This window comes from Synchiropus splendidus, chromosome 7 (assembly GCF_027744825.2).
Source record: "Synchiropus splendidus isolate RoL2022-P1 chromosome 7, RoL_Sspl_1.0, whole genome shotgun sequence".
Taxonomy (NCBI): Eukaryota; Metazoa; Chordata; class Actinopteri; order Syngnathiformes; family Callionymidae; genus Synchiropus; species Synchiropus splendidus.
Window position 1 is genome coordinate 26620584 of NC_071340.1, and position 124417 is coordinate 26745000.

Sequence of the window (124417 nt, forward strand, 5' to 3'; positions counted from 1 at the left end):
AACCATTGATGGAATAGCGATATCTATTTCATAAATGAAATACATTTCTTTCATGAATAAATGGACAAATCAGCTCGTATTTTTATTTTTAAATGGATAGATTCCAGGTGTAATACCGCAACCAATCACCAGGGGGCAGTAACTACAGGCCTGATGACGTCATGCAGTCGTGGCTGGAGATGATGTCAACTGCTCATGTTTCTGTTCCTCAAATGACAGTGGAACACCTGTCTGTCTCTCAGCCTCATCCATGAGCACGAACCAGTGTTGGTGTCAGTGCTGAGCTAAACCCCAGTGCAGCCAGTGCCAGGCTCCCTGGAATGTGAGCTCACCCAGGTGCGAACTGCCTCGCTGCCGTCACCGAGCCGCCATCTCCTCCCAGCACCACGTGCTCCTGTCACATGGCCGTCCTCAGCCGCGGCGCACCGCTCCAGCATGTGTCTCTCGGCCGTGGTCCTGGTCTGGGCGCTCCTCACCTCCGGCTCCTCGCTTCCTGCCGAGGCACCCGGCTGCTTCAGGGTCAACAGCTGCAAGTGCATCATGAAGGACGGCAGGGGGGTCATCAACCTGAAGGACATGGGCGACGCCGACGGCTTCCTGGGGCGCCTGACTCCGGTCCGGGCAGGCGGGGTCGGCGCCCAGGCTTTCCTCACCTTCAGCCCGTGCCAGGCCTTCAGCCAACCAGAGGAGCTGACGGGGAGCGCGTGCACAGACGTGGCGGCGTGTCTGCTGATCAGGTGACCTTCCTCTCCACACCTGCTCCGCTGGCCTCCAGGCAGCTTGACTCTCTCTGACCTGCAGGTATCAGAGGCCCAACAGATACATCAACCGCTACGTCAGTTTTGGGAGCCACGACGGCAGCCAGTTCCACTACAACGACACCGCCAACGTCCTGTCTGTCTCTTATTTTGGTGAGAATCCTCTCATGACCATCGGTCAGTAGCTCCCCAGGTCTGCTGAACCTACACCTGCTGCTGAAGCCAGGGGGCGCTGCGACGGTTCACATGCACCTGTGCAGCATGAAACTTCACCATGCAGTCATAATGTTTCGGCTCCTCCTCAGCTCGCAGCTCGGCGCCAGTCACCGTGGTCCACTACCACTGCAATCCCAACATTTCCGCCTCCTTCATCCGGGACCTGAGCCTGAGTGCGGAGCGCCCCCTGCAGGTGTGGGTGGAGAGTCCCTGCGCTTGTCCCAACGCCTGCACCATGGGGGACCTGGGGCTGGGCACCATCTTCCTCATCATCCTCTCCCTCAGCGCCGCCGCCTACTTCATCGTCGGTGAGTGACGTTTGCTATTTCTGATCAGATGAAACCGGAACTGAGTCACAAAGGCAAAGAGAGGAAGTAAAATAAAAGTCAGTGCAGTAAAGTGAAGGCAACATCCCGGCACTTAACAAACTCTGAGCATCACTTTCAAACATGGTTGAAGGTTTCAGAGCAGATCAAGTCATCTGGATTTGTGTGATGAGAATATGATTGTTTATTAGGAATTTCTGTTCTCACGCAGACACGCACTAACTTGTATATATATATTGCAGAAGTGTTTATAGTCCTGCTTGGGCTTTATATTTAACTTGTCTGCACCAGACGGCCATCTTGTCAACTTGAACTAAACATGTCACATTTTATTTTTATGCCAAACTACTCGGTGAGTTTCTGTCACGAACCCAGACAAAAAAAGACGGATAACAGATAAAATGCAACATTATTCATTGCTCCAGCCGCACTTCATTAATGGAATAATTCAGTGGATGATGGTCCGACATGTAACCGAAACATGAAATAGCAGACAACTTTGGGTACGTGAGGCGACATAATGATCTCCTGTGTGGCCCCCAGGCTTGTGCGCTCTGAGAGCGTTCCGCAGCAGCGGTGGGGTCCAGCTGTCTCCGGAGCCCAGCGTGTGGTGCATGATCTGCTACACCTGCGCAGAGACGCGACCCGGCCGCCGGCGGAGGCGGCGGACGCTCATGTGACCCCCGGGCTGGGACGAGCCCAGATCCTGTTACACACGGAACTGGACTGGGACTATGTTAGCTAGCGTGTCTATATCGCAGTCTACCAGCAGGTGGCAGTAGATGGCGCTTCGCGAGAGCCGGTCATGTGACTGGCAGCAGCGCAGAATGGAATACAAGTCGTGATGTTTTTACTTTATAAATAAATGAATCAACAGATCACCACTGAAACCTCTAGTGAACAGATGCATGAACAAGGATGAGATGGAACAGGCAGGTGAACGACCCACGGAGAGAAAGAATGAGTGAACCAGTGAAAGAAACTAACAGCAAACAAAGGAAGAAGAGAACGACTGAACGATTGAACAAGCAGAAAATGAACGAGTGAAAACAGTGAAAGACATTAGACACTAGACACTGAGGTCTGACACCAGCAGGAGGCGCCAGGAGCTCGGTCCACAGACAGACAGACAGGCAGACAGACAGAGAGGCAGGCAGATAGATGGATAGACAGACAGACAGACAGACAGACAGATAGACAGACAGACAGGTAGATGGATAGACAGACAGACAGATAGACAGACAGACAGACAGGCAGACAGACAGAGAGGCAGGCAGACAGACAGACAGGCAGATAGATGGATAGACAGACAGACAGACAGGCAGACAGATAGATGGATAGACAGACAGACAGACAGGCAGACAGACAGAGAGGCAGGCAGACAGACAGACAGGCAGATAGATGGATAGACAGACAGACAGACAGGCAGACAGATAGATGGATAGACAGACAGACAGACAGGCAGACAGACAGAGAGGCAGGCAGACAGACAGACAGACAGATAGATGGATAGACAGACAGGCAGACAGACAGACAGATAGATGGATAGACAGACAGATAGATGGACAGACAGACAGACAGACAGACAGACAGATAGATGGATACACAGACAGACAGACAGACAGATATACAGACAGAGAGGCAGACAGACAGAGAGGCAGGCAGACAGACAGAGAGGCAGGCAGACAGACAGACAGGCAGACAGACAGAGAGGCAGGCAGACAGACAGGCAGGCAGATAGATAGACAGATAGACAGATAGATAGATAGATAGACAGATAGACAGATAGATAGATAGATAGACAGATAGATAGATAGATAGACAGATAGATAGATAGACAGACAGACAGACAGACAGACAGACAGATAGATAGATAGATAGATAGACAGACAGACAGACAGACAGGCTCATATTTGTCCAGAGGCTTTGGCAACGACAAACCCCTCCGAGCCTCCAGGAGATATTTTGACTGCCACCTCAAGGCGGCTGCACAAACAAATGCCGGCCGAAGCCGCTGACGCTTGTGTTTGGGTCGGGTTTTCTTTCCCCATCAGGAATGCACCAGCCGAGCAGGATCCCTGAGCCAGATGATGGAGAGCCATGTTCAGTCACTCCCGAACAAGGAGCGGGTCCCTGAGGCAGGACGTGGATTTGAACTGGCAGGAAACGTCAGAAGAAGCGAAGCCTGATCCCATGGGTTTGACCTGCTCAGAACAAAGGTTCTGCTCTGACCGGGTCGATGCAGACCACCCCTGCATCATCTGTGGACCGACGCTCGACTCTGGGTGACTCAGATCTGCTCCGTATGCACTGGCAGTTGCTCTCACAAACGTGGGGAAGGATCCGGGGGCACCACAACCACAAGCTAACACCCTGCATGCTGGAGCCAAAACCACATGTTCAGACAAGAGGGGTGACGGCTGCTGTCATGTGACCTCCGCCTCAGCATCAAGCTTTCCTGAATGGTTTAGGACTTGTCATTCCCCCAGTATTTAAAGATGTTTCAGGCCAGAAGTGATGCCACTAATCGCAAAGTCTGTTAGAGGACTCAGCAGGTGCTCATAGAACTGCAGTTACGTCCAGGGAGCAGACAGTCAATGCTCCCTGTTAAACCAGTGTTTTTCAACTGGGGTGGAGTGTCAGGTGTGTTGTGGGAAAATGATCCAGCGTCACCTCATGTGTCCGGAGACAGAGGCGGGCGATATGATGCCATGAAATCATGACAGTGAGAAGGTGTTGAGGAGCAACCAAGGTGAGGAGATGATCTCATGGATTGGCTGCCATTCTTTCTCTCCACTCTACTGTAGAGCTCCAGTGTGTTGATGCGCTGATCCGTCCCTCAGTCAAAGCAGCGCTGCTGTGGTGCGCCGCACTCCTCTTCCCACACACTCACAGCCAAGAAGCCGCTCACATGCGCAACTTCGAGCTGTTTCTAAAGCTGGTGCGCCTCTAACTGGACCACACACCTTCACCACAGAACCATGGAGGGAGGGAGGGAGGGATCCTTGTGGGAGCCGCCACCAGGCCAAAGACTGTCTGCACCACAGAGCGAACCTGACCTGTCTCACTTCCAAACTGTATTGATGCTCATGGACTGACAATGTTTGCTCTGTGCTTTAAAAGTTGGCTTTGAAAAACTAAACGCACATCAAAATAAATGTGAAGAGAGAAAGAATCATTGTTTTTATAAAGCAAGTTCAGGCAAAGAAGCGAAGGATTTGTCTGGAAACTACAGTCTAATCATGCAAAAGAGAAGTGATCCCATCCGAACAGTGACTTAAAGTCAGTCAACACATCAATAAATCATGATGTATTTTGCCATATTGCCGCCTCTTTCTGGACACATTTGAAATAAGACATGTGTTTCTACAAACCGCCTGGCAAAACAACAGGCCAGAGTCAGTAGCTGCAGAGTTTCACGCATGAAGAGGGGGTTTCTATAGAGCTTTAAGCACAAGTGCGCTGTGGCCCAGGTTCCTTTGGTGGTGTGAACCGGGATTTTTTCAATGAAGCAACACTGTGTTAGATGAGTAACATTGCCTTTATTTGGAAATTTTGGTTGTTACGGCACGTAGTGGCATTAAACCATGAAAGACGTAGACAGAGCTACAACACATTCAACACTGTAGAAACAAGGACACCAGAAACATCAGCATCACAACGAAAATGAGATGAAGAAATGCTCCAAAATCCAACAATAATGAGCAGGAATGTTATTATTGGATGCAGATCCCTCCTCCAGGTCCCTGCTGCACCCGTCGACAGATCCTGGATCAGTGGTGGACGCTCCACAGTGTCCACACGCCGTGATCCGAGCTGGAGCTCGCTCCTAAAAATACAGTCAAATATGCCGGCGATTGTCACGTCAGCTGGCACTTTATTTCAGCAGATGATTGACTGCAGTCATCACAAACAAGCACAGCTGCTACTGATCCGCTCCACATCTGGAGGTCGCACTGCACTTTCAAGTGGCTTGTGCTTTCACAACTGATGGAGCCAGACGGAGGCTGTGACCAGTGATGAAGCCACGGTGAGCAACCCTCCACCCTGGCTGGTCCTCCATGATGTTCCTTCACCAAGACTCTTCTTCTCGAGTCTCCTGGAAATAAGACTTGACTAGTTCACACTGCACAGTTGTGGTTGGAGGGTCATTGCTCAGGTGCACCCTCCGTTGGCTCTGGGTGGGACACAGACCCATTTATGCTCCATGTACGGAAATGTGCGCATCCTTTTAAAACCATGTCACCGTCACTGATCACTTGCTTCTTTACGTCAGTATTGCTGTTCACCAATGTATCCACCAGGGGGAGCAGCCCAGAGTCAAAACAAACTCCAAACCAACATGGCTGTGACTGTGGAGTCAGTGTTGATCCTGTAGCTCTTGCACAGAAGAGGAAAGGGAGGCAGCATTGTAGGAGGCGCTGGTCGGTGAGGAGGTGAAATATATGGCCACTGGAGGACGGAGAGTTTCCACCATTGTTCTGTCTTCTTCCTGTCTCACTAGAGCTACGTATCGAGGAGGAACAGCAACACTGCCCCCCATGGTTTCAGGTGGTACTGCTCTGTTTGTGCCATTCAAAATAGATAACCAGCATCTCGCCCCTGGACTCTGGCGCTCCGTCATTCATGAGACGACGCTGAATGTATCCCAGGTACTTGATGAAATGAGCGCTGACAGTTGTTGGGGCTGTTTTGCTAATGCAAACAGGCTGTAAATAACACTACACCGTCACGCTAGTGCAGGTCTTAGCTTGATCAAAAGGAGACTTTCTCTCTTTGAACTGAGCTGCCGCCCATCGCAGGCTCTGGTGGACAGATGCAGGCTGCGCTGCTACACTGTGCTGGTCCAGTGAACAGGACTGTGCGCCACACGTTAGCTCATGAGCTCAAACATTTGTGTTTACGACCGTGACTGAGGTGCACTGGACACCAGGAGCCTGCTGCCCGTCACCACCTGAGCTTCTGGAGCCTCCGCAGCTGTGGCTTCTCTCCACAGCTAGGGGGCGGTACAAGCCCAGCCCCAGCAGCAGCTAAGTAGAACCAGCACCTACATGGATTCAATATGTTCATGCTATGTGTTAAGCACATGTTCTCCTCTTCAAAGTCTCTCACACTGGTTCTCATCTCTTCATGTTTCTCTCATCTCTTCCGGTTTGTGATCTCCGCGTCTCCAGAACCTGCGCTGTGTTTTTCCACCGCACTGTGGAGGTGAAAGTCATTCTCAGCTGGACACTGGAGCCACGCAGCAGGAGACAGTGGCAGAAGGATCCTGCTGCTCTGAAGAGGAGGAAGACCTGCTCCAAGCTGGAGAATAGAAACCTGCCTCCGGCTGATACTGGACTGTTGAACACCTCAGATCGGACCTGGACAAGGTGCGGCCCGGGGCCCACACGTGGCCCCCTGGCTGGATTTTTCTCCTCCTCATAAGGTCAGAATGAAACTATGAAATGAAATCTAATTTAATTCACGATTTTCACTTTTTAAATTTCTTCATCTTTGGGTTTCACTTTTTTCATTTCCCTTCTGCTTCTCTTCCTGTTCGGTTTCTGCATTTCTTTCCCACCCAAATACAAACAAACAAATCACATGTTTTGTCTCCAAGATCTCTGTTACAAGAAATGTGTTCATGTTTATTTATTAGTAAAATCCACAAAGTGCAATAAATATCAAATATGTTTCTTGACAAAAAGCCAGACAAAACCATGATACTGTTCCCCACCAAACTCGGGGCCCTTCCCTAATGTCAGAGGATTAGTGGGGGTCAAAGGTCATTGGTCACTTAGCCTCTCGAAGGTTGTGTTAAAAGAGTAGGGCCATGTGCAGTGGGCGGGGCTACAGTTTGTGGGACGTGGATGAGGCGGATTGGAGGGGCAGAATTGTAGCCCTTTATTTACAGCTGAAGCATATTAACAGTAAAAAAATAGATGTGATCACCGCCGTGTCTGGGTCCACCTGAACCTACAGAGAAGCCTGGTGCATTGCGAGTGCTGGTGCTGCTATTGTTCCCTGTGGGAGATGAGTTTTCCCTCAGCTAAATGTGACAAGGTCGCCAAGCAAGGTCGGGGCTCTCTTCACACTCTCTGAGGTGACTGGACTGCTAGGACTCGCTCGCTCACTGACCCTGGGCTCTGACGGCAGGATGACAGCGCCGCGTCCAAACAGCACCGACCAAGTGTGGCAGCGAACAAGCCTCTGGAACTATGTGACGCGCACGCACACACACACACATACCTCTGGAGCGGCCCCACTGCGCTGGACTCGTGGGGTTATCGACTGCTTTTTAACGCAAAGCATGTGTGTGTGTGGTTAGCGCTCGGCGACTCTCCCACCGGCGAGTGACGCCGCACGCTCGCTCTTGTTTGTGTGTTTAAAGCCAATGAGAACAGACCCAGATGGAGTGGTGGGTGTTCCTCCAGCACCACGCCCGAGCACCAAGTCAACCGAGGGAGCTGTCACTGGACACCCACCCGGCCGTCGCCCCAACCCCACGCCCAGAACGGCACCTCAGCTGCCAGCGCTGGAACATGGCACGTCCAGCGCGGCCCAGCCAAGAGCGCTGCGGTCAGGAGCGGCACAAAAGTGACCAGCAGCCTCATGACTTCACTGTAATAAAGATGTTTTCAGCCTCGCCGTGGGAGTGAAGGTCCGCGTTGTTTGAAGCGTTTGAAGCGTTTGCTAATGCTCAGCTCGGGTCGTCAAATCCATTTCATCTCCAGAAAGACTCTTGTTTATCAGAACCAAATGTAGAACGGCGTCCACAGCTGCGGCGAAGACGTGGACCCAGCTCTTCCCTCTGACACAAGAGTCTATCATTCAGCGGAGTCGGGAGGATTTGGGACTCCTCGCTGACACGTTCATCTGCAGGTCAGGTGGTTTGAAGTCTAAATCCAGGCTGAGGTGCAGGAGGAATTCCTCCCGCTGTCTTCACTTGGAACCTTCGCTCTGCAGTGGAGCTTCTGCTACACAACATTCACCATGGTTTCTCTCCTGGCTCAGCTCCGGTCTGTCTCGAAGAGGAGGACACTTGGTGTTTAGAGTATGGCTGACCTTGTGTTGAGAGACACACTACCCGAGTGTGTGACTTGGAGTCCCACAAACCTGAACGTGACACAAGTAGTGAGCACCACACTGTCGTCCATTTTCACTTCCTCGAGTGTTACACTTCTGCAGGACAAAAATGTCGGACACACTTTGACACTACTTCGGCCAACTTGTGGGATAAATGAAAGTTTATAGGTAGTATGGCGCTCATAATGGCGGGAAAACATTTCACAGCAGACAGTTTTGTGAACAAGCTAGCTTGGCTCTCAACTCCTGTGGCTAACTGTCTTTAGCATGTCCCTAACTTTTTATTTGCAAACAGTCTTTGAACATCAATATCAGATATTCAAGACTGAGAGGATGAAAGAGGATTTGTGTTCAGTGTTCAGCCATTTTCCTAACGCTCGTAGTGTCTGCATCTTACATGTTATCGTAAAGTTTACAAAATGGCCGCCGTTCTCAGAACACTGCATTGCATAGGAACAGGCCCGTGCCTCCATTGTGGTTTCAGTAGATCAAGAATACCGAGGTTAAAACAAATCTTATTAGAACAAGAGTGAGTCAGGCGTCGGTGAGAGTCAGTGGCTGCATTTCAACTGGTTCGCTGCAGACCGTGTGAGGTCATGCTAACTCTGCTGGCGTGAGCAGATCCTGCCTCAGTTCACATGCTCATCCTCATTCTTGTGGTGGACACAACACAAGTGCGCGGCAGAAGAGAAGCAAATGACTTTTGTTGACTCAACATTTTTGTGATTTATCAATGAAATCTGTGTTGTCATTATTATTCATCCATTATCTGCAGCTGGAGCCTGACATTTACAGCAGCTTCCCTCTCACGGAATGAAGGATGTTTGTGTTTTACTGTTAGTTGGTTGTGTCTGCGAGCAAAACACAAACCATCCAGTGGGGATTAGTTGAAACGGTCTTTATTGTAATTATTGTTTACGAGTGTGTGTTCGACCTGACGCAGCAGCTGAACCAGACAAACACAACAACAACACAGGTTCTGGTACAAGCTGACCTGAACCAGAACCAGACTGAAACCCACTTATAATGACCTTGTTATGTGGACGTTCTCATCCTCAAATTCAGATTTGAACTTGTGGGGACCGGCAAAAGGGCCCCACCAGGTGTTTCCAAGAATTGGTCCCCACAAGATACAGCTCAGTCAGGTACACACACACACATGCCCAACTCTCTTCCCTGCCATCGCTTGCTTCCACGTGCTGGCAAACTTCAGTTTAGATCAGTTCAGGAACTGTGAAAGCTTATTTACTGCATCAGACTCTTGAACATGCATTTCCCTGCTTTTCAGCTCCCAGTCCTGCTGGATTTTGTCTGTCCTTCTGGATCTCTGCCGACATCTCATCTGAAGTGGTTGGTCACATAATCCATCTTGGTTCCATCAGTCTCAGTCAAAACCCATGATCATCTGAGACACTGACAAGATCATCTGGTGGCTTCACAACGCGGTCTTCACTTGAGCTAGTCACGCTCCAAGCCTGCACATTTCCACCCACATCTGGAGGGGGTTTTTACCCTCATTGATTGGCCTATATTGTACTGATAAAGTTGTCAATGAGCTCAGTTGGCCAGCAGGCGGCAGCAGCGTCGCAGAGTCCTGAGACAGATGACAAACAAAGAAGAAGAGCTTGTCCAGTACAAGCTAGCGTTAGCAGCAGTCTCCTCCTGTTGTAAACATTATAGCCGGTTCTGTTCCGCTCACTTTCATGCCATCTGAACCGGTGCTACTCAACATCCTGACCACCTGACGCTGGGACAGTCTGAGGTCCTGTCTGGAGACTGAACTTTTGCTGAGTGCTTGCATCCACGCAGCTGCTTTGACCAGTAGCTCACCTGTGCACCTGCTCACCGAGAACACCGAGGAGCAGGTGACGTAAAGGGGAACTCACTTGTTCGAGCTGCATGACCACATGACGTTGGAAGGTGGGAGGATTCTCACCACCCGGAGTACACAATCCAAGATGGCTGCTCAGCGTGTGAGTAGAGCTCCTGTACTACTGCGTATACGCCACTTCTAATGAATGTTTTTTTCACAAAATTGAATTCGGAGTATTGTCCGATGCTTACATTTATATATATATTGAAATGTTTCTGTGTCATTTTAAATGTTCACGCTGTATATGCCAACTACAACAGCTACCACTCTGCGAACTGAAACACTGTGAGCTCAGATTCCCAGCTCAGAGTTCTGACTTCCGAGATAAGTGGTAGGCGCTACAAGCCCTTGACATCCCGAGAATATTCCGAGCTGAACCCTGTCTTCAGAGGCGGTGACTCCCACCGTTACTGAAGAGGGGTTCTCCTTGAGTCAGGGGGGCAGCGCAGGATCCCCGACTCTCTCCTGCAGTGGGCAGCGTGTTTACATGAAGGAAAGGTGACGCGTCCTTGTTTAGACAGCGTGTCAAAACAACGTTCACACTCAGCAGGAGCCAGTTCTCCATTGAGTTTGGCGTTTGGAGGGAAAAGTGACTCGCTGTTTCGCGTCGTCACTCGGGTGACCCGCCTAAATTGTCCACAGGTGCGACATGGGAGTGTTGTAATGCTGAACTTCCAACGCATTTTATAGTCTGGCTGAGCATCTGATCAACACACACACTTGTATTCCTATCCTTGTGGGGACCTCTCCTTGCCATCACCCTTTCCCCAGCCGCTCCGCCTAAACCTACCCAGGTCACCTGACCCAGACTGGAAGCCAGTTATTTAGGAGTCTTCACCCTCAGTACTCCTCAGTCAGGCAGTACTTTCATCTGTCTCAAGCAATGTGGACATTCATCAGAGGCCTCCTATCTCCTCATAGAACCAGAGTTGCACCCTGGTAACTCCACCTACTTCTGTGTTGGCACCGTGGCCCAGTGAGGATTACAGCGCTCCACCATGATCTGCTAATGAAGCACAGTTACAGCCAGTAAACATTCCCAGCTATTCCAGATCAAACTGTTCCCAAGACTGCGGCTCAGGCACGGGAGCTTGCTGGAGTGAAATCATCTGCTTCTGTGGCATGTGCTTCAGTGAGATGGGAACGTTGGGTTTTGGTCGATTCCTATCGCCGTGTTTTCCTTCACATAAACGTTTAATAGCGAGCCACACTGAGCAGGCAGGAGCAGTCAGTTTGGCCCGGTTCAAATGGAAACTGGAACCTGGGAAAATAGCAACGGAGGGAGTGAAATCCCACCATGAAGTGAAGAGTGACTCGTGTTGTCACTGCTCCTTCACCGTCTGCTCAATAGGCTCTGCCTTTAAAGGAGGACCACGAGCCCCCCCTCAACTGTCATCAGCCACACCCCCACACTGGGAAGAAACCTGTCGGACGATCAAGTCCATCTAAACTACAAACCTGAAACAGGATGGGAAACAAAAGTCTGATCAGTTTTGTTCATTTTGGACGCCACTTTCTCACACAGGCCCCATTAAAAGAGAGCTCCGGTTTGGTCCCATGCTAACCTCAGACTGAAGATGGGTTTTTTTTCCCGCTGAAACAGAAAATCCCCATTGAGAAGTAAACAGTTTCACCAAAGTTTCCACCAGTCATGAAGAGAGCGCTGCAGTATCTGCTAGCAAGGGTCATGGGAACGGGGTCACTGACGCATCAACTGGAGCTTCAGAAGAGCTTTCAAGGTGTGATGCAGCCTTCTGCTGCAGAGCGGCTTGAGATGGTGCTGCTGGAGTCGCTTCACATCCAGACCCCATCACCTTCATCACACAGTTGCTGACCTTTAAAACACGCCTCGTATCGGGGTTAAAGCCGAGCACAGTATCTGGAGAGCTTCAGTCTTGGACCATAACCAGCCAGGAAGAGGACAGACATCAGTGGAAGAAGGGATTCAATAAAGATGTTTGTGTGAGTACATTTGTGGTCCGTCCAGGCAGCTAATAGCAAACACGTGTGTGTGACTGCCGGGATGTTTCTCGTGACCTTTCACCACACGTGCTTCACCTGCTGGCCCCGACCGAGACAAATGCAGTGACACCACGACAACAGCAGAGGCGCTGACAGCATCAGGAACACCATCAATCTACGGCCCTTCTGCCTCTGGACTGGGAAACCTGACGAGTCCTCGGGGAAGCTGAGTTTCTGCTTCAATAATCAGTATGAACAAATGATTCCCTTCAACACCCCCACTCCCTCGCCCTCTGAGGACACGCCCTCAAATTCCCCAACTTTCTATTCCTGTGCTGGTTGACTTATCTGGGCCACTTGGAGACGCAGGGTTGCATTGCTCTTCCAGTGATCACAATAGAATACACAGTGGGGCAACGGTGAGCACTGCTGCCTCTCAGCAAGGTTCAGGGTTCAAATCCAGCTCTGGACCTTTCTGGGAGGAGTTTGCATGTTCTTCCTGTGTGCCAGATCCTCCGGTTTCCTCCCAAAGACAGGCTCACTAGGTGAATTTGACACTGTGGCGCAGTGTCAAGTGGCGCCCAGGTGTGTGTGCCCTGCGATGGACGGGCGACCTGTCCAGGGTGTATTCCTGCCTCTCGCCCAGTTGTCCCTGACTTGCCTGAACACAGTTAGTTTCTGATTTCTATGGGCCACAGAGAGGAGGTCCAGCCCCTGCTCCACAGGCAGGACTCTGGTCTTTCTCCAACTACATGGAGAACCAATGCCAAAGTTCTTCAGAGGGCACATAGGTACTTGTAGAACCAGAGTTACAGCCAGGTAACAACATACAGCCCCTTCCTGCTTGGAATTGTTATGGAAAGATAGATGAGGTTAGTGAGAAGCAGCGATGAGGCTTCATGAAACGGAGCTCTCTACATGGCGCTGTGTCCTGTAACATCCTTGGATTTGAGGAGCCATATCAATGAAACCCCACGTCACAGCTCTGAAAATGAAGACACTGTTTCACAAAGCCTCAGCAGCCCATCACTCATGTGAAGACTCCATGAACCATGATGTTTGCTGAGGACATAGTGATCTGCAGTACAGAGGAGATGGAGAAGAGGTGGATGCATGCGTAGAGAAGATGAGGATGATGGATTCAGTCGACTAGGGTGTTGGACAGGGATTAGAAGAGGTTCAGCAAAATACCACATGGCAATGGTGTTTTTTTTTTTTTTTTATGGTGACTGTGACTGACGTTGGCTCGTGAACATTCTGAGCTCCATCCAGGAGGAAGAATTATACAATCGGTGTGTCAGAGACGTATTTATAATGACTCTATTTCGGCCGCGCGGGCGTCCATGTTTCCTTTATATCATGTCATTATGGCATACTATGTTTCAAAATATTTGGCTGGAGATATTTATAGATTTATTCTCCATCAGAGACTGTTTATATTCTGGCTGTTGCTAAGGGTGGACACATCATGCTCTGTTTTATTCAAGTTCCTGGCAGCTCGGACATCCTCTGCCTGAGTGTCACACCAGCCAGTCCTGACAGGAGGTGTGCGGAGGAGAGTCCGTCCAAAACGCTGTGGAGCAGCGACTCTGGTGCCTCTTCGCACTAATCCACTGATAAACAGAGTCTGGCACTGCGGCATGGGAACAAGATGACCTTGAACTCTGCCGCGATGATTGACTCTGGACCAAGTGGGACTCGGGACAAGAGTTCTCCACTCAAACTCTGCAGCCCTGCGCCCAAACCACCACAATAAAGTGGTTTATTGGATCAAGCTTCGGCACCGCATCTTTGATGACTCAGCAAAAGTGCCATGAGCTGCGGCAGTGTTTGCTGAAAACATGAAACAAGACATTGAACAGTGGCTGCACTGCTCGTCCTGAGAGTCTGGTGCCGACCCCGGGCGGTGGAGTGGTGACTCACCCCAGACCTGCCCCGGGTGCCATGAGGCTGCTCTCCTAATCGCCTCGCTCCATCTCTTCCTCCTCGGAGTCAAGTAAACAAGCCAGCAGACTCTTTTCTCAGGGGGAGCGTGATGACATCATGTTTATGAAACACTCGTCTGCAAGTAGTGTTTTCCTGCGTCAAGCTACAGGACGCGCTTCACTTTTATTGGCCGACTTCCTGTCTCCTCAGCACCATCTTCACTTGAGCGTCGATTCATATCTTTCTCAATCGATTCATTTGATTCCCATTGTGCTCTTAAATAATGCTGTAACTGTGTTACAAAATCTAAAATGTATTTTTCCTTCCCTCCTTAAACATGTTTTAAGTGCACCATTGTAAATTGGACCTTTTTTGCTGCTCAGCGCCCCCTGCTGTATAGCTCCATGATAACATTTCAGCTGTGTTAGTAGCGGTGCGACCCACCATAACCTCAAGGCTCCGTTGGCATGAGACGTCACTCTAGTTACCGTATTATGCGTCTGTGTTCCAAGTGATTCCCAGGGGTCACAGGTTATGACCCAGTCTCCTGAGATCAGTTCCTGACATCAGTCCATCCTGGAATAACTGTCAGTCAAATCTTTACGTTGCTGCGTGACATTGTGTGGTTTGTTGTCATCACCTGAACAAACCATTGTTTCTTCACAGACAAAAGTTGCAGTGAGTCAAGTCAGTAAGCCAGTGATTCTGTTTCATTTGTTTTGCCCCAGACAAGCTCAAGTCAGAAGCTAACGTTAGCATCGTAAGCTCATGCGTCGGCCATGGTGTGTTTATTTACAGACTTTGAAGCTTCATCTGGACCTAAATGCACTGCTGTGTTCTGAATCAATATTGAATAGTTTTAATAAAATCACTTGTTTTTTACCCCGCTGTATCCAGCTCTCACTTACAGTATATTTCAGAGGCATGGTGCGACTCTGGCGATCCAGAAAAGGGGAGGCACAGACTCACTGCAGGGGGGTTGAGTATCAGTCTGAGTGCCACTCACTAACCTTCTTATTGGGACTTGGGCAGAGAATCTGAAGAACCAAACTGCTGGTTTACACGATGAGGAACTCGAGAAGTACTCGAGTCTCTCAGGGCCTGTTTACAGTTCACCGAATCCTTATTCTGCTAGAAAACGCAAGACCTTTAGTCTCCAAGTGTCCCAGTTGTGTGTGTTGGACTAATGCTGTCCACAGCGAGGCAGGACTGACTCAGAGTAGTGGGATTCGTCAGCTCATGTGCTCCATCTAAAGTGCCTCGCACCGGCTCGTTCCACTTGTCTCACCGCTGAGAGAGATGGGGAAAGTGCAAAAACATTGAGCGGACAAACTGTGGCTTTTTTACCTCAGGTTGCTAACAGACACGTCGCAGCTCGGTGTGTTGTATCGCTCTAACAACAACACGTGGGGCTCCTCTGGACTCTTAGAAAAACTTAGAGTAGAATAATGGCTGCCGACCTGCACTTGTGTGCAGCATGTTTTGCCGTTGTTAGGGAACATGATACGCTCCAAAGTGCCCCCCCATCCCCTCCCTTGTAATGTGTCAGGCATTAGCTCTGGTACTTTCCAGGTCATGCCAAGGAAGTGGAAGGGCTCATGCTGGAATCCAGTGTTGGACTTCTGCTCTCTGACCTGTCCACACGACGTCTGCACCTGCGGCAGGTTGTGTGTCAGAGCGCTGCGTCCTCAGACAGGGAGGTGAACCGTCACTGCTCTCCCCCCGATGCGTGTGAACGTGGAGCCCCTCCACCAAACAGCTGCCCCTGTCGACAGGATCTTCATGCTGGGTCGCGTCAGCATCAGTCTGGGGGTTTCCTGCCGCGGGTGATGTCATGCGCCCTGGGTGGGGGGAGATGAGGCTTCGCTGGGTCCCACCCATCCATCCTGGACCTGGAGTTCCATCACCTCTCTGCTGGGTCTGTGCTCCACACCAAAATATGGCACCAGTCAATGTTCCTTCTCAGCTGCACGTATGCGCAAAAACATCTACGTTTTCATCCTGAATTCAATAAAAATGACTGCAATTTCCAGTATATATTTACAAAACGTTGAATCAGAAATTGAACAGATATGTAATGTTGGTTTGGAGTTTGTTGTTGTCATAAACGTTGGACTCTAGGCTGCTCCCCCTGGTGGATATATTGTCAAACAGCAAGGTAAAGAAGCATGGAAGCATGTGATGAGTGAGGGTAACATGGTGTGAAACGGACAGGTGGGGGAGCATGAATGGGCCTTCAGTCCACTGTACTGAACTGTACTGAACCGTAGAGTGATGTCATCAGCACGCGACACATTTTCCAGCCAGGGTTCATTCACAAGGTCAATCTTTTTAGGAATATAAGTGAGCGATGTGGCGCTGAAGCCAGTGTTGAATTCCAACCTTCCAGCTTGTGGAAGCTCCATCATCATCCTCGTGCGTCACCACCTCAACATGTACTAAACGCTACATAAACTGACATGGGGCGGGTCTGAAGTCCAACACCTGATCCGGCGACTTTGTGATCAGAAAATCAAACCCACTCCGGAGTTTATACAAGTCCGTCACCACATGGTTTGGGGCTGAAGATGTTTAACATGTTGCAGACTCACAGGATGACAGCAGCTGGAACCGAAGATCCAGTGACAACATACATTCCTCTGGAATTTAATATTCACTCTGAGCCCATGCTGAAGCCACATCATGCTAAAATACATTCAAGATCTTAAGCCCCCCCCCACCACGGCCGCTTTCATGCGGCCTCTTTGCTTCCACCGCATTAACACAAAGCCAGATTTCAAGGGACCAGAACATTTGCTCCTCACCGCAGAGACTGAAAAGATGAGAGAGGCCGAGACGGACCGTTAAACCTGGATCCACTTTGGGTTGCAGTGACATGTGAAGTGACAGATTCTCACAGCATGCAGGAGGCTGGTGGCAGAGAGGTCAGCGTGGACACGGTTCCTGCTCCTGGTGACGGTGACCGTTACCTTCACTGGCCTGAGACGGTGCTCAGAGCAGAACTGACTTCTGGTGGTTTCAAAGGTCACATTATCATGTCTTTTACTGGGAGAGGGGCTGCGTGTGGGAAACTATTTAAAGGATGAAAATTCCCCCAAACACTCCGCTACGTCTCGGGGTTTCCAAGTCCGTCATTCTGAATAAAAACAGGTGCAGACAGCGGAGCCGATCTTCGATTTTTATATTTAGAAAAAACACTGGGCGTGAGAGATGACTAAGTGTTTCTGGAGCTGGGGATGCCGTCCAGATTTGGTGAGCTACTTGGAGATTTATTTGTTGAGTTTGGGCTGCATTCTTCCTTCAGTTTATTTGTTAAGTTGTCTCTCGATGGAGGGAAGACGGAGGAGAGCAACTGAAGGGGCTCTAGCAAGTGACTTGTGTTTAAAAGTTGTTGATCAGCACCTCACATGGCTGTTCAGAACCAGTGAGTGAGAAAAACTCAAAATGTTTTGGAGAACAGTACGACCACTTTATTTCAATAATAACTAACAGAAGTCAAGCACCATTCTTCCTCGAAGCCTTTGTCAGTTGCTGCTTGAAAATATTCAAGACCCTTCACATGGGTGACAAGGAGGCACGTGAAAAAAAGAGTTTTTCTGCTCTTGTAGAATTGGAGTGAAAGACCCAAACGGAGCCTCGTCCTCACCACTCCTGGGTCCTCAGCTAACCTGGACCTCGCTCCTCACGCAGTGATGCTCTGAGAGGTTCAGCTGCTGACCTTCTTTCTAAAGGCCTGGTTCTTTTTAAAACCTTCTACAACAGGCCAGTGGAAAATGAGTTTCCCGGCACCGTTCTTCATGAGAAACTTCCTCAAAATAATTGTTTCCATGTGGGGCTCTTTATGTTCCAACGAGGAGACGCCCTCGCTGCGCAGTCCATCCCCTGGAGGAACCTTTAACCTCCCGTCATGCGCCTCAGAGCTGTATGTTGTGTGGTGGAAGAGTTGGACTCCCGTTGGCTACAGTGGAGGACAGGCAGTGTGACGGTGGGATCCAAGCAGAATAACATGTTTCATACGCACCTCCGGCTTCACGCTAACAAACATGCAAAGCATGTTGTGCTCTGGGAGGAGAAAACCATGTTTATCCTCTGATCTTCTTCGTCGCTGAACGAACAAAGAACCTTCACCAATCTTTTCCTCCTGAGTCACATCTATACAGGCCCTCACTCACTACAACCGTGACCCTCTTTCCCTGGGTTTCTGTGACAGTTTTCACCCAAATAAAAGCCGTATTCCAAAACATTTTCCAAAAGTCTGCACCGCAGAGCTTCCTTCTCTCACACTGGTGACTCTGTCATCGGCAAACATCATGGTCCATGAAGACGCCTCCCTAACCTTGTCTGTCAGCCTGTCCATCATGTTATGGTGAGGTTGTGAAGTGAAGTACATCACCCAGCACACACACACACGTTTGTTTCGCTATCGCTATCGCCATCGCCCTTTCCCCAGCCCTAAACCTACGGATCCAAAACACATGGCTCAACTGGACCAGGACTCTGAACCAGACTGGAACCCAGTTATTTTGAAGTCTTCACCCTCAAATTGAGGCTTAACCTCGTGGGGTGCAGCCAAATGTCCCCACAAAGTCGGACGGTCCTCACAAGGATCGTGATTTGTCAAGAACTGGTCCCCAGAAAGTAGGATGAAGGAGCCCACACATGCACACAGAATGAGTCAGAAAATTCTTGGCGTTCCTGGGTTTGACCCAGTTGGAGTCCACTGCAGCAGATACTGGACACCGTCACTCATGTAAAGCCAGTTGTGGACTCCAGAATCTTGAAGGACAGAATCAAGGCTCCGAGTGCAGCCGAGCGTCCGAGATGGCAGCGCACCATCGTCTGCAGAGACTCCCGTTCACCACTCCCTCCTGCTTCCTGTGTGTGGATCTGCAGCTGATGCTCCTCACATCTGCCTCCACTTGACCTCTCTGACCTCCAGTCAATATTCCCAATAGTTTCTTCCCTTCAGTGGAAGCACAACAGATCTCAGGTCCGTCGGCCAAAAGCAACATCCCTCCCGTCTGCTGTCACAGTTTGGATGTAACACCAGGGAAACCTCCGGCCCAGTTACCATTCAATACATATCCAGAAAACACTGAGGTCGACGCTTTTCTGTGGCATTTCCGTCTGATCTGAAACCCTGCTGCTATTTCCTTCAAGGAAATTGTGGAATTATTCATGTTTTTCTCTCTTTTACAAGTGAAATTTGGGAGGATCTGGGCCGAGGTCTTGGCAGAAGATCCGCTGTTTATCAAGCCTATTTGGGGGACCAGCAAAGAGGGGACAAGATTCCTCTCTGTGATGTCTTTGGCACGTCAGACGGATGTTTAGTTTCCTCCCGCCCCCTCACCCCCCCCGGCGTCCATGTCTGCGAGTCTGACCCTGGGTTCTTCACTGGAAGGACAGCCGGAACGCTTCCTTGATTCGAACCGAAGTGCTTCAGAGCTACTTGTCCGTCACTCGTACCTCACCAACTGGCTGGAGAACATCGTGACAGCAGAGCATGTTGTCAGCATCCGTCGTGGCTCATTAAGCAGAACATGAGTCATGGGGCCAACGCCGTCCTCCTCCTGTTTCACAACATCGCAGGTCGGTAACTGGACGACTGTGGGAAGGAGCGTGAGGTGTTTGAATGTTTGACACGTCCCTCAGGGGCCCGAGGTGAGAAGCAGAGAAACGCTGGACAGTTACAGCGGAGAAAATGATCTCCACCGCTGGATGACAGAGGATTAGAGGCTTTACTCGTTTGGGAGCGAGGAGTTTGAAGCAGCTGTTGGCCGTAATGTGTCATGTAGCCTGTCAAGTGGGGAACCTCACTCCCTCCCTCCAGACTTGCTGCAGCTTTTTAACAAGAGTTTGACAGCGTCTTGTTGCTGGGACTCTCCAGGGCAGAGCCACCTGGAGTCCCTGCTCCTGAATAAAACTGCATCAAGTCCAGTCATGGGTGAGTTGCAGCAGCCAGCAGGAGCAAGAGTGCCGTCAGAAACACATGACATCTGACATTAGCACTGAATGCAGTTTAATACCATGAGTCGAAAGTGATTCACCAGCTGATGATACATGAATTCTTGTTAAATAATTCCCTAAAAACAATTTCTTGAGTCTGTTTTTGTCTGCTTCAAACCTAACGTTCTAACCCAACCTAACCTTCAGGTGGTGGCTTCCTGCCCTTGTCCTCGTATAGATACATGAAGCGTTCGCTCTGTTGTTCACTGGTGTCGTGACACAGACGGAACCGTCTCCGTGAGCCAAGGTGCTACGATCCGCTGCATGAGCTTCAACTACTGGCGTCCAAATTTGCATCAGACTTCAAGAACGTTTCTGCTGGAGTCTTATCTCCACTTCATCTCAAATGCTTGGAAGCAACACTCAAATCCCGGTCACTTTTAATGGTCTCAGTTTCCCGACCCAGTCGTGGTGTCTCCTCTTTCAGAACAACCCGTCCAAACGTGTCATGCTTTCCCGGCCTTTGTCCCACATGTGGCCAGTTCACAGGCAGATCAGTGTGAAGGGCAGAGCGTCATGGTCCGCGCTGCAGACAGCAACAGCTGCCGCTGCAGCATGTGCTGCTGGAGCCAGCAAAGTCTGAGCGTCATGGCCACAATGGCTGTATTCTCTCACCGCTGAGATGCAGGCTGCTGTCACCCGGCCGCATTCCTCGCCGTCGGCAAGACGCCTTCTGTGGCACCATGACAGAAACCGACGCTGGCTCGCTGACGGGCGAGCAACAGACCTTTGATTCACATGTCACATGTGATGAGAACTCCAAAGTCGCTGCTTATTGGCATGAAAATGTTTACAGGAAAAGCCCTTCAGATCTTTTATTATTTCAGAGGAATTTGTTTGGAAGATGTTTGTTGTGCAGCACAAAAGAAGGTCATTTCGCATCACATTGTAACTGTGTGTCTGAGTGCAAATAGGACTTTCCTTTCTTTGTGATTTTAACCGACATTTTGAAGTCACACTGCGCAAGTTGTGGCTGAGCATTTTGGGTTGTTTTTGTGCGCGGGTCTGGGTGTGTGTTTGTGAAGTTGCCGAGTATGTTTTGTGTTAGCACAATGCTAATCAACTCATGCTAACGCTCATAGATGCTTATTATATTACATTCTGCGCCTCGCAGAACTGGCAGGGATTGGCTGAAATGGCATTCACATGTGGTCGCAACATCGCCATCTCCTGGAGGGCTAAAATTCGGGGTCGACAGTATGTGTTCAGTAGACACATCAAGAACATGGACCCGTACACTCCTTTCTTTCTAGCTGGTGTTCACGCACAACCATCATCGTGATGGATCCACGTCGAACTCATCTGCAGCTCCACATTCACTGCGCTGAAATGGCTTGACAGCGTTGTGTCCTCACTGCTCTGCTCCTTCACACATCTTGTTGTGGAGGCAGCTGCTTTTGGAACCCACAGGACTGTATCTTTCCAAGCGGGTCGTGAGGGAGCGCTGACAGCTGGAGAGATGACACCACACACAGACTGGCTGCTCCTCCTCGTTGCTGCCCTTCAACCTTCGCTCTCAAGCAACCCAACTTTCCAGAGACAAACATCTGGGAGGCACTTCAGTTGCCACGGCAACTTCCAGGCTATTGATAAAAAATAGTGGATAAATACAGTGTTGCTAAAATTGTTGCCAAAACATTGTGGTCCGACACACAGTGTCGTCGTGTCTGTAGCATGCCCACGCACGCGTCAGCGCACGTCACACTCCTGCTATGACACTGAGCTTTGATAAACACATCCACGGAATATTTAATAAGTTCTGTCTCCTCAACTCTCCATCGTCTTGTGCTCTTACGTCTTTTCACTTGAACAGCCATTTCACTGAGACCTCACATCACTTTTCAACTGAGAGCGCCCCCTACTGGGCTCTGAAAGCGAGCACACTGTTTCATGAAGCCTCACCATCCCGTTGCTGATAAGACGCCAGTGGAAGTGAGGTCAGTAGAAGAGGGCAACAGCAGGAGGAGGATGAGGCGGTTGGAAGGTCGGAAGAGGGATGGAAGGACCGTCACTAGGCCGACAGCTGTGGAGCCGTCGAGCCAAAACACAGACTGAAAATAAAGAGCCCTAATTCGATGGGCGACCCCACAGAAAAAACATGAACTGCTGTAATATATGTTTATAAAAATGATTCTCAGCATTCATATACACATGTTTAATAGGTGAATATTTTCTTTTAAGTGGTGAATATTGTAGACAAGACTAGGGACTATTTTTCTTAAACTACGTACTCCCAATATCACTAAGAACAGAGCAGAAAAAATCTAATCTAATCTAATCTAATGTGTAAAACAAGCTGTCTTTAAATAGAATGACACATTTGGTTTTAAGCCCTTTAATGGATGACAAAACACATAACACAAAACAAACAAAAAAAAAGCGACTTTGACGGGACCCTGTCCCTTGATCTCTTCAAAGGCATGGAATAAATCCCACTTGTCACTGTTGAGTGTCCTTGTGATCCAGGGCTCTGAGAGCTGCTTTATATTTGGATCGGCGCAGCCTCTGCAGCACCACCGTGCCACATCACCCTCCGGCAGCTGTGAAGTGGAGCTGGTGTTTGTCCTGGCTGCTGCTCGCCTTTTGGGTGCGGCATGGTGACGGACGGCAGTGTGCTGTGTTGAACTCTTTCAGGACATCGGCGTGGGTCGAGGACCAGCCACGTGCAGTTCTCCCATCACTCCACCAGGGGGGTCACACTACAACAGTCTCTACATGGACATACTGACCATAGAAATGGACCTGTAAACCCCAATCACAAGTCAGTGTTGCGCCCCCTTGAGGGACTTGTAAATACATGAGCTGATTTACTTAAAGCCCAGTTTTAGGCGGTTACAGATGACTCTTTGTTCTGTTGTCTTGTCCCCCGGAGGATCCGTCCTGAGCCTCACGCCAGAGCGTGTGGGCGTTCTCAGGCCATCTTTGTCCGAGCCTCCGCTCCATAATGTTGATATGAGGACCTCCATTGTGTCATGTACAATGGTCCTCTCTGGCCAACCCTTGCCTTGCCGGGCTAAACTCTAGGAAACCCCCTCCTCAGCAGAACAGCAGACATATTGAGTGGGTGCCAGCTGCCCTTCACAGAGTGGGGGACGAACTGACCTGTTGGTTTTATTTTGCAGATGAGATCAGAGGCGTGTAGAAGTCAGCCGCCTTGCTGGAGCACACCCTGCTCTCCTTCCATGACTCTGACAGGAAACAGCCCACAAGCTCATAATGGGAATCACGCTCTCTTGGTTCTGTCGGGCCGCGCACTTGAGCTGTCACGGGACGGTCGGATCAATGTGGTCGCAAGATGTGCAGCAAAGCAGCCAGATCCTTTAAAGCTGCATCCACTTTGTTTGCTCATTGGCAGAGCCGTGGATTGGAAACCGGCTCCCAAAGAAAATCTCATTATCACCTCAGGACTGGGGTCAGAGCGGCTCCAGCTCCTACACAGCACAGCAACAGATTCCTACTCTGCACAGCTCCATTCATGAGCTGCGCTCCGTGCGACCGAACACTAACCAAGAGCCTCCTTTGCAGACCGTTAGCTCATATCTGGCAAGGCTCACGCAGAGAAGTGGGGCACCGATGAGCCAGTTTTCCTTCACTCACCTCTTCCCCTCCGTGACATGGCTTCCACTGCAACTGCATATGATGAAGAAGGAGGGTCAAATGGACTTGTTTTCACACTGATGTTGGAGCACCAGCCAGGCCGTGCTGGAGAACATCCTGTACCAGTGCAACCCACCCTCGCTCCCAGGGCGTCATAGCTTGGCAAAGTGGACCTTTGCGTCGTATACTGACGGCGAAGGCAGCCGCCTGCGTTGCATGCTGACGCAGAGATGTTTCCATGGACTTCTCATGTTGCATTGCAGGAAGCATGGCTGGGGTTGGGCCGAGGGACAGGGTCCTGTCGGGGGGTCCCTGCTCCTCCCTCCGTCTCCCTTGTGAACTACAGCATAGCAACAGAAAAAAAGCCCTGTAAAAAACACTGACTCTGAAGTGGCGCTCTACAGCTGATCAAAGCCTGACGGACAATATGGAAGGATAATGTGAGCACCTGCTCCTTGGAGAAATGGCCTCCAGCTCAACTAAAAGCAGCGACTGAAAGGTCGGTGCTGAGACACACGCAAACAAGGACCCGCCTGCCCAACTTAACCTGCCGCCCTTCCTCCCTCCGACTCATCTTCTCCTGGCCATAATACGTCCGGCGCTCGCCCTGTGCCTTCACCTTCCTTCCAGTTCTTCCCATGATGTTTTGAGTCTCTATGTCGCTTTACATGTCAAGCCTCAGCAGGGGGAGACAATTATCTCAATGTAGCAACAGCGTTTGATGGGTAGGGTCATGAAGAGGAGTGTCCAAATGTACTGTACTCCCCACGAGAGTTCTTCCCCCATGTGCCAACGTGCTTCAGCGTCATGTTGAGGCAGTGTCCTCACAGCAGCCAGCTTCAGGCTCTGGGGTGTGTTATGTGAAGATTGTTATTGTCTGGAAACGTGGTGGTCATGTTTTCATCGGGGCATCAGACCTCCTTGTCCTTGCCCTCCTCAGGCTGGAGTGGACAGGAACCTGGTTCCCCTTACGCTTTCAAACTCAATTGACTGGAACAGTTCTCAAGCCACACTCAGTTGGTATGTTCAGTATGGTCACGTCTAACGTACACTTCAGCGATCACCTGCTTCCATGCTTCTTCACGTTGGTATTGCTGTTCACCCATATATCCACCAGGGGGAGCAGCCCAGAGACAACATTTGAACATGAGAATAATATTTCAGTTTTGTTCTGAACTGAAACAGCGATCCCTGCTCTCAGGCTCAGGAACCTTTCAAAGCACATAGCTGTTGCCTCTGAGCACTGTTCGCCGACCTCTTCAGTTTCTCCCATAGTTTGTCGAATCACGTGTTCAGAGGGTTCTCGGCAACTCCACTGGTGTAAGGAGCTCTGGAGGAATCTCGAGGTAAAACACCGACTCCTGATTGGCTGGTGTACTCTGGCCAGACCACAGCTGCATTAGTGTCGTCGGAGGTGAGACGCTTATTGTTGACAATAGTTAACACCTAAATGCTGCTGCCGCTCCGAGGGCCTGCGGGGCTGTTGACATGAAAACACAGCTCTGCAGCTTCCCTCTGTGCGGAAGTGACGGCCCATGATGAGCCCATGATGATGCGGAGGAGGCCCCGCGAGCGTGAACAGGATCAAGTGGAGTCTTGTGAAGCGACAGGGAAGCCTTTGTGTCGGCGGCCAGGCGCTGGGATGGCGGCGGCAGAGGTCGTGTGAATTGTCAGTGCCGATCAGCGCTGCTGCCAACGCCTTTGTGCCGTTAAAACAACACGTCAACAACTAAGTTCAAGACTGGAGGCAGAGTTAGCGAGGCGCGCTGTGAGCTCTGCTCTCTAATTGGACTCATTATCCCAGAGTTTGAATCACCCTCACGCAGCAGTTTGAGGGGGCGAGCATGTGTTTGGGGGGGGGGGGTCACCTGCCTGGCCAGTGCCACTGAGACAGCTCAACGCTCCTGGTGTCCTTAAGACCCTCCCTTCACTGGAGTCGGGTCCTGATCAAGCCAGGCATGGTGACCTTTGACCCTGTGGCGAGCAGTTCATGAGAGCGATGTAGTCCAGTCATTAGATGCTCGTGAGGCCCCTGGAACGAGACGAGGGGGTCGATCCAGGCCTGATCACCTTGTAAGAGGCTGGACGGGACACAAAGGGAGCAGAATGAGCGAGTTAATTCCATTAGCTCCGGGTGACCATCACTCACCTCCCGGTCGCCTCATGTTAGCGTCAGCACGATGAGATGAGGGCACCTGGAGCCCTGATGTCACACGGCTGTCGCTGCACCTCCCCGAACATCAGGGGCGCATGCATCAAAAGAAAACAAAGTACTTTGGCTCCAGCCAGTAATGGTGTTTTTATTTCCAAGCTGAAGATTCTTTTTTTCATTCATGTTACACTTTCATCATTTCATGCTGCCATGTGAAAAAAATACATATGACTGAGTATGATGTGGTCGAAGCCAGAGGAACTTTCGCAACTAGGACGTGAGTAGTTAGTTTACACTGTACATGTTACTGGCTGAGAGAATACACACAGTCATGCTTGGTTTTACCTTAAAATGTACATCGTAATATCAAGTGGTTATTCAGATGTTATCTACAAAAACAGTTTGTGAAGACGAATGAAGGAACAAGTGGTGAGTTCACTGTGAACCAAGTGTCGGCACCGTGACGTGTTTTTAAATACAGGAAGTCAAATACCTGTTTGTTGCTTTCAACAACAATTCAGTTTCTTCCACTTGTGGCTTGGCTATTTACAAAGAAAAACCACCCAAAAGCAACATGTTCTGACCTGAATTGAAGACCTAATTGGTGGGGTGACTTAATATTGGGGTGCAGATTTAGTTGGACATTACAGACCCTGCAGTGAGGATGAACAAATGAGCGTCCAGGTGATGCAACTCAAACCCTATTGACCCCAAAATACACAAACCTCTGCCTGAAAGTCAAAGTGCTTTGTCAGAACTGGGGGCAGAAATGATCTGAATGGTCGAGTTAAAATGGCCAAATTTGTGTGTGAAGTTGTGAGAGTGAAGAGGAGAATTGCCGAGACAGAACATCAGATGGATCATAAATATGTTCCATAACCTCCCAAATGAGAAACAACTCTTCTCATGCATTTGTGTTCAACAGCTGCACATGGATTCATCCATTCAGACATCGCGCAGCTCCCTTGTGTATTGCTCACGAAACATGCCGGGGCAGGTTGAACCGAAGCCAAGACACGTGACGCTGCGATGTCGTCCAAACACAGACGACTCCCAGTGTTTAGTCGTGTTTTGTCAACGCATTTAAAGGTCGCCAATTGAGTTATATAGTGTTGATAGCCTTGTGTTCAGCTCACAAGCCACACAAACCTCCATTAAAAACCCTGGAGAGTCGATATGAGCCTCACTCTGAAGCCATCGTTGAAGCCTCACACACCATGAGGGCAGTTGATGCAAGGATCTGAGGTGAACTGAACTGAAGAGGTGGATGCTTCTTCACTAATATCAAACATGGGGCACAAAGCTACTCAGCACATCAGAGCGTCACACCAACACAAACACAGACGTAAGGCCTCCCTTCTGTCTCTTTGGTAAGTTGCACTAGTGTTTAACATGACTTAACATGGCACAGTGAATAAGTAATGTGTAAAAAAGTGATTATAAACGATGACACAATTGTGCCAGGTGTGTGATGGTGTCTCTGGAAACAACTTTGATGTATAGCAGTTGGAATGTAACAGTGCAGCTCGCTGTGTGGGGGCGTCCAAGTGTTGTATAAGGTCGCGCTCCCGTGAGTTAAAAATGACGGGGAGCCATGATCTGCTGGCCGTTCCTGTCATTATCCCTGTGGTGACGCGCCACAAGCAGATCTGCTGATGCTGGAACAGCCTCTCCAGGCTCCACAGACACTTGGCGTCCGAGATTTCAGCCCGTTCCAGGGCTGCAGCTGGTGGCAAAGGCAAAACAAATATGCTTTATAGTTCTGTCCTTGATCCCTGCCATGTGCTCCGTAGCCAGCCTGCTGACATTTCCTGAATAATTTATGATCATTGTACGTCCATAAAATAAACCATTGCCGTTTATGAAACCACCTTCATGAAGCCTGTGAGGTTTCGAAAGGCGACGCTTGGGTTGAGACAGAGGCGTGAGGTGTTCTGAGGTCAGACGTTTGAACAGACAAGAAGCTGGTGATGCTTTTCTCCTGAAGAGTCCACCGCAGCCGACTCGGAGCAGACGGATGCCGAGCGTCACACTGGCCGTGAGCTTGCACGGGCCCTGCTCATTGGTCCAAGAAGTTCACCCGGTACGTGACCTGGTGCCCATTGTCCCAGGCATACAAGACCTTCTCCTTTGGGTTGTAGTCAATCTGAGTGGTGAAGGAGAACTCGTTGGTGAAGGGCAGGCGTGGGACGCCCTCTGTGTCCGTGTGGGTGTCGTAGGCGTAGTGCACCTCGCCTTCCTTCTGGTTGTACACGTTCACAGCGTACAGGACGCCACAGATGATGAAGCAGTTCCCGTAGGAGTTCCTCTTCAGGCCCGTCCTCCAGGTTGTTTCCTTCTTCAGGGACAAGTCTCCAGGGTCCAGCCGGCTGATGACAATGAACTCCTGCTGGCTGTAGTCGTAGTCCACCGAGGGGTAGATGACCCACAGGCCGCTTTCGTCCACCGCAAAGTCGATGTCGGAGTGGCCCCTCCATTTCCAGGGGGTGGTGTCTTCGTACACCACGTCATGCAGCAGCGTCCACGCGGCCACATAGCGCATCTTCAAATCGTACTTGATGATGTTCTTGGTGAAGGCTCGGTTGTAGTAGAAGGCTCCGTTGTAGACCACGTGGCCCGTGCCAATCCAGTTGTAGGGAAGTTTGAAGAGATTGCTCCAACGACCTGAGGTGTGAGAACAATGACGTCTTAGTGCCAAAGAAATCCAACTGTTCCATGCACAGTCTCAGGACAACATTGAGAGCATCAAGTTGTTCAAGTCTGAAGCCGTGCCTCATCACCCTCCACACCCTTCATCTGGAACCATGCTTCAGCTACCCAGTGCATAATTCTCGCCCCTTTGTGTCTCTGAGCCTTCTGCAAAGACTCCTTCATTTGCTGCCGCCTCTGGAGGCGCGGGTTAAACAAAGTCTCCAGTTTGGTGGAGGAAGACACCATGATGGATTCAAGAAAGTCCGGCCGAGTCCTCGACCTGAGCGTTAGCATGCCGTCACCAAACAAGACTCGCATTGAAGTCACTTGTTGGTGTTGCTGGCCCTTGTTTCTGCACAGTCAACTGACTCACATAGTCTACAGCAGAATGCAGTGAAACAGTTAACAACCTGTGTGAAATGTGTCATTAACCAGTTGACCTCCCTGTCACTTTTACAGCTCCAGTGAAAGCGTTTGTTCAACCCCAGTCTAAGCAAACACCAGTTTCATGAGACAGAGTGGCCGTTTATGTAGCGGCTCACCGCTGAACAAACTCTTTGTGTACAATAAGTGTCATTTTCTAATCACATACCGTCGGTGATCCTAACCTTTTAACCCCAGGAAGTCCCATTTAGATAAGAATAACAGATGAAAAACCCAAGCAGAGGGCAGAAACCCAGTGCCCTGAAACATCCTGCTGCCACCCGCATCAAGCAAGCCCACCCCCTTCTGCTAATCCCTCTCTGCTGAATTCATTTCAAAGAAAAAGACTGAAGCACAGGTCAAAGAGCGGCAGGCATCAGCACCACTCGCTGCGATATCTAGTCATCCGCACACATCCTGGGCTCACCTCCCTGCTGGACACCTCACATGTAAGAGCAGTTTGAAAGTCCCGTGTCCAAACACATTTACTTCAGCCGGCCGAAAACAGGAATTCATCTTCGCAGTCTCAGCGATTCACTTGCAGTTTAATTTGATCGTTCTCGGTACCTCGTGGCCCTTAAAATAACCCGGACCAGCATGAAGGTCTGCGCGTCCCGTTGAGGTGAAATACATGAAATGGCAGCCAGTGAGCGCTGGGTTATTAATCACTAAATCCTCATCCAAATATGCTGGACTCCATAGAAATTGCCCTCGTAAAAGTGTGGCTTACCAAGACCATGGGCCACAAACTAATGTAGAGCAAACCAATGAAGATCTAATGCAGCAGGCCGTGAAACCAAGAAGATCTCAAGACTCTCTGACACCAGTCCAAGTGTAAATGGAAAATCCTGACCACCATGAACAGCAATACAGTGAAGGGACAAGACTCTTGAATAACGTCCTGAAGCCCTGTATTCCGCTCCAAAGCAGGTTCCAGTTCCCTCAGGTTGTTGGTCTGCGAGAGGCGGTCATTGAGGTAATCTATGGCCGACAAATCTGGTGACAATGGAAGTCAAGGGTTGTTGTTGGTGTAAACGTGTGCACTCTGATGCTGAAATGTGTGATCTGAAGAGTATATTCTCTGTAATAAAGGTTTCACTGTGCCATAATGATCAGAGTGGGTCTGTGAAACGTTACAGATCCGGATACGGACCAAACGGAGCAGTACCACCAGGAGCCGAGGGGGGCAGTGTTGCTGTTGCTACCTGATTTGTAGCTCTAATGAGACACGAAGAAGACAAAACAATGGGAGAAACACATGTCACTGCCCTATTTGCTTCTTCATCCCGTTTTGCTTCCAGGGCTCAGTTTTATGACGTCATTTCCTGTCCGCATGCGCACATTGGAATTTCAAGACATATTCCTGTCCGCATGCGCACATGGGTGTAGCTGCTTGACACATAAATTAGAATAAAATTAGCAACGTCATTGCGCCACGCCTCACTACACGCTGGTATTTCATCAAGAGAAGCAGACTTTGAATTGCTAAAGTACTACGCCGACGTATTAACTGTATTTTAACCTATTTTATATAAATATCACTACATTTGACTTGTATTCAACAATTCGGATATTTTAACAAGATTTCAGATAAAATAATTGGATCTTTCTGTGCAATTTGCACGCAGTTTTCTATCTTGCCTACGATGTTTTGTATATAGAATAAGTTTAGTCATTTATAAATAATGTTGGTGTGTTTTCATGTTTTGTTAATAAAATGTAATCCTCAGAAAAGTTGTGATTCAATGAAAAAGACGTTTGTCTTGTTGTTTATTTAGTTGCAATAAACCAAATTAACCACTGAGACCTCGTAGGCAAGATAGAAAACTGCATGCAAATTGCACAGAAAGATCCAATTATTTTATCTGAAATCTGTGACAATCAGTGATGTTTGTAAAATGACCACTAGGTGTCGATAGAGAAAAAGGACTAACAGGCTATAAGATGAACAAATAAACAAGGTGACCATCACAACAGTTTCCTTTGGACGATTCATCAAACAAAACAAAATCTTGTTAAAATATCCGAATTGTTGAATACAAGTCAAATGTAGTGATATATATATAAAATAGGTTAAAATACAGTTAATACGTCGGCGTAGTACTTTAGCAATTCAAAGTCTGCTTCTCTTGATGAAATACCAGCGTGTAGTGAGGCGTGGCACAATGACGTTGCTAATTTTATTCTAATTTATGTGTCAAGCAGCTACACCCATGTGCGCATGTGGACAGGAAAATACGTCTTGAAATTCCAATGTGCGCATGCGGACAGGAAATGACGTCATAAAACTGAGCCCTGGAAGCAAAACGGGATGAAGAAGCAAATAGGGCAGTGACAACACACCTTACATTCTTCATACTTCTGATTTGAAGGTGCCATGTTTGCATTGGAATTTGGTTGATCAAAATGGGTTTGGGCAGGACTTTCATTCGATCGCGTCACGTAAGGGTCGTACAGTATAGTGGGTAGAAGAGCAGCTCAACACTTCACGGAGTTTGGAATGTTTATGAAGTAGTAACTAGCTCACCTTGTTTGAAGTTGTCCAGGTTCCTGAACTCCACCAGATTGTTTCCGTAGTAGTAATTTGTCACATAGATCTTGGAGTCTTTGGCCAGGGGGTCCTTCATCCAGGCGCCTTCATTGCGGCCGTAACTGTGCTGCTTCTGTGGCTGATCGATAGAGGCCAGCGTCCCTGCACAGCTGAGAATCTTCCCTGGAACCGAGGCCACAGGACATGAGCCCATATGAAGAGCTGGAGAGAGAGAACCTCCTGTCTTACCTGCTTTGTGAAGATGAGGACGACTGTTGTTGTCAGAGTTGTCCAGCGTCAGCACGATGGTTGGAGCCGCTCCCTCCACGGCACCTGGGCTTTGAGGGCTGACCGTACTTTGAGCGGTGGTGGTGGTGGACGTGGTGGTGGTGGCAGCTTTCGTGGTGGTGGTGGTGGTGGTGGGAGCAGGTGTTGTTGCTGCTGGTTCAGCTGTGGTCGTCTCCACAAGCATCTCTCGTCCCTCGTCTTCCAGCTGGCTGTCAGAGATGTGATGGACGGTGTAGGTTTTCGCCGGTTCGTCTGAGACAGAACAGGTCAGACGGTCAGGGAATTGCATCTGCAAAATACACTCTCTGATTGTGGACTCTTTCAACTCTACTAGAGCGAAGCTGAAACTGGATTTGAAGTCAAAAGACCAAGGAAAAATGGAGACATGACGCTGTGATTCCTGCTGTGTTTTGATTGACCTGCACTCTATTCTCCACACGGCAAAAATAGCTCATGCTGCGGTGGCTTTGGGGTAACCCTACCCCAAAAACAGCAGTTTCACTGCCTCCTGTCCTGAATACAAATATTCTCCTTACACAGTTCTGCTACAAAAATAACAGCAATATTGAGACAGAACAACAAATCGGTGAGTTTAGAGTCTCGAAACCATGCAGATGAAAGTGGAAGCCCCCTCACCCCCACCTCCCAAAATGCGCCTTAACTCCTCACCCTGGGTGTCTGACTCGGTGCATGGAAGCAAGCAAGTGCTCCATTTAGAAAAGAGTTTGAGGGTCTGTAAGGCAGATATAAGGGCTCTCCAGGTTGAAAGACGACCAAGGAGGCGTGTGGACGACAGGCCTGGCTCAAGGTCATGCATGTGTCGGAGCCTGTGCGTGTGCCCTGTGCAAACGCAGCATACCTATTCACTCAACTAGACTTAAAGAGGATTGGAAGGAGTCAGGAAATGTTTGCTCTGCGACGGTGAGGGTCCCCTCTCCCTGTAGCGAGGAGTGAGGCGGGGGCATGTCACGGCCGTGACAGCGCTCCATTCACGCAGCATTCCACTCCAATTTGTCGATTGGAGGTTTGAATGTTGCCGAGCAACCAGAGCATGAGCACGTCCTGGCGCTCTTCTTCAGCGTGAAGTGACGCTGAGAGCCGGGCTGGCGTGTCATGTGAGGTCAGACCAGAGGACGTCTGGGTCCGTTTCATCACGTGATGGCAGGCAGATGGGGCGAGACGCTGCTGTGGTGCCAGCACAGAGCTGGGAACTCACCTCCGCGGTGCTCGTCCTCCTCCTTGGCAGCCTTGTAGTACGTGATGCCCCTCACCACGCCAGGCTGGTGGCCCGCCGCCTTGTCTTTGGGATCTGGCCTCAGCGGTTTGCCAGGCTTCACCGCATCCTTCTTGGGTTTGATGACCTTCTCCTTGGGCTTCGCCGGGGGCCTGGACGCAGCTCCCTTTTTGTTGCCTGCAGCTGACTTGCTTTTCTCTTCGTTGGTGTCCTGCTAGTGTTTGAGACACACGAGACAACACTTGTTTAAAAGCCCATCAGAGAAACAAGGAGACAGAGGGGGAGTTTTGACATCGACTGGTGACAATAAAGGTTAAATGTTTTTGAGTAAATCTCTCTCCTCTACCCAGCCTCTTCATATGTCCGTCAGGAATGAGCCACTTGAGTTCTGCGAGCAAGTTGGGTCTCATGATGGAGGATTTTTCCGTTGAAAACACCCCATGTTCATCATCCAGTTGTTTCCACTTTGTTTGAATCCGTTTGCTCATTTCTCTGATGGAGCGGCGGCTGTGGTTTGAGCCGTGGTGGTGCGTCACCATTTCCAAGTCACTTGTGACTGGGTCAACCAGCTGCAGAAGGAAGATGAAGAATCTCTGCTCCTGTCTCTGAGGGGCAGGTGCTCATCTCTGGACTGATCAACATCATGCTTGTCAGTTGGATCAATGTTTTTCAGTTGTTTTCGCTAAAATTTGTTGTTTCGTGAATATCTAACTCTATTTTGTCTTTCGTATCGTTTCGTGAGGTCACTATTTCATTACACCCCGAGGAATTACTGAGTGGTTAGTGATGAGGAACTGAGAACAAATCACATGAATACACACACACACACACACACACACACACACACACAGAATGACAAATATTGAATATTGAAACACAAAGAAATTCTTCTAGATTTTGAACACAAATAAGTGTTAAGTGCTAGTAACACTGTAACGTCCCCATCACACTAACGTAATTTACAGATTATAAGATGCTACTTTTTGCTCGCGGTCCGAACCCTGCAGCTTGTACAACAACAGTATATGGATGTTTACAGGCTAATGGGCCTCATGCTGTCAAAATACTGAGCCTGGTCACATCAAAGCCATGACATCACAGGCGTGTTATTGACCTTAAAGCACTGAGAATGCACTGTTTTCGTCCGCGTGTTCGCAGCTCCGCCCACAGAGCCAATCTCCTGGAGGAGTGGAGAGGAGAAGCTGCAGCTGAGAGCGGCTGTGGTGGCGGAGCTTGGGACACATTTGGAGCAGTTGAATGTCAATAACAGACGTGAGGAGTCGATGATTCCAGTGTGTTTCATGAGTCCGTCTCCATGCTGGAGCTAGTTAACAAGTCAGTTAACATTTTGAAGCCTTTCTACGGTGCAGACAGCACCACTGCACCCGCGGCTCAGAGACCTCTGTGGCTTATGGATGAACAAGATCTGTTTTCTTTCTTACATTTAGTGGATGGGGCGAATACTCTGGTGCACTCTATCGTCCAGAAATTACATCGTAATTGTTTTTATCACCATGAGCTAATAAGAAGAAGAGAGACTGGTGGAGAGGCTCGGCTAAGTGATCGACAGCCTCACACTCGAACCTCTGTCGGCAGTAACCGGAGGAAGGCCGGGTCACTGCGGTGAGACCTCACCAACTCCACACCGCAAAGCTCTCTGCAGGAGCTCCTGGAATTACAGTCGTGACCTCACCGTGAGGCAGCAGTGGCACCATAAAACCGTGAGAAGCTGTGAGCCAGAGTTAACAACCTCCAGGTGGAGCATGTGGAGCGCTCACCTGAACTTTGGTCTCTGCAGAGTCTTTCTGCAGCAGCTGCAGACTCAGCCCTGAGATCTCCTTCTTGATGCTCATCATGATGTTGGAGTAGTTGTCGTATCTCTTGAACTGGCTGGTGAGGCTGGCCATGCTGTCCCGCACAAACTCGTTCTCCCGGGTCAGGTTGGTCTTGATGGTCTACGCACACGGAAACGTTCATCAAACAAGAAACATTTTACTCATATAAAAGGATCTGTTGAAGAAGAACTATCAAATAATGAGCTCAGAAGATCACACTCAACTCCAGAACAAGCGATAAAACAGACTGTTTAGTGGTGCCGTCTGAAAACACCTTCCGCAGTGCAAAACAGAGGAGCATGAGGCGTGAGTGTGTGGCTTACTTCCTCCAGCGTGTTCATCTGAGACACCACTTGGTTGATGTAGGAGTGCACCTTCAACAGGTCCATGCTGAAGAGCGTCCCCTCCAGGAGGTCCACCATGGACTGGAGCTGCATCAGAGACACACTCATCACTCACTGACCTCCTGACCCGATCGACTCGTCGGGTCTGAGTCCACTCCCAAACGAACATCTGGTTGTACATGTGCTACATCGCGTGTCGTAAAGAATAGAAATGTGCTTCATGTGTAACACGTGCTGACAGGAGATAAGGCAGTTCAAAGAGAGTCGTCCCTGCAGACGTACAGGGCTCAGATCAATCATGGCTGCAGCCAGTTCTGTAGGTGCGACCATGTGGCCGACAGACGTCAGTGAACTCTCATGAACCTCCCTCCGCCATCACCTTCAGCAACTCGGGCGCTTGTTTCTTCAGCTTCTCCATCTTCCACTCGTTCTCACAGGGGTTGAGGGAGGAGGGCGGCGCCGTGCAGGAACACTTGCAGTCGGAGCCGGAGCTGACCGTCTCCACCGTGTAGAAGTCCTCCACCCGCACGCTGCCGCTGCGCAGCCTCAGGCACGCGTCGCGGCTCAGAGGCCGCATGATGCACTTGCAGCGGCAGTCCGAGCCCTCCGACACCATCCGGACCGGCTCGCTCTCGCCGAACACCTGGAAGACACCAGTGCATCACCTCTATCAGTGTTGAAGTCTTTATATAACAGTAGTAAAGAAGTTCCACTACAACTTCAGATAGACGCGGCAGCTTATTGTAGGATTCTTATAAGTCAACATTGTAATTTCAGACAAACCATGGTGAAGACAATAGGTCTTTGTAGCGATGCTGCGGTGAGGCTTCATGAATCACTGTGCTCATTTTCTGAGCGCACTAGGTGGCGCTCCTGGTATAAAAATGCCGTGAGGTTTCAATGAAATGGTTGCTTCAAACCAAAGATTTTGGAGCCGAGAGCGCCATCTAGTGAGCTCAGAAAACAGTGATGCATCATCACGACCAACAAAAGCAGAACTATTTGCTTGGAACACGTCACATGTCAAGTATTTATTTTGTCTGTTTTCGAGTCTTGTATGACTTTTCTAAAGACATTTGAAGTGAACTCCTGGACTGGCGCCCCAGACCGTAACAGACCTCCTGTCCCATCCTGTTATATCTCCAAACACGCTTGCATGTGTCTCTCCAGTCTCACTGAATCCTTCATCAGCCATGAGAGCAATTCCCTGGAAGGAAAGTGCTCCGGACGGGTAGCTCACTTCCTCTTGTTTGCAGGTTGAGAGAACAGTGTCAGAGGAACATCACCACTTGGCTGTTCGCCGGGCCGATGATGACAGAGCTTTGGCAGATGCTGCTCACCGCTCACTTACGTCAAGACAAAACACAGGAAATCAGACCCATGGCAGCTGGATCCAAGAAGCTGCCGTGCAGCTGTGGAGCTGGAGCTCAGGTGGTGAGTTGGCAGCTCAGGATTCTGTGTAACGTCCAGCGTCTTCTGGGGAAAACCTTTGCTGACGCCTGTATTTCAACAGCTACACGTCTGTTGCTTGTCAAAGAGGATTGGAAACCTTTTGAACATTTAGAGGGGTGAAGTCCAGTCTGGGCTGAGGTGAGCAGTTTGGGCCATCAGGGAAGGGTCTGCCACAGGAAGTGTCCATCTGATGGCAGATCCAACCACTGATGGTTGGCCCTGCCACTACGTCGCTCACAGTCTCCTCAGTTTCTTTGCCCACTAGATGTCACTGTCTCCTCTAAAATATTTCCATTTTAACAACCATTCCACTGAAACTTTACATCATTTTTCAACTGACAGCGCCACCTGCTGAGCTCCGAAAGTGAGTTTCATGAAGCCTCGTGAGCCTCATCCCACAGTATCCTGCAATCGATGTTTAGAGTCACTTAGTTCAAAGTGCTCCAACAAACATCACAGCCCACAAAGATTAGCATACAATATTCGAATAGAATAGAATCAATCTTTATTGGAGCGTTGTCTGTGGCTGACCATCATGTAAGAACAGACAGTTCTACAAGATACAAGCAACAGCGTGCAGGATTGCATAAGAAGCTCTAGGTGAGAAGACAGGTCGATCTTAAAATAGCAGGAATTCAAATGAAGACTGAAGTAAAGAAGATTTGCCCCACGACACCAAGCAATTGCAGATCATAATAGTCAAGAATTCATCTGGACTTTCCTAAATGTGTGTGGGAATTGATGGGAAAGTGGATTCTTTTTTTTTTTACTTCAAAAATATGAAGAAGAAAGCAACTTTTCTGAAGCTATCCACATGGAGGCGCTATGCTGAAGTTAGCTGATATCAGACTGTGTTGAAACTACTGTGGTCAGATCAAAGAAAGACACCCCAGCACGGAACTGTGCCCCGCGAGGGTGAGACTTATGAGACCACATTCCATGTCTCAACGGTGTATTGGCTGCTGGATTGGAAGCAAACATCATTCCTAACTGGAGAAGGCGACTGAGGCCGACACACCGAGTCCCGCTCTTAATCCCTTCCTCTGACACGAGCTTCACACAGACCCACAAGACTGTCAAGCTGGTCATTAGAGTCTAGGCTCGTCTGAGCGCCGGGTCAGGTGCAGAGTTGTTCCTTAAGCTGTACAAACCACCGACAAACGGTGGGCTGTCGCAACCTGACCTCTGAAAGATCCTCCACTTCCACAAAGTACAGCTCAAATGTCAACACTATGGAACACTCCAGAGGGCCAGGTGACAATGGAAAGAACATCGAGCTAGGAGAAGTTCCCCTCCGTGACAAGGGGTGGCGCCGTGAGCTCTCCGGTCCGTCCGCTTCCTCAGAGCGTAGAGCTGACAGGCAGCAAGGAGCTGCTTCAGACTCTTCTATTGAGCTGTGTGGACAGAGATGGTGCTGACTGATGCACTAGTTTCACTGCAGAGCTCCAGAATCAGCCAGCCATGGTTCAACGCCGTCACCGTCATGGAGCTGTCACCAGCCTCAACACGCTTCCTTTGCCAGGTTTTGGAATGAAACTCACAAATTTCTGAATAAAGTTGAATATTCAGGAGACTTTGTAGTCTATGTATCACAAGAGTGACAGATGTGGAGTATCTGAAGTACAGAGTCGCGCTTATGATCATCTTGACTCAACGGTTGCTAACATGGAGGTCAGGACGTCGCCTCAAACCAACAAGTCAGTTGCTCCACTACAAGCGTTAGCCACTCAGAAGCTAATCTGAGATGTAAAATAAAGTATTTTTGGACCGTACTACCTGATCGTTTCAAGCTTTTATCGTGTACTTCTAACACTTTTCACTGAGAAAGTCTTCTGTCGGCACACGCCAAGCACTTCCTTCTTCTGCAACCCAAAGACACGGCCAGACTGACGGTGGTGGGGGACGTGCTCAAGTGGAGGCAGGCTCCCACAGGGCAGCGCCGCGGTGAGCAACCCTGACCCATGAGCAACGCAGGTGACGAGTGCTACAGCTGAGTGACTCAGCAGATCAGGCCCAAGTCAGGCTCCGACTACTCCATGAGCTTTTGTTGGTGAAATTCCTGATTTTCTTCAGGCGCTTGCTCGGTAGACTGAAGGTGTCTGAGTCCGGGAAGATCCCGCTGAAGCTTGAATGTGCTTCCTGGTCCTGCAGGGTTGTTGGTGCCTGGCGGAGCATTCAAGCGCGCTGACCCAGCAGCAGGAGACCGGCCAGCGCAATTAAGAGCAACAATAATGAAGAGCCGCTGTTGAGCGGACGGCTTCAGCTCGGAGCTGTTGACCTCTCAAGTGCAGTCAAGTTTCTGAACTCTGGAGGAAAGGCCTCCACACAGCGCTATCAGCTCCAGAACGGAGGCCTTGTCCACACGTCTCTGTGGAATAACGAGTCATTCAACGCCACTTCCCAGGAGGGGGCTCGAGTCAGACTCAACTAATGCGGTTTGTTTTCTTTGTTTTGTGCTGACATTTCTCATGAACAACACAGCATGGACCGCTGCTTCTCCACTGAGATGCATTCAGGGCCTCATGTTTTTAACAAGCAGAAGAGAATATCAGACCTTCTAACCCGAACACAAGACTCTCAGGGGGCAAAAAGATGAATGGATATTCTCATGCTCTCAGGAATGTGAATAATAATAATAATAATGTTGGCTTGTTGTTGGGCTGGCTGAGTGTAGCTTGGATCTTCATGGACTTCTATCAAAGGTCTTCCCCTTCTTCCTGTGCAGTCACTTCTTGCCCCAGCAAGTGGGCCTCCTGCACCTTCGCTTATCTTCCTTCATCATCCTCACATGGTGTTCATGTCCTCCTTAATCACATCCATGTGCCTCAATGGTCGTCTTCCTCTCCACCTCTCCTGTCTCCAGTCGTCTCCACCTGTCCCTCGGATGGACTTGTTCCTTCCACCTTGTCCTTGCAAGTCACTGCCAATGGGCATCTTGAACTCTGACTTTTCTTACTCTGACTCTTGTCTTTGTGTCAGAGCTCCTGTCTCTCATCCCAGCATCATAGCAGGCCTCACTACTGTCCCGCTGAGCTTCTCTTTCACTCCAGCTGCCACTCCTCAGTTGATCACAGAGTCATGACTGATGATGATGGTGGCAGCACTACAGTGACTTCAGACGTCACTAGTGATGGGGAGGTGAGGTGCCGTGAAACAGTACTGCAGGGTTGATGAAACAGTGTCCTCATTTCCAGAGGTCACTAGATGGCGCTCTTGGTTTAGAAATGATGTGAGGTTCTATTGAAAGAGTTGTTCAAGTCCAAACATTTTACAGCAGACAGCGCCATCTGGTGGCCTCTGAACATCAGGACACTGTGTCATGAAGCCTCATCGACCCTTCACTACTGCGTCATGAAACTTGCCTGGCCTCACTGGATGTCATCATGTCCACGTCATAATTCAAGATGTTTCATTGCTGATCCCCACAGTTGTATAACTAGGTCACCCAGGTCATGAGCTGTGGAGCCGACAAGGTTGGCGCACACACTGCAAGTGTGTGTGGAGCAGCTGCATGTTCTTCATATTCTCAAACTCAGCCAAGCCAAAGCCAGTTTTCCTTTTCCCACAGACAGCAGACTCTAATCGCTTAAGCTTGAAAGAAGGACTCCTTCAGAACTCTCTGCATCATCAAATGTCAGGGCCACTGAGGGCCACAGACTCCAGACCAAAGCGGCCGCCGGATTCCTCATCTCATTAGCCGCGCTTGTGATAAACAGGCTTACGGTGCCACGGTGAAGATTACTCCATTCAAAGCTGGATTGGGCAGGAGCCTTAGGTCTGGACAGGGGAGGGGACCCGGGTGGTTGTCTCGCACTCGGCATTAGCACTAAGATGTTAATTAAGTGAGCACAGAGTATCAAGCTCTCGCTGCTTTTAGGGGTACACATCGACATTCCTGCTGCGCTGTTTGTGTCTGGACACACTCCTGAACTTTTTACCCGTGACCCTTCTGGAGGTCTCCAACTGGGTGGTCCAAATTATGGATGGAAGATGGAGTTATCCGAGGAAAGAGAATCATGAGGCGCAGCACCTCCTGAAGGTGTGAGCAGGAAGACAGCGCCCCACAACACAAGAGCAGTGGATGAGACACACGGAGATGGGAGAAAATAAACACCTTCAAGATCATGACTTGATGGCTTCAGTTTGTAAAATCCAGTCCCAAATCCAGGGAAAAATGTTGACCCGGCGTCTGGAAAATCTCAAATTTCTTTGCGCTAAAGGGAAGTTCATAAAGCCCCCAAGAAAATCTACAGGATTCCAAGAGATAGCATATCAAAAGACATCATGTTAAAGATCATTTCAGGCCCATCTGTTACAAATAGAGAATGGACCTGTCATCCATGACATGAAAGGACGGCGCCACGACTCAATACAGGCGTTTGTAGTTTGCAGAATTGGACAGCAGGTAAGAGGGCAAGGCAGGCGAACTGAGGCAGGCCTAGTGGTGGGCTACCGAGGTGAGACAGTGCTCCTCTAAGATCTTTGGATTTCAATGAAACCACAGATCATTTCTCCCTGAAAAAGAAGACACTGTTTCATGAAGCCTCACCAGCCCATCACTAGACAAAGAGTCATTCCAAGCCATGAGTTGCCTCTAGCTGGTGTTGAACCTACGACTATTGAGGGTCTGGTGAGGCTTCATTTTCAGAGCTCAGTAGGTAGCGCTGGTGATGATGTTTGGCTTCATCCATAAGGTTGTTCAAATGAGGACACTGTTTCATGAAGCCTCACCAGCCCATCACTAGCCGACAGCCTCAAAGGTGAAGGTGATGGGGAACAGTGCAGGGCAGGCCAGATACGGGTGAAGGTTCAAGGATCAGGAAGAGGTCTGGAAGACGGGTCCAAAACAGCAGGTTTTTCCCGGGACAGAGGAATGATCCAGGACAAGGGTCACCGTGAGATTGACGCTAACAGGCAGGGGATTGGGATTCTGTGCGCAGAGGAAAGATCTCGGTTGAACACCATGCAGGGATCAGGAGACAGTGGAAAGTGAAAAGGCAATGAAGAGAGTGACAGAGCGTTCAATGGACCAGGAGTAGCCTGGTGAAGGTGGGAATAATGGAGCAGAACGCAGGGGGTCAGGAGGGTGGAAATCCTGGAGTGGATTCCACACTACAACGAGATCTTGTCTCGTCTATAGCCAACCACCGAACGAATGGATACGGCTCCTGTGATCGAGCAGGAAAAGGAACCCCATCCCCACCATGAGCCCTGAACTAAACATATGGTCTCCATATTTTCATTCCAACCACTTACCTCTGGACACAGACTTCTTTTTCTCTGGAGCCCTTCTTTGTTTCTGAGCTCCCACAATAGAGGTGCACACAAAAGCTATTGGGGAACACGTGTACACACTTAGACACAGTCAATCATTACCCCGCACCAGGCCTCACCCCCAAACTCCAGAGTGCAACATCTCTGGTAAAAGGAAAAATCACTATCATGAGTGATGACCGCCCAAAACCGGGGTGGGGCTGACTCAGCAGAGAGTCTAATGACTGCACTCCATTAACTAAGTGCTCTGGGACTCACTGCCAGCAGGAAGCATATAAACACCTAAAATCCATTCTGGTCATGAGAGTAATGACCTGAGGCTCGGTCCTCAGCAGGCCAGCTCTCTCCTCCAGTCGTAATACATACCTGACACCTGAAAGAGGGTCAGAAATATGCATATGTTTATCATATATGTCGGGCCTGGTCAACCCACGGCTCCCTCCCCAGTTTCATGCGGCTCTTCACCAAATGAGCCGCCGAACTGGCTGCGATTTTGCTCAAGTTCCTGTTGAGATGATGGTTTATACAGCCTCCAAGTCGTGGTCCTCAGACTTGGAGTGTCATCAGATCCACCATCAACACCACTGACATGACTCAGTTCCACGCCTGACTCTGTCCTTCCCTCAACTAAAGCTCTGGCATGTGTTTCACCTGTGACTCACTGTTGATGGTGGTGAAGTCCGTGAAGATGAGAGGCTCCAGTCTGCAGCGTGGCTCACACACACACAGACCGGGGCCACGTTATTGGTGGCAGGAGCCACGTCCAAACATAGAGGAGTCAAGTCAATGGCGCCCACATTTCTATCTACGCTGCATGATATTTCCAGGAGGATCAGGGTCAAATGGAGGGATTTGAAAAAGACATGCACAAGAGACACGAACCTAGTGACACACAGGGATGAGCTTTAACCGCTCTACTGAGTCAGGTGAGCAGCTGCTCAGGTGAAGCCTCCCAGCCTGACATGTTTGGAGCATGTGGCTCTGTTCAGCAACACAGTCAAACAGTGGGGCTCTCAGCCTCAGACTGGTTGACCACCGCTGCTATACATGATGGTACTGCAGATATCTTTTTGCATCAGAATGCATACGGTCAAAAGAAAAACTATGCTTTATTTCTATTTATTTATTTGCATTTATGTTCCGACAACCATTCAAAGCTGAAATTGACATCAAGAAGGAACATTTGCAGGGCATTTCTCAACACAGACCACTGGACTTCAGGTTTGACTGTTATCATGTAACGCCGGGGGGCAGCCTATAGGATCTGGCAGCAGATCCAGATCTCTATAGAGGCCCGGTCACATGCCGGGTCATGAACCAGGGTTGAAAGCTAAACGTTGACCCGCTCACTGTGAAAACCAAAAGCAGGATTTTCTTGGATCATTGCCTCAGTGTGAACGAGGTATTAGTCTTTGTCATGTCCAGCCGCCGGCAGCTTTGTTTGGACCCCAAACACAGGATAGACTCTCTGCACACTGATGATGTTGACACTCCATCATGTGACGTCGCCAATTAAACCAAGTCTTGTTGTCACAACACACTGTGATCAAACACACTGGGGTTCGAAATCTGGGTCAAGCTTTCAAGTGATTATAAAGTGGAGTTAAGTTTGGCACCCCAGCAGGCTCAGCAGCCGCTGTAGAGGGCGCTGCAACACCACACCGTCTGAAACCAATATTTGCACAGCTTTAAGCGCTGGATGTTGCTGGATGTCAGCAGAGTTTGGAAACATCACATTGTGCTCTGGCTGGAAGGCCGACACCACTTCCTCAAGGTTGGTGGTAATCGGAGAGGTAATCCCACTGAGTGGCTCTGTGACGGGGACTGCACGCCTCCACCCCGCCATCTGTGAGCACAAGGCAGTTCCCATGATGATGTTCGCCCCACTGACACCAACCATAAACGCCCACTTATGCTCAACTGTCCATATGGGTCTGGATACGGGCGGTGCCTCCTGCGTTCAGTTCCTCTTTATTTCTGCACGTTTCTACAAAGCTCATGTACACGGACCAAACAGAGCGGTGCCAGTGGAAACCATGGGGGGCAGTGTTGCGATACGTAGCTCTAGTGAGACAGGAAGAAGACAGAACAATGGTGGCCATATATTTCACGTCCTCATCGACTACCACCTCCTAAAACTCTACCTCCGTTTCCTCATTTGTGCCAGAGCTACATGATCAACACTGACTCCACAGTCGCCATGTTGGTTTGGATTTTTTTGTTGTCATGGGCTTTTAACGCTAGGCTGCTCCCCTTGGTGGGTATATTGGTGAACAGCAATACTGATGTAAACAACACATGGAAACATGTGATCACTGGCTGTAACATGGTTTGAAATGGACGGGTAGATTTCCGTATGTAAAGGGAGCATGAATGGGCCTTTAGATACCAATCTGGTCATCGTAAGTGAAAACTGGACATTAACCATCACAATCACGCTCAACGCTGTTCAGCCCACCACTGTCGTCATGGCGATATCGATCAGCCAGGATGAGCCCAATGTAAAGGCATCAAACCACGATGTTCTTGAACAGCTCTGGCTGTTCCAACCATCCTGAATGTTGTGCCGAGCAATGACTTGATGTTGTCAAGGGGTGGTCACACGTTCGGTGGCTCCAGGACGGGGGAATGATAGCACCCTAATGGCAATAACCCAGATGTGAGGACCTGAAGCACGCCCATCTTGGCGTAGCTACACACCACTGCTTACAAAAGTATTGCGAAAATGAGCACTACATTCTCACTGCAGTTCACAGTGTTTGGAAAGTGCAATTTGCGTTTCATTAATCTGTTCTTTCCTGAACAAGTACACGATTTTGAATGGATTAGCCTACTGATGAGTTTCATTCATGTTCGAGAAGTCTTCAATCCCTGGCAAGTGCCCGACGAGCGGCAAGAGTCAGAAGTTCCCGCTGTGAGAAGCATAAAGAAGGACACCAAGAAAGAAGGAGCCATGCTGGTACAAGGAAGGAGGGTTGTGTGGAGCGGAGCAGCACTGGCAGGAGGTGACCAGAGCTTTGAGTCTCCACAACAAAAGAGGCTTCAGGGGGTCGTGTTGGACGGCAGTGACATCCGGATGGTCCTCGCAGGTTGCCAGGTTCTCTTGAGGACCCCTCCTTTGACTGTCCTCGCACTGGTTCAAGACACTAAGCTGGTGCCCGCTCTGGTTCCCACGCCAGCATGTGACGCCCTCCGGGCCCCTGTCTGACACAGCTTTGTGTGGGAGCCACAGGACCGGCTCCTGAATGTTGGTGGAGTGGTTACGAGCGCGGTGGAGAATGCACCCATCAGACACGGAAGGTAAATCAGTCACATCAGGGCTGTGTTGGAAACCCGCCGTGAAACTGCTGCCATTATTTTGGAACCATTTTACACTTTCTCATCATCTCTTGTGGTTGTTTCAAACTTGGTCAGACCAAACCTCCCATGAACGCATGGCTGGACGGTACCTGAAGTCATTTCACTCTTGCTAGGCTACGGTCAATTATTAACGCTGTGAGCACATTCCTCGTGAAATAACTGAGTGGGAATATGGCTTATCTTCACATGACATAGTGCAGTGATTCCCACCCGCTGGGTCGGCTCCCAAAAGTGGTTCCTTCTATTTTACTTAACTGGCATTTGAACTGTTGCATTGTGACATATACAAGCACTAAACGGCATCGATTTTCCTTTCATACATATCATTTTTATTCACCTATTTTTTGGGTGAATGTGGGTCCATCAGCCAGTGACTCAGCATCAGTTTCTCAGGGTCTGTGTGGTGAATTATTGACATGTATAATCCCCACTAGCAACCCTTGTGGAGGGCAAACCTGACATGTGCAGGGTTCAGACAGCAACATTGTTGCTGAGCTAGTTTTGGCTGCACTGTGAAATTCACTTCAACGTTGTCTGTCTCGTTTGGGCCACACTTTGGCCGTGCCGAACTAGGTTCGATTAGATTACATCAGATTAGATTAGACATCCTTTATTGTCCCACAGTGGAAAGAATCCTGATAATATTAACGAAAAAAACCCAACCCAAATATGCCTTTCAGTTGCGACTCTTGTGCAAGTCCAAATACTCACTTTACATCACGAATGGAAGCTTTGGGGTTTTCAGATGCTAACGCTAACACTTGCTAAAGCTCACAAATAGACGTGGCTCTCGTTTACTCCTGAATCATCAACATTCCTCGCTCCCTCCGGTCCGGACTGCTGCTGACACTCTTACCATACATGGCTGGAACCACCTCATGTATAGAACGTGTACCATTGTGTTTATGTGTGTGTAAAGCCTGCTTCTCAGGGCATTATGGAAACACATTCAAAGTGAGGAAACTCCTGTGGTCCAGTGAGCCGAGGTCCAAATGCATCCGCCTCATCCCACCTTCCTTGCATCGTACATCGTATTAGGCGGCAATTTTGGAGGAAACTGGTCATAATGTTACAGCTGATCTGCCTAATGGGACGCTGACACGGTGCTGACCTGGGGTCACAAAGAGGTCTGCATCATCTAAATCATGTTATTTTGGGGCAAAGACTGGGTTTAGTGTCGGTTTGGATTATGGTTGCAAGCTATAGTTGACCCAAGCACATATGTGTGTGTGTGTGAGTGTGTGTGAGACAGTGTGGGGTTAGTGGAGTCCAGCAGCTGTACAAACAAGTCCCGTCTGTGATTACTGTCACCACACTGAGTACCATCTCTCTCCCACATTCGGCTGCTGGCGCCGCAGCTGTATGATTAAACCGAGCTGCCGTTGGTCATGTGACCCCGTAAGCCCTCATCGCGCGGATTAGCCTGCGTCTTCGGATAGCGCACGCCACTTTGAAGCACCTTCTGATTGAGAGGTGTGAAGCGGCGGCTCAGAACCCGCTGGTGCTGCCGGCACATCACGAGACTGAGATCAGACTAATGGGAAACCATGGTCGCGCCAAATCTGGACCGGCTGGCGAGCAACTTTACTAAATCTCTGACTACGAGCAACTTCGGTAACCACTGACTGGCTCATTAATATGTGTGTTAGCAACACGCTGGCTGCTTATTAGCCATTTGTGAGGCAAAGCCCTTTCAACATGTCAAGCTCCAGCACATCTTCTGCAGCAGCATCCTGGAGTTTGAGTCGTACCAACTGAGTCATCCAAGGACTAAATACTGCACCGTCTATCACCTGCAGATTTGACAGGTGTCTGACTCCAGAACACACATTTGAAGGTGAACTTTGCACAAACTACATATTACATATGACATCGGATCACGGCACCAGGATTCGTCCTCGTGGCTGCAGACACCAAGCCTCAAACATCACATTATGGATTAAAAAAGTGATGTCTGAGACTTTAAGAACAGAGGGTTCTGGAGCGCACCAGCTAAACCTTATAGGCACCAATCTCACGAGCCAAGCTGCAAATATGGAGCTGATGTAGTTGCTGCTTCGCACTCGCAGACGGCCGACGCCTGTAGCTTCAAGCTGAGCAATGTTTGACGGCGTGTTTCTGTGAATGTTTGGCCGTGAGGAAACGATAGAAAAACAATGATGTTGAGGCCCAGCCCACATCATCATCATCCGTTTATCTTGTACCTTTTTCAAGACATTACCTCTTCAAACTTGAATATTTCATTCAAAAACCTCTATAACCCAAAGGGCAAACAGTCTGTAATGCCTTGGTCTTCTTCTGTGAGACGAGACAGACAGCTACAGCACCGCTAGGAACGCCTGAGTACAACCACCAGAAATAGAGTTCGTTTTTCTCTGAACCCAATTTAATACTAAGAAATTCCTTTGTTTTACCACTTACAGTTGTTTATTTTCATACAGCTATTGTTGTGTTTATTTACAGACAGTTGCCGATGCCTCTTTTTACTGATTTAACGAATGAAAAACACCAACCACAGCAATGATGAGGTCATATTAAGCTCCCTCAGTCAAACAGCATCAACAGAGAGCTGAACACGGAGCTGAGTTGAGAAGGCTCTCTTCAGTTTCTCTCACGGTTCCACCGAGCATTTTACACTCATTTCGAGGGGTCGTCTCTTCGCCTTCTGTCCATAGACTCATCATGTCATTTCCGCCTCTGTTTCCTCCTCACACAGGACCGGGCTACACCTTCCCTGTTTGTCTGATGAATTATATAGAGACTGTGTCGAATCAATGTTCTTAGCCTAATGCAGTGTCCTGTTAAGGTCAAAAGACATTTTAGATGATCGATTTTTTATGGAATAAAAAACCTTGCAGGAGAAGAATCTGCGGCTAGTTGAACCAACTGAGAGAAACTGTCTGTAAATCTCCAGTCAGTGAGTGAGGAAGTGGCAACATGCATTCATTCCACTGGTCTGACTTTAATGAAAAAATATCAATTAATACAGACTTTTGCAAACGTGGTTATACTTGTGACTGTGGCAGATGGATGCGTTTTTATTTTAATCATGATTTTAAGTTACATATTTTCTCTCTCCTTCCGTTTTTTAAGTTGTGTCATTCAGTCATGGGGGTCACGTTGTGAGTCATGGAGTCAACTTCAAGACTATAGCGGGAACCAGAGGATCCACGGACGCGCAGGTTCGAAAGTCCTTGTGGAAACATTTTTGAAGTGTAGCTCGCCTACCTTGCTCTGTGCGGCCGCATCTCTGCACAAGAGCCACAGCAGCAGCAGCAGCAGCAGAAAGGAATCGGTGGCCCCCCGCATTCTTCTGCAGGTGGATCCCAAATGTAAGACCAGGAAAATCCGCCGTTAAATCCCGAATGTGGACTCAGGTGCCGCGACTAGTCCCGTCCCATGTTCTGTTCTGTTCGCGAGGATCGAAGCGAGTGAGCGCGTCAGTGGAGATGGACGCGGACAGAGCTAAGCGCAGGCGGGGTGTGTGTGCGCGCGGGCGCTCGCGGACGCGCGTGCGCCTGTGCCAAAGGCGAGCCGCACCACGCAACTGCTAAGGTTTGGGTTAAAACACGCAGAGCGAGGCAGGTCACTCCGGCTGGCGGGAAATCGGGGGAGAATTACCAGCCAAACAACCCGACCCACAGCCGGACATCTCACCAGGTGGACTAAGTAAGAACGGCCTCCGACAACTTCATCAACAAACATGCGGTTCAGATGAGGTCACAAATACAGAGTGGACTCAGGAAGTCAAATCCTGGTTCATTTTGTTTTGATATCGCTGTGAATTATTGGATGAAAGCGCTGCGTTTGAAACAACCAGAGAATATTCTTGTTCTCGTTGTTTCACATGCTCACGCTTTTGTTCACGTGCACGTGTTACCTGTGATATCAGTTCAGAACTATACGCCTGTTTGTCCCTCCAGAGTTGGAGGTCGTTCATGTTGCAGCCATGAAACATTTCATAATCCACGCACAGAACACGAGGACGGGCTTCATGTGGAACGATAATAGAAGTGGTTGAAACGAGCCAGAGAGCAGAGGGCGCCATCTACTGGGCTCTGGAAACAAGCGCAGCGTTGTTAGAGCTTTAGGATTCAGTCACAGTGAAATACAGCGAGCAGGCGTGGAGTGAAACCACAGGAACTAGTCAGCAGATAAGTCTTTCACATGGATGAAAGAAATGGAATGTGCTACCAAACAAAACGCGTTCCCTATGTTTATATGATATAGCACTATACCGACCGCTGTGTACTGTCGGTTTCCGTAGTGTAGTGGTTATCACGTTCGCCTCACACGCGAAAGGTCCCCGGTTCGAAACCGGGCGGAAACACTTTATTATTCTTTTTTTAAACCGCTCCTTACCTGTTCTCAACACTGCGAAAGGCTTCATTCGGCATGTCCACAAAATAAGCGTTTCTCCCCGTGCAAGCCCTCAAATAGCGGTCACAAACATGAGGTGGCGCGTACACTCATTACAGTGTAATTACACTCACCAAGCAGATGCTTTGGCGCCACCTGTTGGCGCTACATGGTACAGACGCTAATCGTCCTCATTTTCCAAATTGGTTCTGTTTTTTTTTATATTACATTTGGTCCAACTTCTACGTCTTCATTCGTGTTACGTCTAATGAAAACGGCAGTGGCGAATCCCCCACAGTTGACTGTTTTAGTGAGGAAATGGCGCCCTCTGTTGGTCACATGACTGAAGGCCTTGAACGCTCACATCAAATACGTTTGAAAAATGATTACTAAATCTTAGTGCCACATCATCAGCGCGAACTATCAAACTAAGTTATTGCACAATGAATTCTGATCCCAATTTGAACACAACTGTGAATAAGTAACACAATGCTCACAAACAAGATTAAAAATAGCAAGTCGGGATGGGAGTAAGACAATATACACAACAAGACATGTTTTTCATTGATCTATTTTCATGTAGCTTTTTTTTTTTTTTTTTTTATATCTGATGACAACTGAGCTGTGTTCACCTTAATTCTCTGGGCAACTCTGAAAAAGGCTCTCATCCTGCCCTGGACAGGGGGCCACCCAAGTTCTTCTGTGTAAAATTCTATTGCATTAAATTACTGCCTCATTCTAGTAGGAACTAACTAAGTTGTAATTTAATTACTCTCTCCATCATCTCAGCATGGATTGTTATTAGACTAAAACATATTAGAGTTATGATGATGATTATTATAAATGACGGGTTCTAACATTAATCTAAAGGTCTATCTACTGACTGAGGTCCAAGTTATTTTTTACAGCAAGTTTGTTCCACAGCAAGTTTGTGCATCAGCTTCAAACGTGCAGTGTTTTTATCTCAAATTCTTATCTTAACATTGGACTGCCAGAGATTAAGAATACAAAAAGTCAGTTGTACAGTTTCAAACTAAATACAGTATATAAAAATGAAAAATAATTAAAAAGACCGTGCCCTTTCCCATTTTTAATGTAATTTTGTCTCTGCCTGCTTCGTTTACCTCGAGCATACTCAAAAATGCACTATTTATATTATATTATATTGAATAAACATAATATTTCCCTGATAACATTATTAATGACTGGGACATTTCCAATATATGTACTGTGTTTGATTCAGTGACCGAAGATCGAGTTGAATTGCCTTTTCTAAACCACAATTTTATTTGAAATCATGGCGCCTTCACGATAATAAATGAATAAACCAAGTTAGCCTCCCAAATTTGTACTGTATTTGAAGGTGTCGAGGGACTTGTAAAGGCCTCCCAGGAGGAAAAGCCTCAACCTATGCTGCCTTCAGGACCCCGCGCTGAGAGTCGGAGTTGTGTATATTAGGTCCCTTTGCGTAGCTCTGGTTTATTGTAAAAACGAAGAAATGATGGGTGGATTTGAAGGGGGAACAAACAGGCCTTGTGTAATGGAGGGAAAAGCTCTCAACTGCCGTGTATGTCTCGCCATGGGGCGCGCGTGGAAGTCGGTGTTGATGTTGAGTAGCAATCTTTCCTACGGCCATTGAACGCAGCAGATCTGGGGGTGTGGACCAGCGCTGCTGCAGGCGACACTTGAGCCCAACAGCATGGAACAGTGGTCCGAGCTGTGACACTGCGAGCCGGGAGGACGGGGACGACGCAGCCTGGGCGACGCTCTCCACGCACGCGACACCCTCACTGTCATCCTCAGCAGCGACCTGTCGGAGCGAGTCAGCGCGCGCGCGGGAGGATGGAGGTGGAGAAACGGACGAGCGGGTTCGAGTTCTCGGAGAGAAGCAGCGCCAAGTCGGTCAACGGTAGGACCACCGCTCCCTGTCGCTGGTCATCACCGCACTCACACCTGCACTCATACCGCACCACGTTAACCCACAGACACACACGCACGCGGACACGCCGGGGTGTTAGCTAGTGTCGGGTTATTAGCTTCCCTCGCCTCCTTCAGGTACAGTACCTGCTCACACATGCGCACTAGAGACTGGCCATCACGTCCGCGCTTGGTCTCGGCTCGAACCTCAAGTGTGTGTTTTGTGCTCTGAGTGTGTGTGTGTGCTCGGGCACGCGCGCGCTCGATTGCTGGGAACAGGGCTCGGAATGTTTTTATTTGGTGGCAGCCTGTCAGCCCGAGTCCCATCGTAAAAGGTGAACTTTTGAACTTGGAGGAAGCCCCCCGGACCCCGTGGACCCTGAATCCGGGGTCGGAGGAAGAATGGCGGTGTGGGCGCTTTACAGCGGGCCGCCGTTTATTGCCATGACGAGCGGAGATGCTGCGCGCACGGCCTCCGCGCTGGCAACTGAACCTTGATCGATCAAGGCTTCATTCAATTCCGCAAAGCCTCCACTGTACGTTTACGTTCCAGATTTGAGCAAAACCACTGCATCTTGACATGAAGTCTTATATTTGCAATCGTGACATGAATTATGACTCGATAAATTGTCACTCAGAGCAGGTAAAGAACGTATATCAGTGACCTTTTGTGGGGGCCTGGCATATTTCTATTTTCCATTTCTATTAATACAATGTCATTAAAATATACTTGAAAATATTAGTGGAAAAATCTAAATAATAAATAAAAATTAAGCCCAACCAGAAATGATTCAGCCATAAACAAATTACATTTTTAGAGCTAAAGTAATTGTTTCGGTTGTTGGACTGCTGTTTTGTAATTTATAGAGCTAACAGTTTAATAAAACAAAGTGCTGTTAAAACAGGATTTATTTTAAAAAGAAATCCTCGTTAAATAATTATCTGTCGGGTGAAGGAAGACTGTTTTTTGGTTAGATTTTAATGCTGACGGCAAAAATGATCTTGATAGAAAGGACAAACTCTTGGAAAAAAAAGCTCAGTTAGCACAGTTTATTTTATAAAATGTGATTTACTGCAAAATGTACAAATTAAGCTCAATATATTAATTGGAAAAAAAGGCTTTAAATGTGATTCTTATAAAAGTAAATGCAGTCATTGTTTTAGTTACTCAACAAATGGAGAATTAACGATAGATCTCTGCAGACTTGCTGAAGATGGCACTATTCACGGACTGTGGTTGCTGTAAAAAGGCCCGGCTGGCGTTTATTTAATATGTATCAACTGGAACTCATTTTGCTCCATTTATGTCAAGTTCTTGTGTCAAAATGTTGGCGGCGTCTCGAACACTAGGGTCGCCGCAGCCCGGTGACATCAGGTCCACCGGCGGTGGCGTCTTCTTTTTGTACCCATGTTGATAATTTGCTGCAGGTTTTGTGAGAAGGTGTTGACTGCTTAAGGCCTTTTTTCCATCACCTCACATTGTTCCTCAAGACAAAAGGAGCTTAACCCTCCTCCCGCAACCCCCCCTCCCTCTCCCTCTTGAGATAACCAAATTTAAGGAAGAAACCCAATTTGTATTGAAGACCTCCCTCCTTGGTGCTTGATAAAGTAATGTGATGGGAAGATGGATCAGAAGGGGATATTGAAATATTGGGAGGAGCTGGAGGCCCGCTGGAGAAACAGCGTGTCAGCACTCAAGTCGGGTTAAACAGATGTTCCGGGAGAAGGTGAAGGAGCGGGGGTGGGCCGCTGGGTGCGGGGGTATGCTGACAGAATGCTAACCCCCGCCTCCCCGCTCATCACCCCCCACGATGCTCTGATACCACAGTGATAAGCCAACTGGAGTACATTAGAGTGTGGCTGCATACGACCCACCATGTTGTCTCTGAAGGGTGACTCAGCAGAGCTGCAGCTCCATTGACCTGGTCACATGACCAAGACTTTTGTTTCTTTTTTTTTTGTCTTTGTCTGCAGATCCCATTGTTTATTTATCACATTGTAATATCTACATTATTTTAGCAAGGAACATTTTTACTCACAAGATGTTCATAAAAATATCTGTTCATATGAAAGCTCAGTTAATGTTGTCTTCAGCCATTAAAAAAAATTATTTAAAAATGTAATTTACTTTTTAATTACCGATCAAAGCAAAGCAATAAATCATATATCTCCCGAAAAAAGCAGTGTACCGATTGACATTATTCAGCCATCTTATGATCAGTATTATGTAAAAGTTGACTTGATGAAGTTTAGTGTTGACCAGTACACTGCTCATATAGTTAAATCAAAATATGTTGAAATGCAATGGCACTCCCTATATATTCCTCAGGATCCATCTGAAGCAACCAGCTACAATTTGTTGTTGTTGTGACAAGAAAACCTATGCGTTATATGAAGTAGAGAAGTCACATGTAGCAGAGATGTCGTCTGTGGATTAGGACTCCATCCACCTTCTAATAGTCCAGTTTTCTGGTCCTCATTACTTGTCAAAAGCAAGATCATATATATACAAGTATGGCAACCTTCCTGAAGCTTTCATCACTGTAAACAATGTTCTAAGATTTTTACATGCATTTTATTTATACGATTCTCAGTAAAAATCAAATATAGGACACTCTTTTTAAGTGGTGTATATCTTGGAAACTATAGATGAAAAATATGTCGCATTGTTTCCTAGGTATTAAAATCGGTAATACATTTTAAATGAATGTTTGAGGGTTGCAAATCACCTTAATTGTGCATTACCATTGGAAGAGTCTGATATAAATTGGGAAATAAAGAAATACAATTACAATTACAATTATTGCTGTATGAAAACAGTACTAAAAGCCACATAGTTTTGCTCATGAGGGCTGCATAAATACAGGCTGAAGGCCGCATGTGGACCCCAACGTGTTTCTACATTTGACAAGCAGTAAGCCCATGGTGAAATAATAGAAAAATAACCCACTTAAAGTAAAAATGAAGCACTCTCCACACCATGCTGGGACAGCTCCGCGCATGAAAGTAAGTAAGTAAGTAAGTAAGTAAGTAAAAATTGGTGACAGCAAAATTGTCACTGAATAATTTGCTTTTATCCTGAAGCAATAAAAGCATTGATGGATCTCCGCAGACATGAAATGACTAGTTCAACGCGTGAGAAATAACTGGAATGGACTTCAAACCGAAGTGGTGACGACTATTTTGACTGAATAGTTGAGTAATGAAGAGTCGGCATGTATTGTCCACAGGTTGACAAACACTCTTGACTAATCTGTGCTGTTGTTAATCGTTATTAAAGAAAGACTTGAGTGTTCACACGCGTGGGAGTCTGATGATGTCATGACATGAGCCGTTGGAGATTAATTTAATAGTCCATTATACTCGAGTATATCGACTAGTTGTTGCAACCCTAAACTGAAAACAAAAGAATTAGTCAGCAGTTTGCAATTTGAGAGTTTTCAAGTGAAAAAAAAACAATTGATGGCACCAGTCACTCTATGCTGGTTGTGCATCAGGAGAAAGGCTGCACTCTTGGCTCCCACCTTAGTCGGACTATTCCATGCATGTAAACATGTCACTGTCCTTCAACCTGATGCAGCTGTTGCCTAGCAGCCCATATAGCTGAGCAGGGTCACTGGTCACATGACCGCTGGGGCTTTAACATGTCAATTTATTGGTGGGCTCTACAATGAGGGCTGTTGAAATCGAATTACATCTCCTTGTGTCTTTGCAAGCAGTTTCTTTACTGGTAGAATCCTAGGTCAATCAAGAGGTGTGATCCGGTGGCAGTGCTGCCACTGTCACATGTGTCTGTCTGTAACCAATGATTGAGACATGCCTGAAACAGGGTGAGGAGAATGTGGTGCACAGCGTGGTTGCTTGTTTGAGAATGCCAAGAAGGAAGGGAGCGAAGGGAGCACACGAACAAACGAGGGAGGAAAGGAACCGTGGGGATGGGTAGAAGAGTGAAGGGCGCGGGAGATGGAGGATAGAATGGTAGAGATGGGCAAGTGAATAGTAAGAGAGGGCGTGAGGGAAGGAATGCAGGGATGAAAGGGAGGAAAGGATGTGGTCTGACGCTGCGAGAGTGTGGCATTGGAAGTGATTTATTTCTGCCTGAGAACCGATGTTGCGCTGAGATGATAACAATTGAGTGATGATGAGCTCATTCAGATCTTTCCACAGCAACAGTTGTGTGGAGCTGCTCCTGCAGCTGTGTGCGTGTTGTTGTGCGCTCAGTGATGGACAGGCGGGGGAGGAGGCGGCCAGCTCTATGGGAACGGTGACCAGGGTCACCGCAATGTTGCTCTTGAAGCATTAATGGCCTGTTCTCCGCTGACCTCCAGGTAACCCAGCCAAGTATTTACAACCTCCACTTGATCCATGACGCAGTGGTGTGGGACGGCAGTGTGCCACAGCCGTGCCCTCGGGACTCGCTGCTGCTCGTGTGTGAATCTAACTCTCCAGGTGATGCAGAGGCTTGTGTGACACACTTGTGCTGTCGGACTCATCCCAAGGCTGGGAACGGCTCCTGTTTGAGTTTGAATTTGGGCCGGTTTATGGGCCGCTGTAAAGCTCTGAACTTGATGTGACTTGAGGAGGCCGAGTGAGGTACAGTTGTTCAGGGTTGTAAAGAGCAGCTGAGGGCCCACACTGTGGAGGACCCCTGCTTTTACCGCGGCTTGTTTGTGTCTTTGCTCCATCTTCAGTGCTCAATAAACAACTGTTGTTATTTCTCAGCCAATAGCAAAAACACACAGCGATGTTCGCATTGACCCTTTTAACAGGGCCATGCTAAACACACTGTGAAGACCGCCTCCGTGCTAATTACTCCGTGCTCGTGTCTCTCTGCCTGGTGGGAAAAAGATTTTTTTCCCCTTTTGGCTTCTTCTGTGATGTGCTGCATTTGTGAAACTTGGCTCTATAATCAGCTCAGTAAAACAAATCCCATAGCTGGGCGGCGCACCTGCTTGAAGGTGGGGGGCTCGCGTCGCTCCCCATCTCGAAGGCCCTGATCAGCAGTAGAAGGATGGTCCCAAAGTAGAACCGCTGCTGCTCGGAATCCTGCCAGAGGAGTAGGCGATAACGGACAGGGAGAGCGGATGAAGGTGGGTAAAATAGGGCGCCCTCTAGCCTTCCCAATGAACTGTAACACACACGTAACACAACTCCGACACCATTTGCAAAATAAAGAGCAATGATGGCGAGTGAAGAATATAAGCTGCTTGTCAGAGGTCTGGGGGAGAGAGCCATAGGAGACCAGATGACCTTGTCAATAATTGATGTCAATAGTTCACTGTGACATAAAGCTTTTTCATCATAAGTGCAGCTGCAAGATGTGTTGTACTCCGGGCTGAAGCGACCAATCGATAAACTTCAGTCATGTGTTTCATGGAAGAATACAATGCCAATGTGTATGTTTATTCTCACACTGTCTGCGGGAAACTCGCAACAGTAGGTACTTGGGTGCATCCCTTTTGTTTTTGCGTCTATATTCAATTTTAACTTTAGGCGATGTAGTACACCAGCCAGTCCTGTAAGTGGCGCTGCATCTCTGTTTTCTTAAACAACATAGAAGAAGGAACGTTGACTGACCAGCTTCACTGCAGAAAATTGTTTGTAGCATCTCAGTCAGTTTTATTTTGGGGCCAAATTGTGGGTGTGTGAGGCAAACAGTTAGAGAGTCGCGAGAGGCGGACTGCCTGAAGACGGCTGGAGCCAGATTTATTTCTCAGGATTGAAAACTACTGTTTTTGGTGTTTATTTATTTGAGGAGGGTTCAAAACAAATCCTGGCGTAAACCTGCATTTAAGTTAGTATTTTTCTTTAAACCTGTTGATGCTCAGCTACGTAAGTCTCACTGTTCAGTTTGTATCATTTAACACCATTTTCAAAATTCGATCTTTTTAATAAATATAAAACATGTTGAGTCCACAATTGAACCAATAAGAGCAAAGCTGCATTGAGGATTCATTCATTCAGTTTATTCAAGCAATAAGAATCTCTGGAATGAAAGGAATGAGTAAAATGTTTGGACTAAAACTTGGATGAAATGCATCAAGCTTTCTTTTTACTAAAACCAGACAAAAGTGGTGTGACTTTTAGTCACAGTAACAAAAGTTACAGTTAGTAACAAAAACGATATGTGAATGACTAAATGTGACTATGAATTAACTTTGTCAAAAGATTAACACCAAACTGAAAAATGTGTGACAAAATTAACACTGGCCTTAGTCATGCTTTTATGTGACTTGTGTGGCGCTCTTGTACTGTGAAACTTGGAATTGGTTTCAAAAGAAAATGGTCCTGAGAGGCTCCATGACCCAAAGCGACCAGGAAAGGCAGCAGTAATCGGCTCACTTTCATCGCTGCTCACTCATGAATTGACAGATAGTTTGACTCCCTTCAGGCAGCCACATCTACGCGACGTGGCCGACTTGACTGGAAAGTGTCGGCTCCGTTTTGTAAGATCATTATCAGATGGTTGAGTTTGCACAGTGCAGTGCGCTCCCCCGCTCTCGGCGGCAGTAAAACGCTGACCTCCGGTATGATGAAAGGGAAGTTGCTCCTTTGAGCGTGTCAGGCCATGGTGAAGGAGCCCCCACCCTGTTGACCACAGAGTGACCCTCCGTGGGGACGCCTTCGGGATTAGACGGACATAGATTCATTAGCTCAACGTGACATGCCTATCAGAGTGTGCTTCTAACTCTTGCTGCCTTCTCACTTCTTGTTTACTAACAATGTAATTTCAATGAGAAGCGTAACCTTGAAAAACTCTTAAGTATGCGCCACTATGCTGGACCACAAACAAGTATTTGCTGTCCAATCTTTGCTTATATTCAGTGGAAGTGGACATAAAAATGGACGACAAGTGAACCCCACTTTTCAAGTCTTACCTGCTGGCTCGCTCTTTTTTTTTTTCTTCTCAAATGTACAAGCATGATTCCTGAGCTGCTGTTATCAGCGATGTCAGGAATACAGGCTTGCTTCAAGGAAGCAGCGTGTTATTGTTGACGTTTGTTTACGAGGTGCCTCCATCTGCTGCAAGCTAGCCTAACATCATGCTGTTGTTTTTAACTGCCTTTAACATCTGCATCTGTCACGCCCACACCTTCATGCTAGTTATCATTGCTATGTAAAAAAGCCAGCGAGGCTTTATTAGCTTCAGCATCTGAAGTGACACCTTGTTATTGTGGAATAAACATTTGGTTGTCGGGTAATGGGGGTTGGAACAAAGCATGTTGCTGTTGTGCTTTTGTTCTGTGTCACTTTAGTCCCGTTGCTTAAAGACTTTTTTTCATTCCGCGCTTGGCTGCGTCACGCTAGCATGGAGCTTTGGTTAAGGAGAGCATGATCTTGCCTTGAAGAGTGAGTCTTCTTCAGTAAATAGCGCTAAAGCTAATATTCATTTTTTATCTAAAGTTAGTGTCATTTATTCAGCAGCCGTTTGTTGTGATTAGGGATGCAAAATTCCAGGTAATTATCATTGATATTCAAGGGAATTAATGGGAATAAACAGGGAGTTGAAGTTGAAGGTTGGCTCTTCATAGGGAATTTAGTTAGGACAAACACCACTTAATTTACAAAATACAGAAACCTTGAAGCAGGAGTGCACCAGTGGCTCAGCCGGTCGATATCACAATTAAAATGCGATTTCTTTTAAGTAAATAAACAGGACCATGAACCCATGGAATTGCCAGTATTGGCTGGATTTGATGGGATGTGTGGCTGTTCCGGTGAGGCTGGACTGAGATTCAGCTCGCCCAGTGAACTTGAGCGCAGCGTCCTCGCAGAGGAGCATCTGTGTCGGCCGGAGGCAGCAGGGAAGACACAGTCCACATTGTGCTGTGCTGTGTTACACGGCAGGGTCAACGGTCAGGTTTGGAGGTTAAAGGGATGACGGCAGAGCAGCCGGTGGAGCCAGAGCCAGAGCCAGAGTTCCTTCACTGTCTTGCCACTCTGCAGCGAGATCCGGAGAGTGAGAATAATTCAGCAGCGTAAACTCACCTCTGCTCATATTAGCTCGGCATGTAGGATATCCTCTCAATTAATGTAGCCAGACACCAACAAGGAAGCCAAGAGGGAAATTTTGGTGGATTTATGACAATATAAGCACTAGCTTTTTAATCACGCATATATATGAAAAAACTTTTTTCCGTGGTGAGAAACCAGCAGGTCGCAGGTGAGAGCTGCGTCGGTCTGATCTTGTGACTAAACCCGACGCCATCCGATCTGCATCGGCAGCCAATAACGATCCCGAGTGTTGGATCAACTCCACTTTCAGGCAGTAGCTGAAGGCTTTCCAGGTGCAAAATAAAAGTTAGGAAGACGTGTGTGATTCATGGGTGTGAGGAAGGTTGACATTAGGAGGACCAGTGTGACCAGGGAGGGTTTGCAAGATCATTTTCTTAACTAAGTACTGGCTCAAATATGATGCAGGAAACGCCTGCTTATTTTAGCCGTGTTGCGTGTTTGGTCTGTTTTTCAGTGAGTGGCCTACAAAAGAAGGTTCAGCACAAGAACCTTCTAGACATTAGTTGCCAGAGTTCAAACCAGCCACGTTTAGGAATGAAAACGTGAAGCAGTTGAGCATCAGCTCTTCCTCAGCCAGGTGGTCACGCCTCACTTGGTGATGACCCCCATCTGCTCCTGCACACTGAAGCTCTTCACTGTCAGGTTTGAGCGTGTGTGTGCTGCAGGGGACAGAACCCCTCCCCACCCAGATCTCCACGACATGACCCCTCAGCAAGCACAGGATTCATTCTGTCCTGCTGCAGGAGTGAAAACAATGACATGTTTGTGCTCACCGGTTTCCTCTCATCCATCTTACAGTGCTGAGAGGGGAGGATGTGGGTGAATGATTGATTGATAGAGTGATGGGATGCCACCTCTCTCAATCTGCTGTGTCTCCCTGAACACCTCCCTACAAGTGGGCCGGCCACCGACTGGCTTTGTTGGAGCGCTGCAGAGACCTGTCACACTGTCTCAGTTTTATTTTGGGAGGAAATAGTGAGTGAGCTCCGAGATGTTGCCTGTAGCCATTGCCATGATTTGATTTTTGTTTTTTGTTTGTTTTTTTTTGAGAGAGAGACAACGCTGTCGTGGCTGCCATAATCATTTACCAGAAACACTAGAATGTGTAGATTACATTCGGCTTACAGGCCATAGTAGTTTTTATGAAGTCTGAGTGCAGGGGTTCACTTCAGGCACCATATTTATGAAACTTATTCCCTTTGTAACCAAGTTCCTACAATTTAAAGGCCAAATTGTCTGTTATGATGCCAATGTTTTTTTTTTTTATATTTATGTTTTTTCTTCACTACAACTTCACTTTAAAGCCACAGTTATTTTCTAATTTGTAAAGCGTCATGACAAGTGTCTGCGCCTCAACAGAATGAGAGGTGCTGTTCATCCTTAACAGCTTTCTTTAAGGAGAGGAGTCGTAGTCAAATGTCACTCGGAATGACACATACTCGATCTACGGCGAAGTTCTGTCATTCCGAATGACACTTGACTACATTTCAACGAACCCGCTGGAATCTCAGTGTTGTCCTGGGGTCTCAGTCTGATTCTGTATCGGGGGACCCTTCAAAAAACCTCAATTTCCCCCAGGTTCTCGCCAGCACAGACTTTAGTGTGTTGATATTGCTTGACCTCGTTGTCGGTCCACACTGCAGGTTGGGGTTGTTATGCTAATGTAGCATGACGCTCAAGCCTCCTGTGAAGGGCCTTCCTGAAGCTACTGGTATCTGACAACATGACCAATCCAACGTGTGACATCCTCATGTGAAGTCACTCGCTGCTCCGTCACGGGGTCGAGCCTCTTCTGGTACCTTCATTTTTTCTGTCCTCAGATTTATTTAATAAACCAATTTAGTCACTAAAGCTTCCTGGAGGTCTGAGATGGTACTGCAGGACCGGTGTGTGATGGATGGTGCCGCGCAGGTCAGATAAGAGCCGCGTTGGCCCCGGGCCTGCCAGCCTGCCAGCCAGAGGCCACTGTGCTCAGATGTCAAGCTGGCGTTGCTCACCGCTGGCCAAGCGGAACCAGGCCCATCTGCTGTGCAGTGTTTGACTCAGTAAGGGACTATGGCCGCAGAAGGATTCCTGGACAGGACTGATGCATAGGTTCCATAGCGCCTCCTCTTAGCGTACATCCAATATCTGCTGTTAGGGAGCAACAGCTACCCAAACATATGGTGGCATCCAGCGAGGAATGTGGGACATATATATTTCAGTGCAGAGGACTAGTCTGCTTTTATTTGACGGCCAAAGTGCGCCTATGCTGTGCAGCAAGGGGAGTCAAGAGGCGCCTGCCATTCAATATTAATATTTGAGCCAGCGATGCAATGTTATAATGTATGTTATATTGCAAGACATTTCTTATGTCACTATTTATGTAGGTTTACATTTAGATGTGTGAAAATATAGGTTGATCAACCACCATTTTTTGGATTAATTTTTGTTGTGCGCTTGTCGTTTTTGTCAGTGGTGATTTTTATTTTTTGGCCAGGGAGGAGAAGGGTGTCTATCTTGGGTACTCACTTCTGCTCATCACATGGTATGTGGTGAGTTGATGTGATCATGAAACTGAAAGGGTGTTTGATAATTAAACTGAGGATCTGATCACTGACATTGACAGCCAGTCAATCATAATTGACAGTGTGATGTCCTTGACGCGCCCCCTCCGATCCTAGTCCAGCTGTACATGCAGGTTAGTCGAGCTGAAACCGCATTGTTCTGTTAGTGGAGTCCGACTAAGAGAGAGAATTTCTCTCCCAGGGTTTCCCCTGGAAAACGGCTGATCAAGATGTGATCTGGCAGGAGAGGGGAAAACGTTGACTATAAAAAGCCGGTCCGTCTCTTCATTCTTCATTCGTCCGACTGGATGCACACTGCAAACAGTGGACGTATTCCTGTCATTTAGTTCTGATGTTTCTTTGGGAATTGTCCACTTTAAAAACGTCCTGAATACCGTCATGTTCATGCCCAAGTTTCGATGAATCCACTTCGTTTCAATGTGTTTAATCACGTGAGACTTCATCATGAACGAAGGCGCTGTGCCACTTCTTCTCACTTCTTCTCTGTGCCACACTCTTCCCAAGTGCCGGTGAGCTGCTGCACAGTGATAGCCCCGCCCACACTGACTGAAGTCAAGCGAGCTGCTGCTAACTGCTATAATGAAGGATCGAATAAACCTCTCTACAAGTCGCCCCGGCTATAACCTACGAACCTCAACTTCAAATAAAAGGGAGTTGAAATCCCATCTGTGGGCCAGTGAACAAGCCATCGGAGCTGAAATGTCTTCCTTCTAATGATGTAAAATGAGTTTTAATAGCTGGCGGAGTGGGCATGTTGGTGTGTGGATCGAGTGTCTATATAATGGTGTCTGTGTGTGTCTGTGAAGGAGGCACGTGTGAGCCCAGCCTTGTGTTTGATGGTGTATGCTCCAGGGAGAACATATGCTGCTGTTGGCTCTGTGTGGGGCAGCGGGGAGGGAGGGGCCGGCGTGTGTCGGGTCAGGGGTCTCCAGCTGCTGACAGTCGACTGGAAGAGCGGCCCGGCCGGATTGTAAGTGAGAAGTGGCCGCACAGATGGGAGCCCATCAAACCTGGGCACAAACTGGTAACCAATCTGAAGCCAGCAGATTGTTGTGGGTTACAGTTTGACCCCGGTGCCGGTCAGATGACCAGACTGTTTATCAAGTGGTCCGGCACTGAGTTTCTGCTGTGGGTGAAATTGGAGCAAAGGTTGGAGAGGAAATGATGATCTGACAAAAATGATTGTGCTAAAATGATCTAAGCTATATAAACACACACAACATGTACAGTAAAGGTACATGTTGTGTGTGTTTATTTAGCTTAGATCAGAGTTTCCTAAAGGGCCACATTACAAACTGTGGCTGTTGTGAGACGACTACCAAACATGAGCACAAAAAACCCAGTGTACTTCATATACTCAAGCAACAAGACAAATTAGACCAAGAAAGATTGAATGTAAGTACGGATGTTAGGAAGTGTAGATATGCCATTAAACCTATAAAATATTATTTTTCTGCATTTTATTTCAATATAAATATATGAACCTGATGTTTAAAATGATTACAAATAATTATTAAAAAAGGCTATTTACTTAAAATGTATATTTTCAATGACCCTTCAATGTATTTTGAGCAAATAGAAATACACACAAAAATGGTAAATGAAAAGAAAATAGACATTACATTAGTCTTAAAACAAAAGCGCGTTATTTACTGTTGAAAATTGTTTAAAAAATGACTACATACCTGCTGTATGGTTTTAGTCTGAGCTCAAGAGCGCAGTGAAAATACGGGCAAAGGGCCGCACGTGGCCCTGGGCCACGCTTGGTCCAGGTCTGCTGTCGACGCATACGTGTTTGTGTATCTATACGTTGAACTGTAGTTTATTTCTTTCTATTGAATCTGATGCTTTTTTTCCAGGGTTCTATGGCGACCATAATCTGGCTTCAGAGCAGAACGACAGCATGAGTGGTGAGTCCTTGTTTGCTGACTCCATCGACCTCTGACCTCCACTGTGATGACATCGTGACACTGCAGTACTGTACAAGAGCTACACAGCAGACGCCACCTTACTGTTCGTGTGTCAGGTTGTGTTACAACAACCAGGTTACCTGCAAGTCGAACACATCCTCCTCTGTTCGCCATTTTGGTTGTTGACGTCTTCAGACTCGATCATTGCGCACGGGTCACGCACTGATTGAATGCATGTCAGCGCTCCATGTAGTGGTGGCTCCCTCTGGTGGCGGGCTGTGGTAACTTCAATTATAACGGCGTTTATTAAAATCACCGCTGAAGGGAAGAATAAGTGGGAAGTGATCAGGAGGGCGAGTCCTCTTCGCACGGGCTCCTTGATTTTAGTCTGGTAGTGAATGGACTTTGTGTGAAGACTGTCATCGATGTTGAGCTAATTTACTCAGATGACTTGTTTTAGCTGAAAACCTCATAAACTGGTAAAAATGTTCAGTTCAATTGATGACATAACAAATTCCACACAAGATCTGTGGTGGTTGTCACCGGGCCAAGGTGGGCCAATGTTAAGGTCCAGGTTCAGGCGAAGTTCAGCCCCGGCTGCCATCCCAGTGCCAGGTGCCACTGAGGAGGGGCCAGAGGTCGCGCACAGTTCAGAAAGCGCTGACCCCGCCATGACTGCGCTGACCTGATTGTGACCGTCCCTTCTCATTGCTCCCTCTATAAACCTGGAGGGAGGAACTCTTCAACCTGCGCTCACTCAGAAAGGCTGCCATTGTTTTGGGCCGCAGGAGGAGTGGTGGGTTTATGGGGCCGATAGGGCTGTAAACCTGATGAGGTGGGACAGCGGCCCTCTCGCTCGCTCCCCATCTCTCTCCCTCGCTCTGCACTGGCCAGGGGTGACGCCCGGGTCAAGGGGGCTGAGGCTTTTAAATGTTCTGACAGGGGTGGGAATTCAGAGACCCCGATTCAGTCACCAAAAAAAAACAGGTCAGGGGCCAAATAGCTGAGTTAGCAACAGCTGGTTTCAACCCGACCTCCGATATCTACCAACGTTTATTCATCTTATTCTGTGAGCAGAATAAACTCACAGGATCAGAACACACATTTGGATCCGGCCCCCCACACGACAACACCGCACTCTTTGGATACATTTATTGGGTTTATAGCCGGAAAAAAACGTGTAATTCAAACTGAATTTATTCTCATGCGAGCTCGCCTGTCCACTGTGTCAACACTGCGCAGCGTGGTTTTGACCATCAGGGGGCGGTAGTGGTGCAAGAAGAGCCCCGTGGCGTCTGCCGCCGTGTGGAAGTAGTTGACTTCAGGACGTCACACAACTTTCCTTCGTGTCAACCGGACTGTGCTGCTCAGGAACACCTCGCGCGTGTAGTGCGATCTGCTTCTGCGCGCGTCAATGTTGTTGCGCTCTTGAGTCAGTTGGAGGCGCTCATCTTTCACGCTTAAGAACACGCACGCGACGCTTCCGGAACACTCATCATAAGTGCGTTGAAAACCGAGATAACGCATCTCTCATTTCAGCCCTGAATAATTGACGACAAGTTCACATTAGATTCCTGCTCGCAGTCGCTCTGCGGCCCCGCGCGGGGCTCGGGGGGTCAGCCTGCGGAGTGTTTCCAGGTCGGGGAGAAATGGGTCGCGCTGTTCCCACTGTCACTAACTATAACTTCACAGTGTGTGATGACAAAGAGCGACTCCACAGGGATAAACAAGCGGCGTTGTGTGGCCACGTTGGTGTATCCCTCCGCCACGAGCGACTCCCTGTTTTTCGGCATTAACATCTGCACTCGTGCTTTCAAACAACAAAGTTACACTCTCGCCCCCGCAAAATATGTACATAAATACATAAATAAAAAATGTAAAAGTTAGGCGATGACTAACAGCGGAGGCGTGCAGTCATATGACGCAATCATCAGCCCCTATAGTGACGTCACACATTGAAATTGTAATCATTTAGAAAAATATTTCACTTTCTCATTCGTAAAACAATCACAACAATAATATGTACTAACAACACAATAAAAATATATGTATTTTCATATATCTTTGAAATTTGATTAAAAAAACATGCAGCATTTGTTTAAGATGATACAGATAAATTAACACGATCGTAGTTAAGATTAAGGAGAAGCTGGACTTGGACATTATTTTAGGGTTGATGAATTGCTTATTTTTCTCGTTGCCTGTAATGAAATGATGTTAAGGTCTCCATATGACGGTTTCTTCATCCCATCACTCTGTTTTGGACCGGACCTCTTGATAAACATGTGTCGCAAATGACAATTAACTGTACCAAAGTCACGACTCAGAACTTGAAATAATTCTGTTGAGACAAAAAGCACACTTGCAGTAGAGATATGCACATTTTTAATTAGAACACACACACACACACACACACACACACACACACACACACACACACACACACACACACACACACACAGGGCGGCACATCAGGGGTCCAGTTTTGAAGTGATATATTCAGCTGACGCTGGGCTGCTGGGGATTCCTCTCCTCGAGTTCTGGGTGTGTTTGAACCGCAGTCTGCATTCATTGATCAGTGAGTTGTTCAGCAGGGAACCCACCGACAGCAATGAATGTTTATTGCAGCCTGAATCAATCCATGGAGCTTTGTTTTCAGGGAAGATTTCCAACATGATGATGCAGCTTTTCCTTAGGTGGTGTTCACACACACTCGCACCGAGTCGAGCGCCTCTCCGGGTAGCACCGACCCCATCCTAGGGTCCGGCTCATGGCCCGGTGAGGGCAGGCCCACGTGAGGAAACGCCAGAGGAAGATTGAGACCTCTGCTCTCTGCTGCTGCCCAAGGCTGACCGCAGGGTACAGTCAACGGTCGATGGTTTAGGTCTGAGCTCAAACTCACCGACAGCGTTGAATGTTCACCGAGGTCACCTGAGTCGAGTGTGTTTCATTGCTTCTGCAGGTTTGTGATGCATTACACACCTGTGTGTGATTGATATAGATGCATCTATCAAGTTCTTTGAGACTCCAACTGGCTGAACTTGATTTTTCTGGGGCAACTAAAACTTACACAAACTTAACTTGTAAAAATGTTTTAATTTTTGTTATTGTTTTTAATACTTTGTGAATAATTTATTTCATTTTAAATATAGCTACAAACAATTTGATCAACGTATTCTTGACAACTAATATAGCCATAAAATTTTACTTTTCAAAAAAAGTATTTTTTATTTAATAGATTTTTTCATTGCTTTGTAACTGATTTTCATTTATTTGTTTTTTATGCTGATTTATCTGGTTACTACTGTGTTACTGAACTTCATCCAAAAGTAACTTTCTGAATTTACATTTATTATCTTTCATTTCACATTTGAAAGCTGAAAAGTGAGTTCATAAAATGAGGTTTTTCTGGGTCACAGAAGCAACCTGTATAACACCATTTAATTTTTAAAATTAAATAATGAGTTGTGACTGCTTGTTTTTGTTTAGCTTCCCCATTGTGATGTACAATTTAGATCAGTAGTAATATTACTTTAATCACGTTAAGCCTTTAAAAAACAGCTGTAGTTTTTTCATTTTGTTTGACTGGTCTTGATAAAGTCGGATTCATGGGTGCACCGCCAGTAACTGTATTTGTGTTGTAACTACACAGTCATCGTCGAAGAGACAAAGCCGTCGGCCACCTTGGTTCCCATGGCAACGCCGTGACCTTGTTGTTGACACAGGAAGTGCTCTGTCCGGTGTCTCCCCTCTGGCCCGTGGTGCCGACAGTAGTTTCCGATGATGTGTTTTGCGGTGGAGACGTTGACGACGCGGCCTCCGTTCCTTCCCCCGTCCTCCTCTTCCTCTTCTTTCCTGCAGCAAACAAAGCAGAACAGAAGGGAATGAGATGTGACAACAATCAAACGCCGGCGCGTGTTCGTGGAAGGAGGCGTATCAGAGAGCTCGGCGGCGCCCCCCAGCTTTAACCGCAGTGTCGAGCTAGTTAGCGCCGGCTGTTCTCATTACCCCGAACTGAACCTCAGCGCGTGAGCTCCGGGAGCTCGCCTTCCTGTGTTCGCCTCTTTGAGGTTGGAAAATCCTGCAGTCATGTTTTATTAATGCTCCCTCTGTCTGTCTGTCGCTTGCTTCCCCAAATCTGGAGGCTTTTCTTTGTTGTGCACCGTCACTGGCTCATGTAGGTCAGAGCCCAGACGCGCAGGTACGGAGGGTCTCCGGCTGCAGGATTAGCTTGGCGTCAGAAACTTGTGTTGCAGAGACACATCCCTCTGCTCTCTGCATAATGAATGATCAGAGAGTGGACACACACTTCGCTCCACTGTTCGACACACTTCACTGGATGCTCACACGTCGAGGCGGGATTAGCGCCACACTGTACCACTCAAACACACTCATGAATTATTTCCATCATTCGCTTCACTCTTGACACCAAAGGCTGCTCACGAAAACCCTGCTCTGTTTTCTCATGATTTCAAGGAAAGACAATTACAACGTGGCTAACTTGCTAACTCAAAAGGCGGATGATACACAATGAATTCAAATAAATGTCAAATATTTTGCTTCATATCATGCATAGGTTGATGTGTCGTGGATGTAGCGTATTTCTCATGTGCTGTTGAACACAATAACCAACAAGTCATGAAAATTTAATGGGGATCTTTAAACATTTAATGGCGTCTGGGCAGATTTAGAGTTCTGCCTCGGAGCGCTGACCTGGAAACGATCACTTTTTGGATCAGTATTTTAGCTTTAGCTCACTTGTTTTCAATGGAGCTGTTCACCAGTCGCTCATTTACAACAAATGCGGGGCTGTTTTTGAAGAAGAGGAAACCGACTTTTCCTCTCGGCTGAATCCTTCTTTTGTTCGCTCTCTCGCTCACAAGGTGGGAAGTAATAGTTTTCTCGCTCTCTCTGGCTCGCACTTCAATGGATCCCCACTTGGCACCGCTGCCGCCTGGCGCCGCGCCCAAGACGCACAACCGAGGCTTTTCTCGCTCACTAATGTCTTGCCTTCCTTGTGACGTGTCTCGGGTTCACCAGGCCAACGCTTTGTTGTGACTTTGATCAGAGGGAAGGACTCGCGTTTCAAAAGCACAAAACGTGCATCTGAAGAACTGTTTCACACTCGGCTTGTGGGGTTATAATCCAACACTTTTGTGTGAGTTGAACACAAATTCATTTAAGAGGAAATAAGAACAATTAAGATGAACCAAATTAGCGTCATTAAAACGTGTTGTTAGGTTCCATGTTTTTAATGTCTTAACTTGACTATTTATTTATTCTTTTTTTGCTCATATTGACGTGTATTGTGGTTGAACACAAGTTGATTTTCTCTTGTTTAAAAGGGGAAGCTGTTTCGCGTTGTTCCATTCAGAAGCTCGGCTGCTCTCCTCCTGAATGGTCTCTGTTCATGGCTCCAGAAAGTTTGCGTAATTGACAAAGAATGCAGCTTGTTCAGTAGCGGCGTGAGCGGCGACACGACTCTGACGGGCCACAGCCATCAGTGCTATTCTGAACTTGTGTGAACTCTGCGTCGTCAGCACATTCCTGGGGTTCGCACAGAGAAGTACACACTGTTCTCTCCCGCCGTCCCGAGTCCTCGCTGGCGCGACCTAGCGCACCAACCACACGCGTTCTTCAAGTGGCTCCCATCAGCCATGGTTTTTAATGTTTGAATCTGTGCTGGGTGAAGCAGAGGTCGGAGATTAGATTAGAGTCAGAACTCGGCGTGCTAGCACGTCGCTGCTTCAAGTCAATATTGACCCAAAGTATAGTCATGTGCGCCTTGTCTTCCATGCCTGCCACATTCTGAATTTTGCCGCTGTCTTTGTTGTGTTGATGAGAGCAAGACACGTGGGGAGCAACTGTATTTGGCTAAAATGATCTACAGTTATTATTTTAAAATTCCTTTATTAGTCCTGCGACAGGAAATTCCAAATTTAATTGATATAAACAGCACATTTTAGTCACGTCTTTACTGAGCTTGATACTTCAGATCAAGTGCAAGAACTTGCCTGTAGTTACACAAGGACAGCATGAGCTGGCGCCCTCTGATGACATCACTGGGCTGTTTTGTGCGAGGATTTTCACCATTAAATGACTCTTTTAAAGAAGGTTCTTACACCACATGAAGCAGTTCCAGCAACAAAAGATGAACCTTATGAATGAATACGGCCTGGCAAATATGTCGCTTGTTGATGACATCACTTTCTGGTTCAGTTGAGAGGAGAGTAGAGTCATGGTTCCTGGAGGCTTGATGCCAAAAGCTTTTGTCCCCCAAGACATTTGTAGGCTTGTGTCTAATGTATAATGGGAGATGTTGACAATGTTTCCAGCATCTGTTGCTGGTTTAGTGAAGTGACACATTTTTTGGCGGGAGGAGCTTAGAACCTAGTCAAGTTTGCTGTGTATTTAGTTTGTCAGTAAAGTGGTCAGTTTTTACTCTTCTAAATATCATATTGAGAAATCAAATCTCCTCCCGGGTGTGACGCGACACGTCACCTGAACCTCCGAGTGCTTCAGATTCCAGAGGGCGACTTCAGGCGGGCTGCAGCCTCGCCGCTCTCACGCTGCCCCGCCGTCATCGCAGCCGTTGCTCCTGAGCAGATTAGCATCACTTCACTCACTAGCCGAGCCACTGATCCTCCAACTTAATCAATCGCACAATATCGGCTTAATTAGGTTGCCAGTAGCTAAATGGGCTTCTGAGTCCGAGCGGACGTCTGTAATAGCGGTTTAATTTAAGACGTTAATGATGGGATGAGGCTGCGGCGAGGTCGGGTTCAGCTGTGCTACGGATGAGACGTGCTAAGGCTCATACTTTCTCCATCTTCTTGTCGTGGATGCTTGCGACCGTCATCACCTCTGACTGTTGGCTAGTCGAACTCTTCACAGAAACCGTAAAGAAAGTTCAGTTCGAGAAGTTGCAGCTTTCTGTGGTTTTGTTCTTGAGTGAGGTCAGAGAGCAGAAGTCGCTGCTTCCCTCAGAGACAAGGGACAAGACTTCCATGCTCAGCACTCTGCTTAGGTCCCATGGCTTTAGAGTGTCATTTTATCAAGTTATTTTTTGTGGATTTTCGAAACGTGCCCTCCTGAGGGGAGGTCACATGGGTCGCTGCAGGTTCAGGTAGATGTGTAGTGAGTCCAAATTGGCTTGGGGATATGCTGTATAAAAACTGTATAGAGTGGTTTGCTGTCTCCATTGAACATGTGTGTGACCTTTGGACTGTGGTACTTGAATTTTTTTGATAGCTGGATGATACTTCAGTGTGGTTCACACCAACACAAAATAATCTGATATCATTCTGTGTTATTTTCAGCCCCTCTATATACACATATATTTTCATTTGCTTATTATATTTCAATTTCCAGTGCTCCCATTGCAGGGAGTTTTATTGGAGTTAGAATGTTTTGGTTTCAACACAATCTAAAGCAGAAATAGTTGATATATGGAGTGGTTATTCTGTGGTAGTCGTTGAACAGGAATTATATATGGTGTTGTGTGTATAGTTATTGGAAACTAATCAAACTCATCTATTTCTGAGATGGTATTGCATGATGGGCAGATTTCAACATCAGTCTTTTCTAGTTCATGAATAAATGGCCTCCAGAAACCTTTTATTTAAAAAAAACCCTGTAAGAATTGAGGCGTGATTTCTTGTGGAAGAAAGTTTGACTGTGAGATAGTTGTTCATTTGGTGGTATTTTTCTATGACTGTTCTGCGCAAGGTTACTCTTGGGATTATAAGAAAAAGAAGCAGTCTGATCATGATTCAGAAATGTCTTCTCTTGCTGCCTGTGTGTTCTGCGGGATCATGGAAAACAATGCTGCCTGATTTTGAGGAACTGATTGTGAAAGGAGCCACTTCCTACATGACAATAAAGAGCATTGCAGTACTGTCGTTCTGTCAGGAGGAGGACATGACGTTGTAGATGCTGATGGATCAGTGGAGTGTTTCTCCTTTTTAGTTTGCAAGTAGGACAACACCTTGGCTACTCTGAAGCCTTAGCAGCGAGTGAAACTTTGGCTTGGAGTGGGCAGCCGGCCCCAGGGAACTCCTGCAGGCCCAGTGCCAAACCCTTCCAGAAACACCGCCTGCCTCCACGTGCCACAGACCCTCCTGCCAAGACTCCAGGGTTTCACTTTCCCTCCTTGTTGGGGCCAAGTCTACTCCCGTTCCTGCTGCCAAGCTCTAATCCATCTCACTGTCCTCACTTCAGTTACCTCTCCATCCTTCTGTTTGTCCGCCTTGTGTCGTGCGTCTCTCTCTCTCTGTCAACACCTTTGAACCCGGTGTTTCCGCCGATCGTATCTCTCTGCCGTCCCTGGCTTTATCCACTCCTGCAGAAATGTTAAGAACCCAAGTGCATGTCACATTCCCGCCTTTTCTCTGCAGCTTTGTCGCCTCGTTGCCGCGTCACAGGGCTGATGAATTTGCGAGGCTCTCAAACAAAGCGGGATAAGCGGGCTCTTTGAGGTTGTCATCTGGATTTACCCATGACATTTCCCTCAAGCACGTCTGCATCTTAATCTTTCGCACGCTTTATCCCGAGGTCTGACTTGTTTTGGATGAAACTTCCGCGGGTGTTAATAATCCGGTCAAAACATTTCGCAACTCCGGAGACATTGTTTTTCCTCAGAATGCCGTCCAGAACATCCATGAGAAAATCAGAAGGTTATATAATGTTAATCTGCCATGCTGACGCAGTGCAGTGGTGGGACGGAGAACAAGGACCGGCTCTCTGACACACAGACCCACTGCAGTGCAGCCCGGGAACTGGGCCACCGGCGCCATCATCGTAGCCGCCCCGCGCCGTGCCTTGCACCCGCCGAGCAGATCTGCTGATAGACCACTGAGTCCAGCCTGCGACTGTGATAAAGCTCTCCACGGTGACGTCGTGCAATCTCAACATTAGAAGGGGTTTGGATTATCTCCCTGATGAAATCATCAAAACAACCTTGTCTAAAATCATGTGACTGCCCGTGCGCCTCAGCCACGCTAATGCCTGTCAGAGGGAATCTGACAGGCTTTTAGGGTTTTCCGGTGGCACGTCTCACTCGTCCCTTTCCTGACCGTGCGCTACCTTCTTTTTAAAATCAAAAATACCGTGCCTTTCATACCCAGCACCAGCTGAGCAAACATGAGAGGAGCAGATGTGGAACGAAAGCTCTGTGTTGACATTAGAGTTAAGCATGATATCAGAACGCATGCCCTTCGTCTGTCGAGCTGTAAACAGCACGCGCTGCCGGTGCCCAGCGACTCTCTCCGTTTTGTACCCGACGCTCCGACGCACAGTTGTTTTGAGTCCGACAACTGCGCCCTGGCCCAGTAGGGAGCATGTTTCTGCCCTCTAACCAGCGGGGGCACCGTGTATTTAATGCCTCGGAGTGTAATACGTGCGCCTGAGCCAACGTTAAGCTCATCTTTTGTCCTACTGTATTACCAAAAAGGACTGAGTGTGAGCGATAAAGCTCAGAAGCATAGAAGAGTAACGTGGGGGGAGGAAAAAAAAGCCGCTGGATTGGAGTGTTGCTGCACTTTCAGATCCTCGGCATGGCAGCTTGACGATTGTGCAGCAAGAGTTGTCAAGGCCAGTGATTCTGAGAGTTGCTCAGACTTAACCCTCCTCCCCGGCACCATCCTCCTCTCCCTCGTGCAGAGCGAAATCTCTGCTGAATTCATGTCTTCTTTCAGATTTCTAAGAGGCGTTAAACCTTTCTGGATTAAAGGAGGTAATCTGACAGGCAGAAGATTGTATTAGCTGGAGTGTTGGCAGAGCTTTTAATTTCTCCTCTCTTTTCATTTCCCCCTCTCAGCTTGTCTCTTCTGCTGACCTGCTCCATGCTATTATTGTGTTTCTGCTTTTGAATTAGCGGAAAGCATCCGCATGTTTGCCACCATTGCCTCTCGCGCTCTACCCCCCACTCTCTCCCACTTTCTGCTGCCGTCTCCACGCGCCTTTCCCAGCGCTAACTTGTGCGAACCCATGATTTATCATTTGCTAATCCTTGCTGATTACGGAGCTTTCCACACACTCCTTATCTGTTGCTGAGCTCGCTTTTCACTCCATAGCTGCCAATTATCATCCCTGCAGCCGGCAAACGCACCAGCTGCTGGTCAGCTAGCAAGGCCCCCCCTCCCCGGACATAAGTCAAGTTTGCGTCGATTCACTTTTAAATCGCGGTAGAAGTGCCCCCTCCGTTTGTCGTGAACATTAAGGTCAAACTACAGATGTGTCCCGAATCCACCGCCCACACGTTTTCCACTGCTTATGTCTCACCGTGAATCACGCGCTCTTTAGCGCCACACTTTGCGTATGTCAGCGTGAGGCGGAGGAGAAGAGTGGCCACGCCTGCGGGAAGGGTACGCAGAACATGCCGCACTTAGCTGATGTGCCATCCTACTGTCAGGGTAATGGGAAGTGACGTGCACATCAGAGCAATGTGGGTCAGAGCGCCAGACGACCAGCCCGCGGCCTGTATCTGCTTCGCCTGTCTAATCTGCTGCAGCCCGAGCAGACGAAACTCTCTAATCGACCCTGATATTCACTGAGCACACATTATCATCTTCACGCTCAGAAACGCCAACACACTCGCGGCACGGAGGCAGCTTGCTATCTGGAAATCGACGTCAGCAGAGGAGTTCTTTTGCGAGCTCCGTTTTACGGTTTGAAGAAACGGTCGTGAAGCGCAGTGGGAATGTTCTGGAACTCTTTGCACGCTGCCTCAAACTTTTAGAGTGCAATGTTTACGATAATTTCACACCTTAATAGGTTTTGACGTATTAATGCAGCAGTCCAGATATAAATGTCAGCATCTGCAGGTTCCTGCAGTGAGCCGGGATTTTTAGTGGGCGAAAATGGGTCGGATAGATGGAGAGCTTAATAGGATTCCCATGACATGGTGAAGGGCTGGCGTCTGAAGAGGAGGAAGGAGAAGGCCGGGGAGCGGAGCGGAGTGGGGGTGGGGAGGGGTGAACGCAAAGTTTGGTTTGCTTAGCACCTGTGTGCGGACATAACAACTCCATCCCAGGTGAAGGGAAGTGACACATGGGGGCCTTGAAGTGTTTTGACATTTTCTGCTCGAACAGGTTTTTTTTTTTTTTTTTTACGGCCGGGGGAAGAGGCCCGCGGCGGCTCAGCCTGTGCGAATCTGCCACTGCTTCATCAAAGGCAGTAATTTCCTGTTGGGTTCAGGACGACCCCATCCCCCAACTTGGAGCTCTTGTCTGCTAATCCCACCCCTGCAAACTGCCCCCACTCCCACCCTCGCTCAGCCCCCCTGCTGGTGTCCTGCCCGCCTGCGCCTCAGCCTGCTCCACTCCAGACCCGGGGACTGTGAGGCTTCGCGCTTTGTGTCAGCAGGCTTGCAGTTGAGCACTAACAAATCCTCATTGTCCCGCACGGGAGTGGTGACAGAGTCGGAGGGAGAGTGGGGGGGGGGGGGCAATCCCTGTCTGGTTTCTATTCAAATCCAGGTACACACAAGGCCTGGGAGAGAATGAGGGATGGAGAAGGGTGCGCTCTGCTCTCGGTACCAAAGTCGGCCTCAGCTGAGACGAGACGAGACTAGGCCACGCCACAGTGTCCCGGCTTACACAACCACTGCCCTCGCTGAACCCATGAAGGGCTGAGCCACAAGTGATGCTTGGAAGCAGCAGTTCAAGTTTAACTGCAGTCACACACAGTCCTGCGTGGTCATTCACAGTTGGGGGCCCAGAGACCACCGATGCGTGCGCTCTCGTTCTCAATTTAAAGGCCTGGCTCTATAATGGAAGCGTGGAGCTTTAGAACTCAGTCGGGATGCCGATGTGTATCTGCGTAACAAGACTCTACGTGTGCCTACATGCGCAGGCATTTCTCTTTGCCCTCAGCCATAGAAGACGCACACATACACACCTGTCGGGGTATTTTACGTTTCCTCTCCATGGGTACCTTTAGGTACATTCCTCGCACAAACAGTCGTGAGACCACACAGCAGAAGAGCCTCTCATTCCGGGTTCATTCCCCTGTTGTTGTTAAGCTGAGTGGCGTGTCTGTGTTTTTGTGAAACTGGGCTTGTCACTGTGTTCATCTGTGATCCGGGATTGATGTTTTCCTGCTGCTCTCTCAAGCTCACAGACTTTTTTTAGTGGATTAAGAGCTTTGGACACAAACACACCAGAATGGACGGCCAGCGTTTCCTGTCGCTAAACACAGACGAAATCCAACAACTGCCGACTGGATGGGAGGAAGGGGGGGGCGCGGGGGTCGCAGGAAAATAAAGAGGAATAGAAAACTTCTTTATTACCGAGATTTAATCCTCCAGTGTGTCTGTCCCCTCATGTGTAATTGAGAGAAATCCCCCAGTTAGCGCCGCTGTTCCGACCACACACTGGTCTTCTCAGAGTTACGGGTGAGCACATTTTAAATGGAGTGGTTAACTTCTTCGCACTGGGGTTCAGGGCGCCCCCGCACCCCCCTTCCCATGGGCCAGGCAGCGCAGCAGCTGGTTGACCTGTCCCTCCACTGCCGCCTCTAATGGCTGACCTGCCCTGTCTGGACGGCCCGGCTCGCTTTTGTCTCCTGTCTGGCTCTGTTCCTCCCAGTCAAACATCGCTACTGGCAACTGCAGTCCAACATTCCCACAGAGCGAGCCTCCCCAGCACACACTTTCACACACTGGGTCCGGCTGGCTGCCTCACGCGCTCCTTCCCTGGCAACATGGCTACAAACAGATCCTCTGCTCGCACACATACTTGATGAAAACCGATTTTGGCGGATGACAAAAGGTTCTCGCAAGGAGCGAGGGCTATCACAAACACATAATAGTGGGTCATGCGGTGGGAGAGTTCAGGCAGGGTCGAAGAGTTCAGATACTTACCTCAAGTCGAACAAAGTCAGTGGCCGCTCGCCGGGGACCCAAGTGTATAAGGCGAAAAGCTTCCAGGGGTTTCTCTGTCTGAGGGACGGAAAGTTGCCGGGGTTGACTGGGTTCGTTTGCGTCTTGCTCGGTCTCTCCCAGACACACGCACACACTCGCTGACACGCAGTCTGATCTCCCTGCGTCTAGTGGGAACTCAGCCAGTAGTTTGCAAATACAAGTGCCTAACAAATCTCTCACCCCCTCCTCCCTCCTCCCTCTCTCTCTCTCTCGCTCTCTCCTCTGTCCTTAGTCCTTCGTTGTGTCTTTATAAACACACATTACCACACGCAACCCCCTCCCCCCGCCTCCCTCCCGGCCCAGCACTCGCACACAAACACACACGCTCCAGAGAGCCTGCCTCGCCGCGGAAGTAATTGAACTGCTCCACATTTTCTTGCCTGCTATATAGGAGCCGGGTGATTGACAGTGACACACAGTCACGTGCGAAGCAGACGCCTCTGCCATTGGCTGGAGGACAGGCAGAGGGGGCTGCCATTGGTTCACGTCTGGCCATTAGAAGTGGGAAGCCTGTCTGTTCAGCGACGGTGCGGTGGGCGGGGTCACGGTGACACCCGGGGAGAGGATGTGATGGAAGGCAGTTTTTTCTGATGTTGACAAAACTGCTTTTGGTTTCGTTACCCAAGTAAGCGGCCCGAACCGACGTCCTTTTCATGGCTTCGTTATATTGTTTGGAACTCTCAACTATTCCATTTGTAGATTAAATGTACGTGATAGGACCATCTCTTTTAAAGGTTTAGATGGAATTAGATTTAGTGAGAAATCCAGCATTCACAGGTGTCTTGTTCCATTTTGTCCCCAAGTCCCAGTTTTCATTTTCAGCATTTATTGAAACAGATTGCTGTGTTGTCTTTTTCTCGATACAAAATGTCAGGTGGAATGTTTAATTTAACGAGAGAGGTGTCCGCCCAGACCATAATTAAGATTGATCTTCAAGTAATAGAGCGGCACAATGGTGCAGACGTGGCTCTTCCAGCCACGCAACGCTTCTGAACTGCCCCCTAAGAGCTTGTTGGACCCTCCCGCCCCCTCACTCCTCGTTCAGGTGTGGAAACCTTGTACAGCGTGTGCTATTTAATACAAAAACTACTATGTCTTCACCTGACAGCAGTGACAGCAGCTGCAGAGCAAGATGGTGGACCAGTTTGAAGCTCAGATCCAGGACCAGGGGTTTGGACGATCTCCTTGATGGAGTGGTGTCCTGTCAATCCTGCGGTGTATCGGCTCATGTCAATCATGCTCTTCTGCCAATTTAACAGCAAACTTCATCAGAGCCTTGGAGGCGGGGTCTTATGGGGAACCACAGAGAAGAAGTCGATCCATGAACTAAATGACTCCCAAATGGAAGAACGTGGTTCTTTCACATTCCAGTGCAATGCTAAGGTTTCGTCTTGCTGACACTGTCGAGAAGTCTTAACACATGGAACAGCGTCGTAGGGCCCCTTTAAAATAAACTATAGTGTTTCACTTGGATCCTGTGTCCATTTGAAAGTCCCTGAAATGAGCCTAATAAGGGACCTTTAAGCTTGTTCACACACGGTTAAGTGCTCCTCCTCATCTCCCGCGAATGAATCCAGATGGTTCTGGTGGTGCTGCCGTGGTCAGAAGCAGCCAGCCGCTGTGGTTATTTCTGATGCAGCCCACCTTGGTGCTGTTCTGGAGTGAAGACTGTTGGATCAGATGGATCCACCCCAGGACAGATCTGATTGTTGATCATAATAATCACTATCAGTAGTGTTACACAATTGGACTGTTATTTATTAGCAGTGTAAATAAGTTTGTGTGGACATGTAAAACAAATCCACAACATTAGACAGGGACATATGGCAGGTGCGAACGTGGAGAACAAAGCAAATGTTGGATATTTAGCAAGCGATTGAGCTGCTCGGTGAGAGGAAGGTAAAACACAATCCTCTGGAGATTATGGCTGAGCTTATTGAAGCAGCGGAGACATGGCATCCATTGAGGAGGATGTCAGATTTGGAGGTCAGCGGCGCTCTGTGGTTTAAATCCGTCCAGTGAAGTTGTAAAGGAGAGTTAAAGAAGCCGTTTGTATCGTTTTCATGAGCGCGATGCGAGTGGCTGTGTAAACATGGGTGTTTTCTTCCCCCCAGTGTAATAAAAGCTCAGTGGGGCCTGGAGCGCTGCCAACTTCTTTCATTCACACCTGATTAGATCACTCTGACCTGGAAAACACGCAGCGCTCCACGCTTGGCAACACGCTGCTGCACAACTCCTTTGTTTGGCCTCGACAGAGCACCGCTTTGGCCTCAATTGCCTCACAGTCAGACTCCAATTTTTATTGAAGTGGATCCCACAGTGGGATGCAAAGTTGCCCTGTCCTCAATTCACCTGAACCCACCTGATCTGGACCCATCTGTCCTCACCACTGTGGGGGGGTCATGTTGTTTTCCCGCTCACATCTCCCTGCTGTCACACATGATGGAGGAGATTGGTGGATTACAAGATGATGTTCCATCTTTGCAGTGACAGCTTACTGAGGCGGTGGCTTGTGATGCACCAAATACCTGGAGCTCCAGTTGAAATCTGACTTTGGATGAACTGAAGTGATTTGGGACTGTCTGTCTGGCGGGGGAGAGGAATGAAAAAGGACAGGTATGAGGGGGGAGGTTTGCGCAAATATATTGGTCACGACCGCACAACTGCCTCCAGCAGATGATGCGCTATCCATTTGGAGGATGAGGGTGAAGCACAGTCTGTGTGGAGATTGTGTAAATGAAGCTGTCTGACACATGGTGCGATATGGACAAAAAAAAAGTTAATAAATGTTGACGCTAATGATCAGGATGAATCCATGTTCCTTCTCTTCCATGTGTTGGACACTACAGTCTCACCTGAAACTTGCTAGTGGAGTTTGTCTCCAACGTCTTGATTTGTTGATGTTTCAATAGAACAGTGAACTAACTCAGTGCAGAGATGAGAAACTCAATGTTTCAGGTCTCTGGTAGAAGCCGCTGGTGTCTGACAGGCTGCTCTGCCAGCTTTATTCAGGGGTTAAATGGAGCCGTCTGTCTGCTGTATCTCATGTCTCTGAACAGTTGACTTGAACTATGGAGCAGTCTGGACACATTTGCTAGATGCTGCTGAAGAAACATTAGAAATCAGGTGAAGAAATGATCATGGAGTCAGATTCTATTCTCCAGATCATGATACAAACTGTCAGCCTTTTGTCTTGTGTGATGAAAAACCTTCTCTCTCCTAAAATGCTTGTTTCCCAACACTCTTCATAACTGTCACACGGCTGTCAAACGCCGCGGAGCTGGAGAGCGCCGCCGCGTCATGTTCACATGTGTAAGTCCAGTGCTGCGAGTGAGCCGCGTGTTTATAATGTATATATGGTGAGATGCAGAACTGTCATCGTAGAGATTGTGTTTGGTGGTAATTGCTGTGATAACCAGAAGGGCACCCAACGTGGAGCCTCCAGCTGTCCTCGCTGCCCTTCACTTGCACTGCAATCTGGCCCACCATCTTGTTGAGTCACCCCGATTCTTAATCAGGTCCCTCCATCACAATTTCATCAAGAATAAAAGGGCATTTTTGCTGTCAAGAGGAAACCAGAGAGCACTTCCTTAGCACTTTCCCAGGCTAGCAAGTCAACAACCTTCCAGCCGTGTTAAGGAATTTGACCACGCATTTTCCTCATCCTGGCAGGCAGCGTTTTCATTGGCTGTTGGAGTATAATGAGAGAAACATTTTCACTCAAACATTTCAACCTTCATACAGCAGCAGTTTTGCTCAGATAAGGAAGCTGCTTCTTACTTGTACCCAGCTTGAATCTCTTTGGGAAATGTTCTCCAACGGGTTTTCTGTTGTACTGTTGAGTGAATGGAGCCATCTATGTACAGAGAATTGTTCTAGTTCTTCCATAACCATTCTGGCCATGAAACTTATACTGTACTGCATATAACTAGTCTATAAATGCAACACAGCAATCTTCTTCACTGGACACACTTAATAATTATAGTATATAATAATAATAATTGAGTACAATTGGCCAGTAAAACATAGTTGTTTTTTTTTTTTTTTACATACGTGAAATGACTCCATTTCAAACCGCTGTGGAGAAAGATCTAACAGGAGAAAGTGCCTCCGGTGGACACGGCCTTCATCCAGTTTTCTCTATTGAAACCTCGACGCCGTGCCACGTGGATAGTTCTCGCTCCTGTCGAAGCCCTCAGACCTGGAGAGCTCAGCCTGATGATCTCACCCAAGAGCTGCCTCGCGGTGATAAAAGTAGTTTGGAGTACTGCTGAAAGCTTCAATTTCACACTCATTAAATCCAATTTCTCATGACCAAGTCAAGTACCGCCTCGCCACCGTCTTTCTGAATTCGTATTTGTTCCGTATTGGACATCGCGTCTTGATAAAGCATCAGCTAATTACGCCGCGAGCCCTGCTCTGACAACACCTCTTTTGTAGTGCTAATGCGCCGTGCGATAGCATCTCCATCCATAACCTTCTCCATGTGTACAGATTACCTGCAGGGGTTGGAGCGGGGTATGTAGGCCGCTGTGAGTCAACTGGTTGTGTTGGGGGCAGACGTCCTGCAGCTCTGCCCGTGTGACAAGCCTGTCCTCAACGTGCAGGCGGAACAGAACTTCACCTGCGGGGCTTCCTGCCTTCATGTGGCGCTGCTGTGAAATGATGATCGCGGCAGGTTCTCAGCTGCTCATCGTCATGTCGCAAAGTGCTGCTTAAGCTACTGCTAAAGCCGCCATGACTCGCCGGCGTCGGGCGACTGCTGGGCTGGCTGCTTGGCGTGGTGCGCGAGCCGTAATGAACGCACTGAAGCAGGTTTTGGTGCCCACAGCACTTCTGAGGGAGTCATGCTTGATCTTTCTGGGGCAAAGAGAAAGTAGGTCACTGTGCTGCGCTGCCGGTGGTTCTCTCCTCTTGTATGTATGTGCATAGAGTATAGTGTGGAATACGGCTTTGACATAAGGATGGGATGGCTCCTCAGATACGGCTGTGGCAGAGATTTACTCCAGCTGCAGCAGAGCCCTCCCCCATCCTGGTGAAGCCACGCTGGGGACGAGTCAGATAGAAAGAAACGGCGTCGGAAAGAGAGAGATGAATTTCTCATCCTTGGTTCAGATCCCTAAGAACGCTTGGGATGGCATTATCACAGCAAATTTGCAATGTGGAGAGTGGAGCAGATTAGATGCGTCTTCCCTTTGAAGTATATTTTCCGACCATTGTGCGATGGCAAATTCCATCAAGTGTTGGAGGGAGACGTGATAAGAGGCGCGGGTTATGAATGCTGCCGCATTAAATGCTGTCATTTGAGCAATACGATGAAACACCCTCAAACTCTTACTAAATGAAAAAGAGTCGCCTCATTTCAGCGATGTCATTCACACCCGCTTCTTAGTGAAGCGCTAGTTACTAAAATAACAAGGTGCAATGGATAGACGTGTCATAATATCTGGAATTAGGATTATACATTCTATAAATACGTTGGACTTTGAAGAGGGCTTCCATTTATCCCCGACTTCTCTTTCAATTGTTCTTGTCAACTGACTGATGTGAATCTATTCTGGATCAAGTGGTTCGGAATGAAATGTTTTACGCTCTTGTTATTCTTAACCTTTAAAAACCAATGTCAAAATGCCGTGACCAGCTTGCATTGTGGGGCTCCTCGATCTTCTTCCGGAAGTGGGACCCCGTGCTGAGCCACAATTTAATTCAAGATCATTTCATTCTAAGCGATTTTATTCGTAGTGATTTGATGGATTCACACCTTGATACGGAGAGAGACTTGCACCCTGTCGTGATGTGCCTGAAAACCTGCCGACAGCAAGGGGTCCAACAGGAATGGACCCTCTGTGGTCTAGACACTTCACCGTGGGCTGGAACCCTAACCAGGTGAAGTTGGTGCGAGCGAGTCAGGCTGACTAGAGAAATGTGGTGATCCCTCTGCCATGACCCAGTTGGACCCAGAATGTCATGCTGTTAAAATAATATAGCACCGTGAGCAGTAGCTGTCTGTGTTCAGGGATCAACTGAGCTTGATCTCTATATGGTCCACTTCAGATGTTTGTTATTCAAATGGTGTTTTTCTTCAGAATAAAGTGACTTCAACGCTTATTGAAGTTGTTCAGGTGTTTGTGTGAACAAACAAACTAACAATATAGCAATCTCTCTACTTGTACTGTCTCAAGAGAGTATGCTGTAAATGGGAAATGTTCGGGAGGGTCTGGAGGTGCTGGGTGCCCTGGTGTTCCAGGGGGCCCAGGTGCTGGAGAGTGACATCCCCAGGCTGGGCCTTGGATCTGGTTGCAGTGTCAGACCAAACACAAACAGAGCAGAGCCGCAGGAGCTGTCTGAACATGCCAGGACCCACTCTGCCTCTGCAGTTGGACTGTTGTGTCTGTGTCTCCTGTGGCATCAGGGACCATGGTGTACGGGTGAAATTCCACAGTCATGTCTGTGGTGAGCAGCAGTGAGCTCTGAAAATCATTTTCCCCCATTTGGGCGAATTATTCTATACGTATTGTGTTGTCCTGGACGTTCGCGACGCCATTGGCGTCTTTCTTCCATGGAGCAGCAACAACACTGCCACTAGAGGTTGACGAAAGACTCTCCAGTCCTGATTCTTCAATCCAGGACAGCAGAACGCCACCAAACCTGAATGACCTGTTCCTTTCCTGAAATTTCAGTGGAACCTCTTCGTGCCTTTCTCAGTTATTTGGCGAAATGATCTAATTGGTTTCTGTAAGGTTTAGGTTAAGGCATAATGAATCTAAACCAAACATGTTATGAATATGAAACGTTGACATATGAAACATGTCGAGACATTCGGATGGAAACCGGACTATTTCCTCTGACTGGATGTGAGACTTTTCAAAGCACCTCAGAAAGTGCTCTTTGGCGCCCACTTTCCTGCACCATGCGTGCTGATATATAGATATTTATTTTTCGGATAAAGACCCCTCTTTTGGCATCTCTGAAATCACATTGCCGCTAGGTTCAATGTCATATCCTTTTGATTTGTTTCCACGCTCAAAAACAAGTTGGTAATCTGGCAGTTGGTGCTGTCGGCACAATGCTGTTTTGACAATAGAGGGGTCGTGGACAAAGCAAGTGAGGAGTCCTCAACCTAAAGCCCAGTGTACCGGACCCCAAAGAGCAGTGAATGACAATCACGTTGTAATAAAATATTTGTTTACATTTTCAACTCCTGGGGTGAAATTCCATTGTCCAAATGATGCATGGACCAAACGTGCACGACCAGCGGACCTGATATTGCCTGATCCAAATGCTCTAGCAGTCGCCCCTTAAACCCCACTGTCCTCGCCCGCACGTCACATGATCTTCGAGGATCATTAGTCTGAAAGGAGGAAGCCCCCCTTTTCCTCGCAGCTCCTCCAAAAACAAACTGTCTGCCTGACTCGCGAGTCCCCGAAAGCCTCTTTCATTATCAATGTAAGAAAGCCATTTTGTGGACCAAACGTCTGCATCATTAAAGATTTCATGAAGTGTCTTCAACATGAAGGCGGAACACGTGCGCGCTGACAGCTCACGGATCCCTCTGTCCTCCCCAGCTGCGGGCAGACAGAGGCTTTGCTGCTTCCTTCTGTTTTCTTGTTGAAGTGGCATCTAGCAAAGCGCGATCACCAGGGCCCCGACAGAATCATTTATCAGATGCTTAGATAAGTGATAATGGAGCTGCTAAGGTATAATTCATGTGACGGAGACCTCTCAGCGCCTGCGTGGCTTGCTCAAAGTGGGCCACTACCTCTCTGCAACCCCCGCTTGTTAAGGCTCACGTGTCTGGTTGAAGAGGACTCATTTATTATTTAAATCCCCCCATAATTCATCCCACCCCCCTCGATAAAGCTTTCCTTATTCATTCTCCATCCAGCACTAAATTAGCATCCTGTGTATTTTTACGGGACTGTTTTGCCAGCGAGTCCAGTTTTTCCTTGGCGGTGATTTGATGCTGGGTGACATATTGAGTCTAATTTGTAGCCTAAAGAAGTCAACAGCTGTGGCCTATTTATTTAGCTGTTGTTGGAGTGATGTCACAACTGGAGCCTGGTAAGGCTGCCTCGCTCTCGGCGCTCGGCGTTAGCTTGTCAGGAACATTTTCTTTAGCTGCTGATGAGGGGGGCAGAGGTTGGGCCGCCTGTAGATTGTTCTGAGAAGTTGTCCAGCAATGTTCTGGGCATTTTTTCAGGCATCTATTACCCACTTCCAAATAGTCACACTTCTCCCAGCGCCCCTGTTGACTTGACACTTTTATTAAGGTAATGAATAATTAACACGATTTTCCTGAGCCGTGTTTGGAGAGATGCCCTGGATGTCGTATCAGAAACCGTCACAGATGCTGAAGTGAAGTCTCTACTCCAACCCTCTAAGTTGCTTTGAGGAGGATCTTCACAGAACCATCATTTTACTGCAAGAATGGAGAAGAGTCAAGTCCTCTCTGTACATGATGGGACCGTCTTCGCTAGCCTGTCCGTCTCTCATCTGCCCTCATGCTCCACAGAAGAGTGTGCTGACCACTGCAGAGTAGTGGAAGACTACACAACCTTGACAGTCCGCGTGGTACTGTTTTCACCTGGTTTAAATCTCATCTTGCTGACAGCCAATTCCATTTCTCAAATAGATCATTTGTCGTCTGGAAGCCATTAGCTTGATTGTGAGGTACCTCTAGGGTCAACTTTACGACCGATCCTCTGTAGCCCAAATGTGCGTGCCCCTACTTGAGGATGTCACCGGGAGATGCCGTGTAAACTTTGACTGAAGACGCCTTGCTCTGCTTCTCCATGGGTGGAACACAACAGCGTTTGAGTCTTCGTTTTTAAACTTGCATCACTGGCATATATGTTATGAAAAACAAAACGTTCTTGTCTCTGTATTCCCTCAGCAGCGTCCGCCACAAAAGCTGTGCGTTTGTGTGTGAGTGCATCTTGTTTGTGTTGAGTTTTGGAGTGAATGAAAAGTGCTACTCTAATGTCGAGCTCAGGTGGATGCGCACGGCTGTTCGGGCAGGTGGCTGGCCTCAGCATGTCCTACTGACATCTACCTCATAGACACAACATTTGCAGCCGAGACAGTTTAGACAAGATTCACATTCCGTCTGACCGGTGTTTTCTTTGTTTTCAGATACAATCAACGACAGCCATCTTGGTGAGTAGACTAACTTGTCTTCTGATTTCTGCGAGTCTGTTGAGGTCCGTGTCCAGTCATTGCATTGGGACCGATGCTGTCTCTCTCCCTACCTCTGTCAGGTTACAGATGCATACGTGTCAGCAGAGCAAGATCTTAATACACTACAGTCGAAAGCTATTGTTATTCACTGGTCTCATGCTTGTGTTGTGTGAACCTGCACACATGGAACACCCATGTTCCTCAATCATCCATGGGCAATATGAAAAAAACCTTCTAGCTTGCGATATACCATGAAGTAGTATCTCATAGAATAGCATTTTAAATTACTGGTGTATTAAGGCCTTGACAAAAATGGCTTCCCATTCAAACTCGCTTCATCACCTCACAACCACTGCGACAGATTTTGATCCTTCACACGACAACAACACCTTCGCTGACACAAACTTCTCAAATCACTCGCTGTCTCGCGCACATTTTACCCCAAACTAAAACTGCTAGAACAGGTTACCAACAGAAGCTTCTACACCACACACGCCCCGCCCCGCGCGCCGCAGCTAGCTTGACGTCACCTGGTTTCCAGCTCACGAGTTGAAATTCATCAGCTACCTTTGCGAGATGAAACGTGAATGACTTTTGTCTCACAAACAAGGAGCATTTAAAGGGACACGCCACCTTTATTCCATAATGAAATACTGTATGTTCTTCCCTGGTCTTACACGAGTTGCTTCATACCTCTCCTGTTTACACGCGTGCACTCATTCTCTTTGTTAGGTTAGCATGTAGCTGCTTAGGATCCAAAACACACCCACGTTAAAATGAGTAAAAAAAAAAAGAAAAACCTGAACAATCACCAACAGGCATCAGAGTGTAGAGTAGAAAATACTGGACGATGAATGAGCAGGTTGAGATGATTGGCAGCTCGGTTGCGAACAGTTGACTTCAGTCGGGGTCAACTTCATGGCCTTCTGTTACATGGCCTCACTCCGCAGGTCGACACGTCGGCATGTGACTACCGCCGGATCCAGGCCTGAGGCGGCGGGAGCCTTGTCACATTCCTGTGTTGCAATGTTCCTGGGCAGACTTTCCTCCTGTCTTTTGCTAATCCGCTTGAATTGTGTGATGAGAGGGGTTTACTGCGTAAAGCGTTTCACACCGTGTCAGGTATGCTGAAACTATACGGCGGCTCAGATAAGAAAGCGCCCATACGCTTGTGTGAGTAAAGCAGCTTTTAAAGCGCCAGTTAATACGGTGGATGAATCAAGACGCCTGACTTCTGCTGCAACACTCTATTCACTGCTCTTACTTGTTGGAACCTTGGGGTCTGGCATGGCCCTCCTCTGCTTTTTGGTGACCTCCATCTTGTCGAGGATCTTTGTGGTGGGTCACATGATCAGTCTTCGCCCAGAGGTTTTGATACAACGGAGAGTCTTGGTTCTGGTTGCTGCTCAGGAGAAACTGTTCACTGGATGAGCAGCTTTATGTTGAGGTGTCCTTACACTGTCTGACTGTCCATGTGTGGCTCAGTGAACTCCTGACCTGGATCATGTTTTAAATATGCTTTTCCATTAATATTTGATTTGCATTATTTATCTGTAAATGCATGATGTCTTAAATCATTTATTTTCCTTATTTATTTATTTTGTTTATGTTTTTCTCAAATGCAATCATGACCTGAGGTGGTGTGAGTGTGGCCCTTGGGCCAGATGAGACCCGTTGCCTGTGTGTATGAGGCCGTCCATATGGTCAGAGCAAAACTAGAAATTACAAATCATTTATTGATATTAAAAAAATAATGAAAAAATGCCCGGTACAAAATGCCTTTGTATATTGTGTTTATTGGTTAGATGTGTTGCCATAATATTCACAGCCTGAAATGATCTTCCTGTATTCATGATTTAAAAAATTGGATATGAAAATACAACTTTCAAACACTAAATGTCTTTGACTTTTCCCCAACTTTTGGCTTGATTTCCCCTCACAACAGTCACAGTAAACAAATTGAATTGAATGATCAATCCAGAGCAGGGAAATAAACAAATCCAATGCCAAGAAATACATTTGTTGATAAAATAAAACCATTAAAGGAAGTGCATTTGAAAAAAAAATGAGGAAATATATATAATAAACGTAAAGTAATACAATTACTACCACCTTTGAAAATGAATGAGGTTTCATTATTTCGTTGTTTCTGCTTCGTAATTTATTTATTTTTTATTTCATATTGGTTTAAAAAAAAACGTTTCACTGCTTCTGTTGCCTGATTTGCTGAAACTCTCGGTGAGTTTGGGTCTGACCCTGAGTAGGTCAGAGACTGTGGTGATGGCAGAAGTGTGGTTCGATGATTCGCGGTCGATCATCTGCCACTGCCACATAGTGAACGTGAGCTAGTAGGTGACGGAGGCGGCGGCGGCGGCTGGGGAGCCAGTGTGACCGGCCTGTCCTCGGCGCCCCGCCTCCTTGATTAGAGGTCTCCACGTGTAATGACAGAATTGTGTTCCTGTCAGTTCCTGCGACTGCGAGTGGGCTAATAGCTACGTTCGTCCCCACGTCGTGTCATTAGCTCTCTCTGGCCGTGTGAGGACAGAGTCTGTCATTTCCCGGCTAAATCACAGAGCGGGCCGCTGCTCCGGCTCTGGCGCTCCAGCTTCAGCGTTTCCACCCATGGTGACCAACACGGGAGGAGTCGTGCACTGGCAGCTGGAGTCTGGACGGGACTCTTTGATGGCTGGCAGATAGAGAGATCATTCCATCAAACTCCTCATTTGAAACCCACTTCTCATTTCCGCCCGCGATGGGATGATTCATGGGTATCGCTCTGATGATGAGAAGATTTGCCCAGCATCTATCAGCGCTGTGGCTAATCTGCTTTGATTATTAGCCTTTAAGCCTTCCTCTCGTGCTGGGCTTGTCGGCTACACCGAGATGGAAAACCACTCGTATTTATATTAATCTATCGGCGCTCATGTGTCAAACTGCGTGGCCTCTAGTTCACTTCACCCCTCGGGGCTCTGTTTGCTTCGCTGTTAAGCCACTGAAAGACACGGTTCTGCTAACTTAACTTGACTGACAGCGGCACCGAGCCACACGGAGAAGGAGCGCTTGAACAAATGTTGCGGTCCAGACGGACAGTAACTGGAGCCCGTCCAACTCAGGCACAATAGTGGAGCTATTCTGGAGGTGAGGCCCGGGGTGGTTGTGTCAGCACTGTGCCGAGCCGCTGGTGTCAGCTCTGATTGGCAGGAGGACTGGAGATGTTGCTGAGAAAGCAATAAAATATCTTACTGTCTCCCTCATGACGGCTGTTGGATAAATATCGAGATATACATTTGGCAAGATGGAGGCCAGTAGAAGACCCCTGATGTTGTCACCTCATCATACAACACATCACTCAACACTCTCAAGCTGATGCGGTTAGCGCTCTCGCGCCTGGTTCACATTCCCGCCACTTGAGTCTCCGCACCTGATGCTGTCACGGCTCAGCCGCCATCTTGAGTCTCTGAACTGAACTTTAGAGAACGTCCGGCACCCAAGGTCACAAGACGCAACCATGCTCGAGCCGGTAGAATGTTTAGGATGTTCCTAAATCCAAACAAACACCACCAAAACTGTTAATAGGCATGAAACTGAACGTTTCTGTTGCGTTCACATAAAAGCCAACCAACAAATGGCCAGAGCCGTGACGCGTAACCTCCCCTCAGTGATTGGCCGAGGTAATAGTTCAGTTCTCTCAGTCAAAGCGTTGCCTCTGTCTGCATGGAAACGCGGTCCGATGGTTTCAGCTCTGCACTCTGAAAGTGATGCCTCATGCTCCAGTCTTTCTCAATTTGAGCCTGACGAATCCTGGCATTGTCATCTCGGAATATGCTGGCGCCATCACGGAAGAAGAGCTGGACGACGGGAATTGCGTGGTCAGGTTGTCAGTTGACCTCATTCCCTCGGCACCTAAAGCTCCTGGACCCAGTCGGAGGGTCGCACGCGTTTACTCAGTGAGATCCGGGTGGTGACTATTTTTGCCCGACCAGGCCGTGTACTTTGAATAAGATTGTGAAAGTACATGAGGCGTACTACGCGATAACACTTCCAGATAATCACTTGACACACTACAACAAAGGCTACTACAAGAAATAGGTGTTGAAGTTCCACCCTGGAGGGCGTGTTCTGCTCTGCTCCTCTACTCTCCATATGTCGGTGTGGAACAGGCGAGATAGCGAACATTTTCCACGGTCCGATGCATTGTAGCGGCAGCATCTGCTCCGTGTGTGCCCACCGTATCAGAATCATTTCTCTGCACAATAACAACTTCTGCACATTTTACAGCTTATTGGTCACAGTGGGCCTTTAATACCAACCACAAGTTGCCCTGCAGCTGAAACTTCACGGGGAATAAGCTGATATATTTAACAAATTTCCTGGCCCATGGCTTTATAAGAAGATAAGAAGTGGATCCGTTCTGATCCACGTGAGGCAGATCTTAGCGAAGCTGTGGGTCGATCCCGGATCCATGGGGGTGAGCTTACAGTGGCGGGCCAGCGTGTCCGCGTTACACAACACGCGCGCATCTTTGCTCACTGCCGTGACCTTCCATGTCCAGATTTGCTTCTGCCTAACTTTGCCCTTTACTGGGGCATGTTGTGTAAGCGGAGGGCCACGACGTGAATAACATTGGTATTTGCGCAACAGCCTGTCCTGAGCGAGAGCTAACTGGAGCAGGAGAATGGCGCTGTTCGGCAAGGTTCACGGCTGTTATTCCTACAGGCCATGAGCGTGAAAGGAGCTAATGCCATCTGACAGTTCTGGAGCAAGAAGAGGAGGGCTGGACAGAAAAGGAGGAGAGAGAGAGAGGGAAGAGTGTGGGGGGTGTTGGATGAGAGAGAGAGAGAGTGGGGGATGAGCTTGATCTGGACAAAGAGGGGATGAGGAGTACGGCAGGGGAAGGGCCGAAGAGGTGACACTGTAGAGATCTCTATTGTCACCCGCTGAAGAAGATGGCCTCTGAATGTCGCCGTCGCCATCGGGTTGGAGAAAGTGAAAGTATTCCGAAGATTCTCCAGTTAAACATGGCCGGTCTGCTTCTCCGTAAAATCCTTCTCTCTCTCTGTGGCCGCCATTTTGTAACCAGAAATCTCCTGAACGACTCTTCCATCAGGGTTTCTGCGACATGTAAACGGCTTAAACAAGAGCCGCCATGCCTTCAGAATAATGAGCTCTCACCTGATCAAAGTTACTGACACGAAATGGCGGATAAGACATCACGGAAGTGGACATGATCATGGAGTGTTTTCAACAGAAACATTCCTTAAATATACATCATGACGTGGAACTAAGTCTCGGGCCCATGTGTGAAGGGATGGACCGGGTCAGGATGGCTGCACCAATTCAAATAAAGCTCCGCTCTGCTTTCTTGTTTCGCTTCTAAATCGTGGTTTCCACCGTGAATCATATGTGCTGCAGTGTTTAACCCAGGTGCAAGTGACCTGTGAACAGGCTGTTAGCTACAGAGGCTGAAACTGAAACACAGGAGAAATCCCACACCGCGGGACACCCTACATTTCCACAAGACAGTGCCTGTGTAGTGCACTAATCCTAGTGCCATGATAATGGCTTCCACCAAAAGGGTGTTTCTCTCTGTAATTCCGCTGAATTAGTTCAAAATTGGCTGATTCTTTGGACATCCTGGGCGTGCCATATTTGTTTTCAGGTGAGATCTTGCGGTTATCTGACAGAAAGGGAGTTTCAGGGGGATTGAAATTTCGCGGGTCAGACCCAGACATGGACCCTGACCCCCTGCAGAGGGCTCGCACCTTCACTGCCACTTGGCTAGGAGAAATTTACATCTGTGGGTTTGTGTGTGGTGCCGTCCTTTACCGTCAAATTCCTCTTTCATTCCAGGGCCACTTGTTTTTTGAAGAACACCTTCTCGTTCATGACAATATTTCTGACTTGAGGATGGAAAACTTGCTCCATCAAAGTTTCGTCAGCTGCTCCTTCAAATATTCTGCTTCTGGAATAAAAAACTAGCAATGCTTAAATGGTTACCTTGTGGTTTCTTCAGTTGTTGAATTGTGCCTTGGCGGGACCAGGACCTCCTGGCGTCCATCTCTGCCTCGCTTTAGCAAGGCAAAGCTAAAATGTAATGCTAATGGAACAGTGAGAAACCGCTGCGCGATGTGCGCCTCACCTCCGTGTGCATCTCTGAATCTTAAACTTGTCTATTTTGGGAAACAAAAGCTATCAAACTGAGGTGAGACAGCGCGCGGATGGAGGGAGTGAAGCGAGGTGGGGTCCCGCTGTAATTTGACAGGCACTCGTCCCACTTGGGCTCCGGTTCATCTCTGGCTCCTTTTGAAGGTGGCGAGGCAGACACCCTGCTCCCGTCCCCGCCTGTCATTAGCAGACCCCGTTCCAAATACCCTCGCTGTCACACAGCCAGACTCTTTCAGGGGGTGTTGTGCGCAATCGACAAGGTTGTTATCTTCACCCAAAATGATGGATGTCAAGATAGCAACCTCCATATTGATGGGTGTTTTGGCAGCAGTCCCTCTGTGTTTCAGTGACAGGCCTGGCTAAACATCACCGAACCCTTCCAGACCATGCTGGCAAAACCATGAGAGAATGTTCACTGTGCCACTCCGCAATGCTGTCCTATTATTTCAGTGCTTATTGTACCCAGCCGGGGGCGCTGTGTGCAGAACTGCAGTCACCAGCGACTTGAATTCTGGGATGGAACCCGCCTCTCTGAGCGGACTTGGTCCGGGGCCAAAGCCTTGTTTGTTTGTGTTCCCTTCTCGGATTTTTGAGCCTAAAAGACTGTGTCCTGGTCCAGAGGACTAGCCACCCTGGACCAAACCCTCGTGTGCTTCTGTTGCTACACACCTTATTAGCCGCGGTGACGCTCTCGGTTTCATGTGGCTCATTGATGTGGCAGAATTTAATCCAGCAGTTGAGGAGTCCTTTGGGAGTAGACGAAAAATGCACATTCTGGTTTTTGGGATGCCAGTTAGGGAAGCAAAGTCCTGGTGAAAAGGTTTCTTGTTATTATTGTCTTGCTAATGGAAACGTCAGTTAACTGGAATATTATGGACAAAAGCGACAGTTAGGAATGAAGTCAAATGTGTATATGGCTTTTTTTTACAAGTTTTTGGTCGATTGAAGGTCTCACTACTTTGGGGTGATGGAGCGGAGAACATCGTCTATCATCTGTGGTTGATCATCAGACTGGCCTTAACAGACCTGCTGTTGTGAATCGCCCGTGCTTGTCCTTCACCACACTGAGGAAGGAAAGTGGGTGGTCCAGCTGTATCCCAGCAGGGATGAGGATCCGGGCTCTGGCGGTGTGAGCGCGTCTCAATATGGCATGTCGGCGCTCAAACAAAAAAAAGTCCCAGGTTGACATGCATGCTTTCAGTGTGAAGGGTCAATGTTCGGCTAAGTAGGTTAGCAAGAGGCTAATCTCATGAGTGAAAGAAAAAAAGAGTCATTCAAAACATTTCAATACATGGAATGTAACATTAAAGAAAAAGTGCTCATTCTTCCACATTACTTTGAATTTTTATATATATGTATATATATAAATTCAAATTATTTTAAAAATCTAATTAAATTAAAATACATGTTTTTTTTTCCAACGTTAGAAGTGTGCTAACATTTACACATTAGTACTCAGAATCCTTCACAGACCTGTGGCTTCGTGGAAGGGCTCTCCACACATTAGCCAGTGTTTCATCGAAGATGTCTAAATGATGAACATTTTCTTTTTGCCTCAAACTCCCGTCACACCTGCCGCCCCAGCTCCGTCATGAGACTCGGCATCAAGGCAGTAAGCCGGAGACATGTAAATCCCAGTCAGGTGTGAGCGCAGGTTGAGTGCTCCCCAACTTCATCCTCTTCATGACACCAGTCACTGTAAGTCAAGGGGAAGTTCTTATCAGTGGCTGTGTATGCCTAATCTACGAACACGTTGTTCAGAATAATGTCTTTGCTTTTTAACATGTTTACTTGCTCATTTTCAAATGTCTTCTACATAGTTTGGCCAGCAGTGGGGCGCCCTCTGCTGAGCAGCCGCCACCACCTGAACGATGTAGAGTTGCACCTGCGGTAACCGCAGAGCTGTTTTTGGCAAACCTGCTCCTGCTGTTAGCGCCAGTCGCCTCCCAGTTCAGAAGAATTGTGAAAGACTGTTTATACTCTCCTTCGGCTGAGTATTTTTAACTGTCTGTTTTCCTGCTGCGACGGCTCGGCTGGATTCTCTCTGGAATATTCAGCATTTTCTTCTGATCTTTCCAGTATTATAATCTCGGCTGTAAATTTTGCCTCACGGAAAAAAAAAATCTCAAGCAATAAAAGACTGTGCGCCAAAATGACTAGTAAAAACCATTGAATGCACAACATCTCTGTAATAACGGCATCACACGTTCGTGAAAACACTTAACATAAGACATAAAAAAGACCTAACAATGTTCTTAACAATACTTAACAATAGTCTAAATGGTGGTCCAAAGCGTGGACCACCATTTAGACTATTGTGTTTAAAGTGTGTCTGTTGAAAGTTTGAACCCTCTGCTTTGACGTGAAGTATAATACACTTTTATACAGCATGTACTGTACATATTCGGGCTGCAATTACTGCAATTAATTTGATAGTCGACAAGTCGGCATACGACATGTACTGGCAGACAAACGCACCAACATGGCTGATTGTTGTAAATGCAGTGGAACATAGATGAATATCAATTAAAAAATGTATGTAGACTGTTGCAATGACTAGTGTTGGGCTAAATGACTGTTTTGATACATATTTCAATTCGCTCCAAGTCTCTCAAAATGTGCTCCAAAAGGTACGTGTCCTTGGGTGTGTGTCCTTTGTGAAAGGGTCCCGTGGTTTCAACGTTTCGGGGCGCAGTAGTCCGGGGCCTCCATCATTTCTCAATCACGACACTAGATGGTTTTTGTTGCCAGTTGTCCAGCAGCTCTGTGTATAATCTGATTTAAGAACAGTCGCAGTAGAGAAAGGCAGAAGAAGACTGTGTTTAAAATGTGTTTAAGCGGTCTACAGTAAATGATCAGAAACTGTTTCAGGTGATATATGAGCAGTTAAACAAAGCACCAATCAATAGAGTTTTGCATGATTTTAAACGTCACTCTTTGGAGTGAAGCGCCTGAAAACCAGTCTGTGTGGAAGCAGCCGCCGGCCTGACCTCATCAGGTAGAAGACTTAAACACATGTCGACGGTAAGTCACGCCGTGATCGGAGCAACTGCGGATTGTATGGCTTGTTATCCTGCTGGTGTGGGTCGCGTGTCAGCGGCCCACTCGCTTCTTGAATGGTTGAGTTGTCGGTGCAACATCGCCCTCTGGTGACGAGAGGCAGTGCCTGCAGAGCCACCAGTCTTTTAGGCGCATGAAGGTGATGAAGATTTGCAGCTAAACTGCTGATGGTTATGATGAACCCGTCACACGTTTCACGTCGATCTGTTCTGAGGAAGGTGAATTATGATCAAATTTGCTCAAGCTCTTCATTCATGTTGGTATTTTGCTGTGACACCAAGCGGCCTGTCAGGGCCAACATTTATGGGGGGACTGCACTGGTTATTAGGGCAATCTTTCTCCGCTTCTGATGATTCGTTTGATTCGAACATAAGCAACGTGGTCACTGTGTTTCGGTGATTCATCTCTTCCGTAGCTCAAGTTAAAGGGCTCTGAAACAGTCGTTTTCCTAGTGACTGGGATTGTCCTCCGACCTCTGCGTGCTGCTGACTCAGCACACTCTTCTCACACACAAACACCTCTCATTGATTCACGTCTTTATTTGACAACCTTGACGGGGGGGGTTTTCGCCACTGAATGTTTAACTTCAGTGGGTTTTTCTTCTTGTTTTCTGGTCAAAGCAGTTTGCTGGTGATCGGGACACAGCAGAAGAAAAACACAGCTGAATGGAAAAAGGCAAATATTTGACCTCATTTACTATTTAAATTCCAGCGAACATATTGGGAGTCACATTGCAATGGATTTAATACGTTGATTGTGGATTTTATTGTTTTCGGGTTTATTGTCATATTTTACTGTTCATTTATTTGCATTTTGTTAAGATCATATGAACATTATCTTGAGTGAAAAAATAATTTTCTGGACACTGCGTTTCGTTGTGATTTTTTTTTTAGTTATTTATTTATGCATTTTTAACATTTGAGTTTGTTGAGCAAACTGTATTTTTTTTTTTATTTGCCTTTTCTTTCCATTTAAAAAGCAGCACCGTTTCTTTCTTTCATTTATTTAAGACAATTCAATTTAATGGGGCAGTGTGCATCTCTTGAGCAACCTGGTCTCATGCTGTCATCCACGCTGAGGCTGAACAACTAGACACAGGAGCCCTCGTGACCCCGCCGTGATTGTTAACTTTGATATTTCCATGCTGAGTGTCACATGTGACTCACATGAGTGGAGTGAGCTCCTTCAGCCAAGGCTGCTTTGTGTGTCAGTGCTGTCGGGGGAGGGCAGCTCACACCAGAGGAATGCCCTTTGTTACTCACATGTTTACTAAACTGCAGCGGAAAACCCTGCATGACGGCCAGAGATGAGCGACACCGAAGGCTCATCATGGTTGAGGAAGCAACGTTTTGCTTTTGCTCCGGTGTTTCTGGCAGTGGTCAGTGGCTCTGAAACCACTGTCTCTCCCTTGTCCTCAGGATGCTTGGCTAGATTTCCTCGTGACAGACCAGAGGCTGACGTGATCTTCCTGTTGGATGACAGAAGAAGTGCCTCCACTGCCCATTTGATCTGCTCCAGGGAGGAGCTCGTAACTCAAATGACTCGTGCACCAGGTGCCACAAAACACTAGGAAATGTACCCAGAAATCAACACGGATCACATGGAAACAGTGGAGGACCTGCTCTCTAGCTCCACCCAATGTCTTCAGAGCCATGGGATTTTGGGTGTGTGGCTCTCAACTGGAAGCAAAGCAAATAAAGAATAAAGTGAAAATGTAAAAAGGCACATGGTCCCTGTGTCAGAAAAACAAAACAGGGGTCCGTATTGTAACATGCGACGTTAGCTTGACCCTCTTGCTCAACCAACTTCATTTTCAAGATTGTGTTGACGTGACTGTAGAAAACATGTCTGACTAACTCCACCTTCCAGTTTCTTCGTTCGCTGCATTTCATCATTTACAGACCATCTACTTCCTGGCTCTGTGTTGGATTGGCATCTGGGATTCTGTACTGGAGGTTCTGACTGTATGACTTGGAAGTCCTGCGTCAGGCGACCTGGGCCATAGTTTCGATCACAAGGGCTTCGAGCACAAGTGGAGCGCACGATGAGACCTGTTAACGTCCCAGTCAGACTATGGGAGAGCAGTTGGAAGTTGTATCAGTCATGCCAAGCTAACTAGCTTGATGGAGATGGACTGGGAGGTCTGTGCCTGTGTAGCGTCTGCGGTCACTGTGACGCAGATGTGTGGATTTGGCCTCTGGTCCACACATTGTCCAGTTTTTGGGTCATCAGGTCCAGTGAAGAGATTGATTGGTTTAAGGAAGTGACACTAGCATCACTGCCAGGGCAAAGCTTGGCAGAGTCTGTGACCTGAACGAGTGAAATGGAAGAATATATGTTCAAAATATGACTAATAATAAGGCGCGTTTGAGCCTGGATGAAGATTAACTTCAACCTGCCGTGATGCCGCAGTTAGAAACGTCAGAGGTGCAGCTCAAGTAGGGAAGTTTGGAGACAAAGTTCAGGAGGCCAGATGGTTGGGGCATGTTGGGAGGAGAGACACGAGGAATGTTGGACGTCCCGGGCAAAAGAAGGAGAGGAACCATTGAGGATATGAGGGTGATCTGTGACCTCTGATGAAGTCAGAGAAGAAGGCTGGAGACCATAACCTGGAAGTGTCCAGTGGGCGTCATGCCTTTGTGCGCCCCTCTGGTGGGTGTTGGGGGGGTGGGGGATCTGCAGCCAGGCCACACGCGACAGCTGATAAGCTGCTGAGCCTTTTGCCGTCGGGCCGCCGCTTCAAGGTTAAAGGCAGCATAGCTGATTATGCCTTCCATCTTCCCCACATGGGACGGAAGGTGCTAAGGTCAAGGGTGACATATGGCGGCCCACGTCCCCTCCCTCCCGCTGCATGGCTCAGGTTTGATTTCCTATTAGTATCGACAGGCGAGTCGCCGCTATTCAGCCTAAGAATCTGTCAACAAAGACGTCGCACTTGATCGGAAATGTGACACTTTCATTTCGGAGCGTGCGATCCCGCCTCTGTTTCTCTGTGTGTAATCCTCCGCCAACATCCCCAGAGAGCAGAAATGTTGTTGCTTATAGAGATTCCCTGAAGGAAGCCGCTCTTCCAATATATATTCAGTCAATGTGTTCGGCGTCAAGCCGCCGCCGGGCTTTTGCAGAACTTGTGGGATCAACAACAAAACTCAGTGAATTGAGTAAATATTTATTTGGTGCCTGCTGCAGATCATTTTGTGGGAGGAAGAGAATTCCTTTAGATTTGTGTGTGTTGGGACGAGTGTGTCCGACTCCCTGAGACGTCTGCCAGCTCGTCGTGTTAGAGCGATGTGAGGGGGGGTGATACCGGCCTCTGACAGCAACAGGTTACTCGTGTCCTTGGAGTCCTACCTGCCCGGCGACCGCCCCCCATTCCCCCCTCCACAGCACCATCCCCCAGCCACTCTGCATATTCGCTGCATCTCTGTTGCTTCGAATGTGAAAAGCTTCTTATTTGTGACTTAGTGTGGCGGGGCATTAGCATTCACATGGAGCCTGCGAGGTGAATAAAACCAGCCGTATTAGCAGGGTGGAGCCGGGGAGAGGGTGGGATCAGGTCTGCTCAGTGGGCTACAGTGTGGGGTGATAGTCGCAGGAGGTGGGAAGCACCCGGGAGACTCAGAGCAGAGGAGGCTGTTGAACACCGCTGGAATCCTGGATGCGCTGCAGTATGGTCCTCTAGCCCGGCCGCTGGAGGGGATGAAGGAAGAGAACTCTCTGGATGGTAAGAGCGCTTCACCAGGACACACGCGGAACACTGGCGCTGAGGTCATCCCCGTCCCAGCGCTGGTGGCTAGCTTGTTAGCATGAGATGCTGACTGAAGTACACTTGGGGAAACTGTAACTGTGTGGAGTGAATGAATGGAATATTAGATTGAGGGGAACGTTTCACCCCAACACCCCAGACAACACTGTTCGGCCTCTGTTACTAAACTGGAGGTCATTCAAACCTTGAAACCTTCTTTTTAATGAAAGTGAAACAACTGAACAAATGTCTTTTGGCTACCTTGGTGTGAGCCATTATTTTTCAAGAAAGTCTGACCCCTGGCCGTCGCTGTGCAGGATTGGATTCGATTCAATATCCTCTATTAGTCCCACAGTTGGCAAATTGGACTTGGGCTGAGTGAAGAGTGTTTTGTGTTGAAGGGAGTTGGAATCCTGCCAAAACAAAATATTTATATCCAATTGAAAAACTCATCATGGTTGTTTTATACCAATTAATAAAACAAAACAAAATCAGCCGTTAATATGCAGCATATGAACGTGATAGCCCTTCGATTCCTTCTAGAATCTATTTGCTGATCCATCTTCCAGTTGTGTGGATCTGGAGGGTTGGGTGAAGACATTTCCCTTTTTTTAGTTGGGAACAAAATGGGAGCCTCACCAGAAGGCTAGATGGAATCCTCTTCACTGCTCTGTGAAACAAGAATAACATGGTTAGTGTCTGTTTCAGACCCTTCCACTGGGTAACAGTCTGAAGGGAATATGGTCGCCACTTTCTTTATTCACATCCATGGAAAGCACTTCTGATTATAAAGCTTGAAAACTGTAGCGCCCCCTCTGACAGGCTCACTGACTGTGTCCGAGGAAATAGCTGGTGGTGGATCTTTCATTGTCTTTGCTGCTAACACTCCAGACATGTTCTTTCTGCTGCAGCTTCACTTCTACGTTCTGTAAATGTGTGATGGTTTGTTGTTGTTGACAGACAGGTCACAGATACATTTCAGCTTCACTCTAAAATCATATGAATCGCTCAAAGCTCTCTAGTCACACACCAGTCAGTACTTGGATGTAAGGGTACTAGAAAGATTGAGCAAGTTACTGTTTGTTTTGTCTCATTGTTTTTGACCTAACTATGCTCAACTGTTTCTGAAAGGGAAATGTAGCTTCAAATATGAGGCAGGGAACAAAACCAGTGTGAAAGTGAGCGGAAATACTCAAGTCAGTGGGGAGATAAAGAAATAAAAAAAACAAATAACATTTCTAGTATTGCGTGATGAAATAGGAAGGGCCAACTGCAGAGGCACGCGCTTGACTGTCAGCAGTTTAATCTTGAGTAGCTGGTGGAAGCGGGAGGCACCAAATTGATTCCATGACTCAGCGCTTCTCCTCCATCTCATGGCCCGGTCTTTAGTAACCCAGCACCAAACTTTATCTTCAGCCTTAAGTGGTTCAATTAGTTAATGTCGGGGAGTTTTGTCAGCTTGAACCTGTGTTTATGCTTGGACATGCACTTTGGTCTTCTCCACAAGTGCCAGAGGCATGGTGGAGGGGAGGAGGGGGCTAATTTGGGCAAAAGGCCGTGTGTGTGTGTGTGTGTGTGTGAGGAGGAGGAGGAGGAAGGGGTGGGGGGGAGCATTGTTGAACGGCAGTGAAAATAGGACTATCAGTTCCACTCAGATAACCCCTGGCTGTCATTGGATCTCAAGCCAAGCCGCGACCCCGGGGCTTGAACTCTGCGGTCATGTGACCAGGCAGTAAAGTGACCAGTGGCTGGGCTCCGGCTGCGGTCAGAGAGGGGCAGGCTGTCGAGGAAAGAGGGAGCCGAGAGAAAGAAAGGAGTCATGAGGCGAGCAGGCCTGCTGGCTTTTCTTCAGGCTTGAATGGGGTCCAGGCGGACTGGGAGAAGCATGAGATGGATACGTGGGAAGGTAAGAGCGCAGCGCAGCGCCGGCTCGGCCGGACCGCCCGTCACGTGACTGGGATGTGGGCAGAGCAGCAGTGTTTGCCGTGGTCAGACCAAGTGTTTTTGTGCGCTGTGACACACGCCCGAGCCGGTGTGGATCAGCCGCAGTACCTGTGCGCTGCCTTGTTGTTGTTTGCACCATTTGACGTGTAACTGGATGAAGCTGGTCTCTTCAGTCCGAATCGTGGTGTTGTGAGCGTGTGTGTTGCTTCTCCGTCACAAAAGGGTGGGTTGGAACATTTGTTGGTGCGTTCGCTCATCGCTGGTGGACTTTTGCTGTTGCTGGTGGAGAGACCATTTTACTGTATTTGTCCCCTCCCCCTCCACGCTAGCCCCCCCCCCCACTCCTGCATCCAGTAGCCATGTTGTTCCATCGGAGCTAATGAACCTCTTCAAATCACCTTCCACTCATCTATGAGAAGACAGTTAGTGAATCGCGTGCGACAAAGGAAGCCATCGGAGGTGGGTTTCCAGCAGGATGCGCTGAAGCTGTGTGGGGATCAATATCTCCTGTGGCGCTGGCTGAGTGGGCGGGTTTGTCAGGGACCACTCTTTAATGATCACTATAAACCGGCGCTGACTGGAGCCACGCTCATTATTCGTACTGCGCCGGACCGTCACGGCGGGCGGGCGCCTCCTCAAACCCAACCGTCAAGTCCATCGTGTCCTGGATCTTATCTTTCAAGGGTTTGTTGTTCCGACCGGATCCCTGCCCCCAACACAAACACTGTTTATCTGCTGCTCCTGGCTTGATGCAGAATGTTCCCCACAAAGCAAGCTGGTTTGGTGACTTCACTATCTGCCACCCAGAGATGCTGGCGACAGAGTCGCCCTTGTTCCTTAGTAACCAAGCTGCAACGCTTCACAAGTCTGAGGGGACTTTTCATCTGTGGTGACTGGCTGGTCTGGGTGATTAACCGGGGTAGAAAAAGACTTTTTTGATCAATTAAAACTGTGCTGGAACACAAGACTAACAAGTCTGCACCTTGTAGTACCTAGCTGTATATCTCACCCTTATATAGAGCCAGTCTCTCAGCATATTACACCTGATATTTCAGAGTCAAATTCCTTTGAATCGATGATACAAAGGCAGTTTGTCTAGTCTTTTCATTCACTTCACAGTTTTGTGCAAGACTTGCACTCTGATATGCATTTACAATAATTGGTTTTTGGATAATTTGCCTTTTTTCTTCATTAATTTTATGAATTCACTGATATGAAACACATTTTTGATGCACATTATCCATTTATTCCGTTACTAAAGGTGTGAAACACACTGTCTAGCTAGCTGAATGACGACTAAACTACGGCTAAATAAGCAACTGCTTCAGTGCATATAATAAAACAAATCCTTAAAAATACAGATGTGCTTTTAAAATTATCTCAAGCCATGTCCACATTTTTTATATATATATATGAATCTAATCAACAAATGTAATTTTAATTACAGTATTTGAATTAAGATATTGACAGACTGTTTGTTTTTGTATTTTTATGTACCTTTAAAACAAGTGTAATACAAAATGTGCTCCTTCAATGAGCTGTTTGATGATGTTAATTCAGGTCAATTGTCTTGAAGAATGTAAATCATGGCAGGAATCCAGCTCTGTCAGTCGTCTCTTATTCGCATCACAGATAAGCAAACCTCTGAATTGCAAACTCCCCGTCGCCAGAAAGAGGAGGCCCCCTCCCGCTGCAGCTCACAGAGTGGCCTCACCTGTGGCTTTCATTGACATGAGCGCAGCTATTATTCCATGCTAATGCTGCGGGGCCGAGTCTGACCAAGATGTCAACAGGCAGCCATTGTCTGGTTCAGGATCCCGGCCTGCAACTGCACGCATGTTACTCCAGAGATTAACATCACGGCGCGGTGGCTCAGGAATGCTGGAGTCCCAGAGGGTCTTCTGGTGTCCTCAGATGCACATACCGGTCACGGAGAGCCCCCCCCACCTCACCCTCTGAGATATGAGTCGAGGAGAGGAAGGTCAGCGGAAAAGTACAGCAGATCCCTGCAACCCCCGCTGGCCGTCCCAGCTGATTGTGATGGAAGGGCTCGGACAAAACGGCGGCCCTCCACCCCTTCAGCAGCGGACCCTGCTGCTGTGTCACGCTCTCAAAAGAGCTGCTTTACACTACACACCCGCCTTTGTGTGCGCCGCCGCATGGACAAAGGAGAGATTTCTGCTGGAAGCATCTGAGGGCCCAGCAGGACGCCGCTGGCTTACTGAGGGAGACCCGCTCCCCCGACTCATCTTCAGCCACCTCCAGGTGGAGGGGCCTCGCCGGCGCTACACGCGTGATGCTTCGCAGCAGAAGAGGGATCATTGAGTGAAATACACCAGTGTGATCCAATCAGGTCCTGTATCTGCTCGATTGATTAATCATTCAAGCGGAACTCTCAGGAGCATCTTCAAAAGCTCAGCAAGACGTCAGGAAAACACATCTTTCAGGCTCATCGGGAATGATGGGGATGGCCAGCCAGAAGTTCCTGGTTTGCGTTAAAGTTTGGAATGAAACTGGGGCTGACCCCTGGGAAACAATGCAGCCTTTAATGGGCCTGGGGGTGCTCCGTGTTTAGTGGGAGCGGGTGTGTGCTGGCCTGCCTGTGTACACTGGCGCCGCCTCATCACTCTCAAGATCAACTGAAATGAGCGTTGTTCCTTATCTTTGCCTCTTTGTTTACGTGGCTGTGTGGTATTTTGGCTGTTCTGTTGCAGTGACACCCAGCAACACTTGAGACCGAGTGAGTCTTAGCCATATTTATTTGCCTATTTATACAGACTTTACGATCATATATATTTTAAATGTATAAAATCTGTTTAAAAGCAACGCAACCAAACAAGTGTGCACGTCCATTTGCTGTTGTGCTCCATGCGCTGCGTCACGCTTGCAACAAAAAAAATGTTGCTTCTTCCAGGCCCGCCCTGCAACCTGAGCCCACCACAGCCCGCATTCCTCCCACCACATGTTGGAGCTTTCACGTCTGCCAGATAACAAAAGACGCCAGTACAGTAGCTGCCGCTTTTAGCGTTAAGTTGCGAGTCAAATGGAGCGATGCATTCATGGTCCTCAAGGTTTTCTTTGCCTCAGGTGTCCTTTAGTGTCACGCATGTGACTCCAATAATATCTAACTTGAGTGGCTATTGAGAGATTCCAACCTGACATACTGTCATTACAGTTTTTGTTAAATCATTTCATTTCGGAAGGTTTTAGGTTCCGACTGAGTCGCACTGTGGAAACATGAAAAATGCAGATGAACCTTTCCTCTCAACTAGACACGTTGGCCAGGTCTAGGTGACTTTGGTGTGTGTTTTATGCTGTGTGGTCGCAGGCAGCTAAGTGGACCGAAGCGACAACAAAGCTCCTCCAACTGTTGCTGAATGTGTCCAGAAATGTGGCGCTGGCCGTTTGATTTGATGGCTTCTGTGTATCTCCTCGGCTGGTTGCTTCTCACTGAGAAGGTCATATATTCAGTGATGGATTCCGGGTCAGAGAGGGACTTTGGGCATCATGAATATTTAACGGTGGCTGGGAGGGCGAGGACGTGACGCGCTGAGATCAAGTGTGTGAAGGTGTGAATCCGCAGGTTATATGGTGGCCATGCACTTGAAAGACGGGGTGACAGATTTAGCAAATCATCTCAGGCAGCGGCAGCTGATGGCCATTGTGTTTGCTGAGGGAAGTTTCACAGGACTGGGCCGCGGAGATGGTCGGAATTCCTGAATGAGCTGACAAATGGTGTTTTATGAGGAGTTACAGTATCTTCCCGCCAAACCCTTTTGGAGCGAGTTTGCCGGCCTCTTCACGGAGCCGCTGCGCTCCGGAGCTTAGCGGCCACAAAGCTCTTTACTCAGACCTGAGCCGAGCCACTGCTGAGCTGCAGGATGAGAAATGCTGCGATTGTGGGCGTCAGCCACTTCCCAAGTTCAGCAGGACGGGGCTGGGAAGTGGAGGATAGTTGAGGGGAAGCCAGTGGACGCAGACGTCAGTCAGTGTGGAAGTTTGACATTTTTTGTGCATCCGATCTTGTGGCGCCCCCTCTGTTATTGGGCTTTACACCCCTGGGGGGCGCCCACCCAAACGTCCAGCTCAGTGCGGTGGCTTGGGTTCCCTCCGTGGCTCACTGCTGGGTGGCACCCGTGGCTGGCGGACACACCGAGCTTCAGCGTTGCATCACCTTCATGACACTCTCTGGATGTTGCGTTTTGTAACTTGGGTCCTGTGCACATGAAGACTGATCGTATCAGCACAACAATGATGCTGCACCCAGAGATTCGGCTGCTGACGTATAATAAATACTAACACAAACTGTCTCCCATTACGATGAGCAGCGAAGAAAGAGGTGCAAAACAAACCTTGATCTCCTCAGTTGAACTTTAGCGTGTTAGCATGTAGCGGGTCTGCTAAGCTGGCTGCGCCTGTAGATTTGTACTCAAACATAACTTGTCACTACAACTCCATTGTAATGCCAATGTAGCGTAACGCTCATTCGTTGCCGTGCTCCAACGCCACCTACAGGCCGAGCAGGTGTGTGATCGTGCTCTGCTGCTCTCCTGACCTCACTGCTCAACTTGAACTTATTTAAAGAGGCTGCCGCTGCAGGGTCAGGACTTGTCAGCTGGTCCATCTTCCTCCCTTCCTATTGGTCCGCGGGGCAGAGGGGGGAAGTGAGGGATGGTGTGGAGACGTGCCGTCCATCACGCTCCTGACTTTGTCCATCACTGTCAGGTGACTGTTCTTTAAACTGTTTTAAATCAAACAAACAACGCAGGGCTCATGAAGACCGAAGTCCTGTGACGTTCCCCGGTGACCTTCATGTCCCATCTGATGACCTTTAGTTTTTACTCCTGAAAGGACTTCATCCTTCTGCAGTAGCAAGTTAATAGCTGAATCTGTTGAATCCTAATCTCAGAATGGCCCCCCATGTCACTGCTCATTGTCTCAGTACAGTAAGACCCCCCCAGCACCTCCCCCTCCCAGTCTGAGCCCCCTGCCAGCAGCAAACTTAAACCCAGCGCCATTTAAATGTTAATGTTTTTTCATCATCCCCTTAAGTGTGTGTGTGCGCGCACGCATGTTTGAGGGAATTAAGGTGGAGCTGTCCTCCCCCCCGACCCCTCTTCTAATTACCTTCAGTACATGAACCCTTCCGCCCTCCCCTCTCGGTGGGCCTGGGGTTAGCTCAGCATGTGGTCACATGACCCTAATGAGCTGCTCCTTTAGATGACACAAAAGCCTAATCCAGCTGGTTTGAATTTTGAAGATCCTCATGTGGTGACACGGTCAGCAGTCGGTGCCCTCCACGCCGTCGCTGCTGGATCAGCTTCACCGCGACCGTCGTGTGTGGGGGGGTGGAGCTGCCGAGACCGCGGCTAATATCAGGACCTAAACACAGAGCACCGCGTAGTTTCTCACGTCTCACTTTGTTTTCAAGCTCTCAGGCACATGTCATGATGGCATGTGCTGGTGCCACCGTCCTGCAGGACGCTGTAATGGTTCAGTCGCTGCCGTTGCTTCTGTCACTCATTTCCACCAACACCCCGAAACCTACATTTTGGAATTGATTTAAAGGTCATGGGAGGGTGGATGCCTGTAGCGCAACTAAGTCACATAAAGGCTAGTTGAAGAGTGTTGTCCACCCACACTAGTTGTGTTGTCGTATCATTGAACATAGATGTGCGGTGGCTACTGAATTAGATTCAGCATTTTATTTATCTATTTTCCGCAGTTTCATTTCTACTTTCAGACTCCTGCCACTACTGCAGTTCTTTCCTATCGACTGGCAGCTGAATAATGAGAGGCTTTCATGAATGTGTGACATAGTTTTTTTCTCCTGAAACTGTTACGACTCACTTGAATATTAGATATGAAAATGTAATTTACCTTCCATCATTTTACTTAATTTAACACATGGTTTACTCCAGCAGATGTCCACTTAAACCTCTAAAAGAGTCAAAGTCTGAGTATTCTGTCTTGGTGTTCCTGGTTTGAGATGGTCTGCGGCCACTGCACGTGCTCTTGTGCGATCATTTCAATGCTGAATTTTGATGCTTGAATGCATAGTGAGGGTAGTCAGGTGCCCATTTCTCCCCATATTGAGATTTTAAACAGTTTCATTATTCTTCTAGTTATGAAATTTCACTCAAACACCAGGTGGCAGTGGTGTCACACAAGGATGTGCATGAGGAAACACAAACCAAGCTGGCAGTAGCAACCTGGCACTGGTTCACTATACTGTGTAGCTGATGTTGTTGTCTGTTAGCGCTCACATGCTGCGTGTACGTTTGAATGTCTTCAGGTCAATGAGATTTTTGAGTCACTGAAGCTTTGAGTGCCACAGGGGACAAAGTAATATCATCCTAAAGCCATAATTCTCAGCACATGACGACAAACAAAACAAAAGCAGTAGTCTGTCCGTGGCAGCCAATCACAAGGTGTTCATGTCAGACCAGGAAGTAGAACCTGTGTTCGCTGTGCTTGGTCATGTGATGGTGAGTGATACTTGATTTGAAACGATCATGTTTTCGACACACGAGTGATTCAATAAGCAAATAAGAGTATGGTTGTTTTCCTGCCCTTTTAGGACTTCAGCACTTCAGCGTAGCAACAGGCTCCACACAAGACAATGGAGGTGGTTCCTTTCACTCGCGGCTTCTCTCGTGTTGTCGCTCGCCATGACACCGTCTCCGTGTGCTGTTGAAACATTCAGCTTCCTGCTGATATGAGCTGACTATCCAGAGGAGCAGGAGGCTCCGCTCTGGTGTCGGATCAGGTGACGCGGTGGCTGCTTTTGTTCTGCTCAACTGTCTTGAGGACGTCCTGTTGCCCCCAAATTAGCGCCCGCACTAGTTCTGGTGATCGCCCTTCGCCGACATCAGCAGAAAGTTTGCGTGAAGTGGCTGGTCTGCTTGACACCTGAGAGGTTCTGAGCGGAGACGGCGGTGTCGCTTCCCCCTGAATAAAACATAGTGAAGACGTCTCACCAGTCACCTGCACTTTCACCAAATGAACATTGGAGCTTAACAACCTGCAGGATTAGCGAACAGCTTAAGCCTCCAGTCCCCCTTGATCTCCTCCGAAAGCCTTCAGGGAGGTTTGTGCTCCCACTCTCGTCCTAAATCCTCTCCTGTCCTGTGATGTTGCAGATGATCCAGCCGACCAGAGGACCTGCCTCATCTGTGGAGATCGAGCCACCGGCCTGCACTATGGCATCATCTCCTGCGAGGGCTGCAAGGGCTTCTTCAAGCGCAGCATCTGCAACAAGCGCGTTTACCGCTGCAACCGGGACAAGAACTGCGAGATGTCCCGCAAGCAGCGCAACCGCTGCCAGTACTGCCGCCTGCTCAAGTGCCTGCAGATGGGCATGAACCGCAAAGGTACCCGATTGCTTGGGCTACACTGACGCCTTGTGGCCGAGCTGCGAATAACACCACACAACAGACGCGAGTGCACAGCTCGCTTCTGTTGTACACTACACGTGGTGACGTTTTCATTTTCATTTGAAGTCATGGCTTCGTGATGTATTAATGAACGCAGCAGCCACTTTGAAGCCACGTTGAATAAGTTTTTTTTTTATTGAAATAGATTTGTTTCGATGTGTTCAGTAGCTCAGTATATGATGTGTGTAGGGAAGATTAGGATTATTGAACAATTCATTCATTTTATTTATTTATTTTTTTGACATATAAATTAATCTTGAGGAGCATAAACAGATTGTGTCCTTAAAAAACAACAATATATAAAAAGATCCCAAATTCAGTCTTTGGATAGATTGGCTTAAAAAGAAGCAAAATGTTAAAATGTATATATTTGTTCTGTGCTCTCACAACAATAAATAATGTCTATAAATTAAAAATGAAATTAAGACTTCGAAAACTTTATTTATATTTATAGCTTTATTTATTGATATTTATTTTTGTTGTGGAAATGTGAGTAAGCAACAGTGTAAGAACAATAGCCTGAGCTCAGTCAGCTCTTGTGGTGACTAAATCAAGCGCTCCACGTCTCATTCTCAACACGGCACTGTTCAGCTTCCCAATAACATGATGACCACCCGTCTGTAGCTGCAGAAGCAGAGAAAAGTGGGTGATGAAAGTAAAGGCTCTTCTGCTGTTGAGAACTAGAAAGGTCAACGCTGGAATCAAACACAGTTGCAGGCTTCTCTCTCACATATGAAGTGGATTTGAAATCGTTCCGTTAACAATTTGTTAACAGTATTTCACTCCACCTCCTCCTGGTATATTGGGAAAGAAGTCGTGTCAAGCTGGCAGGAAATGCTGGGAATAGAACCCCCCACCTCCTGCTGCTCGCTGGGTGGCGCCACAAGACGTCTCAGTAACTTCATGTCTTCTTCATGCAGCCATCAGGGAGGACGGGATGCCGGGCGGGAGGAACAAGAGCATCGGACCTGTGCAGGTAAAACCCTCCCATAAAGAGCACAACCCTAAACAGTTAACCTCCATGAGTGTAACTGAAGGTGTTTCTGCTGAGCGTTAAATAAGAGCCGCTGAAGGTCACAAGTGACTGTTGATCAGCGCTACATTCTTCCCATTCAGAGGCGCCTTTCTCAGCGCTTCTGCTGCCAGCCAGAGTAGAGTAGGTGACGGCAGGCGTGAGCCCAGTCCACCCTGGTCTGGTGAGGCGGCATGAAGCTCGGTAGGTGGCGCTCTGTGGTTACAAATGAAATAGTTGAGAGGATTTCAGAGTAGAGGGCGCCCTCTAGGGCTCTAAAATGAGGACACATGAAGCCTCATCACTACCCGTCTGCTTTAACATTATGACCACCTGATGAATGGTTACGCTCACGAGTCACTCACGGGTCACTCACGGGTCATCTCTGCATCGCCCCCTTTCTGAAGCCCTCCGGGTGTCAAGGGCATTTGTTATTGTCACAGCATTTACTTGATAAGATCCTTTTTTAAAGCAACTGAAACGTTATTGATGTAAGCACATCAAATGTAAGTGACAGCAGGTGGCAGTAGCGTCCAGGAACAGATGAAGAAATGTTATCGACGATAATCTATCATGAATAAAGCCTCAACCCTCATGTGTCATGGCAGAAACTCCTGAGTCTGAGTGTTGCCATGGCCACTGACTGGGTCCAAGTTACCAAGTTTTTAAAGTGAATACCTAATATTCCCTCAACACTCCGCGCACTGAAAAGGCAGGCTCCTCATTTGTTGAACTAACCAGGCATATAAGGGGTTCAATTCCTGAAAATGACCGAGGGCTTGGTAGTTATGACCAGAAGAGAAGTGGAAGGGAAAACCCTGACGCTGATCCCAGATCAGTTGTGTTGTAACAGGTCAGCCCCACTGAGGAGAGCGTTTCCCTCTGGGGTTGGGCTTAAATGATGACCGCGACTCTGTTCTGATATTCCACATGATGTAACGTGATGAAGCTGAAGTCTGAGCCAAAGTGAACTGCGTGTGTTTCAGATCACAGAAGAAGAGATCGAGCGGATCATGTCGGGTCAGGAGTTTAAGGAGGACGCGCCCGAACACACCTGGGGCAACAACGGCGACAGCGACCACAGCTCGCCGAGCAACGGCGCCTCGGAGGGGAACCAGCCGTCTCCGGCCTCCACTCTCTCCTCCAAGTGAGTGGCACGCGCAGGCCGGTCGGTCCGGTCCGGTCCGGTCCGGTCCGGTCCGGTCCTGGCTGGAGTCATAGATGTGACCTTTGACCTGTTGCTTCAGCCTAGTCAGACAGGAAGCGCTGCAGAGTGTTAAGTGAAGAGACGCTGCGTGTGATGCTGAACTGTGTTTAACCGACTGGGTTGGTCTCTCTTCCGTCTCCAGCCGCTCCGTGGAGATGAACGGCTACACGGCGGCGCTGCGCGACCAGTACATCAACACGTCCATGTCCACGCACTACCAGCTGCTGCCTCACCTCTTCAGCTACGCCGCTCAGTCCGGCCTGCTGGCCCCGCAGCCCAGGAACCTCTACCCCCAGTCCCACCCCCTGGTGCTGCAACTGGTGGCCGCCGAAGACCTGGCGCCCCTCTCCACCCCCATGCTCATCGAAGATGGGTGAGTTGGGCACAATGACCCACACTGGCGCTGAAGAGCTCAGCCAAAGATGAAAGAGAAACCAGGGCTGCGGCAGATCGCAGGTGCAGGGTTCCACAGCTCAGTGCAGCGAGGGGCCTGAGGAGTCGGAAGGGTTGTCAACAGTGACGGGCTCATGAGGCTTCACGAAACAGTGTCCTCATTATCAGAGCCAGTAGATGGCGCTCTCTGTTAGGCTTCAAGAGCCACGATGATAAACGTCATTTATAAACCAAGAGTGCCACCTACTGAGCTTCATGAAGCCTCATCAGCCCAGCACTAGTTTTCCACCATGTATACCTGTCAGTGAGAGACACCACCCAGCTGCTCAGTCCTGTCACTGCAGCTGAAAAATATGGATGTTTGAGCTCATGAAGTGACAGAAAAACAAATGTTATTAAAGTCCAGGAGGAAAAGTGAGTTAGTGGAAGTTTGTAAAAGTGACCTGTGGAGGAGTGAAGGGGTGGACGAGGTGGCGCCTGAGCTCACGCCCCCTGCTGTCCTCTAGGTACAAGGTGACCCAGGTGGAGCTGTTCGCCCTGCTGTGCCGACTGGCGGACGAGCTGCTCTTCCGTCAGATCTCGTGGATCAAGAAGCTGCCATTCTTCTACGAGCTCTCCATCGAGGACTACACCTGTCTGCTCAGCTCCACCTGGCAGGAGCTCATCCTGCTCTCCTGCCTCACCATCTACAGCGCCCAGATCTTCGGGGACCTGGCGGACGTCACCGCCAAGTACACACCGTCGGATGACGAGCTGCAGGGGTGAGTCCACAGGTGGAATGACTCGGTTTGTCCTGACCCTGGACGGCGTGGAGCTGGTGTGAGTGCGCTGCCACCTGCTGCTCAGGCCTGCAGCTTTGTTCCAGAGCGTTTCCCACGCTCTTTCATGGGTTTGAACGCTCTCCTCCCGCTTGAGGTCTGCCACTCCCGCCGGCCGACTCCAGATAAGACACGACGGATTTAACGTCGTGGAACTAATATTTCACCGGAGTGAAGTTGATATCAGGAGTTTGTGGAGGAGCGAGACGTTCCGCTCGACTGGCTCAGCATCACCAATGCTGTTTTCGGAGCCCGTGTAGTCGAGCATGAAGGAGAAACTCCTCTTCCAGCGGAGCTGCAGCTCGCACTGCGCTGCTCCCGTGAAGGTGTGAGTCATAGCCACATGATCTGCTCTGGAGACTCGCTGTCTCTGGATATACAGCTGTCAGAACCTTCGAGAGCGCCCCCTGTGGTCGCCTGGTGTATAGCAGCAGCTCCATTCACTGGCTATCGTGCCCTCCGTTTTAGTGGAGCCGAAAGATCTTTTTCTTGCTTGTATGTTAGACCAGCTCCCATTAAGTAAAGATATATTCTAAACTCCTACTTTAATATGGATTAATCGGAGATGTGATATGCTCGAATGAAATCGAATATTTATCACGTATAAAACATTTAGTTCATTTGGATATTAAACAAAGGGTTCTTCCCAGTGGAGGGATCCTTCCGTTCAAGTCTAGAGACGAGGTCAGGAATGACACGAGGCAGTAGAGAAACGCCCGTTTGTGCTTGTGTCAAAAGAAACGCCTGAAACACTTAAATTGCTGCTGCTGACATATTGGCCTAAAGAATGTGGAAAACACAAGGACAAGCTGCTCTTGCTTTTGATAGGCAACTCACTCAAGAGTGAAATCTGAAAATATGAAGTGAAAATATATAAATTGAAGTCTAAATGTCCTCATCAGAGAATTTCCTTTCTAACGGTACAGAAGCAGTTGAAGCGATGAGTCACGAGTGTCTAGCTTTCATCATGTGGGAGCCGCTCGCCTGGATAGACATAAGTGGCAAAGACTGTGAGCATCACAGTGAGCTCTCCAGGGGGTTTGCTGTCAGGCAACCACGTGGCGTTGACCCCTGTTTTCCTGTGTCCAGCTTCAGCGAGGACGGCATGGAGGTGATGGAGCGACTCATCTATCTGTTCCGCAAGTTTCATCAGCTGAAGATCAGCAACGAGGAGTACGCCTGCATGAAGGCCATCAACTTCCTCAACCAGGGTGAGAAGGAGGCCCCAGCCTCACCACACATGCACTTCAGATCTTTGCCACTTGGGACGCTCCCGGCACTCGGTGGCTGCATGCAGTGTTGAAGTCTTCGGAAGTGTTGGAGGGCGAGAATAGAACTGCAGTTTGCAAACTCTCTCGAGCCTTCTGTTCACATGATCAGCCTGTTATATGATGGGAAATGAACGTGAGTCCCAAGAAACGTGTAACATTTTCAAAAAATGCTTAAAGCCACGTTGGATATACAGCTTTGGAAATTTCCAGTTTGGTGGACCCTAACTGCTGCTCCTCCAATGCTATAGTATCAGGAGTATTCAACTGGACGAAGAGAAGCAGAGCTTTGTGCCCATGTCTGGCAGCGCTGCTGTAAACACAGGGCTGATTCACCGGTGTAGTCTTTCTGACCATGTATGACATGCATGGTTTAGAAAAGAAACGGCCTCAAGAAAGTGCCACATAAACCTGGCTGCTCTCGAAATGTTCAGAATGTCATTGCAATTATCGAGTCTTTTCTATTTAAACTAGGGCTGTGACGACTGGTTGCACAGCAGTCGTCTGTTAGGTTAGTTGCCGACAGCATCATGCGTCCTCACACCGCAACCTCATCGCTGGCCTGTGTCGCATGCGAGCGAGAGCGAGAGCAAATACCAGCCCAGAAATGACGGCGACCCAAGAAGTATGGCAACAGTTCACAGCATACGTGTCAGACACGAACGTTCACGGATTCCGACGTCTCCGTGAGCTCAGACGGGCCGCCATTAGGCCCCAGCCAAACGCCAGCGTGTTTGAAGGTTATGGTGAGGAGGGGTGGAGTCCTAGTTAGTTGAAAGTTGAACCATGTAAGGTTGAAAGTGCAGCAGGTCCGAGAGGCTCCACGTGGTCTCTGACGGCTCTTGTCTTCAGCAGACATCCGAGGGCTGTCCAACATCTCCCAGCTGGAGCAGCTCAACAAGCGCTACTGGTACGTGTGCCAGGACTACACCGAGTACAAGTACCCGCACCAGCCCAAGCGCTTTCCCGAGATCATGATGTGTCTCCCCGAGATCCGCTGCATCGCAGGTAGGCGCCCGCTCTCATGCTCCTCTGACCCACGCTTCGGCTCGGCACCAGTTCCACCGCGGTTCTTCTCTCGCTGCAGGTAAACTGGTGAACGTTCCTCTGGAGCAGCTGCCCCTGCTGTTCAAAGCAGTACTGCACTCCTGCAAATCCAGCCTGAGCAGCTACAGGAGCGGCCAGTCGCCCTGCGTGACGGCCTCCACCGGCAACTAGAGCGCCGCCGCCTCGCCGCGGCCGGCGCCGAGGGTCTGTCCCGCCCTCTTGTGAATGTGACAAGCAGCTAGTTTGTTTTTTTTTCTTCTTCTTTTGTACGTTTTTGACCTATTTATTACACGACAGAGCTGAATGTATGCTGATTTACACTGTGCACATGCTCCAGCGCTGACACACCCCTGTCAGCAGCCGGAGTTAACAAATGTGTATCCAGTTTGCTCCATGTGTCAGTGTTGCCATTGTTAGAGCTTAGACTTTAAAAAGAGTTTATTTTATTCAGGCTTGGGGGCGGGTTGTGATCGACACATGTGTTTTTATGAGACTACCTCAGGAATATGTTGCTATTGTTGGGTACCTTTTTTGTGCTGTTCATGAGAAGTTGCCTGAAGAAAAAAAAAAAAAAGAAACAAACCCCGAATCCCCCCACAAGCAATGCGACGCCTCAATCATACGCTGAATGTTATCGGCGCCGCGGCCAATCAAAGACAAGTATTTGTGTGGCGGCGCCGGGAATGCAAAGAAAAGCTACTTTACGGAGCCGCGGGTCGCTCGTCGCCGCAACATTCCAAGAGTCAAGACGAGGTGGCGCAGTCGGCCTCGCGTCAGGAAGAGTAAAGGGAGCATACGGGTATTTTCTAACAATCATTAAAGTGTGGCGTCAGTGCGGGGGAGGGGTGACGGCCCATAGAATGTCTTCTCTCTATCGTTGACCAAAGTGTTATGCAATGCTTTATTTTTCTTACGCCCAGAGACGGGCCTGCAGCGGCTCACGCCGCTCCGCTTCTTATGAATGAAGGATCGATACAAGAAAACAGGGGCTCCCCCTACTGGGCAGATGAGGCGACGCTCTCCCACTTTCTGTGTCTCAGAGCTACAGCTTTATCGTCGGCAGCCGGTGGGATCACCGGGTCGGACCTCAGGGTGACCCCCTCGTGTGCGAGAGGGCCGGGCGTCGCTCACGTCAGACCTGAGCCTGAGAGCGCCCCCACGTCGGGCCAGCCTCACCCGGGTCCAGGCCAGTCCCACTCATAAACCCAGGTCACGGATCAGAACCTTTGGAGTAGCTTCATGTGTTTGCCGGCGGAAAGCTTATCTAATAAGTGGGGGGCACGTGAGCCCTGAAAACAAGCCATAGAAAATGGACCTCATCATTTCCCAGCCCTGGAAGCATCTTCTGTGATTCCTCATGGAGCTCGCTGCTAGCAACGGCTCCATCTGCTTCTCGCTCTTGAAACCTTTGCCTCTCTCTCTCTCCCTCTCTCCCCCTCTCTCTCTCCCTCTCTCTCTCCCTCCCTCTCCCTATCTCTTTCTCCCCCCTCTCTCTCTCTCCCTCTCTTTCTTTCCACCTCTCTCTCCCTCTCTCTCTCCCTCTCTCTCCCTATCCCTCCCTCTTTCTCCCTCTCTCTCTCCCTCCCTCTCCCTATCCCTCCCTCTTTCTCCCTCTCTCTCTCTCCCCCTATCCCTCCCTCTCTCTTTCTTTCCACCTCTCTCTCTCCCTCCCTCCCTCCCTCCCTCCCTCTCTTTCTTTCGGGTCAGCCGACCTGGATCTAAAACAGGGTAAAATGCGTGTGTGTGTGCTGCCTTCAGGAGCACGCTGGTGGACTGTAGTGTTGGTAGTGGTAGCGCGCAGGACATGGTAGGTCCTGCTTAGAACCAAACTTTGTTTTTCTCCTTTTCCTTCCCGCGTGTGGCCTGGTGGTGGAGGAGGGGTGTGATCTTCCCCACCGCCGCTCCAATGCAGTTGTTCCTCCTTCCTGCCTTTTTTTTGTTCTGTTTTTTTCATTTTTATATCTTTTTCATGTAGTTATTGTGACTGTTTTCGGGGATTTTTATTTTCAGTTTTTGTTTCATGTATTGATCGGCTACTTTTCTTGTTGTGTTTGGAGTGAAGACAGAGCTGTGTTAGCTTTAACCAGCCAAGCGTTTTGACTTTCATGGACAGTACTGACTGCTCGCAGCCTTTTTGTTTGAACTGTCCAGTGTCCTCATGAAGAGCACGCACGTGTGTGTGTGTGTGTGAGAGGGGGGTACGGGGAGGGGGGCGGTGCCCGTCACTCGGACACTACAAGGCTGCCAGGGGACCATGCCAAGTGGCTGGAATGCCTTCATCTCAGGGACGTCTGAGTGACGGGGAAAGGGAAAATCTCCCCTCAGATTAGCACGAAACCAGAGCCACGTACCAGACCAGTCAGTTGATGAACGACCACAATGCTAACTGATGATTTAGTGATCCCCGGGTTGGAGCCAAGGGCAGCCGTTCAGCTCACAGCAGAGCAGGCGCCAGGCGATGGCGGCGAGCTACTGTTTTTTAACATCCCTCGGAGCAGTTCAGCTCCAATAACAGTGATGTTTCAGTGGCTAACGTCAGTCCCTGCCTCACAGAGAACCAGACCGCTGCTCGCAACCTTTTGGTCCGGTCATTTTAAAATGGCAACACATGAGCATTGCACTTTAGCATCCGGGTCCAAAGGGGCCACTTCCGGTTGATTTTACAGCGGCTCTACGGTTTTCAGCCAGAAAGCAGCTGGAGGCTTCTGACGTCTGTGAGGCTAAAGATCTGAGCAGATTTCCTCTTCCCCCCTCAGGACCCGCCCCCTCACTTGCCACCTCCTGTCACGCCACTTTTGATAGGGTTTTGTGTTTGGTTTGGACACGCGCAGTCACGACTTCCTGTCCTGGAACTACCTCTATGTGTCATGACTTTGTCTTATTTATTGGTTTCATTGCACCAATGTTCTGATGTGAAGTGTTGAGCTCAGTTTTTCCTCCGACCTCTCAGGGATCCGCTGCTAGATTCACGCCAACTATCTTTGCTTTCACTGCTGCCCTGCTTATCCTCTGCCGATACCAAAGATTGGAGCACCTCACTGACAGTGTGAGGCGTTCACGTGACCCACGCCGCCCTCCTCACGTCTCTATCTTGTGAGGGCCGGCTCGTGATAGGCCTTCGTGTGTGTGTGTGTGTTGGAGGAAGCGCGGCGCTATCATATCTGTCAATGCTGCTTGTGATGGATGATCGATCGGAGGATGTGAGGTGTGGTCAGACTGACCCGCTGTGGTGTTTACATGCGCTCACCCCCTGGTGTGACCCTGGCGCACCGGCACGTGAGCGCGCTCTGGCTTATCTCGCGGCTGGACGCGGGCTGATAGGGCGCCGCCGCCTCTGTCACGGCCGGCGGGAGATGGCCCGCATGTTTGAGGTGCACACCTCCGTGTCACCGTGTCACCTCCCGTCAGGACGTTCTTACGGCGATCAAGTGCTTTTATCAGATTCTAAGACAAAATAGCGATGCTGTGTTGGTGAACCTGCGGAACCTCCACCTGATGAGCAACACGTCACGCCTGACTCGTGCTCCTTCAGCGGGAAAGTCCACGATAAAAGAGCTATTTTGTCTGGAGAGGAGAAAACTATTTTTACTGGATGGATATTTTAACCGTGGCCAAGTTTCTCTGATCAGGAACATGGCGCTTTATGGGGAAGAAAGAGAAGTACAGTGACATTTCTCAGGGAAGAAGCGCCAGTCATGTGACCACCGACTCATCCTTTGTCTGCTCTTGTTACTTTAACTACCTGTGAAAATGTGACCCACTATGTATTAAGAGCATGTTTAGAATGTTAGGACTTGGAAAACCAAATAAATGTGAACGTTATGCAACTTTGCCTCTGGTCCCCTTGGTCTTCTCTCGTCTGGCTGCTGTTTGGAAACGATGAGGGCGGCAGAAGTGCGGCGGTGTGAGGCGAAAGCCCACGTCAGTGAGTGGAGGGGCCGCCAAGGATGGGCTGCTGGGGCTTCATGAAACCTCATCCCCACACCAGCAGATGGCGCTCTCTGCTCGAAATTCTTCAGCTTCACCTCCTGTCATCTTGGAAGCGAGAGCGCCACCTTCTGAGCTCTGAAAGTGTGTGGGTGCTGCCGCCTGTTGATGGCTTGATGCATGTTCAGGGACTTCTTTATTTATTACCGGGACACTTGTACTTGCAGCCAATAAGAAATGAGACAAATGTTTCTTGTGAATTAAAATTTGCTTTGAAACAAAAGGTTTTGTCCAGACTGGAGGAGTCATCGTGGAAACCACCTGGCATGACGTGGTGGCTACGCGGCGCCTGCACGTGTTTCCATTGTCTGTCTTGTGGTTTAACTCGCTGTAGAAGTTGCTTTCAAAACATCAATTTCAATTTTGTTTCGTAATGAAAAAGGAAGAAATCCCAGTGTGAATCTGCGTCGGAACGTTCCAAGCTGCGAGGATAAATATGGGGCTAACGTAGCATTAGCGTTAGCCTATTGGTGCGTGCGCTCGAGTTTCTCAGCTTCTTCTGTAACTTTACCTTTATGTGTCAGGATTCTCAACCCCGTTTGTTCAGAGATCAGCATGGTCTGCGGCTGGATTCCACCTGTATGCAAATGTTTCAGGCCGAGGAGCAGCAGCGCCATAGGTCGATGGCCTTCTGCCCTCAAGCGTCCGATTGGTCAGAGCTGTGTGAGCGCTGCAGCAGCACGGGTGAGATGGAGAATCGGTGTTTACTGCGTCCTGTCTGATCCAGAGGACCAAGACTTTCACCTGTTTTCCAGCAGAAACACTGAAAGAATCACTGACAGGAGGCGCCGGCGAGGCTCCGCACCAGGGCCCTGGGAAGCCTGCGCGTCCCATTAATTAAACACACACACGCGCGCACGCTCGCGGCCGGTGAATGATGGCGGACCTGATTGCATCACGGGGGCGGAGCAGGCCGCGGGTCCAGGCTGCATCACTTTATCTTCTCAAGGCTGAGACTCGCACTCCTCCCCCAGCAACAAGCTCCTAATCAGATGGGCCAGTCAAGGCTGTGGATCCCCCTGGGCACAACAAGCCTCCGCTGACGGGGTCAGAGGATGGATCTCCTCCATGATGGCGTCCAGATAAGCCTGGTGTGTGTGCGTGTGTGTTTGCCGTGCTGCGGCGCTCACCTTGGCACGCGCCGCCTCCCGCTGCCCTTCGCTCTCGCCAGCATCTGGGAGGCTTATCAGGACCGCCCCTCCTGTGATGCGCACACACACACACCGGGACACGGTGATGACTGAACGCCAACATGCGACTGTGTTGCGCTGAGGCTGGTGCTGACCTCAGGTTCCAAACCCTCTGGGGACATTGTCGTGTGTGGATGGAGAGGGTCCCTCCAGGTCCTCCAGAGCAGAGACGCCTCCTGCTCCACCATTTGGCACCTGATCCACCTCAGTCTTGCTTCTGAGCTGCGACTGAGGTGATCAGGTGCTTTGTCCGAAACACGGTCTGTGTTCGACTCGCGCCGCTGAGGTGCTGGAGAAGAGCAGCAGCTGCAGTGGAGCCAGGGCTGAGGCCACAACACTGCTTTCATCCTGACAGGTGGTGAAGGGCTGCTGAGGCTTCGTGAAACACTGTCTTCACTTTCATAGCTCACTAGGTGGCGCTGTCAGGTTAAAAATGATGGGAGGTTTCATTATGACGCGGTTGTTTAAAGCCAAAGGTTTTAGAGCCAGGAGCGCCACCTAGTGGCCTCTTAAGCGAGGACGCTGTTTCGCGAGGACGCTGTTTCGCGAAGCCTCGTCCGGTCAGCACTGGACACTGAGTGGAGACTTTGGTCCAAACCCACCGACACTTTGCCTCTGGGGGGAGTCCACTGTGTAATGCAGTGCAGCTGGGATGACACTCCTGCTTGGTTCTTCCTGGGGGGGTTTGTTCATGAGTGAGGGAACAGTGCATCTGGAGCTCTATAGACGCTCACAGTCATGAGGACTGAAGTGGTGGTGAAAGAGCTAAGCCAAAGAGCAAAGGTCCTGTTTTCACCTAATGTCATGCACTGGTGACCGGAAGAACAAGATCTTTTCTCTGCAGAGTCTCACACTTGGGTGTGAGTCGGTGTAGAACCACTGCTCTGGCGTTTAGGAGTCTTCTGTTAGACTGAGCCCTCGATCCCTCCATGGCGAGGTGTTCCAAGACCCGGGTGCCGCTGGAAACCCAGAAGAACTGGAGGAGGAGCCTGGGCCTCTCCGCTGCAGCTGCTGCCCCCACGAGCTCAGGAGCTGGCCTCAGGATAGTCAAACCCACAGCTCACTCCTGAGCTGGGCGGAGGCACAAACATCTCTCACCTGAGGAACTGAGAAGGTTCCTGGAGGAGCGAGGAGCCAGTGAAAGGGGGAACGTGGCGGGTGATTTGTGACTAGCGACTGGGTCAGTTTCCTGTGACCTGGGTGAGGGAGTGGGAGACTCGGAGCGGAGCTGCTGCCTCGCCACATGCCACACACACCTGGTCAGTGCACTTCCTCTCCTGACCAGCAGAGGGATGTTTGAAGCCTCACTGTTGTCAACAGTCAGGCCTTTGATGTTTGCTTCATGTCTGTAACATCTTGTTGCTCGACAGCAAAATAAAAGCGTCTTGATAGTGGACCTTGTTTTTCCATCGACTTCCTTCGGGAGCAGCTCTGACATCAGCGGCGCCCAGGAATGCTGACTCGTCCATCGTTTGTTTGAGGAATAGTTTGTCCTCCGCGACCCTTACACACATAAAGCGCCTCTTATTTTTGTGCCGCTCATATCTGGGCCCACAAGGCAGGGCGTCTCTGCCGTAGGTCTGTTCCTGCTCGCTCATCCTACGTACGGCGCTCACGTCACGCACGGCTCACGTCAAGGACGGGACCCCGCGGCCTCCTGGCGGCCGGCGCCAGTGGGCTGGCGGAGCACGCTCCAGAAGCGTGCCTCCACCAGGTGTGGTTCCTCTGCTCCTCCTCTTCCTCTCATCTCATTCCCCTTGACCCTGACACACTGGGACCTGGACGCTGATAAGGACACGACAGAGCCATCATTCTCGGCGCTCGCCAACTGACACACTTCCAGGAGGAGGGGGAGGACGGGCGACCTTGTTCCTCCACATTGCTCCGATGCCTCTGCTGCTACTTTCTCGCCGCTCTGCTTCCACTCACTTTTAATTATTGCCACGTGTGAGACGAGTATGGCCAAGACTCCAGAGCCGTGAGGAAGACCAGTCCAAACCCGCACCTTTAGAGCTCACACGTTCACGTGCACCATTAAAGCAGAAGCAGGCGTCACGCGGAGGGTCGGACCCTTGACACGCCACGTGGCTCAGCTGTGCAGCAGCAGCCGCGCCTTGACTCCACATGGAACATGTGAAAGTGTGTCGCTCCTTGATGACATCACGGTGCAGTTCAGGCACATGGAACATTTCTCTCCACAGAACGATGAACCGAGTGAATGAATCTTGGAAACTGTGTCGCTTGTTGATGACATCACGATGCATTTATTCACTATAAAACCGCACCTTGACTTCACATGGGACATGTGAAAGTGTGTCGCTTGTTGATGACATCACGATGCATTTATTCACATTGAAACCGCAACTTGACTTCACATGGAACATGTGAAAGTGTGTCGCTTGTTGATGACATCACTCTCTGGTTTCAGCAACGGATGGAGGCGGACGTGACGGAGGTGAGGTCCTGGGGCCGGACCCTTCTGGTCAATGGCTCGTCTGAGCGCCACGCAGATGAGGCTGGTGAGGCTTCATGAAACAGCATCCTCATTTTAGAGGCCACTAGGTGGCGTCCTCTGCTCTACAATCTTTGGACAGGAGCAACCATATCAATGAAACCTCACGTCACCTTTAAACCCCGAGCGCCACCTGGTGAGCGCTGAAAATGAAGACAGTGTTTCATGAAGCCTCACCAGCCCATCACGACCAGGACACTCGTGCTAAGCTAATGCTTCATGGGCCACGTGGCACCCAGGTTTTGTCCAGTCCTGGAGTCCACAGCCTCAGGACTGGTCTTGATCCAGTCCCTCTCCAGGCTCATGGCGCTACACGTTAGGCTGCGACTCTCCAGACCTGAGAGTGACCTGTCAGTAACCTTGCTGAGGTTCAGGTCTCCTCCAAGTCTCCCACAACGGGGTGACCCCAGGAAGATGAGGAAGCAGAGAGGGTGGCAGTGAAACCTGACTATTGAAGAAAAAGAATGGACCTTCCTGAGGTGTCACAGACCTTTCCCTGAGAGGCGCAACGAAAATGATGAGCTCATCTGACGTGAAGGGTCCGGCTGCTGCTGGGGTGTTTCACTGACCAGTGGTTCTGCACTACTTCCCAGTCTGCTCCCCTCATAGCAAAGTGGCTCTGGCCCGGCTGTGCTCCGAGGCCACATGCTGTTTGAACTACTAGCTCGGTCCGGATCTGTCGCAGATCAGCAAAATCCAAATGATCTCTGGGCCAGATCCAGTCGGATTCCTGGTCGCCTCCGACTCCTCTGATGGCACGAGGTTTAGCTGCATCCAGCTCGGTTCTGGCTGCTGTCTGGTTCTGGGACCAAGGAAAACCAAGAGGTCATTTGAGCCCTGGTTAAAGGCACAAGCTCACCCAGCGTTTAGCCCTGAGCCCGACCCAACTGTCCATGGCTAACCGGATTCTGAAACCCTGAAGGTCACCTCCATGTTTCCACCAGGGCTGGGGGCGGAGCTTTGAGCTGACGCCTGTTGGTGGCTGCAGCTGAGGTGGAACATCACATGGCCCCAGTGAGAGTGCAGGTCTGGAAGGAGGTCCATCAGGAGAAGATCTGATCTGAAGCAGCCCAGACCTTCATCACGAGGAGCTTGTGCTTCTTCAGTCGTTCACAGCTTGAAAAACTCTCCAGAGGAATGTGAAGGTCCAGGACAAAGTCAGGGAACGTTCGACGTCTCGGTCTGAAGGATTCCATCGGACTGTGTGCAGTCCAGCGCTCTGACCCGCCGGCAGCGCCAGGTCTCTGCGCCGCGGCGGCCAGAGCGGGACTCAGAGGCTTTTAATTGAGTTCACATTTTGCCACTGTCTCTCAGAACGCCGCATTGAAGCGCTTGTTCTTCAGGCTGATCCTGTTGTAAAAGGGCCTTTATCGCAGCTAATTACCCGCTAACTCGCGGCAGCCTTGAGGATGAATGTGATTCTGGCACTTGAACATCTGGTATCCAGGCGATTCACTGCGCGCCGCCTCGACTCTTTATGCCGCTAATTTATGTTGCACATACATGGTGATGAGGCCAGCCATTATCTGGAGCGGCGCACAAAAGCAGCTGCCCTCGCCGCTCGGCCTCACCTCGCCTTCCTCCCTCTCTCTTCTGTCAGACGGGCCACGTCTCTCTCCACACACGCCGCCGGAGAGCGGTCAGGGACTGAGAGGAGTCCTGCTGCCGGAGGAGATCTGTGAGAGAGCGGAGCCCTCCAGGGCCATGACAGCCACCTGCCCGGCGCAGGACGGGTGAGAGGCAGAGCTGAGGCCCAGACGCAGCAGTTCACTCACTCTGTTGCACCTCTGCCTTTTCTCCCCGTCAGTACAGGTGTTGTTGTACTGGTCGGTGAATGACATTGTTCTCATGACAACATTAGGTTCAGCGATGCTGAAAACATACCCGGATTAACTCTCATCCACACTCTTGTACACTCAGATGGATCTTTAAAGAAGGTGGAACATCACGTGCAGATAACCCACAGAACCTTTTCTCTTGAAGACACGCTCCACGTGAGGGTTCGAGACATGGGGTGGCGCCAGGCTCTCAGGTGGCCCTCAACATGTGCAGTCCCCGACGTGACCATGAGCCCGACTCACCTGAGGAACTACGTGCAGCAGCCGAGCCCAGGTTCTTTAGAAGGACCAACCACGTCGCCTGGTGCCCCGCGGTGCTCATCCTGAGCCCAACCATCTGTTGTCCCAGCTCCTCAACATGCAGCGCTGAAGCCGGACTTCTGCACAGTGTGGGACGTCCCGGCCCTGCAGCCTGGAGTCGCTGCCTCAGTGGCTCTGCCCTCGGCTGGTGTGGACTGGTCTGTGTGGGAGGAATCCGTGATACTTTGCATAAACTCTCGTCTCAGTGCAGGACAGTGGAAGCTGCACCTGCCTGCATGCTACACACAGATGACCTCAGTGACCCCCAAACTCAAGTGAGAACGATAAACTGAAGACAGCAGACCATGTGAG

General features: G+C 48.7%; 2 protein-coding genes, 1 long non-coding RNA gene and 1 other non-coding gene across 8 annotated transcripts; 2 read left to right on the forward strand and 2 right to left on the reverse strand.

The window, feature by feature from the left end:
* Window positions 1-25752: 25752 nt before the first annotated feature.
* On the reverse strand, window positions 25753-48727 carry olfml2a (olfactomedin-like 2A). 2 transcript variants are annotated; one of them, XM_053871584.1, is made up of 8 exons: window positions 48544-48727; window positions 35609-35872; window positions 35209-35316; window positions 34829-35005; window positions 33033-33261; window positions 31778-32068; window positions 31526-31711; window positions 25753-28548 (listed from the first exon to the last, which is right to left on the reverse strand). In XM_053871584.1, exons 1-8 carry the CDS (start codon window positions 48622-48624, stop codon window positions 27944-27946), a joined length of 1941 nt encoding a protein of 646 aa, XP_053727559.1. In that variant the 5' UTR covers window positions 48625-48727; the 3' UTR covers window positions 25753-27943. The 2 variants fall into 2 exon arrangements, with proteins under 2 accessions (XP_053727559.1, XP_053727558.1); XM_053871583.1 differs by having other exon boundaries at window positions 33033-33264.
* Window positions 48728-49572: 845 nt separating this feature from the next.
* On the forward strand, window positions 49573-49645 carry trnav-cac (transfer RNA valine (anticodon CAC)). The gene has a single exon. It is a non-coding gene; the product is annotated as a tRNA-Val (tRNA).
* Window positions 49646-51279: 1634 nt separating this feature from the next.
* LOC128762192 (nuclear receptor subfamily 6 group A member 1-A) lies at window positions 51280-118201 on the forward strand. Of its 4 annotated transcripts, none has more exons than XM_053870234.1 (11): window positions 51280-51583; window positions 64034-64084; window positions 86139-86162; window positions 108240-108470; window positions 109454-109509; window positions 110532-110692; window positions 110895-111125; window positions 111652-111906; window positions 113053-113174; window positions 114084-114239; window positions 114319-118201. In XM_053870234.1, exons 1-11 carry the CDS (start codon window positions 51517-51519, stop codon window positions 114447-114449), a joined length of 1485 nt encoding a protein of 494 aa, XP_053726209.1. In that variant the 5' UTR covers window positions 51280-51516; the 3' UTR covers window positions 114450-118201. The 4 variants fall into 4 exon arrangements, with proteins under 4 accessions (XP_053726209.1, XP_053726210.1, XP_053726211.1 ...); XM_053870235.1 differs by having other exon boundaries at window positions 51285-51583; window positions 114087-114239; XM_053870236.1 differs by lacking the exons at window positions 51280-51583; window positions 64034-64084; window positions 86139-86162 and adding an exon at window positions 100818-101059.
* LOC128762193 (uncharacterized) lies at window positions 67161-77288 on the reverse strand. Its single transcript, XR_008415538.1, has 2 exons — window positions 76947-77288; window positions 67161-67939 (listed from the first exon to the last, which is right to left on the reverse strand). It is a non-coding gene; the product is annotated as an uncharacterized LOC128762193 (long non-coding RNA).
* Window positions 118202-124417: the final 6216 nt, after the last annotated feature.

Coding starts and splice junctions, on each gene's coding strand:
- olfml2a (XM_053871583.1), bottom strand. CDS start 48,624: ATGCGGGGGGCCACCGATTCCTTTCTGCTGCTGCTGCTGCTGCTGTGG. Junction 32,069..33,032: donor GGAGGACGAGCACCGCGGAG/GTGAGTTCCCAG, acceptor GTTCTGTCTCAG/ACGAACCGGCGAAAACCTAC. Junction 31,712..31,777: donor TCCTCATCTTCACAAAGCAG/GTAAGACAGGAG, acceptor CCTCGGTTCCAG/GGAAGATTCTCAGCTGTGCA.
- LOC128762192 (XM_053870234.1), top strand. CDS start 51,517: ATGGAGGTGGAGAAACGGACGAGCGGGTTCGAGTTCTCGGAGAGAAGC. Junction 110,693..110,894: donor GCCTCCACTCTCTCCTCCAA/GTGAGTGGCACG, acceptor TTCCGTCTCCAG/CCGCTCCGTGGAGATGAACG. Junction 111,126..111,651: donor CCCATGCTCATCGAAGATGG/GTGAGTTGGGCA, acceptor GCTGTCCTCTAG/GTACAAGGTGACCCAGGTGG.